Source organism: Sphaerodactylus townsendi, linkage group LG03 (assembly GCF_021028975.2).
Source record: "Sphaerodactylus townsendi isolate TG3544 linkage group LG03, MPM_Stown_v2.3, whole genome shotgun sequence".
Taxonomy (NCBI): domain Eukaryota; kingdom Metazoa; phylum Chordata; class Lepidosauria; order Squamata; family Sphaerodactylidae; genus Sphaerodactylus; species Sphaerodactylus townsendi.
Window position 1 is genome coordinate 176,039,061 of NC_059427.1, and position 140,399 is coordinate 176,179,459.

The 140,399-nt window shown below is 53.7% G+C and overlaps 2 protein-coding genes and 1 long non-coding RNA gene across 3 annotated transcripts in view; 2 read left to right on the plus strand and 1 right to left on the minus strand.

Annotated features, from left to right (window-relative positions):
* The first annotated feature begins 4,851 nt into the window (after window positions 1-4,851).
* On the plus strand, window positions 4,852-91,078 carry GRIPAP1 (GRIP1 associated protein 1). The gene is made up of 29 exons (XM_048487614.1): window positions 4,852-5,226; window positions 8,907-8,973; window positions 10,502-10,563; window positions 12,475-12,501; window positions 13,754-13,861; window positions 16,612-16,765; window positions 17,441-17,679; window positions 19,548-19,595; window positions 19,726-19,757; window positions 25,252-25,299; window positions 27,034-27,133; window positions 28,206-28,283; window positions 32,484-32,576; window positions 34,912-35,046; window positions 38,049-38,144; window positions 40,512-40,724; window positions 41,695-41,808; window positions 42,854-42,931; window positions 44,338-44,433; window positions 47,998-48,054; window positions 51,888-51,987; window positions 66,493-66,620; window positions 74,599-74,751; window positions 74,932-75,051; window positions 75,660-75,845; window positions 78,773-79,061; window positions 79,193-79,274; window positions 81,192-81,285; window positions 90,078-91,078. The coding sequence occupies exons 1-29, from the start codon at window positions 5,185-5,187 to the stop codon at window positions 90,168-90,170; spliced, it is 3,132 nt and encodes a 1,043-aa protein (XP_048343571.1). The 5' UTR covers window positions 4,852-5,184; the 3' UTR covers window positions 90,171-91,078.
* A 10,598-nt stretch (window positions 91,079-101,676) lies between these two features.
* Window positions 101,677-115,361, minus strand: LOC125429445. The gene is made up of 3 exons (XR_007243987.1): window positions 115,251-115,361; window positions 112,511-112,858; window positions 101,677-101,729 (listed from the first exon to the last, which is right to left on the minus strand). It is a non-coding gene; the product is annotated as an uncharacterized LOC125429445 (long non-coding RNA).
* Window positions 115,362-115,488: 127 nt separating this feature from the next.
* Window positions 115,489-140,399, plus strand: part of KCND1 (potassium voltage-gated channel subfamily D member 1) — an 89,434-nt gene continuing 64,523 nt past the window's right edge. The window contains exons 1-2 of the mRNA XM_048491875.1: window positions 115,489-115,677; window positions 116,707-118,449. Coding sequence (XP_048347832.1) covers window positions 117,335-118,449 — 1,115 coding nt within the window. The 5' untranslated portion in view covers window positions 115,489-115,677; window positions 116,707-117,334. The remainder of the gene's footprint in view (window positions 115,678-116,706; window positions 118,450-140,399) is intronic.

Consider the following 140,399-nt stretch of genomic DNA (forward strand, 5'->3'; position numbering starts at 1 on the left):
AGAAGGGCAAAGAAGATTTCCTTGTCTGTTCTTTGGAGGGAGGGGATATTCAAACTTGACAGCACAGAAAATTGTCTTCCAGATATGTGCCTGTTATAGGTCATGACCTTGAAGAGAGGCAAGGAAAATGGTGGACCGAACGACTTCTCTGCTCCCACTGTTATCTTGAAGTGTCCCGCTCCCAGAAAGGGCAGTGTGCACTGCAAATCTCAAGAGATGTATCCCAGATCCTAGCCTTCCATTCTAACCACTGTACAATACTGCCTGTCTGAACAGAGACTTTTGGAGAAGAAAACTGATTTTGGGTTCTCCTCTGCTCATCACACCTAATCTTCCATCTTCTGTGCATCAGTAGCTGCCATAACAGGAAGGATAGGTTTAAAAACCTTCAGGTCAGTCAACTTAGTCCTTACTGCTGCCCTGTGAAGTGGGCTGGTATTATTATGGCCGGAGGCTGCTCACAGGAGACCTTCAGCCCTGGCTGAGTTGTGGCTGAGGTGTTGTCTGGAGGACGTGGCAGTTTCAGAGAGGACTCTCTGGCTCCACACTCTTGCAGATCCCCCTCCCCAAGTCCAAATGCTGCCCCCAGATTTCTAGGCATTTTCCCCACCAGCATTGGCAGCCCCAGCTGGGACTTCCAGGAATGCAGAAGGTTTCAGAGAAGAGTCCACCTGAAAGCATTATTATGTTATTGTTTTCATACTGTTGTGAGCCGCTCTGAGCCCACTGTGGTTGGGGAGAGCAGGCTAAACATCAAATAAATAAAAACAAAGCAAGGGGACTCCCTCAAGTTCCGCGATACTGCAAAAAGGGACACACAGACAGAGAGAAACCGGATTTTCACTGCCCACCGCAACTGAATTATGTTCTCCAATTAGGGTCTGCCTTTCTGGAGCCAGCGTAGTATAGTGGTTAAGAGCAGGTGGGCTGTTATCTGGAGAACCAAGTTTGATTCCCCGCTCCTCCACCTGAGTGGTAGAGGTGAACCAGATTTGTTTTCCCACTCTTGCATTTCTACTGAGCATAAGCATAAGCTTTATTGTCATTGTGCGCACACAACGAAATTTACAGCAGCATTTCCTCGATGCATACAATTTCAGACTCATACCCCATCCTCACTTTCCCCTTCCTCCACCCATCCCTACACAGCCCCAAACACATCAACACGAAGCCGCGGAGTTTAGCATCGCCACAGCTCTAGAGTAGAAGCTGTCTCTAAGCCTCTTTGTCCTAGTTTTGATAGACCTGTATCATCTGCCGGATGGTAACAGTTCAAAAAGAGAGTGTGCTGGATGAGATGGGTCTCTTTAGGCTTCGGGAATTATAGAGTTCTTCCAAGGAGGGGAGAGGGCAGCCGATAATCCTCTGTGCAGTAGTGATCACCCTTTGGAGCGCCTTCCTATCTGCCACTGTGCAACTGGAGAACCATACACAGATGCAGTAGGTTAAGTTAAGTGACCTTGGGCTAGCACCAGAACTGGAGAACCATACACAGATGCAGTAGGTTAAGTGATTTTGGGCTAGCACCAGAACTCTCTTGGCCCCACCTGCTGCCTCACCAGGTGTCTGTTGTGGGGAGAGGAAGGAGTTTGTAAGCCCTCTCGAGTCTCCTTATGGGAAAGAAAGGCAGGCTCCAAATCCACACTCTTCTTCTTTCTTGCCCAAGGCAAATTACACGGTACCAGAGACCAATGCCTGGCTGTCAGCAGAAACCGGACCCCTCCTGCCCCCGAAGCTGCCTGTTCCGTGAAGAAAGTCCCATTGAATACAGCGGCCAAACATGTTCAGAGCTGGCACGATCCCTGCGAAGGTCCATTTTGAATTGCAAATGTGGGGCAAGGCAGGGGTAGGTATTTGAAATCAGAGGCTGTTAGTGAAATCGGTTTTCACAATCAGAGCTGCACCTTCGATGCCACAGGTCTTTGAACCAAGGAAATTAAAACAATAAATAACTGAAACTCAGATCCTATGTCGTTCTCATGCTCCTATTTCTCTACTGTTCTTGCTTAGCAATATAAAAGACAAGTCCAGTGGCATCTCAAAAATGAACAACATTTGTTTCAGTGTGTGCTTCTGGCAGTCACAGCTCACTTTTTCAGATACATAAAAACAGATTATATAGCAGTGATGGCGAACCTTTTCGAGACCGAGTGCCCAAATGCGTTACTCGGGAGTAAGCTTGGTGGTAGTCAGTGGCTTTGCTTTGAAGCCCCTATGCAACTCTTCCAACAGGTGAATCATGACCCTAGGAGGGTTTAGTCAGAAGCAAGCCCCATTGCCAGCAACCGAGCTTACTCCCAGGTAAAGGATTGCGCTTTTGTTCTTCGCATGAAAATCAGTGGGGTTTAACAGCGCTTAACAGGGTTACCTACACAGCCTCCCCAAAACTAGGTCTTAGGTTTAATGCTAATAATCAAGCCCAGCAGCCCAGGCCAACCTAGATGTGTGTGTGTGTGGGGGGGGGGATTCTGTTTGTGCGTGCCCACAGAGAGGGCTCTGAGTGCCACCTCTGGCACCCATGCCAAAGGTTCGCCACCACTGTTATATATGTATGTATCATATACATTTGAAGAAGGGAGCTGCAACTCCCAGAAGCTCACACTGAAATAAAGGATGTTTGTCTTTATGGGGCCACTGGATCTCGGTTTTATTTTGATACAGTGGACTAACAGGGCTTGTCAAAGATGGGTTTCCAACCTACCACATTTTATTCTATTTATTTATTTTATTAGATTTATATCCTGCTCAATTCCTTGTCAGGGTGGCTTACAAATAGGTTAAAACCAACAGTGTATATGAATAATTCTAAAAGCAGTTCCTATGCTAGTTCTAAAATAATATTCTTATACAGAGGGCGAATAACCAATAAAAATCTAAGTCTGATATGAACTCAATCCTCGTCTCTATGTCTTCATGTGGGGCGGGGGAGGGGAGGGGGAGGGCAGTGTACTAGATGGAAAGTGCAAGATGTTATTGATAAATCATAGTTTGGGAGACTGGCTGATTCAGTTGGCATATTGTAAGTTCATGGAATGGCTTCAACCATCTGTCTTGCAGACCCTGGGGAATTGAATAGGCTCCTTGCAAAGATGATTTGATTCCCTTTTCTCCAGACTTGGGACCCCCCCTCCCCCCCGGAATGAATCCCCTTCTGCCAGTTTGACCTAAACTGGGTTTGGACCCTCATGTAGAACGCGCCAATAAAGGCAACTGGCTTTATTGAAAGAGATTAAAAGGTTCAGGTTTAAGCATCAGGCACAGGACAAGCAGGTGAAATAAAATAACACAGTCTGGCTTCCCCACATACACTTACATCCATGAAGGCAAGCAGGGGACAACATTTTCAAATCAGCCCTAGTAACAAACTTTGGAGATGTGGAAAGATGGTCTCTGGTCGGTTTGCTTGGGAAAACGGGTGCCAGGGAGGAATAGGCTAACTTTACATGAAACAGGGGCACTGGCCCCCTGACCATTAGAAGTCAAGCAAGAATGTGATCTCAGTGGAGCTAGATTTCCCGCTACTGTCTGTCAAATTGCTGTGAAATGCAAAGTACCTTCATCTTATCTTGGGAACAGTAGGAAAGCGTTTCATATGGAACTCTCCCCATGCTATTTGTAAATGCTTGGTTAATACATCAGGAAACAGGGGAGTGCTTTAAATTTATGAACTGGCCAAATTTAGATGTTGAAGCGGTCAGGTTGATTGGCACAGGGCTGATCATCTCTTTTGACGTGGCTGCCAGGAGCAAAAAACCCCAGCCCCCAGCCACACAGCTGGCTGGCATCTTCAGAGGCATGTCGGGGCGCTTCACAAGCCGCAGTGGGCTTGGTCCTAGCACAGTGATGGCGAACCTTTTCGAGACTGAGTGCCCAAATTGCAGTTTCGAAAAAACGGTTGGCTCCAAGGTGTGCGTTACTCAGGAGTAAGCTTGGTGGTAGTCGGTGGCTCTGCTTTAAAGCAACCGTGCAACTCTTCCAATGGATGAATCACGACCCTAAGAGGGTTTACTCAGAAGTAAGCCCCATTGCCAGCAACCAAGCTTACTCCCAGGTAAAGGATCGTGCTTTAGTTCTTTGCATGAAAATCAGTGGGGTTTTACAGCGCTTAACAGGGTTACCTACACTGCTTCCCCAAAACTAGGTCTTAGGTTTAATGCTAATAATTGAGCCCAGCGGCCCAGGCCAGCCTAGGTGGTGGTGGTGGTGGGGGGGTTGCGGGGAACTCTGCGTGTGCCCACAGAGAGGGCTCTGAGTGCCGCCTCTGGCACCTGTGCCATAGGTTCGCCACCACTGTCCTAGCATGTTGCCTGCATGTACGGCTGGCATCTTCAGAGGCATGAAATAGCGTCCCATTAGATTAGAACAGGGTCCTCTTTAGTATCATATAGAATATTTTGCACTTAAAACCAGTTGAATGACCAGTGATTCTGTTATGGAATTGTGATATGTTAGACTAATGCACCGGGGGGCGGGGGGGGGGGGAATGCATGTGCATGTTTTATGCTCCTCGTTAAATCCAGCCTGTCCTCCATTCTGGCGCGTTTCTGCTTCTGCCCTGGCGGGGCGGTCTCCTTGGCTCGTTGCAGCTCCAGCATCCCTTTCCGTTCGCCTTCGCGCCTCTGAAGCTGCCAGCCAAAGATGCAGCGAAAACGACCAGCCCGATCCCGCACAATCATGACGTCACTCTTGGCGCTCCAACACCCCCTCCCCCACTTCCGTCTCTGTGTTCGACAGTGGCACAGAGCGGCCGGGGGATTATTTCCGGGAACGTCAACCTTAAAGTCTCGCGATAGGATCTCCCCCTCTCCACCCCCAGAGGCACCTGCTCTCCACTTCCGGAAGGGCTCTCTAGCTCCCTGTCGTCTCTGTGTCCCCTCACTTCCGGCCTCCGGGCATCTCTTCTCTGCTGCCGTGATTTTCCCTTTTTTCCACTGCACTTTCTTTTCTTTTCTTCCTGGGGGGAGGCGGCGGAGGGAGGAGCCCCTCCTTCCTCTCCCCGCCTCGTCTCTATGCTCTCCTCTTAAGGCCTCCCCGCCTCCGGGACTGAGTGGGGGCGGGAGAGGTCTCAGCCCCATTTCTCCGGCGTGTTCGTTGCCCTCCCGCTCCCAACCCTTTTCTCTCGTGAGTCGAAGGCCGCAAGATTCGCACCCACGGCTGGGGGGGGGGGATTGAGGGGAAGAGAAGATGGCGCAGGCCTTGTCTGGAGAGGAGTTCGAGCGCATGCAGGTGTGTGGCTGGGGGGAGACCGAGGGGCGGGGCGGGGGCGGGGGGAGGGAAGACCTCCAGCGGAGTCGGGTTGTCAGCTCCAGACTGGGAAACAGCTGGGGATTTTGAGGGTGGTCCTTGGGGAGGGTGCGGCTTGTGGAGGCCGAGGAGCCCAGCAAGGCATGATGCCTTAGAAAGCCCACCCTCTAAAGCAGCCATTTTCTCCGGGGGAGCAGATCTCTGTAGACTGGAGTATGAGCTGTAATTCCAAGCAGTCTCCAGTTCTCACCTGGAGGCTGGCATCCCTATGCCATAGAGCCCACCCTCCAAAGCACCCCCTTTCTCCAGGGGAACTGATCTCTGTAGATTGGACATGGACTGTGTTTCTGGAGGATCCCAGGACTCGCCTGGAGGTTGGCATCCCAAACAATTAGGCTTGAAACTCCAAATGGGGGGGTTTCCTTTGAATTTGGGGTAAGCCTGGGGGACTGAAGGGTTTTGGGGGCATCACAGGGTACGACACCATGGAATCCACCCTCCAAAACAGCCATTTTCTCCAAGGGATCAGATCTCTGTTGTATGGAGATCAGTTGTAATCCCAGGAGATTTACAGGCCCCACCTGGAGGTTGGCAACCATGAAAGGGGGAGGCAAATAAGGCCAGGGAGGTGAGGCTGGGATGGGAAGCCCAGTAGTGGCATCTGATGGTGGGGGGTTGGTGATTCAGGTTTTTCCGTCAGGCTGTTCCGTGTGTCTCTTGTTGACTTCTGAGCATTCACTGCGTGCCGAATGTATCATGATAGAGAATTTCAGGCCCCCGCTTCGATTGTCTTTGGTGTGCTCCTGAAAGTGTGAAGTGGGGGTCGGCACAAACTGTGAAGCTCTTTGGTGCAAGATGGCAGCTCCCCCCTGCAACCGAGCGTGGGGTGTCTGGCTGTAGACCTGCCTCCTGCATCTTTTGTTGACTCTGGAACCTGGCTTGTGCTTTTGCCATCATTGTAAGACTTGCTGTGTATGAAGATGAGCAGAGGCAAAGGGCTGGAAGGAGAGGTCTGCAACTTTCCTTTGTTGCCTAGAAGAGAGAATTCTACCAAGTGCAGCTTTTCTCTCCTGTCCATGGCAAAATGTGCAGGTTAAAATTCCCTCTTTGAAAAGAGGCCCTGGTCATTGCATCATTTCCCCGCCAGGCTGTGGGGAACCCCTCTCATCTTTGGCAAAGGGTGGGGGCAGCGTCTGACTGGTTCCTCCTGCTCTCTTCCCCCAGGAGGATATGTAGGAGTGTGTTTGTTGGGTGAAGTGTAGCCCTGAATCTCTCTTTATCGAAGGATAAGAGATCTTTGCCAGTCTGCCTTCTGGCTTTCCCGCTGCCGCCTGAAGACGATGAATAATATTCCTTTCCTGGCTTAAAGATCTTGACTTTAGAGGGAGAGAGTGTGCACCCTTAGTCTAGAGGCCTCCCCTTTTCCTCATCCAGACGGGTCCCATGAAAAGGACCCCCCCATTCTTGTTTAAGCACGAGTTCTGTAGGATTGGACCGTGGCTGGGGATTGATTGCCTGTGGAGACCTGTGGATTTGTTATCTTCTGCGAAGCTCTGCAGCTCTGTCCGCTCTGTCAACATGTTTCTTGTTGGGCAAAGCGAAGCTCTCCAGTGAGAAGGGATTTGGGCGCCTTAGTTGATAGTTCCATGGGAATGTCAACTCCATTCATGGCAGCTGTGAAAAAGGCAAACTCTATGCTGGGGATAATTAGGAAAGGAGTTGATAATAAAACTGCAAGGATTGTCATGCCCTTATATAAAGCAGTGGTGCGACCGCACTTGGAGTACTGTGTTCAGGTCTGGTCGCCACATCTCAAAAAGGATATCGAAGAGATAGAAAAAGTGCAGAGAAGGGCAACGAGGATGATTGAAGGATTGGAGCACCTTCCTTATGAGGAGAGGCTGCAGCATTTGGGACTCTTTAGTTTGGAGAGGAGACGTCTGAGGGGGGATATGATTGAAGTCTATAAAATTATGCATGGGGTAGAAAATGTTGACAGAGAGACATTTTTCTCTCTTTCTCACAATACTAGAACCAGGGGGCGTTAATTGAAAATGCTGGGGGGAAGAATTAGGACTAATAAAAGGAAACACTTCTTCACACAACGTGTGATTGGTGTTTGGAATATGCTGCCACAGGAGGTGATGATGGCCACTAACCTGGATAGCTTTAAAAAGGGCTTGGACAGATTTATGGAGGGGAAGTCGATCTATGGCTACCAATCTTGATCCTCCTTGATCTCAGATTGCAAATGCCTTAGGAGACAAGGTGCTCAGGAGCAGCAGCAGCAGAAGGCCATTGCGTTCACATCCTACATGTGAGCTCCCCAAGGCACCTGGTGGGCCACTGCAAGTAGCAGAATGCTGGACTAGATGGACTCTGGTCTGATCCAGCTGGCTTGTTCTTATGTTCTTAAGGGGGGGTGCTGGTTAGTGTTCTGTGAGAAACTCAAAGTCACTTTTGCTCCTCTAGAAACTAACAAGTTTGTTGTGATGAATTCACGGTTGAGACAGCGATGGTGCCCCCCCCAATGGCCCCCCTCCTTCCCATCCATCTCCCCTTCTTTTTTCTGTATTCCTTTGCATATGTGTTGATAATAGGGTTTTTATTGTGTTTATGGTTGAATTTTAGTCACCATCTGGATTTTTTTAAAAAATGTTTTTGATTCTGATTTTATTGCAGTTACTGATGTGTCAGAAAGTGAGCCCCGAAGGGGAAGGGTGGCAGACCAGTGAAATTAATTTGCTGCTGTTATTTCCGAAACCTGCCATTATTTCTGCCTTGTCAGCTGTGCTGGCTTTTTGTTTGGTATTGAAATAGAGTGGGAACCCTCTCTTTCCCCAGGTATTACGGGGTTTTCCAGGCTGTGTGATGCGAAGTGCTAGGAGCAAAAACCGCAGACCACAGCAACACGGCTCCGAAAGCCCACCACAGCCAATTGATTCTGGCCATAAGACCCTTCAGCAACGCATCTCCCTTCCTTCTTCCATTGGAGTGGGGGAATTTGGCTGTTTTCCACAAAGTGATAACTGGCCCCCAATAGTCCAGCCAGAGAAGGGAAGGGAAAGGAAGATGGCTTGAGGGCCTTGGCCTGGTTCCTGGCACAGCTAGCAGATCTCATGGTTGGGCTTTAGACATTCCAGAAAATGAATGGAGGAAACTGTAGCAGATCTTTTCGGGGCCTTGTGGGACCATCGGCAGCCACTTTGTTTCTCTTGGATCTGAAAGTCCTGGGAAACGTACCCATGACTCAGTGGCTTCAGCTAGGGCCGTGGTGGCAAACCTTTGGCACTCCAGATGTTATGGACTACAATTCCCATCAGCTCCTGCCAGCATGGCCAATTGTAGGGGCTGATGGGAATTGTAGTCCATAACATCTGGAGTGCCAAAGGTTCGCCACCACTGAGCTAGGGTGTGAGTATACTGGGCCGAGCTGTCGTTTCATCTCAGCGATTGCCTTGAACTCATCCAAGTTGTGGCCTGCTGAACTGGGGGAACCATAAAGCAGCGTCTGCCGCTGAAGAGATCTTGGGCACCCTGGGCTCCAGAAAGGCCCCAGTTCAGTTCAGGCCAGAGTTCTACTCTAGAGCTGTAACAAGAACTGGAGGTAGGCGAAGTCTTGGCCTCTTATCTTCCAAGTGCTACTTTCCTTCTCTTGGCAGGCACAACTGCTGGAACTCCGGACCCAGAATTACCAGCTCTCCGATGAACTGCGCAAGAATACGGCGGGTGAGAAATCCTTTCTCTTCCCCCAGTTTCCCTGCTCCTTGAGGCTGATGGCTTCTCCCCTGGGGAATGCTGTTGGCCACCCCTGTCTTCTAACCTCACCTGTTTCAGCACGGACTAACATGATGTGTCTGTCTGACAGCGCTCTTTGCCTTTGGCACGCACTTGCTTGGTACGTGGGCTTTCTTTCAAACCCAGCATGGGAACCCTGGCAGAATCTGGAGTTTTACGGAAAGGAATGTGGCTGGCGGGCCATGAGAAATGGTCTGGGCACTGGGCTGCGTCAGGGGTCCCCGGCCCTTCTGGCCTTTGCGAGCGCACAAAATGTCTGCCACAAACAGGCTGATGCAGGAGGCGGAGCCAGCCATGACATCATTGCCACAGCTTAGCTTCCGAAACCCAGTGAAGCTCTTTGTGCTATGGTGGCAGCTGCTGCCAAGGAAAAAGACAGAGGTTTGGGCCATTGCTGACCCACAGGGCGACATCACGTCACAATGTTTACTAGACAGACTTGGGTTGTGGGGTGGTTTCCCTTGGCCTTCTCCAGTTCTCTACACTTTTATCTCCTTTTTACCAACTTTGGAAGGCTGAGCCAACCTGGGGCCATGTCCTTGAAACCGACTTCCTCTGGGATCAAACTCATCTCACGATAAGAGCTTTGACTGCTGTATTGCAGCTGACCACTCTGTGCCACACGGCTCCTACATTGCCAAAGCAACAGCTGATCAGATCTCCACTAGTCGCTCAGAAGCCTTGCTGGGCACAAGGCTGGCCTGGCCCCACCCACTTCCTAAAAACCCTTGACAGGAACCAGAAAAGGGGTTGTCAGGCGCCGTAGCACCCCCAGGCCCCTCATTTGGGACCCCATTGGGCTACTGGCAGGACTTTGTATATGCTGAATGTTGCAGGGTTGCAGAAGAGGGCTCGGAATGTGGTATTGGCTGAACCAGGGGTCTGCAACCTGCGGCTCTCCGGATGTTCATGGACTACAATTCCCATCAGCCCCTGCCAGCATGGCCAACCTTAGTCCAACATCCTGGTTTTCAGAACCGGCCAGCAGATTTAACTTAAAATGGCTTTGTTTAACCCTTTTGTTCCCTGGCTATCTTTAGTACTGCAGCTGAGGCGGCTCCTGACAGCCCATAGGTGGGTCTCCAGAGGCCTCCCTGTATTGCTGCCTCTTACGCGTCAGGCACTCAGAGGTACATCATCTCCAAAAGGAGAGGTCCCACTTAACCATTGATATGCTTATGGCCAGTTGAGTTTGTATGATCCCCCTTGTGAATCATCGAAGCTAGAGGCAAGCACAACTCCCTGTGGTGGGGAGTTCCGTAAGTTAATTTTGCACTGCATGAATGACGCTTGTTAACAATAGTAGGGTGGTACTTGCCGCGAGGCTGTTTCTCGCTCCTCTGTCCCTATTTTTGTTAAACGGGGATTCTGTTCAAGGCAGAACGTTTTCACATGTTCAGGATTGTAGAAAGTTATTACTTGTTAAAATGTTTCTGATCGGCGATTCTCTTTCTTTTAGAGCTCAACGGCCTCCGGCAGCGGGTGGTCATCCTGGACAAGGAGTTTTCCAAGGCTCAGAAGGTACGTCCGCATTTGTAATGGGGAGGAACAGGTGTAGATATGGGAGAGCAGGAAGGGGGCAGAATTAAAGCCACTGGAGGCTGGTGAGTCCAGGAAGCCTTTTTGGTACTGCTGTGTAATATTGTTTAGCATCGCAGCTGTCAGTCCTTTGCTGGTTTTTGGCCCCTTGTTACAACTGAAGCTTCACCCCAAGACCCAGGACGTTGTCACGTATCAGCGTAGGCTTCGTGCGGATCCCAGCAGGGCTGCCTTCTGAATTTGACCGATGCTGATTTTGTCGATTTGAAGATGCCGCCGTAGCGTTTTCGGAATAGTGCCCAGGGTGCCGATAACCACTGGGGTGACCTCAGCTGGTTTGTGCCATCGTCGCTGTATCTCGATTTTCAAATCATGGTATTTCGTGATCTTCTTATGTTCCTTTTCATCAACCCTGCTGTTGCCAGGTATTGCTACGTCGTCGACGATGACGACGATTACCCTGCTTTTCCTTTTGGCTCAAGACTCACATAGGGGTCAAACGTGCGGCCCTCCAGATGTTATGGACTACAGTTCCCATCATCCCCTGCCAGTATCATGCTGGCAGGGGGTGATGGGAACTGTAGTCCATACCATCTGGAGGGCCGCACGTTTGACACCTGTGCTCAAGAGCATATCACAGGCTGCTTCCATGAAGACCTGAGGGAATATCTTTTGGGATTCGCAAGCGATCTGCTGGAGAACTAGGCAGCCCTTTTACGTGCTACATTCCCATTCTTGCATCTTGAGAGATGCAGGCGCAGTTCGGGGGTGGGGGTGGGGATGGTTTGCCATCCAGTTGTAGCCCATCGAATATCCAAGGCAAGAGACACTGAAAGGTGGTTTGCCATTGCCTCCCTCTGTGTAGCAAACCTGGCACTGGTGGTCTCCCATCCGAATATTCACCGGGGCTGACCCTGCTTAGTTTCCAAGATGTGACAAGAGCAGGCTGCCTTGGGCTGTCCAGGACAAGGCACGAGCACAAGATTTGTTTGGGGGGGGGGGTGTTTGTGTGAGGGTGTGGCTTGCTGTCAAGTCACAACCGACGTACGGTGGCCCCGTGAGGTTTTCACGGCAAGAGATGCTCAGAGGTGGTTTGCCGTTGCCTGCCTCCGCGTCACAACCCTTCTGTTTCTTGGAGGCTCCTATCCAAGCCATAACCAGAGCCAACCCGGCTTGCCTTTCGAGATGGAACTAACCAGGGACATCCAAGTCAGGGCTGGAAAGTGCTGTCAAGTCACAGCTGACTTATGGCAACCCCGTAGAATTTGCAAGGCAAGAGGTGCTCAGAGGTGGTTTGCCGTGGCCCGCCTCCGCATCACGTCAAGCACACCCCCAGGTGAAAAAAACGGTGTTCAGCTTTGCCACACCTGAGAGTTTAGGTGGTTGTGCGAACAACGGATCCTGTGGGTTTAGGTGCTCCTTGGGACCTGCCAGGTAGCACTGCAAGACACCAACCCTTGGATGCACCTGGTGTGGGGAACAGGGACTCTACTCTCTTTTGACTCTTTCCCCCCTCCCCCCCAATTATAGCGTAATTATTATTAACTCAGCTGGCCTCTCCTCACTTTCTCTTCTTCTTTGGTTGTTGGGTTTTAGCTCTCAGGTTGCATAGAGGGGGGCCATCATATTCAGTAGGGAAGTATATAACTCCAGACTGTTAATTTAATCGCCCTGCCAGCATGGTCAATTGGCCATGCTGGCAGGGGCTGATGGGAATTGTAGTCCTTAACATCTGGAGTGCCAAAGGTTCGCCACCACTGATATAGGTACTTTATGTTGTTGATTTGAATGGATAATTTACTGTGGCACGCTGCCCTGAGCCCTTTTTGTGGGGAGAGTGGTTTATAAATCGAACAAATAGTAATCATATTAACCGGAGTTTCTCTTCCTTAGGCTCTCAGTAAGAGCAAAAAAGCTCAGGTAAGACTTATTGCGCAGCGCCTGTTGCTGGGGCTGGGCTGGGAATAGCTTTTGGGGGAGGGGCTGTGGCTCAGTGGAAGAGCCTCTGGTTTGCACGCAGAAGGTCTCAAGTTCAATCCCCAACAACTTCAGTTAAAAAGGTACCAGGCAATAAGTAATGGGAGGTACCTCTGTTGGAGAGCCCAGAGAGCAGCTGCCGGTCTGAGTTGACAGTTCTGTCTGACTCAACAGGCAGCAGCTTCAGTCATGTTCATTTGACATTGCCTCAGGCCCTAGTATCTGGCTCCAGTCTGGCATCACTGGCCCGAGGTTTCCTCTTCTGCACCCTTTCCCTGTTCTTCAGTGGTCCCACCTCTCCCCAAGAGTGGGGTGCGGGGGTCCAGGTTCTCGGTGTCTCTTAACCTGACTCTCTAGCCCAGTCGTTTGTTCCAAATTGGTTTGTTTTAAAAAAAGTTTACAAAGTTAAAGGGAGCTTGTAGAGTCCGCATGCAAGTTTGTAGGGATTGTCGAAGGCTTTCACGGCCAGATTCAACTAGTTCTGGTGGGTTTTCTGGGCTGTGTGGCTGTGGTCTGGTGGATTTTGTTCCTAGTGTTTTGCCTGCATCTGTGGCTGCCATCTTCAGAGGTGTATCATAGAGAAAAGTCTGTTTCACACTGTGTCTAGGTGAGAAGGGAATTTTTAGTGGGGTATATATTGTCCATGTCCCAGGGTGGGGAACCAATCATTAAGTGTTTGGGTGGAACTTGCTATGCAAAGGTGTGGTGGAGTGCATTGTATTGCAGGTGGGATTATCAGTCCATTTTTTAAGTACTGGGAGCCGGGCTTTGCTAATTTTTAACGTCTCTGTCTCTCTTTTGGGGAAGAAGTCAGGAAAACTGCAGGGGAGCATGAGAGCCAGTGGAGTGGACTCTAATCTGAATAACTGGGGTTGATTCCCCACTCCTCCACATGAAGCCTGCTGGGTGACCGTGGGCTGGTCACAGTTCTCTCAGAGCTCTCTGAGCCCCACCTGCCTCACAAAGTGTCGGTTGTGGGGAGAAGAAGGGAAGGAGTTTGTGAGCTACTTTAAGACTCCTGATGGTTAAGAAAAGTGTGGTATAAATCCCAACTTCTTCCCAGCATTGCTGGGGGGCAGGTAAAAGGGCCTGTGCTTTGGTTGAGTGTGAAGTGCTGCCCTCTAGTGGAGGGGACCTTCAGGAACGAGGGCTTTTTCCCTCTTGACATGCAGTATCTGTGACTCTCCTTCTGCAGGAGGTGGACGCCTTGCTGAGTGAAAATGAAATGCTGCAGGGGAAACTGCACAGCCAGGAAGACGACTTCAGGCTGCAGAACAGCACTCTGATGCAGGAGCTCTCCAAGGTACTGGACGGCTGATGCTCCTGCAGTGGCATGGAGGGGGCCGCTAGAGGGCGCTGCGTGACTCCAAGTGATGCAGTGACAGGAAGTGGTGTTTTAGAGCTATCCTGTGGTGTTCAAACAATAGATAAGGGGGAGAAAGTACCTCTCAACCCCTCCCTGAATTTTACAGTTGACCCGTAAATGTGAGCTGCCTTTTCAGATACAGCTGTTTGTGTTATAATTTGGGTGTGTGCTGTCAAGTCGCAGCCAATTTATGGCACCCCCATAGAGTTTTCAAGGCAAGAGACGGACAGAGGGGGTTTGCCATGGCCTGCCTCTAAGGAGCAGCTCTGGACTGCCTTGCTGGTCTCCCATCCAAGTACTAACCTGGGCTGACCCGCTTCCAAGATCTGATGAGCTTGGGCTACACCGGGCCACCCAGGTCAGTGCCAGAGGTGGTTTGCCATTAGTTGTCTCTTCATAGTTTTCCCTGCTCTCTGAAGCCGCTGTCGACAGAACCTTAGCTGCTGTTAGACCTACTACCTGTCCTCTGGATCCGTGTAAGGTTCGCCCTGGTTTGTGAAAACCTGCCGCATGGAGTTAAGACCACATCTCTTGAGTATAATAAATGGCTCCCTTGACCAAGGAGTCTTCCCGGACGGGTTGAAGGCATGGCGGCGGTCCACCAAATCTTAAAAAGACAATATCCGTTCGAACCACGGGATCTGGCCAATTACCGCCCCGTCTGAAATCGGTCGTTTCTGCGGAAGGTAATTGAGAGAGTGGTGTTGGAGCAGCATAAAGGTTTCCTGGATGACCCATCGGCTTTCGATCGCCTTCACGTCCGCAGCATCCGTAATGGCAATGGGACGGAGACTGTTCTCCTCGCCGCCATATACATACTCCGTATCTGGCTTAACCAAGGCCATGATCGGCGCTGCTGGCATTGTTAGACCTGGTCAAGTAGCCTTTGATGTGGTCGACCATGACCTTTTGACCCACCACCTGGCCGCCTCCGGAGTACGGGGCACTGTCCTTCAGTGGATTGTTCTGCTTTCTGGGGGTCAGACCAGCAAGTGAGGTGCGGGGATCAGGCCTTCCTGGAAGTGCCCGCTTCAGTGCGCGTGTACCCCAGGGGGGCATTATTATCCCCGCTGGTCTTTAACATCTACATGTGACCGGTTGCTCAGCTGGTAATGAGTTTTGGGCTGATCTGTCATCAATATGCAGATGACACTCAGCCTATTCTGTTGATGGAGGGGGAGCAGTCACCGGCCCTGTGGCTCTTACAGCATTGTATGGAGGCGGTTGCTGGTTGGTTAAGACATGAGCAGGTTAAAACTGAATCCATCGAAGACGGAGATCCTCTGGCTTGGCCGCGAAGGGGGAGGTGGGACTTTTCAGCAGCCGGTGTGGGAGGGGGCCATATTACGCCGACCCCCTCCGCGCGCAGCGCATACTGGGGGTCCACCTGGATTCGCCTCTCTCAATGGAGACCCAGGTGGCCCATATAACCCGGGTTACCTTTTTTCCATCTTCGCCAAGAAGGCTCCAGCCGCTGGCCCCCTTCCTCTCCCAAGCGGATTCAGCTTCACAGTGATCCATGCAACGGTCATCTCCGAGATTAGGACTATTGTAACTCACTCTACGCGGCCCTTCCCTTGGCGCTTGATCCGGGAGACTAAAACTGGTGCAGCATGCTGCCGCGCCGCTTGCTCACAGGCAGCGCCACCTGGGAACACATCCAGCCTGTGCAAAGCGCCAGCTGCATTGGCTCCCAGTAGAGTTCCGGATCATCTTCAAGGTGTTGGTGTTGACCTTTAAGGCCTTACGCGGCCTGGGACCGTCTTTACCTCGGTGACCGCATCACCCCATATGTCCCTGCACGGCTTCTTTCTCGATCACAGCGGCCAACCTACTTGTAGGTCCCTGGCCCCTCGGTGATGCTGCTGGCCTCCACATCGGCTAGGGCCTTCTACGGCTCACTCCCCGGCCTGGTGGGAACGCTCTTCCTCCAATCCGTCCGGTCTGCCCCGCGGGACCTTTGCGAGTTCCGCAGAGGCCTGTAAGACGGAGCTGTTCCTGTGGCCTTTGGAGGAACCGGCCGCTGATGGTGCCTCCCTCTTTCATGGCCCTCTGCCTCATGGCCCTCTACATCTGGGACCTGCCATTCCTCCCTCTTGGGGAGAGGATTTCAAATACGGAGCAGCTGGATGCCATTTATATTTATTATTGTATTTTTATTGTATTATATTTATTATTGTATTTTTATTGTATTTTATTGTATTGTATTTATAAGATTTAGCTTTTACTGGTTTATCGCAGCTTTTAAAGATTTTGCCATTTTATTATGTTTATTGTTGTACACCGCCCGGAGCCCCTCGGGGATAGGGCGGTATAAAAATCTAATAAATAAATAAATAAAAATAAATAGTGACCCTAAACTTCCTTGGTCTCCCTTCCAAGTACTAACCTGCTTAGCTTCTGGGAGCTGATGTCATTGGGCTAGCCTGGTCCATCACTCAGGTTTGTGGAATCATGTGCATGAAGTAAATACAATTGTGAGGTTATTGTGTTATTCCATGCTAGCGCCTCTCTAAAGGCCTGCAGGAAGAGAAGAGGCTTCCAAGGGTGTTTTTTCCATTGAATGGGAGGGCCTCGTTCCTAGAATGGATGCTCCGCCCCTGTTCTTGGATGAGTGAATTCCCCCTGTGCTTTTCTTTCCAAGTTGGGATGCTGAGAAAAGTAACCCTCTGGTCTCTGTCACCCAGCTGTGCTCCCAGATTGAACAGTTGGAGAAGGAGAATAAGAGCCTCCGGGAAGGGGAAGCGGCAGCCACTGATGGAGGAGCTCCGGCCAGCACTGTGGACGGGGAGCTGCTGAGGCTGCAGGCGGAGAATTCTGCTCTGCAGAAGAACATGGCAGGTGCTGCACTGGGCCAGAGTGGGCGAGGGCAGCTCTGGTGAAGGATGGAGGAGCTCGAAGGATGAGCGGGGAGGGAGGCCACGTGGAGGGTTTATGTCCAAGCGAGAAAAGCAGACTGGAAATGACATAAATGAAGTGGCCTCAGGTGAACGATGCCGGGCACAGCACGGGTCGTCTCGGTCGGCAGAAGGCGAGAGTGAGGGAGTTCTTTTGGGCTGGGAGTTGCTCAGTAGTTCTGAGCTTCAGCGTCCGCATCGCTCTTAGGCTTCCTTTTCTCCAGGCAACTTCTGCTGCGCAGGTCTTTCTCAGCCACGAATCCTCTTCCTTAAAAGAGGGGATTGTTTTTCCAGGGTGCGTAAAGCAAGTCAAGAGGGCTGAGGGGACCAGGGCCAGATCTTGGGCGGCAAAGGAGAGCACCTGCCCAGGGCAGCACTCAGACTGGGTGGCAGAACCTCCCCTGCATGCAACGACCCCTGCTGCTCCTCTTCTCCTCCTCGGGGGAGGGGGGGAGTTGCCTGAGTAAGGGGCTGACACAGTTCAGAAGGTGTGGATTTCAAAACCATTCCTGCAGGGCTCCTGGGAGGTCCTGGGAAAAGAGGACAGGGCTCTGGAGATCCTGTGGGGTCTTGGTGGGCTTGAAAAGGGCACTCCAGTAGACTGATTCATGTCTCCCAGCTTTACAGGAACGCTACGAGAAGGAGGTGGCTCGGCAGGCAGACAGCCGAGGGAGCGGGAAGGGGGACGCCTCTGCGGAAGCTTCTCCCGGTGGACAGGAGGGTTCAGAGCCACAGACGTCTGGCGGCTGCAGCAGCAGCAGTGGCGCCGCCCAGCAGCTACTGTCGGAGGTGGAGCTAAAGTGGCAGACGGAGCGGGAGGAGAAGAGGCTGCTGAGAGAGCAGCTGCAGAACCTGGAGGTGAGAGAGGGAGAGGGCTGCTGGCAGGAGGCTGGTGGCAGGAAAGAAGAGGTACGATGCCCAGAGAGTTGCCATTCCGCGCTTGCTCGTAGGGCCAGCTCAAGGCCTTTGCAAGGGACCCCCATATCTGCTGAGGCCACTGAATTCTCAAAGTCAGGCCTGAGCAGAGATAGTAGGGAAAGCGGTTTCATAATTATTATATACTTATCAGTGGTGGAGACCCACCTCCAGATGCTGGACTGGCTCAGTCTCGCCAGCATGGCCACTGGGCCAATTGGCCATGCTGGCAGGGGCTGATGGGAATTGTAGTCCATAACATCTGGAGTGCCAAAGGTTCGCCACCACGGTTATATACCATACTCTAGTTCAGGGGTAGGGAACCTGCGGCTCTCCAGATGTTCAGGAACTACAATTCCCATCAGCCCCTACCAGCGTGGCCAATTGGCCATGCTGACAGAGGCTGATGGGAATTGTAGTTCCTGAACATCTGGAGAGCCGCAGGTTCCCTACCCCTGCTCTAGTTTCTCCTGAGCAATCCACAATGTTATCAAAAGCTCAATTACAGGCTTATATACTTTAAGTGTCATAGATTATATAAAAGGGTCTTTCCATTTAAATCAGCCTCAAGTGATCGTCTCTTATTTCTTCTTAAATGTCAGGCTGATACAAGCACCCAGTTGATCCACTGGTGCCTCTGAAGACAACAACAAAAAATTGGACAAAGATAATGACATGATATTTATTTTGGCAACTTGACGTAATCCCACTGCACGGAGCTTTCCCCCCCACGCTTTTGGATTCAAACTGAAATTTAAGAAGAAATAAGACACAATCACTTTATGGTGATTTAAATGAGAATGTCCTTCTATATGTTATCTTGACACTTTACGTACATAAGCCTATAATTGAGCTTTTGATAATATAGTGCAGTGGTTCCAAACTTGGGGTACAGGTTTTTTCAGGGGTATGCACCAGAGCATTTGGGAGGTACACAAAAAAATTATGTAATGGGTTTGCTAATATGGGGTGGTTTTTTTTTACAATTTTAGGGAACTGGGTTGCCAAGGGATACGTGAGTGGAAAAAGGTTGGGAACCACTGATATTGTAGATTGCTTATGAGAAATCGGCTAATCGTGTGTAATAGTTTTGCTTAGACAAATTTGAACGTTTTGGTACATTGGTGGTTTATATTATTTGTGTACCATCCCCACTGTATTTAAATTGGGCCCAGGGCACTGTGGGCCAGGTGGAAGGTTCAGCTTGGACTTTTCCAGTGGAGGGCAGCAGTGGTGGTACCAGCTTCTTCCTGTACCCCTGATGGTGGAAGTCCGGCCCCTGTGGTGCATTCTCATTGGGTGGCTTGGTGAGGGAGCCAGCCCCCGCTCACTTCCACATCCAACTTTCCGCAAGCAAAGTGGAGGAAATGCTGTTTCTAGAAATCCAGGGGTGGAGGGACACACATGACTCAGACCTGACGCTGAACTTCGGACCCATCAGGATCTGTGTTTCCGACTCAGACAGGCAGCTGCTCTCCTGGGCCTCCTGTGGGGGTCTTTCACATCTACTCCCTGGACCCTTTTAACTGGGAGTGCAGTAGATTGACCTTGGGATCGTCTGCATGCCAAGCAGGTGCGCTGCCATTGAGCCACGGCCCCCACCCCAATGGCAGTCGATTGGAAGGCGGCCAGGTCTTTCAGCCCTCTGGTTGGCTACAGAGGAATTGCTGAGCAGTGGCAGCTTTTACGAGATGAGCCCGTTCGGCAGGATCCTCAGGAAGCCTGCTGGGATGATGTTCAGGCTGCTGTGTTCACCTTTGAAAACTGTGCACTCCGTTCTCCCCCCTCCCCGCTTTTCTTGTTTCCTGCAGGTTTCCAAATCGACAGAGGTGTCCCGGTTGCAGCAAGAACTCAGCAAGGTACAAGGGAGCTCGGCTGGGGGAAAGGTGGGAATCAGCTCTTTGTAGCTGACAATACGGACAGTAACTGTTGCCACCATGAACTCGTCTTTTGTTTGTTCCCTCCCGCCCCCTCCCGCTCCCAATGCAGTTTGCTGAGAAGCTAAAGAAGAAGCAGGAGAGGTGAGTCTGTGGCCGGAGACGGGTTCTTCCCCCTCATCTTGGCCTGTCGTGGGATTTCTTTCTAATGAGCAAGCCAGGAGTCAGTCACAAGCCTTTATTGGCATAAAATAAACATACAAAATCAGCATACAAAATTTGCCCATTATTGCTCACAATTATAGACACTGGTACTAAAATACTAAATACTAAAATATATACATGGTCCTTCTGTAACTATAGGACATTCCTTCAGCTAAGTTAACTCACTTAAACGTCATCGGATACTGACAGAAGCTAGAAAAATTACTGCTGGCTATATGTGGTCATAATACATAGACATTGGTTGGTATTCATCTAGACTTACGTCTATTATTGTTAGCAGAAATTTTGCTACATTCTCACACACTGTGGGATCCATGTTGTTCAAAAGCATAGGTATCTTAAGAGCATCAGTTAGATTGTTATACAGAAATGGGATAAGTGCAGATTGTGACATTCTGATTCTTGCAAACCTTACACAATGAAAGAGGGTATGATCGAAGTGTCTCCACCTGACCCATATTGTAATGGACATAGCCTCCTCTGTTTATCAATTTGTTGATATCTGCCATAGAGCAAGTTATTATGGCATTGAATGGAATCTGGCCAGTGTTAAAGCTCTTCTCTAATTTAGGGTTGGCGGATCCACTGTAAATAATTCGGGCCATGTGTCCTTGTTCAATTGGAATAAGCAGGGTCAGGGTAGTTCAATGCTTTCCTCAAGCAGCTGTTATCATATCCCTATACTCTTGTTCTAATAGCTTAGTTTCTTCAAGCTGTGCCATATGCTTCTTGATAGGAAAAGAGGGACCAACGACTCTAATGAAAAGCCAAGAGTGTTGATTTTTTCCTCAACTAGTTTCAGCCACCTAGAATTTGCATTAGTCGGAAAGCATGAGGTGTAACAAACTGGAGTGATCCTGCAGATAGTGGATACGTGAGCTAGTATTCGACAGTTCTCAGCCAGGCCATCGTGGGTATATGCGATATCGTTGCCCGAAGTTCTAAACATAGGGCTGCATATGAAGCATGAATTTGGTAAGCCCATACTCTTGTGGAAGAAACGGGACTGGGCTGTGTTTTATATTCTTGTTTATAGCTCTGGATTCAAATAGGTGCTCCATAGAGGAGCTGGAGAGTCGCATTTAGCATTGAACACCTTCACGCGGATGGTATATACTGGTGGCTCCACAGTGAAAAAAGAAACGCTGAATTGCTAGGGCATTGTTGTTAGCTGCAGCGAAAAGCTACTTTCCTATGTACCGCCCAATTAAGGTTGCTAGTAAGAGTTATGTCTAAATATTTGAACTGGTTAACTTGTTCTATGGGTCTGTTATTGATGGTCCATGGGAAGATCAGGGGTTCTTCTAGCTAAGACCAATATTTTGGTTTTTTCATAGTTAATTACCAGTTCGCTCCTCTTACAGCATATTATTCAGCACAGCAATTTAAGACCTAGTGAGACCAACTTTAGTGTGGGAAAGAAGAACAGTGTCGCCAGCATACAGTAACGCGGGCACGTGTTTAGTGCTTAGTTTTTGGGAACATGCCCATTGGCCTTCTGGAGGGTTGGCACTAGATCACTAAGGAATATATTGAACAAAGTAGGGGCCAATGTACAGCCTTGTTTGACCCCTCTGGTTGTGATGATATTTTCTGTGAGCGGTCCTTTTGTTGAGGCTCTTATTCTGCAGCTAGTGCAAGTGTGTAGCTGTTTTATAAGAAACAGTAGTCTGGGGTCCATGTGTAACGCCGTCAATTTTCCGTTCACAGTAGGGCTCTAGATAAGGAGTCAAATGCCCCTTTTAAATCCAGGAAGGCTGCAAACAGCTTTACGGTTATTATGAGTTATACTTTTGTTAGCTAAGTGTGCTAAAACTGTTACATGATCCAGTGTTGATTTATTTTTAGTGAATCCAATTTGCTCCGGTCCTATTACTTCTGCTTGCTTGACCCAATCTTCCACTCTCCTAAGGAGTAGTTTTGCATATAGTTTGCCAATTACAGATAATAGGCTTATAGGGCGATAGTTTGAAGGATTAGTAAAATCACCCTTTTTGTAGATTGGGACAACTATAGACGCCAGCCACATCTTTGGGATGCGGCCCGTGTTATTTACATGGGTAAATAAGGAAGCCAGAGTTGTAGCCCACCACTCGGGTGAGGATTTAAGTATTTCTGGTATTATTGCATCAGGACCTGGGGCCTTACCGCTTTTCAAACCACTGATTAGTTTACTCAGCCAGGAGCCTCGCTTGCTTGAGAAACACGCTCCTACAGCGTGCCGGTGGGGACTGTTGCATGTTGGGACTTGTAGTCCTGACACATGCCTAGAGGGGCTCAGAACAGAAAGGCATATTTTTCAGCTCAAGCCAGCCATCCAGCATCCAGTGGCTAAGGTGTCAGGCTAGTGTGCAGGCAACCCAGGTTCATCTCCCTATTCTCCCGTGGAAACTTGCTGAGGGGCCTTGGCCCCGTCACAGACTCTCCACCTCATAGAATTATCGAGTTGGAAGAGACCACCTGGGCCGTTCAGTCCAACCTGCGGCCTGCCATGCAGGAGTGCACAATCAAACATGACAGGTGATGTCGTGGTTCAAAGTGGCAAACTCTAATCTGGAGAACCGGTTTCCAGTCCCCACTTCTCCCCATTAGCAGCAAACTCTAATCTGGTGAACTGGGTTTGTTTCCCTGCTCCTGCACATGAAGCCTCCTGGTTGACCTTGTGCCAGTCACAGTTCTCTCTGAGCTCTCTCAGCCTCGCCTACCCTCACAAAGTGCCTGTTGTGGGGAGAGGAAAGGCTGGACTTTGAGCTGCTTTGAGACTCCTTATGGTTGAGCAATGTGGGATATAAATTCAAACTCTTCTTCCATTTAGATGGGAGACCTCCGAGGTATTCCAGGGGAATGACTCAGAGGCAGGCAACGATAAACCACCTCAGAATGTTCCATGCCTTGGAAACCCCACCAGGGGTCACTATGTGACTTGGTGACATCCAGAGGCAGTTTGCCACAAATGGGAGGGGTGGGGTGCTTCCGTCCGTTCCCGTTCCTGTTGAACACCCCTGATTTGCCCTTCAAGCTGCTCCGGAGAGGTCGCTGGTCCCCACAGGCAGCATTTAAGGGAAATCAGTGGGGGTGGGGGGAGCTTCACCCAAGCAGAGCGGGCGAGGGGCTTCAGCCAGGCCTGCAGAGCAGTGGTAGCTTCCCACTGGTGCTCTGCAGGGCCCGGGTGGGTGGGGCAACGGGGAGGCTGCTCAGGAGGCTGCGGGCCAGCAGCTCACAAGTGGCTCCTTCCCCTCTGCAGCAGCCCAGTTTATGAGTGCAGTAATGAACTCTCAACCAAGAATAAGAATAAGAAGAGTTTGGATTTTTATCCCCCCTTTCTCTCCTGCAGGAGACTCAAAGGGGCTGACAATCTCCTTGCCCTTCCCCACTCACAACAAACACCCTGTAAAGGTGGGTGGGGCTGAGAGAGCTCCGAGAAGCTGTGACTAGCCCAAGGTCACCCAGCTGGCGTGTGTGGGAGTGCACAGGCTAATCTGAATTCCCCAGATAAGCCTCCACAGCTCAGGCGGCAGAGCGGGGAATCAAACCCGGTTCCTCCAGATTAGATACACGAGCTCTTAACCTCCTACGCCACTGCGCAAGACTGCCAGGCACACCCATTGGTTGAGGGCTCATTGTTGCGACATGTCATTGAATTCTATAGCTAAAGACTGATTGATTTGGTTTGTGCCTTGCCTTTTCCTGGCAAGTCAAGTCCAGGGTGGCTTCCGACAATAACAATTCACAATTAAAATACATAAATACGTTAAAATCCTAGTACAAAACTAAAATTCAAAACGGAATGAAATCAGACACAGCGAGGGGCCCAATCGTAAGGAATGGACAAAGTAATCAAATAGAAATAATATTGCGGACTCAAAAGGGAAAGGGGGGAGAGGAGGAGAAAGGCCAGCAAGATGGATAGTGCCTCTTGGACGGAGGGCAAACCTACGCAGTATGGCAGCAAGGATATTCCCAGGAGCTCAGGCGGAGACTCTCAGCAGCCCTTTTCAGGGATCCCGCCCTGGAGCCTTTGCCCTGGGCTGAAGTCCTTTTGTTTATATTGTGGGGGTGGAACGTGCCATCAAGTCGCAAACCCAGGGGGGTTTCCAAGGCAAGAGGCTTTCCAAGGAGGTTTCCCGTGGCCTGCCTCTGAGCAGCAGCCCTGGACCTCCTGGGTGGTTTCCCGTCTAAATGCTAACCATGGCTGACCCAGAGCTTTTGAGATCTGATGAGATCAGTCTTGCTTGTCAGGCAGACAGCGGGCCCGTTCTAGGTTAGGGTGTCAAACATGCAGCTCCTGATCAGAGGCTGGGGGGAGGGGGGTTGGCCTCAGCTGGTTTGCGGGCCTGATCAGCCCTCTCAAGGCAGTCACCCCCTCTGCGGGCTGGCCAGTCCAGGTACCCCTCAATGCTGTTCTGAGGTCAACCGAGGCAGCCACACGTAGCCCCCCCAGGCCCCCTCAGTGTCACATTTATGTCATATCTGGCCCCCCGGCTCTGTGTAATGATTCCCGCCTGCCCTGGGCCCAGCTGTCTCCTCTTATGATAGATTGTTCATTTTTTTTGCTTCTTCCCCCGTGAGGTTCTTATCCGACATGAAAGGGCAGCATGTGGTGAAATGTGTTGTCCAGTCATGCAGGCCCAGCGTCATCGTTCTCTCGGGGGAAGCCGGCTCTGGCCTTCCTCGGCGGTCTCCCTTCGAAACACCAAACTGAGGTGACCCTGCGTAGCTTCCAAGAGGCGATGAGATCAAGCTGGCCTTGGCTGTAGTCAGACCTCGAGTCTGGAAACCACGGAAACGGGAGATTTGTTCTAAAGCCTTTCGTTCAGAGCGTAGGTAACATTGCCAAAGAGGAACCTGGCGATTCCACCTGTATCCCGTTGCCCCCTCCTACTGTCCCCCTACAACCAAAAAGCATTTACTACAAAACATTGCGAGCCTGGGCACAGTCCACATTTTCCTGCGATAAGATCTGTGTCCGGGATGTCCTGGGGTGGTGAGGGGAAGACCCCGGACCTTCACCCAGTATCAAGGAATGGTAACCCCCCCTCCCCCTGCTCTGCCTGCCATCCGTCACGGACAGGCTCAGTCCTGACAGCTGTCCAGCTCCAGGCAAGAGACGGGCAGAGGTGGTTTGCCATTGCCTGCCTGTCCAGAGCAGTTTCCTTGATGGTACCAACCAGGGATGACCCTAATGAGCTTCCAAGATGTGATGAGATCAGGCCGGCACGGACTGGCCAGTTCTGAGTTTGTGTTTTAAAAGGCATTGAGGAAAGCCGGCCAGCGGAGGCATTTTCTCCTCTTGCAAAGGGAAGGGCGCTAACTGCACAGCTGGCTCCGCGTGCTTCGTCCTCTCCTCTTCTTGCTGAAACAGCCTCGGCTCTTCACGTCACTTGCCTTTCCCCATCTTTCTCCCTCTTCTCAGCTTTCTACGACTGCAGACGGAAAAGGAAGCTCTCTACAACGACAGCAGGTACGGAGCCGGCTCGTGAAAACAGCAGCCTGCCTAGAGCTGCCTGCGCTCACGGCATTCAAACGGGCCCTAGGAGGGCCTCCTGGGAGCGGGACTTTTCTGAGTGTGGGTGATGCTGGGATTCCTGGGGAGGAGGAGATGGGGCAGCGGTCAGAAGGGTGGAGCTGGAGGTTGCTGGGCCCCAGGCTGGGAGGCTGGCTCTGAGGGGAAATTGGCTGAGCTGCTCAGTGGGGGGTGCAGAGCAGAGGGCATTTCTCAGAGTCCAGGAACCTTATGATGGGCTGTGGCTGTCAGTTTCCCCGTGCAGAGAGTAAAGGGCAGGCTATGAATTCTTAACTATTCCTAGTAAGAATAACTCCTGTTTACCACGGAGAGTGGATTGAGTTGGTAGTTGGCTTTATGGGGTCAAGAGGAGCCACTGTGGGAGAGGCCTGGGGGTGGTGGGGGGTGAGCTGTTTGCTTTGGGGTGGATTTCAGGGTCTGGGGCTGCAGAAGAAGGCGGAGCTGTATCCCAGGGGGAGGGGCTCCTGGGCGCTCTGGGCACTCCTCAAAGTTGCTCCTGGAGGCATCTTGGCTGTCCGCGTCCTCAGCCTCTTTGCTTAATGAGGAAGAGTCGGTCCTCCAGTCTGTGTCCGTAATAGCTGGGACTATCCGCACCTTCTTACCTTCCTGAACGAGAACTGCACGCACGCACACACGCACACACACACACACACAAACACACACACCCCACCCCACCCCCGTTGTCTTGGCATCCTCTCTTTTCAGTCCCAAACTGTGTTGGGAAAACTGCAGGAGAAGATGATGCCAGGTGGGTAGCTGTGTTGTCTGCCATAGGAGGACAGGGTTCGAATCCAGATGCAGTTTAAAAACCGACAAGGCTGGCCAGGGCTTAAGCTCCGAAGAGTCTAACAAAGGGAGCTTTGATTTTGAAAAGCTGATGCTGTGGAAACCTAGTGGGTGATACTGAACTCCAGTCTGACGGCAGCCTTACGGGGGCTGGTGGTTGCCCTCAACCAGAGCCAGGGCTTTTCCGGCTCTGGCTCCAGCTGGCGGAACACTCTGTCAGCTGACACCAGTTCTGCAGGACCCACAAGACGGAGGTGTTCCACCGGGTGTTTGGTCGAAGCCACCCGCTGTTCGTATTCCATCTTGGCCTCCCAACCAGGTGTTCCAACTATTCATGTTTGCTGGTCACTGCCTCCTGTACACCCTCCCTCTTCTTCCTTCTGTTCTCTTGTTCTCCCCGACTCTCAGATAATGTCGTGTGGAAGAACTGTTGAAACTGGGAGACATATTAATATATTCTAGGTTACCGTAGGATGCTGCTGTTTGTTATATGCCGTCGTTAGAGTCAAGTTTGGGTTTTGGTAATCTTTATTGTGACGATTTACCGTATTTTCTGGTTTTGGAGTTTGTGAGCCACTCAGAGCCCAACTGTGGTCGGGATGGGGCAGGATATAAATGTAATGAAATAAAATCTTGCAAAGGAAGAGTTCCTGGCTCTTTAAAAGAGGGGGAAGGGGGGGGGTAATATAGCTGCCCATCACTAGGCCAGAAATGGTCATGCTGCAGGTGAGATTTCACTACAGGAGCGTAAGGAGAGCAGAGTCAGTCACCACTGTGAAGACCGGGCGATGGACGCTGCCTTGGGAAGGCCACAGCTGTAGCCGCAGGCAGGGGACCCAGGAGGGGAAATGGGGGCAACTCACTGGGTTAGCTCCTTGTCCCCAGGACCAAAATCGAGGAGATCCAGCAGCGGAAGGAGGAGGAGGTCAAATCCCTGCAGGCTCGGAACCAGAAGCTGCAGCAAGAAGTCCAGACGGCGAGCCAGGTGAGATGCGTCCTCTTCTTCCTGGAGGAGTCCCCTCCTGGGGGCGCTGCATCCTGGGCTCTGATGCTGCGGCTACCTCTCGGGGCAAGGACTTCCTCCTGAGTAATGGGAAACCCAGGTCATAGCACTCTAGACCAGTGATGGCGAACCTATGGCACGGGTGCCAGAGGTGGCACTTGGAGCCCTCTCTGTGGGCACGCACTTGCAGAGTTCATCAGGTGGGGGGGTGGAAAATTACCCCCCCACACACACACACACACATATCTTGCCTGGCCTGGGCCACTGAGCACGACGTGCGCGCACCGCGGTGAGCAGGGAGGACTCAGCTGGCGGGCCTGGTGCCTGTGCTCCAGGTGGCTGCTGCCAAGGGGTGCAGGAGGGAGGGCAAATGATGTGCTAGGAGAGGCACAGAGCCGGGCGCCGGGATTCTTGCAGCTGGAGGCTAGAGAGCAGGGCTGGCCCTGCTCTCGAGCCGTGGTGGGGTGGAGGAAGAGGGAGCCAACCGTTTTTTTCTAAACTAAAACCTCACCATTCAGGTTAAATTGCCGCGTTGGCACTTTGCGATAAATAAGTGGGGTTTGGGTTGCAATTTGGGCACTCGGTCTCAAAAAGGTTCGCCATCACTGCTCTAGACTGTGGGAGCGCTGGGTTTGAGTCTTGGCTCAGTTATTATGTGCCTCAGCTTCTTTAAAGGAACCCAGGGATGCGCATTTCTGGGAAAGCACTGGGTGTGTTGGGCCTCCACCGGAGAATTCTCTGCACCCCCACAAAACTACCCTTCCCAGCATTCCTTGGGGGTTTGCTGTGGCTGTTAAATGGGATGGTAGTGCAGATGTGCCCAGTGAAGACGGGCAGTGTATTTCCTTCCCTGTGGCCCAGAGGAATAAAAGAAAAGGAGAGAAAGAGAACCCCTAATCTGCCCCCACGTCTCCTGTTTGCGGGGCATCTGCCTGATTCCTGCCGATCAGTTTGTGTCTGAGTTGCCGGCACTTTTCTCTGCCCCGGTGGCCAAGTGTCCTGCAGGCAAAACCTTGCCCCCACTTCCTGACAAGTGCTCTCCTCTGCTTCTCAGGGCTGCTCAGAGTTAAAGGACCAACTGCAGAGCTGTCGAGAAAAGCATGAAGTGGCCCTGCGCGCTCTACAGGACCAGGTGAGCCCCCGCTTCCCGGCCCCTCACCCACTCCTCTTTCAGGAAAGGGCTGCTGGGTGGGGAATCTCGGCTCTATATTAAAAGAAGCATCACGGTATTAAAACAGTCGCAAGGCACACATCCTCTTTGGACGGTGTAGTCTTGCCCGCGAGGCCCCAAGGAAGAGACGAGACGCGGAGATATCATCTGGTGGAGAGAGCCAGTAGCAGGAAGCGCGGGATCCCGTGATCCTGGCAACTCTGCCGTGTCGCCGGTGCTCGCCTCGCGACCTTTTGTATTTACAGGGTTTCCCACTGGAGTAGGCGCAAAGGGGTCGGGCCGGCGGGCGCCCGGGAAGGCAGGAGAGCGGGAGAACGGGAGATCATCATGTGATGCATGATCTCATCGGGCTGCTACGTGCGGGAGGAAGCATCAGCGTCTGGGTCTAATCCTCACCTGAGGGCAAGAGCCCTTTTGTCCCTTTGTGTGGAACACCTGGTGACCGCGAGTCAGGCAGTTCATGACCCGTGACTCACGGGGGAGCGGGGGTTGGGGGAGCGTGTGTGCCCAGAAGGCCGTAGCCGGCACCGGCATTCCAAGCACTCTCTCTACGGTTCTGCTGGGTTCGCGGGCTCACCCCTACAGGACGGTGGCTGCGCTCTGCCTGTTTGGAAACCGTAACCCCAGAGCCAAGGCTGGAAGGAAACGAGGTTTGAGTTATTTGGCCGGAGGATCCGGATTCTGCCAGATCTGGCTTCTCTGCTTCCCAGCATATCTTTTCAGTTGCCAGGACTAGGAACTTACCCAGGGGTCTGCCACCTGCGGCTCTCCAGATGTTTATGGACTACAAATGACTCTGGCCATGCTGGCAGGGGCTGATGGGATTTGTAGTCCATGAACATCTGGAGAGCCGCAGGTTGCAGACCCCTGTGCTAAACTATTCAATTGCCTTTGCCATACTTTTTTCCGGCTGCCCTCCTTTGCTTCTGAAAAGTTTATGTGTCCACCCCTCCAGCTGCTGAGATGGCAGCTCTTGTGCTTCCAAGCATCTCTTTACAATCACGAGGACTAGGATCTTGTTGGGATGGAAACGCAGAGAGAACCTGGCCTGTTGAGGGTCGCAGGGGCTCCATCCTTGCGTGTGGAAGGGTCCTGGGCTCAGTCTTGCACATCTCAAATGGGAAGTGTTGGGAAAGACCTTTCTCCACTTGAGAGCCCATGCAGCGTCTTTCAGTTTGGGGCACCGGGTAGCCACTGCTAGCTGGCCAGAGTAGAAGTGCTGGGCTACGTTGCCAAGTGGTCAGACTCAAATTTTAAGGCCATGATCCGGGGTCAGGGTGAAGACTGGCTGACTGCCTCCATCGTTGGTATCCAACCCACTGTCGGAGGTCGTGTGGTTCCCCTTCGACCCAGCCATACTGCGAGTAGGTCTGCGCGTAGAAGTGGGGAGCCAGAAGCTTTGGCTTAATGTCAGGGTCTGTTACTCCAGTCAGCAAACAAGACTCAGGAAAGTTTCAAGAGCTTTATTGGAACTGTGTCAGCCCAAAGTTCAGGAAGATCAGCAAGTAGATCTTGCCCCGTGAACCCCAGTATATACTTGTAAGTTGCCACATTGCTCAACCCATAATCCCCCCCTCCCTCGCATTCCCAAAACATCAGCATGAGAAAGATGGTGAGAACAGAGACAGAGGCTTCCCTCCTTCGGGAAATTGCAGATAAGGAGGAGCGGTGAGCACTAGTCACTACCGCGTTTCCCCGAATATAAGACAGTGTCTTATATTAATTTTTGCTCCCAAAGATGTGCTATGTCTTATTTTCAGGGGATGTCTTATTTTTCTGTGTTCTGTTCGTCGGGCATGCTTCCAAACACAAACTTTGCTATGTCTTACTTTCGGGGGATGCCTTATATTTCGCACTTCAGCAAAACCTCTACTATGTCTTATTTTTCGGGGGTGTCTTATATTCGGGGAAACAGGGTAGTTATGTTGCAGGCAAAAGAAAACCTTCCCAGCTTCAGCCGATGATAACGACTGGGCCAGCTGTGGCCTTCATGTGGACCTGCGAGATGCCAGGCCGAGCGTGGCTGCAGCCTGACACCCCGTGGGTTGGAACAGCACAGAATTTTGCCCCGGGGGGTGGGGGTGGGGGCGCAGATAGTGGGAGGGAAAGCTGGAGACTGGAGGGCAGATAGAAGGAGAGAAGCGAGCTTAGAAAAGGCGGGAGGCTGTGGGGCCTTTCAGGGAAGGGAAAGGACATAGTGGGGGAGCGTGTGGACTCCCCCCACCAGTCCATCCCGGTTTCCCGCTTGTAAAATTCTAATAACCATCGTGCGGTGATGATAAACCCAGCAAGGTTTTACCGGAATCAATCTGTCCCAAAAAAGGAATGGATCCAAAGCAGAGCAAGCCAAGAGGAGGAGAGAAACCCCAACTCAGTCACTCCGCAGCAGTGCACCATCCGCTGAAGTTCTGGAGGGAAACAGCCTTTTCTGGCTTCTGTTGCCTAGTCCAGTGATGGCGAACCTTTTCGAGACCGAGTGCTCAAACTCCAACCCAAACCCCACTTATTTATCGCAAAGTGCCAACGCGGCAATTTAACCTGAATACTGAGGTTTTAGTTTAGAAAAAATGGTTGGCTCCAAGGCGTGCGTTACTCGGGAGTAAGCTTGGTGGTAGTCGGTGGCTTTGCTTTGAAGCAACCATGCAACTCTTCCAATGGGTGAATCATGACCCTAGGAGTGTTTACTCAGAAGCAAGCCTCATTGCCAGCAACCGAGCTTATTCCCAGGTAAAGCATTGCGCTTTAGTCCATGAACAGGTAAAGCATTGCACTTTAGTTCTTCACATGAAAACCAGTGGGGTTTGACAGCGCTTAACAGGGCTACCTACACTGCTTCCCCCAAACTAGGTCTTAGGTTTAATGCTAATAATCGAGCCCAGCCTAGATGTGTGGGGGGCGCACTCTGTTTATGCGTGCCCACAGAGAGGGCTCTGAGTGCCACCTCTGGCACTCGTGCCATAGGTTCGCCACCACTGGCCTAGTATGTGAAATGCTTGGTGCCAGATTTGAGCTGCCAACTCCAGACTGGGCAATTCCTGGAGATTTGGGGGGTGGAACTTGAGGAGGATGGGGTTTGGGGAGGGGAGGGGTCTCAGCAGGGTACACGGCCATACATCCTGCCTTCTGAGGCAGCCATTTTCTCCGGGCGAACTGATCTCTGTTGTCTGGAGATCAATTTTGGGAGAGTGCCCAGTGCTTCTTGGAAGTTGGCAACCCTACGTGCTAGGCATAAGAGCAGGTCTGTTCGTTGGGCCTCCTAAGCGTTTAGGATCGGGGTGCTGGTGGGATTCATCTGTTAAATGTTGTGGTTAATTTTGGTTTTCATTTCTACTTGCTGATCTCCGAATACCTCAGGGGAGCCCCTTAAGTAAATGCTGAGTTTCCCATCCTCTCTTCTGTGTATTTTCTCCCTCTCCTCCCCCTTTCAAAAACGTATACCTCCCGGTCTGCTTTTGAAACGTTTTGACTGTCTTTGTGGTGTAGTGTAAGTCAGCGACTCTACAGCTTACCCCGGATTTTCAAGGCAACAGACATTCAGAGGTGGTTTACCGCTGCCCTGCCTCTGTGTTGCAGTCCTGGACCTCTGCGGTGGTCTCCCATCCAAGTGCTAACTGGAGCTGACCCTGCTTAGCTTTTGAGATCTGACCGTTGTGATCTGGGAATCAGTTGTAATAGCAGAGAAACTCCAGGCAGCACCTGGAGGTTGGCAACCTCAGAAGGAGGGCTGGGGGTTGTCTGGATGGCCCCTGGAGCACCCCTCCCCTCCAACGACCCTCTTCTTTTTTGGCTTGCATATTTTTTAGCCTCTGAGTTCCAAACGGGTTTCCCCCCCTCCTTCGTCTTCATTTGCGTTTTTCAGCTCTGCTTCCACTTCAGTGCTCATCTTAATAGCTGCGTCTTCCTTAATCTGTGTTTAAAATATGTTTTGTCTTTTTTGTTAAAAAAATAATGCAATTTGTGGTACTTTTTCCATATTTTATTTCCAAGCAAAATAAGACGGCCCTTGTCACTTTATTGCTTTCTCCGTGTTCTGCTACATGTTTAATCTTACCTTTTCTCCCCTGTTTTGGTTTCTCCCTCCCTCCCTCCTTCTCTCTCACTCTCTTTCTGTCCATCTCTGACTTCTTCCCCCGTGTCTTTCTGAACCTTCTTGGGCGTCAGGTTGCTTGCCAAAGTGCAGAGAGCCAGGAACAAGTGGAGACTATTCTGTCTGAAAATGATGCCTTGAGAACCAGTCTGGCAGCATTAGAACAGGTACCAGATTCCCCCTGCCCCTGGGAGCGCTGTGCCCGAAAAGCAGTAGTGGGCGGTGCCAGAAATTGGGTGTCACAGACTAAGTCTATTCTGGCTGGACATGTAATTTTCTTACAGTAGCAAATGAACAGGCCCTAGAAACTAAAATATGTCCTGCCTTTCTCCCCAACTGGAGATCCAAAACAGCAGTGGCGTAGTGGTAAAGAGCAGGTGCACTCTAATCTGGAGGAACCGGGTTTGGTTCCCCGCTCTGCCGCCTGAGCTGTGGAGGCTTATCTGGGGACTTCAGATTAGTCTGTGCATTCCAACACATGCCAGCTGGGTGACCTTGGGCTAGTCACAGTTCTTCGGAGCTCTCTCAGCCCCACCTACCTCACAGGGTGTTTGTTGTGAGGGGAGAAGGGAAAGGAGATTGTCAGCCCCTTTGAGTCTCCTTACAGGAGAGAAAGGGGGGATATAAATCCAAACTCTTTTTCTTCTCTCTTCTTACCTAATTTGTCCTCACAACAGCCCTGTGAGGTAGGTTAAGCTGTGGAGGGTGGGTAATGGAGGAGCTTCATGAGAAATAGTGTCATTATGTAGAAGTAGGCAATATAAGCACATATAAGCTAAGATCTAGACAATTAATACCCTAGTGTTCCCCATTACGATGCGTGGGTGTGAAAGTTAGATAATGAAGAAAGCAGACAGAAAGTTGGCTCATTTGAAATGTGGTGTCGGAGGAAAATCTTACAGATCCCGTGGACTGCCAAAGAATCAGTGGGCTCTAGATCGAGTCAAGCCTGAACTCTCCTTAGAAGCGAAAAGCTGTTGTACTTTGGTCACGCTGCAAGAACACAAGAAAAGACAATAATGCTAGGAAAAGTGGGAGGCAGCAGGAAAAGACCCCAAATGGGGTGGATCAACCGTGTAAAGTTTGCGGCCCTCGGCTTGCGAGGCCTGAGCAAGGCTGTTCACAACAGGAAGTTTTGTAGGACGCTAATTCATGGAATCGTAAGGGACTTGATGGCAGTCAGTGCAATATAGGCATAAACTCCGGCCATGACGTCATCAGGGTAGTCGTGGGAGAGCCTGCCTGTCACATTTGCAAAATCTGTCCCTGCAGGCTTTGCTTTCCGTGCCTGTCGAAGGAGATAGAAAAAGTGCAGAGAAGGGCAACGAGGATGATTGAGGGACTGGAGCACCTTCCTTATGAGGAGAGGCTGCAGCGTTTGGGACTCTTTAGTTTGGAGAGGAGACGTCTGAGGGGGGATATGATTGAAGTCTATAAAATTATGCATGGGGTAGAAAATGTTGACAGAGAGGGTATGAAATTTTTCCTTACTCTCTCGCAACATAGGAACCAGGAGCAAGGCATGGCCCTCCATTGAAAGTGCTGGGAAGAATTAGGATCTAATAAAAGGAAACACTTCTTCACGCATATTACCTGTGATTGGACAGTTTTGGAATATGCTGCCACAGGAGGTGGTGATGGCCACTAACCTGGATAGCTTTAAAAGGGGCTTGGACAGATTTATGGAGAAGTCAATTTATGGCTACCAATCTTGATCCTCTTTGATCTGAGATTGCAAATGCCTTAACAGACCAGGTGATCGGGAGCAACAGCAGCAGAAGGCCATTGCTTTCACATCCTGCATGTGAGCTCCCAAAGGCACCTGGTGGGCCACTGCGAGTAGCAGAGAGCTGGACTAGATGGACTCTGGTCTGATCCAGCTGGCTTGTTCTTATGAAGGGAGGGAGGGATTGCAAACTGTTCTGGACAGCTAACAGCGAACTCTTCATTTTAAGCAAAGACTGTTGGCTCCCAGGGATGTATGGAAGAAGATGGTCCTTCAAGTTCTGGCCACATGCAGAGACGAGGGGTGGGGAGTGTCATCTAAGTTCAGCCCAGGTTGGGTGCATCCCTCCCACTCTGTCACTGTTTCTCAGAGGACCAAGAGTTTTGTGCTGTGAGGTTCCAGCGCAAGAGATCAGCGACATGCCACACAAGTAGGGTTAGGGTTGGCCCACTCCTGCTAGCAACTGCCAGGAGAGAAATGCTTCCTAGGAATTGCTGCTGCTAGTGCCGTCCGGGAAGAAGGGACCCATCGAGTGCTGGGGCAGTGCATGTGTTTGACGTGGGTGGGAAGAGGGCAACAATCACAGGAAGACAGAGGAGAGGACGTCAGCTTTCCGTGTTTTGTGGAGTTGCGGTTTCTGTGTTGCGGGGCAGATGACCGGGAGCCCTTTCTGGGTTCGGAGAGCCCTAAACAACAAGCCCAGCTGCTTGGCACCTGTTGACGGCCGTTCCCTAGAAACGGGCCTGAGGTTTCTCTTCCTTGCGCTTGCCCTCTAGATCCAGACCTCCAAGACCCAAGAGATGAACCTGCTGCGGGATCAGGCAGCCGCCCTGGGGGCGGAAGTGCAGCAGCAGCAGAGCGAGAAGGAGGCCCTGGCTGCCCAGCGGGGTGACCTCAACACGCAGCTGCAGGTAGGCCGGCGTGTCGGAGGAGGGGGCCTTCCCCTGGCCCGGAGAGCAGGTCTGTTGGCTGCAGCTGCTTTGCATGTTTGGGGAGGGGAGGGGGGCAGAGGGAGCTCTTTGCGAAGCTTTTGGCTTCCTCCCCTCGCATGGCCAGTGTGCAAAATGGCCGGCAGCGCAACTCTGGCTGCTCAAGGGACTGGGGACAGCAGTCAGGGAAGAGTTCAGAGGGTGAGCTTGGAGAGTTTTCTTCCCTCCTCCTCCTCCTCCTCCTCCTCCTCCTCCTCCTCTCTGCCCCTCCTAGCCCCCTTTGGGAATTGTGGGTGTTTATACGACGTTACCCCCTCCCCCAGTTCCAGTGTAGCTTTTGCAACATGTTGCGTTTCCCTGGACCTGTTGCCTGTGCTGTTCTTCTCGTGGTCCCCCCTCCCCAGTCTGATCTCAGCCGTCACAGGCCATCCATAGGACCAGGGGGTTTTCAAGGCAGGAGACACTCAGAGGTGCTTTGCCACTGCCTGCCTCTGCGTAGCACCCCTAGACTTCTTTGGTGGCCTCCCATCCAAATACATGGCTGCTTCTGAGATCTGATGAGATCGAGCCAGCCGGGGCCATCCAGGTCAAGGCAGCAGATGCTCGTTCAGAGGTGGTTTGCCATTGACTTCCTCTGTGTAGCCACCCTAGACTTCCTTGGCGATCTTCCATCTAGGTACTGGCCAGGACTGATGCTATGTAGCTTCCAAGATGTGATGAGATTGGGCTAGTCTGGGCCATCAGGGAAGAGAAAAACAGAGGTGGTTTGCCACTGCCTTCCTCTGCAGAGCAACCTTGGTCTCTCATGCAAATACTAACCAGGGCCAATTTGATGAGATCAGGCTGGCTTGGGCTGCCCAGGTCAAGCCAAGAGGCCAATGGAGGTGGTTTGCCATTGCTCGCTTCTGTGTAGTAACCCCTGTCCTCCGCGGGGGTCTCCCATCCAAGTATCCAACTGACCCTGCTTAGCTTCCAAGACCTAACGAGACTGAGGTCGCCTGGGCTTTTTCCTCCCTCTTCTGAGCCACCTTTGGCAGGAGTGGTTAAGAGCAGTGAACTCTGATCTGGAGAACCGGGTTTGATCCCCCACTCCTGTGTACACTGTGTTAAGTGAGTCTTGACAACTCCTCTGCACGAGCGGTGGACTCTTGCCTGGTGATCCGGGTTTCTTTCCCCACTTCTACACATGAACCCTGCTGGGTGACCTTGGGCCAGTCCCAGTTCTCTCAGAACTCTCTCAGTCCCACCTGCCTCACAAGGTTTGTGGGGAGAGGAAGGGAGAGGAGTTTGTCAGCTGCCTTGAGTCTCCTTCCAGGAGAGAAAAGCAAGGTATCAATCCAAACTCTTCTTCTTTTTTTCATCCTCCCTCCTGTCTCGCTGGCCACATCTTCTGCCTTCTCTTCCTCCCTTCCCTGGATCCCTGCTGGAATTCGGAGCACCTCTGCAAGAATCCAGACCTTCTATTCAAGCTGAATCGTTCTGGAACAATTAGTGCCTGTCTGGACTTGGATGGCACGAGGATTCTTGTGGTGCGACCACACCTGGAGTACTGTGTCCAGTTCTGGTCGCTGCATCTCAAAAAGGATATTGAGGAGATAGAAAAAGTGCAGAGAAGGGCAACGAGGATGATTGAGGGACCTATGAGGAGAGGCTGCAGTGTTTGGGACTCTTTAGTTTGGAGAGGAGACGTCTGAGGGGGGATATGATTGAAGTCTATAAAATAATGCATGGGGTAAAAAATGTTGACAGAGAAATTTTTCTCTCTTTCTCACAATACTAGAACCAGGGGGCATCCATTGAAAATGCTGGGGGGAAGAATTAGGACTAATAAAAGGAAACACTTCTTCACGCAACGTGTGATTAGTGTTTGGAATATGCTGCCACAGGAGGTGGTGATGGCCACTAACCTGGATAGCTTTAAAAGGGGCTTGGACGTAGATCATGGAGGAGAAGTTTGGGAGTTTTATGGCTACCAATCTTGATCCTCTTTGATCTGAGATTGCAAATGCCTTAGCAGACCAGGTGCTCAGGAGCAGCAGCAGCAGAAGGCCATTGCTTTCACATCCTGCATGTGAGCTCCCAAAGGCACCTGGTGGGCCACTGCGAGTAGCAGAGAGCTGGACTAGATGGACTCTGGTCTGATCCAGCTGGCTTGTTCTTATGTTCTTATGTCACTAGTGTCCATGAAAGAGGTGCACAGAAAAGGGAGTTCAATGTCCCCTGCAGCAGCCTGTATCTAGGACTTGGAGAGGTTCAGATGCTGTCTTGGTAATTTATGTAACAGCACAGTTAGGACAGGCGGAAGCATCTGGGACTTGGTTCCCCTAGAAAAAGGATGCCTCTGGGGCAGTTCAGGATCGGGGCTTCTGAAATGATGCACGGGATCAGGAAAGTGAAGGATCTTTTCCCCCCTCCCTCTCCCATGTAAGAGTTTGGATTTATACTCCACTTTTCTCAACCATAATGAGACTCAATGCGGCTTACAAACTCCTTTTCCCATCCTCTCCCCCCAGCAGATGCCTTGTGAATGTAAGAGCAGGGAAGCAAATCCAGATTAAGAGTCTGCTGCTCACGTGGAGGAGTGGGGAATCAAACCTGGTTCTCCAGATTAGGCTCCACCTCTCTTAACTAGTACATCACACTGGCAGTCTTGATGAGCATGAGGTTAATCTAGGCCAGGGGTCTTCAAACGATGGCCTTCCAGATGTTCATGGACTACAATTCCCATCAGCCCCTGCCAGCATGGCTCAGTGGCAGGGCTGATGGGATGTGTAGTTCATGAACATCTGGGGGGCCATAGTTTGAAGACCCCTGATCTAGGCAGACACCAGGAAACACTTCTTTTCCCCAGTGGAGCTCAGTGCCGGTGGTGGTAGCGAAGGTCCTGAGAAATGGCAAACCCAGGGGTCACGTCGGGGGAAGTCCTCTGCCGCTGGTGTGATCCCGCAGGGGCTCCTCTGGTATTCTTGTGTGTCTGCTCCTAGGAGTCACTTCGGGCCAACACTCGTCTCCTGGAGCAGCTGCAAGAGCTCGGGCAGGAGAAGGAACTCTTGTTGCAAGACCTCGACGAAGCCAGAAAGGTAAGTTTGCGGCACTCAGAGTACTGCCCGTCTGAAGAATCACCTGACGCTTCATCCGTTCCTTTAAAACACTGAGACGCTCATCTTTTTTTCCCAGGTGACTGGAATGCTCTGCCACACAAAATCCAGATTTCTTCCTACCGAAGCATTTTTTAAAATTGTGGCTAAGCTTTCCGGGAAGGCGGGAGGAAAGTGATCGGGTTAGAGGCAGAGCGTGGAGGGTTTGAGCCCTTCCGCACTTGCAGAATAATGCACTTTCAGTCCACTTTTGCAATTGTTTGCACATGGAGTTTGCTATTCTGTGCAGCTGCAAAGAGCATTGAAAGTGGATTGAAAGTGCATTATTCTGCATGTGCGGAAGGGGCCTTCGACACTGCAAGGGTGCAGGGAGTGGCAGCAGACGGAGATTTGAAGAGTACCAAAGTAGTTCTTCCAGAGTCATGGAAGCTCCTCCCACTTCCCTCTGGTTTCTGGTAGAAACTGCCCAGTATTTCTGTAGCAACAAGGACTCATGTCACTTCCTCAAATCAATTCTGCATGACCTGCTAAACAGATGTTCGTTGGGGCCTTTGGTTGAGGCCACCCACAAGTCCATACAGTCCAACTGTTAAAGCCGGTCTCCCTTACAATGCGTGTCCCTGCCACCCCACCCCCCCCAGTTAATAATGAATGTGTGTCAGGAGGGGCTGCAGTGGACCTTTAGGCTCAGATTGTGTCGTCCAGGGGCCATCAAAGATAATTGCTTTTAATGTTAAATTGTTTTTATTTATGTTGTGTTTTAATATTTTTGTAAGCTGCTCTGAGCCTGGGGCCTCGGCTGGGAATGGGTAGGATATAAATGTAATAAAGTAAAGCAAAGTAGAAACTTAATGCCAGGGATGTAGGTAAGGGGGAGGTTCTCGGGTTCAACTCCCCCGTTACATGTCCGAAGCTCTGCCCCCCGTTCGTGGGGTTTTTGTATTTTTAGTGTTTTTTTGTTTTTGGCTTGCAGGGGGCGCAGTTTTTAGGCTAGCAGCACCACAATTTCAGGGATTTTTTGGGAGACTCTCCTGATGATACTAACCAGGTTTGGTGAGGTTTGGTTTAGGGGGTTCAAAGTTATGGACTCTCAAAGGGGGTGCCCCCATCCCCCATTGTTTCCAATGGGAGCCAATAGAAGATGGGGGCTACACCTTTGAGGGTCCATAACTTTGGACTCCGTGAACCAAACATCACCAAACCTGGGAGGTATCATCAGGATAGTCTCCTACTGATATCACCCAGGTTTTGTGAAGTTTGGTCTGGGGGTCCAATGCTATGGACTCCCAAAGGGGGTGCCCCATCCTGCATTGTTTCCAATGGGAGCTAATAGAAGATGGGGCCTACACATGTGAGGGTCCATAATTTTGGACCCCATGAACCAAACTTCACCAAACCTGGGTGGTATCATTAGGAGAGTCTCTTAAAGATACCCTGAAAGTTTGGTGCTGCTAGTTTAACAATTGCACCCCTGACAGCAGGCACCCCCCAAATTTCCCCAGATTCTCCTTTTAAATCCACCCCCTTCGGCATGAATTTAAAGGGAAAATCTGAGGTCCCCAGTTTAAACATTGAAGGTGATACTGTTTCAGGGTGGGGGAGAATCCACCCCAAAACAGCATCACTTTCAATGTTATTTTAACTGGGGACACCAGATTCTCCCTTTAAGGTGGATTTAAAAGAAGAATCTGGACTCCCTAGTTTAAATACCATATTTGGGGTGGATTCCAGCATCACAGCAGCCGTCCGGGGGGAGGGAGGGGGCGCAAAACTCAGATTTTGTACAGTCAAGCTCCATTTTCCCTAGCTACGCCTCTGCCCAGAGGGGAGGGCAGAAGGGGCTGCCGGCTGCCGGCTCGGAGCCCAGCTTGTGGGGGGGCGGGGGAGGGCGGGACAGGGGAGTCTGGCATCCCCAGCCTCGGAGAGCTGCCTTTATAAGCACGGAGGCTAGGGGCGGGGCTTGGGGAGGCGTGGCCATGCTCCCAGGGGCGGGTGGGGGCATAGCCCTGCCCCCCAACCCCCCATAAAAAATCTATACCTACGTCCCTGCTTAATGCTCAATTATTTTTTAAAGCAAAGGTTTACAGGATTTGTATTATATACTTCCTAATCGGACAGATAGTGTACAAGTCCCTGTCTAAATGACATTCCCATTTGGGTAGCCGCTGATTTAACTTTGCCTGCCCCCCTTAAGGGCAGCCAGAAGGCCTGGGGAGCCGCCCTCACCTTGGCTGTGCTCCAGGGCCACTTAGAGGTGGCGAGGATTGCGGGGGGTTAGAGCCCTCCCTGCGTCAGTCCGCTCAGCCCGGGGCGATGGATCCACCCTCTGATCCGGTCCCCGCTTTCCAGACAGCGGAGAAGCGCAAGGCCATGCTCGACGAGATGGCCATCGAGACCCAGCAGGAGAAGGGGCGCCACAAGGAGGAGCTGGGCAACTTCCGGCTGCAGCACGAGAAGGAGGTGCTGGCCGTGCGGGCCCGCTACGAGCGGGAGCTGCGGGAGCTGCATGAGCACAAGAAGCGTCAGGAGGACGAGCTGCGCGGCCAACTGAAGGAAGAGAAGGTAGACCCCCCGGCCCCTCCCTGCAGGACCCCCGGCCCCTCCCTGCCCCTCCCTGCAGCCTTTGGGGCCGAATTCTACAACTCCCGGGTGCTGAAAGGGATCGGTGGTGGGGTTTTGAAAGAGTGTCCGGTGTCTGCCTTGTGAGGGCCAGCGTGGCGGAGTGGTTAAGAGTGGCCGACTCTAATCTGGAGAACTGGGCTTGATTCCCCTCTCCTACACATGAGCGGCAGACTCTTATCTGGGGAACTGGATTTGTTTCCCTGCTCCTCCACATGAAGCCTGCTGGGTGACCCTGGGCCAGTCACAGTTCTCTCAGAACTGTCAGCCCCACCTGCCTCACAGGGTGTCTGTTGAAGGGAAAAGGGATTTGCAAGCTGCTTTGAGAAAAGTGGGCTTTAAATCCAAACTCTCCTCTTCTGTTTGTGCCTTTTCCCGTGACCATCCCACGGAGCCCTGCGGGGGATTGCTGCAGTGGCAGCAAACTGTTTTAAAACAGTTTGTTGATATGCAAGATGTTTGCTGCCTCAGGGACCTTGAGCTGGGTGGGACGGTGGCGTGGAAACAGTGTAAGTGTTCTGTCTGCCGGCCTGCGCTGCTCCGGCTCGTCTGTTGCGGGGAGGGCCACTGAGCAGTGAACAACAGTAGAAGAGCTAGATTCGAGTCCAGGACGTATGCCTCAAGAGTCCAAACTCACTTCGTCAGATACAAGTGCTGAGGGGGCTCCATTCCTCCTTGTACCTGACAGAGGCAGCTTTGACTGGAAAGCTGATACCAACATCTTGATCACTAAGTGCTACTTGACTTGAGTCTAGCTTTTCTGCTGCAGACCAGTGACTTGCTGGGTTCAGTTGCTGCTTCTATAGAGTGAGAAGACTGAAGGCCTGTTTTTTCCCCTCCTGAGCCAGCCTGTTGCCACCTGCGTCTCCTCCGCCCTCCATCACGCCTCCGTCTCTGTCCTCTTCTGCTTCAGGCTCGCAGCCAGGAGTTGGAGACCATGCGGCAGACGGCGGAAGAGCTGCGCCTCCAGATCCAGTCCATGGATGGCACCAAAGGCTGGTTTGAGCGACGGCTGAAGGAGGCAGAGGTGAGACGCCGGCCTCGGGAAAGCCTCCGGTGGCTCTGCCAAATTCTGCTCACGTCCCCCATCCTCCCGGGCCCCTACATCTCCCACCTCATTTGTTTTTATTGGTTAAAAGTATTTACATCCCAGGCCCCCCCCCCCCCCCGAGAATTCCTAAGTGAATCACAACCACCACAACAAATACAACGCAAGTAAGCCAAAATAAATAAACCCCGCAGTGTTCAGGATTCTTTTGCTGGTTCTTTGAAGGGAGCGTGAGGGAAGAGGCCTTTGGTTCATGTCCTTGGACAGTGATGGTGGACCTTTTCGAGACCGAGTGCCCAAATTGCAACCAAAAACCCACTTATTTATTGCAAAGTGCCAACACGGCAATTTAACATGAATAATGAGGTTTTAGTTTAGAAAAAACGGTTGGCTCCTAGGTGTGCATTACTCAGGAGTAAGCTTGGTGGCTTTGCTTTGAAGCAACTGTGCAACCCTTCCAATGGGTGAATCACGACCCTAGGAGGGTTTACTCAGAAGCAAGCCCCATTGCCCACAACCAAGCTTACTCCCAGGTAAAGGATCGTGCTTTAGTTCTTTGCATGATGATCAGTGGGGTTTAACAGTGCTTAACAGGGTTGCCTACACTGCTTCCCCAAAAGTAGGTCTTAGGTTTAATGCTAATAATCGAGTCCAGCGGCCCAGGCCAGCCTAGATGGGGGGCAATTTCTCCCCCCCCCCACATTATGAACTGTTTGTGCGTGCCCACAGAGAGGGCTCTGAGTGCCACCGCTGGCACCCGTTCCATAGGTTCGCCACCACTGTCCTTGGGCTTGCACCCAGGGCCTCGCATCTCTAAGCATCCCCAGCTTTCAAGTACCTTCAGCCAGAGGAAGGCCAGCTCAGCCAGGTAGCGATCCCCTGCTGCCAGCTCACTGACAGGGAGAGCTTCGTTGCCTTCCCCACCCATCCCGTTGTGGCCTCCCAAAGCACAGATCCTGAGGGGCTCCTGGCAGCTCGTGCATCTTCCTCCCGGGAGCCTGATCATCCCTCCGCCTTCCCCCAGGAGCTGATAGAAAATCACCAGCAAGAACACGAGGAGGCCCTGCGCGTTCTGAAGGAGCAGCATTTGGCAGACCTGCAGGTACGGGGGTGGGGCAGTGAGCATCCTCCTGCGTGCCTCCTGAATGGGAGGCATCTTCTCTGCTTCCGTGGGCTGTTCATGGCTTGCTGTGATCTGGAGGGGGGGTAGCCGTATGTGGAGCAACCTTGTGGGGGCTGTGGCAGCCTTCTGGCTGTGAGGCCCTTCTGGCTCCCTCCTTCATGCTCCTGCCTAGGGGGCACCTTGCAAGCGGAGTGGTTCAGGCGACCCTACGAGAGGCCTGTTTCCTCAGCCAGGTCCTTCCCTTGCAAGAGCCTTGCTTTTGTGTGTAATGCTGCGTATTCCACAAGGGGGAGCTCCGGATAGGATATTTGGGAGTTCACGTGGCCACTTGACTGACCGCTACCAAGGATCAACTGGGACACCCTCTTCTGTTTGGGGCAGATATTATTTGAAATATGTTAGAGCGGACAGCGGGGCTCTGATTTCGAAGGCAGACATTGAATCGTGCCCCGTCCCGTCAGCCCCGCTGGCTGCTAGTATTAGGGTTGCCAGGTTGAGCCAGGCACCCAGTGGTAAAGTTGGGGGTGGGGATGCAGAGGGAGGGGGGTGACATCGGACGTATCGCTGACATCACTGCGTCACTTCCAGCCACAACCCGGAAGTGACAATGGGTAGCTTTAGCAATTGTGCCAACTCCATAGAGTAAAACCGTAGAGTTTCTGGCAATTCCTAGATCTACCCATTGTCACTGTCTGGTAAAACTATAGTTTCTGGGAATTCCTAGACCTACCCATTGTCATAGAAGCTGGCAGTTCATATTTTTATTTTTCCTCTGCCCTCCTGACAGCTGTGCCAACTGATAAGATGCCTTCTACAGTTGAAGGCCCGGCACCCCTAGTTGACATTCATAGTAGTGTGTGGGTGGATGGGGGGGGGGAGGGGGAAGGCATTTTCAGGGCAAGGAGGGTGCTGTTGCATTTCCTCCTTTGTTTTGTAAGCCGTCCTCCGGGTACTATTCTTCTAACCTGGTTTCCAAAAAACGTGTTTGGCAATCACAATAGCAGGTAAAGATTTGAACCCACCCTTTGCAAGCAGGTGCAGACTTGGGAGTCCTCTGTGAGCGTGTAGTTCTGCCTCCAGGCACCCTTGCTGTTTCCCTCTGATCTGTGTTTTGACTGGTTCTGGTGGGTTTTCTGGGCTGTGTGGCTGTGGTCTGGTGGATCGTGTTCCTAACGTTTCGCCTGCATCTGTGGCTGGCATCTTCAGAGGTGTATCACAGAGGGAAGTCTGGACACAGTGTGTAAGACACTTCCCTCTGTGATACACCTCTGAAGATGCCAGCCACAGACCATGGCCGCAAAGCCCGGAAAACCCAGCAGAACCAGTTGAATCTGGCCGTGAAAGCCTTCGACAATACATTGTGTTTTGACTGTTTCCCTGTGCAGCTAAAGGACCAAGAGGTGGAAGCAACCAAAGAGAGTTTGCGCGAAACCGAAAGAGTCAGAGACGGACACGTAGAGGCAGTCAACCGGCTGAAGCAGGTGTGTGTGTGTGCGCGCGCTTGAACCACCTGCCATCTTCCCCCAGGAGCTGCTGTTTGGCAGCATGAGCTTCGAAGGTCCATCTGTTCCTTCCCTTCCTGCCACGATGACCCATCTGCCAGATCACTTTTATTTATTGGCGTCTCTGTGCCGCTTTTCATCTTTGGACCTCAAGGCAGCGGACCTTGGGGGGGTTCAGGTGCGCACCAGACCCAGACTGGCTTGGCTTGAGCCACGTTGCTGCCTCTTGGGCGTTCACACTGTGCCGAGGGATCCGGTTGAGTTACCTGTCTCTGTTGGGCATGCAGTTCTCGGCACTGATCAGCAGAGGGCGCCATCTCTCCCCAGTTCATGAATTTGGGCTGAGGAAAACCAGGAGCCCTGGCTTCTCACACCTGGAGACACCTGAGCATACCAGGGATACTTTGTGCATCTTAGATTCCACCCCAGTCACCATCCCTGTCTCATCGTCCTACATGCCCAGGAGCGCCAGTGTGGAGTAATGGTTAAGAGTGTTTGGTTCCCCACTCCTCCACGTGAGCAATAGACTCTTATTTGGTGAACTGGGTTTGTTTCCCTGCTCCTGCACATGAAGTCTGGTCACTGACCTTGGGCCAGTCACAGTTCTTTCAGAACTCTCTCAGCCCCACCTACCTCACAAGGTGTCTTTTGTGGGGAACAGAAGGGAAGGAGTTTGTAAGCGACTTTGAGACTCCTTACAGGAGAGAAAGGTGGGGTATAAATCCAAACTCTTCTTCTTCTTCTTTAGACCAAAGGGAGAAGTACAGGCCAGAATCCGGATGCAAGATCTTATTTGTCAAGACTGTTAAGGCTACAGGGCTGTACTCTGGGATTCTTCCTTTATGGGATTGCTTAAAAATTACTGCTATCACCTCACATATTATAGCCCTCCCCACAGGCAGAGACCACCACGTTGGTTTTAACTGCCCCTTTGCGTGTGGGTCTCCCTCTGTACATGTACATGAATACATTTGAGTCCCTGTTTTTCGTTCAGAATGGAGATGCAAGGCAGCATAATATCAATGCACATCTGAGTGATGTCTGTTGTGAGTTGGGGTACCTGGAATCAGGTGCAGGGCTGGCAACGTGGCTATTTATTTCATGCCCTGCCTTTCTACCCAATGGGGACTTGATTCTCCTGCCCTCTGTTTTATCCTCATGACAACCCTGCGAAGTAGGTTGGGCTGAGAAGATGTGACTGGCTCAGAGTGGCCCAGCATGCTTCCATGGCACAAGTGGGGATTCGAACTCGGGTCTTCCAGGCAGTAGTCTGACACTCTTCACCACTGTACCACACCAGCATTGACAGTGCTTGCTGTTATATATCTGGTCTTTGCCCTAAGAATTTGCCTCCCACCCCCCATGTGGATTATTTTTCACCTTCTCCCCAAGGTCTGTTTGCCAGGCTGTCGAGATCAGATGCAAACTGTCTGGGTTCTTGGGGTGCTGTGTGGTTTCCGGGCTGTCTGGCTGTGTTCCAGCAGCATTCTCTCCTGACGTTTCGCCTGCATCTGTGGCTGGAGATGCATCCTCTGAAGATGCCAGCCACAGATGCAGGCGAAACATCAGGAGAGAATGCTGCTAGAACACCGCCATACAGCCCGGAAACCACACAGCACCCCAGTGATTCCGGCTGTGAAAGCCTTCGACAATGCATTGTCTGGCTTCTTGTTTGGAAACCAAGATCCCCAAACCTGGGGCTGGGCTGGGAATGGCCCGCTCCTGCCTCCACGAAAGAGTAAAAGGAAGCATAGAACAGCTGGCTGGAAGAATAGCTGAAAGCTCACCCTGAGGTCCCCCACCTTTCTATCTCTCCCCTCCCCCCCGTCACATCTGCTACCATGAGAGCTAGAAACTGATTTCAGATATGTATTGTCGAAGGACAACTGTAATGTTATATATCAAGAAACTGGTGAAGATTAATATTGGGATAAATAATGATTTATTGTACATGGGTGTAATGGAGGATAGAAGGGTAAATAAAAAATATAGCCATATGTATAAAATAATGATCAAAGCAGCACAATAGCTCTAGGCTGGAAAGAAAAGAAAAAATGGACAATCCAGAAATGGTTGGAATATATCTGGGAACAAGTGACACTGGACATTTTCGATATAACAAAAAAAAAATAAACTGTGGCAAGATAAACAGAGGATCTGATGATCCTCTGAAGATGCCAGCCACAGATGCAGGCGAAACGTCAGGAGAGAATGCTGCTAGAACACGGCCATACAGCCCGGAAACCACACAGCACCCCAGTGATTTCAGATATTTCAGAAGGGACTTGTCCTCCCCCCCCCCCCCCCCCCAAGAATCTTATCCATCAGTTTTCAACACTTTCCGTCTTTTTTTTATTGTATCATTTGAATATCCCATTTTATATTAATAGTCTTCTTCATTCGTTTTCAAACAATACATTCCCCCCTTTTTCCCCTCCCCCCTGTATTTTCTTCATAATTTTATCAAACAAACAGCAGTAAGTTCATTCTTTGTAATCTCTTCCCCCATATCTCCTCATTGACTCCAGCTTCTTTCATCCAGTCCGCATATATTGTCCATATCTTCAAAATTTCGCTCTGTTTATCTTGCCACACTTTATTTTTTGTTGTTATATCAAAAATGTCCAGTGTCACTTGTTCCCAGATATATTCCAGTCATTTCTGGATTGTCCATTTTTTCTTTTCTTTCCAGCCTAGAGCTATTGTTGCATGTGCTGCTTTAATCATTATTTTATACATATAGCTATATTTTTATCTACCCTTCTATCCTCCATTACACCCATGAACAATAAATCATTATTTATCCCAATACTAATTTTCAGCAGTTTCTCGATATATAACATTACGGTTGTCCAGAATTTTTTCACTACTCTACATTCCGTCCACATATGACTATAATATGCCTCCTGGCCTCCGCAGTGCCAGCATTTAGGACTAAGTCCGTTAATCATATATGCTAGTTGTTTTGGTGTTCTATACCATTTCAATATCATTTTTCTTTCCAACTCCATATATTTCTCAATCTTTATATTTTTCCAACTGTCTATAAATTTTCAGTTTTCCCAGTGTCTAGAAAACCTTCCTTCTTCCATTTTTGATTCAATGTTCTTATCATAAAGTCTTTGTCATCAACCATATACTTATATATATGTCCCAAAATTTTCCCTTTACATTTTTCATATAGTTCAAAACATTTAGCCATTATACCTTCTCCTCTTATTCGTGAAACCTTTATCCTTTCCCAAATGCCCCTCAAGACCAACCAGTTCTCATTACCTCCTAACTCTATAAAATTTTGTAATGTCATAATTTCTCCTCCTTCTCTTATCAGATTTGCAACAGTTTGAATTCCTTGTCTTTTCCCTTTCCGTCTTAATCCCTGACCAATCATGGCCGTGCCTCAGAGACTGGCTTTTTAAAGGGCAAAGGCAGCTGTCAGGTGTTTTGCTGATCCTTAAAGTGTGGCGGAAACACACTTTGACACCTTTGAGGCACCCAGAGTCAGGAAGGGTGGATGAGTTGACAGCCCCGTCTCTCTTGCAGGAGGTGAAGGACACAGCTGACGGGCAGCGGATCCTGGAGAAGAAAGGAAGCGCTGCGGTGAGCGGAGGCATTTCCCCATGGGAGGGGGTGGGTGTGTGTAAGCATGTCTTTGAGCAAGGTGGGGCGTGCAGTGGGGGAACTGAACTAATTTCTGAATTTCGCCTGCCTTCCTCGCTTTGGCCATTCCCAGTTCTCCCTGGCTCCGGTAAACCCTCTCTGTGGCAGGCTTTGGAGGAATTTCAAGGCTGGGGTTTGCTGGCGAGGTTGGAGGCCGGAAGGCTCCTGGGATTTGCTTCACCCCCCCCCCCCCAAAAAAAAACACAACACAGTGGAAAGAGCAAGAAAGTTCAGTGTCAGTTGTTCATCGCAATGCGTCACAGCTGCTCCTGGTGGGGGCAACCAGAGCCAAGGGGCTGGAAAAGAGGTGGAAGCATTGCAGAGACTGCGGTGGCCCTGGCCGCTGGGCTCCCCCCGAGTTCCCCTGCCCGTGGGGATGCCGTGCGTCGAAAGAGCTGCTGTGATTCCCGGCCCCCCAGCTTCCTTCTGAGAGGCGTCTCCGGCTGGCTCCCTTGCCTGCCTTTCCCCCCCCGCTCACAGCCAGGGTTTGAGCCGACCAGAGAGCCGAGGCTACCTTAGAGGGGCAGACTTTCAGAACCAGGGCCCTCTTCAGGTCGGCGCTTACGGATGTCAACCTCTAGGCAGCTCCTGGAGATCTCCCCCTATTACAGTCAGTCTCCGGCCTGCAGACATCAGTTGCGCTGGAGAAAATAGCTGCTTTGGCGCGTGGACTCTGGTTCTGTGCTCCGTTGAGGCCCTCTGCTCACTTCCCGATGCCGCCCAAGGCTCTGCTGGCCGCCTGGTCGGAGGCGTCTGTCGTGTTGCAATAATCCCCTCCCCATAATAGACCTCCTCCCAGTAATCAGACTCAGGTTCACTGAAGTCAGTTTATTCCATCAGAGTAAGCAAACAGGTACACTGCCCGGGTTTTTTTGCTGGACCTGACATTCACACTCAACGCAGCAGTCTACGTTCACAGCTGCGTACCTGCTCCCTCTAACGTTTTTCTCCCAAAACCAAAGAGTTCCCAGCCCGTGCAGCTTCTCCAAGGTCAGCCCCCTGATCAGGAGCAGGGGCTGTCTGACTGGGAAAGAGCGGTCGCCACCCCTCTCTAAACAAAGCAAGCACAAGCAATATCAAGGAGCTGTTTGTGGCCACAGTCTCCTCGACTCCCCTGGGTGCACGTGGCAAGACCCACCGGGAGGGGGCGGGGGGATCTTGACAGCATCCCATGACTTTGGACTGGGTGCTCGATAGTCTTTGCCAGTGGTGCGATTCAGCGAGTTCGCACCACTTCGGCAGAACCAGTTGTGAAAATGGTGCTTGTAAACAACCAGTTGTTAAATAGTTTGACTCCCCCCACTGACCTGTGCTGAGAGATGCTGGTTTTCCTCCCCAGCTTGGATGTTGCATCTTTCCTACTGGCTGGCAAGTTGGCATTCAGGGGTTACAGCCCCACTGGAAGTTGGGTGACCCTTCCTGAAGTTTGCTTGCACAGATGTGGGGTGGGGGTACAGGCCCCTGGGGTTGGGGTCCGACGGCTCCAGCGGCAGCTCCCAAACCAGAACCTCTGAGCAATCTTTTTGTCTTTAACTAGCACTGAAGCCCATTTTAAATTAAAATAAAATGGACTCCAGGAGGGAGGGGGACCCGTTTTTCCTCCCCTCCAGGAGAGCAGCCCATATTATTTGGGGCAGGGGAGGCTCCTGAGTTGGGGAGGGCAGGCAGGCATAGGATGGAATGTCGTGAGTCCTGCACACCCATTGGCTGGGGGTTTGTCGTGGGACATGTTTTCCCTACCAATGTGCTCATATGCATTGTAGGAAGCAGAGCAGAGCAGCAGCAGCAGCAGATTGAGTCCATGATCGCTTTTAGAATCCTTGTCAATATAATTAAAACAAGACTTCTTGTCCTATACCCTTGGTGGCGAACCTTTGGCACTCCAGATGTTATGGACTACAATTCCCACCAGCCCCTGCCATCATGGCCAATTGGCCATGCTGGCAGGGGCTGATGGGAATTGTAGTCCATAACATCTGGAGTGCCAAAGGTTCGCCACCACTGTCCTATCCAGTGGAACCTCGGTTTTCGGTGACATCGGTTTTCGCCAATCGTCGCCAGCCGTTTTTTACCTCACTTCTCGTCGGTCGCCTCGGATTTAATCGGCTTGCCGACGAAATCCGAGGCAACTTTTGCATAAATTGGCTGCGCTGTTTGCATTGCTCCTGCGCAGACAGCGTGGCCTCGGTTTTCATCAGTTTCGGGTTTCGCCGATAGTCGCCGGATGGATTACCGGCGAAAACCGAGGTTCCACTGTATATGTAAACTCTTTCCCCCCCCCCCCCCCCAAAAGAATTGGCTGGATTTCCACTCTCTCGTTGTCAATCTTGGGAAACAATTTTTAACTTTATCTTAGTGAGTTAAGAAGACTAGAAGGAAGTGTCAGATTTTTCACAGTTGAGCAAAATAGCCAGAAGCTAGAAAGATAAACAGCAGCCCCCCCCCCCCCGTTTACCATCTCATCCAGGGGCATCAACCTGGTGCCCGTGGGAACCTTGGCAGCCGTCACCCCCTCACCTGGTGCCTGTCAAATGTTTTTGGAAAGAGGGTGAGGCCAGATGGAGCCTTCGCGGAGTTTCTGATTGGCTGTTGGAAAACGGATGGGTTGTGCGGGGTTTTAAAATGTGCTGCTAGGGAAGCAGCTGCCACCACAGCCTGCGCGTTTTCACTCAGTGTATGATTGACAGTAAACTATGTGTATGTAAAAAATAAAAAATAAGCACATGCATAGACATATTTTTTTTCTTTTGCTTTCAAGTCACACCTGACTTATGGGACCCTGTAGGGCACAGGTGTCAAACTCGCAGCCCTCCAGATGTTATGGACTACAGTTCCCATCATCCCCTGCCAGCATGGTGCTGGTATGGGATGATGGGAACTGTAGTCCATAACATCTGGAGGGCCTCGAGTTTGACACCTATGCTGTAGGGTTTTCAAGGCAAGAGGCATCACGTCCGTGGTATTCCTTGGAGGACTCCCATGCCAATGCTAGCGAGGGTCAGGGCTGAGAGTGGGCGACTAGCCCGAGACAGAGTCGGGATTGGAACCTGGGTTTCCCCAGTCCAGCTCCGACACCTTAACCATGATTGCCTGCTGGCTCTCGCATTCATACATGAAACCCTTATTTTGTTTTTGAAGACATCCTTTTAAACCTGAGCTTCTACCTGAAATAGTTTCAGGGGGTTTCTATGTCTTTCTGCGGTAGAACAGCTGGACCTGAGTCCAGTGACATCTTAGAGGCCAGCAAGAGTCTGAGCCCCCTGAAGAAGGGATCTTTGACTCTTGAAAGCTCATACCCTGAAAAGATTGTCGGTTTCTCAGTTGCTCCTGGATTCAGATCTAGCTGTTCTCCCTGAAACGTTGCTGTTAAAGAGTTTTAAATCATGGTACCCCAGACATTTTGGGGTTGGCTCTGTCTCATGGGGCAGCCCATTTGGGATTGTGCCCACCACCCAGTGCCAGAATTCCAAAGATGCTCCCAGACTCAGAAAGACTGGGGACCTGTGATCGAATCCTGCCTTATCTAACTGCCTAGACATGAACCTTTCCTTGTGGGGCAAATAGCACTGGGAGGCAAAGGGACACCGAGGTTATTAAGTGGCAGTCAGGCAGCCTTATTCTTTTGTGTGTGTGTGTGTGTGTGTGTGTGTGTGTGTGTGTGTGTGTGTGTGTGTGTGTGTTGAAAACTGAGAACATATTGTGGAGCGAAGGCTTTGCTGAACCTGGCCTCCCGCTCTGACATTTCACCCCCCCACCCCTTTCCCTCCTGTCAGTTGAAGGACCTAAAGCGGCAGCTCCACCTGGAGCGGAAGCGAGCGGACAAACTCCAGGAGAGGCTCCAGGAAATCTTGACCAACAGCAAGAGCAGGACAGGTAAGAGGACGCTCTCAGAGAAGAGAGCCAGTTGCTGGTCCATTCCTCTCCTTTAGGGGGAGCTGTTTCCCCTTTGAGTTGCCATGGTGGGACGGCACAGCCTTGGATGGAGCCCACGGGGGTGAGGGGTGAGCAGAGGGGGGATTCAAATAATTTCTGCCGAAGTGGTGTGAGCCTGCTGAATCCCACCACTGGGTGTGAGCCCATTGTCGTAAATGCTTCACGTTGCGTTTCTGGACTGGGGGACGGACTGAATTCCACACACTGCGCTTGTTGGAAAGGGCCCCGTGTGTGTAAAAATGGCTTCTGTTCTCCTTTTTAAAATCTACTTCAGATGCTTCCGAGCATCTGATGGTGGAATGACTTTGGGGTGGTGATTAAGGGCGGTAGACTCTAATCCAGAGAACTGGGTTTGATTCCCCACTCCTCCACATGAGCAGCGGACTCTTATCTGGTGAATGGGTTTGTTTTCCCCACTCCTCCACGTGAAGCCTGCTGGGTGACCTTGGGCCAGTCACAGTTCTCTCGGAGCTCTCTCAGCCCCACCTCTCTCACAAAGTGCCTGTTGTAGGGAGCGGGAGGGAAAGTGATTGTAAACTGGGAGCAGCAGTGGCGTAATGGCTAAGAGCAGTGGCTAAGAGCAGGTGCACTCTGATCTGGAGGAACCAGGTTTGATTCCCAGCTCTGCCGCTTGAGTTGTGGAGGCTTATCTGGGGAATTCAGATTAGCCTGTGCACTCCCACACATGCCAGCTGGGTGACCTTGGGCTAGTCACAGCTCTACGGAGCACTCTCAGCCCCACCCACCTCACAGGGTGTTTGTTGTGAGGGGGGAAGGGCAAGGTGATTGTAAGCCCCTTTGAGTTTCCTACAGGAGAGAAAGGGGGGATATAAATCCAAACTCTTCTTCAAACTCTTCTAAACTACTTTGAGACCCCTTAAAGGTAGAGCTCTTCTTCTGAGATTGTTTAACAAGACTTTGTTTCCTTCCCAGATGCGGCTGTTGAAGCTGCATTTGAAGATGGAGAATTGCGCTGGGGGGGAGGGGGGACTTTTAAAACTTTTTCCTCTCCTGCAAAATGTTCTACCACCCATCCATTTTCACTCCTACTGAAGGGGAAAATATGGGTACTTTGGAGTGGAGGTGGAAGTAGTTGGGGGTAGTGATTTTCAATCGGCAGGTTGGGGGAGAATAGAGCTGTGGATCCAAGAATTAAAGGGCCCCTGTCAACGCACCTGTCGGATAGACCCAGCCTGGATGTGCACCACAAGCACGGCCAAGTCTTTACCTCTGAAAAGAAAAGAAAGCAGGAAAACCTTTGCTGAAAAAAAGTTGGTTTGGCCACCGTCTTTGTTTCGACGTCCGTAATTCTGCCATTTTGAATGATATGCACCACGGGAAAGAGCAAAGATCTGTGCGAGACACAGAGGTCCCAGCTGCAAAAAACCTGATTCTCCCCCCTGCTCCATTTTCACTGTTGAGATTAGCCACGAATGGCTCGTGCAGTCTTCAAGTTCTGGTGATAAGACTGAGAGCAGCAGTGGCGTAGGAGGTCAAGAGCTCGTGTATCTAATCTGGAGGAACCGGGTTTGATTCCCAGCTCTGCCGCCTGAGCTGTGGAGGCTTATCTGGGGGATTCAGATTAGCCTGTACACGCCCACACAGGCCAGCTGGGTGACCTTGGGCTAGTCACAGCTTCTCGGAGCTCTCTCAGCCCCACCCACCTCACAGGGTGTTTGTTGTGAGGGGGGAAGGGCAAGGAGATTGTCAGCCCCTTTGAGTCTCCTACAGGAGATAAAGGGGGGATATAAATCCAAACTCTTCTTCTTTTTCTTCTTCTTCTTCATGGAGGGAGATTCTCTGGAAGCTGAACTCATTCTGTGAAGCATCTCTCCTGCTTCCTCCGGTGGGCCCCGTGGCATCTTTAAGCTCTTCGATTCTAAGAAACATTCCAGACGATGTTTATTTAATTCATTTGTGCCTGCCTTTCTCCCCAGTCTGGGCCCAAAGCGACTTACAACCTTCTCTTGTCTTCCATTTTATCCACACAGTAACCCTGTGAGGTAGGTTTGGCTGAGAGTGTGTCTGGCCCACCAGGTCACTCTGCTAGCTTCCCTGGCACATGCAGGGATTGGAACTCAGGTCTCTCAGATACGATCCTCTTAGCGACTGCACCGCGTTGGCTGTCTTTGCAAAATACTTCACAGCCCCTCCACTTCGGGTGTTGCCTGCGCAAGTTCGCTGTGCTCTGTGATTCCGGGTTGGCGTCCTCTCTTGAACCATTTGTTTCCCTCATTGGAACTGGGTTTGATTCCCGGCTCCTACATGTGAAGGCTGTTGGGTGACACAGTTCTGTCTGAGTCCTCACCAGGTGTCCGTTGTGGGGAGGGGAAGGGAAGGCTGCTTTGAGACTCCTTGCGGTTAAGAGAAGCAGGGTATATATAAAGCCCGGTTCTTCCTCTCCCTTCTTTGGAGGTTTTGAAGCAGCCAGACCGATTCCATGAACTTAAGCAGGTCTGGGGAGGGAGAACAGCGTTGGGACCCTTTCGTACATGCCCAGGGTGATGCTGATCGGTACTATGGGCTCAGGAAGGGATTTCCCCTCTAGGTCAGGGATCTTGGATGCTTTTTTGCCTCCCTCTGGGCTGCAGCCGGGGCCACTGGGAGAGGGGGGAGTTGTGAATTTCCTGCCTTGGGCAGAGGTTTGGACTACATGACCCTTGAGTCTAGAGCAGACCTGGGCATTATACGGCCCGGGGGCCACATCCGGCCCGCCGGATGACCCTGACTGGCCCTTATGACAGACTTGGCCCTGGCCTTAGAGGACCTGTTTAGAACCGCGCTGCTCACGCTAACCCTTCCCCCCTCGCGCAGTGGCTTCTGGGGCGATCCCCTCCTTTGAAAGCCCCGCAGAAGCCGGTCGCCTTGGCTGCCTGCTTTTGCGGGGCTTTCAAAAGCGCCAGTCGATGAAAAAAGTAGGTCAAGGGACTTAAGTTTTCCCACTTGCTTGATTGTCACAGTGGACAACTATGCAGGTAGGTTAACCCTGTGATTCTTTGTGCCAAATAGTGTTGTATGCAGAACTGTTGCCACTGATTCCAAGTTGATCTGTGCACCTGTCTGTCACTTATCAGCCCCTATTATGCAGAATTGAGTTCAGCCTTTTGGCCCGGCCCTCCACAATATTTTCTGTTTCTTATGCGGCCCCATGGAAAAAATAATTGCCTGCCCCTGGTCTAGAGTAAAGACCTAGCTCTATATTTGGACGTTCCTGAAGGCCTCCCCAGCCTTCAAATTCTGCGCCCAGGCCGCCCGAATTCTGCACTCAGAACAAATTTGGCATTCAGCATCCCGTTCCCTTTTGCGTTCTGCCACCCAGCATCTCAAATGGGCTGCTGGGGCAGCAGCTTCCTAAGTTCCTGGCTCAGCAGTGTTGAGAAGAATCAAATATTTTGGGGAGGGAGAAAAACCCCAAACCTAGCAGCTTTCCTGCCAGATCCCTGGCCCGGATTGCAGGCTGCCAAGACCCCAGCTTGTGCTCCTGAGGCCTGCGTCCCTTCCAGCTCCGCAGCTGGGCATGGAGGAAGCCATGCCGGACAGAGCAGGCTGCAGGGACAGGCAGGAGGGAACTGGGAGCGTCAAGCCACGGATTTCTCGAAACGAGCCATCTGGGGAAGCCCTAAGAGGGCCAGGAGAGGGAGAGAAGGGGGGAGCACGCGTGAAAGACAGACAGGTGGGCTCAGGCCAGTTGGCGCTGCCGTGAAGAGAAGGGGCGGAATCTGTGAGGGCCGCAGGTGAGGATGCTGGGAAGGGGAAGTCCTTTGGCCTAGTGAAAGACAGCGGGCGGAGGTGTGTCAAGGCCCGGGAGGAGAACTGAACTGAAATGTTCTGATTTCTGTGGGGAAGGTGACAGTTTCTTCTTTGGATACTGTTGAAACGGAGGTGGCTTTTTGGATTGCTGTTTTAAAGCCCTGCAAGTAAAATAGAAGGAGAGTTTGGGTTTATATCTCTCCTGTAAGGAGACTCAAAGCCCTTCCTTTCTTCTTCCGTAACAGACACCTTGTGAGGCAGGTGGGGCTACGAGAGTTCTGAGAGAGCTGTGACTAGCCAAAAGTAATCCAGCAGGCTTCATGTGCAGAAGCAGAGAAACAGATCCAGTTCACCAAATGAGAGTCTGCTGATCGTGTGGAGGAGTGGGGAATCAAACCCGGTTCTCCAGATTAGAGTCCCCCTGCTCTTAACCAGTACACCACACTGGTGTGGGCGGTTTACATAACGGGTCAAATGTTGAAGGCCAGAGGAACCGCCCTCGTGGAGGGAACTTTGCTTTTAGGCCTCTGAACTGTGCCAAAAAATCAGAGTGAGTGTCGTCTGTGACTTTCTTGGCATGCGAGGCGTGATAACCAACCAGACAGGCCGTCAGCTGGACCCTCTTGGCACTCTTTTACCAGTTCATTTTCTTCATTTGTATCCTTTCTCCCCTGATGGGGACCCAAAGCATCTCGCGCCGTTCTCCTGTCCTCCATTTTATCATCACAACAACCCTGTGAGTTAAATTAGGCCAGTGATGGCGAACCTTTTCGAGACCGAGTGCCCAAATTGCAACCCAAACCCCAGTTATTTATCGCAAAGTACCAACCCGGCAATTTAACCTGAATGCTGAGGTTTTAGTTTAGAAAAACAGGTTGGCTCCCTCTTCCTCCGCCCACCCGCTCGAGCAGGGGCCAGCCTGCTCTAGCCTCCAGCAAGTCCCGTGTGCACCGCTCTGTGCCTCTCTAGCATCTCTGCCTCCTCTGCGCCCCCCACCCTTCGGGCAGAAGCCACGGCACCAGGCCCGCCAGCTGAGTCCTCCCTGCTCACCATGGTGCACGCATGTCGTGCTCAGTGGCCCAGGCTAGCCTAGATGTGTGTGTGGGGGGGGTGTGGGATTTTCCGCCCCCCACATGATGAACTCTGTGTGTGCTTGCCCACACAGAGGGCTCCGAGTGCCACCTCTGGCACCCGTGCCATAGGTTCGCCATCACTGGATTAGGCTGACAGTGTGACCGGCCCAAGGTCACCCGGCGATCCGTGGTACGAGTGGGGAGTCGAGCTGCAAGGGCTGCCCAGATACTCGCCCAGCATCCTTAACTGCGACACCACATAGGCTGTTTCCTGAGCCTTCCCCCTCGATGGCCGGTAATCCCGGGGAGATTCCTCCTTCCCCTGGCAGGCAGCTGGAGAGGGAGGCTGCTGAAGTGTTTAGAAGCCAGGCCGCACAAGTGGCACCCTCTGGCCAGAAGAAGAAACCAGCCTCCCGGCCTGCCCCCATTTCCTTTTTTGGCAATGCTGCCGTCCTCTCCTTTGCCAGGGGGAGGCTGTGGCTCAGGGCAGAACCTCTGCTGGGCATGTCGAAGGTCGCAGGCTCCATCCCTGCCATCTCTAGTGGAGAAGGTCAGGGGGTACATGATGCAAAAGCCTCACCCATCCAGAGAGACGCTGCCACTCTGAGCGGGCAATGCTGGCCTCGATATCCAATGTCCGGTCTCAGTAGGAAGCAGCTTCATGTCTGTTTATTATTACGGGGGCGGGGGTCGTTGGCTCAGCGGTGGAGCATCTGCTTGGCCCGTTCAGAGATCCCTGGTTTGATCCCCAGCAAACCTACTGGGAAGGAGGAAGAAGAAGAGTTTGGATTTATATCCCCCTTTCTCTCCTGCAGGAGACTCAAAGGGGCTGACAATCTCCTTGCCCTTCCCCCCTCACAACAAACACCCTGTGAGGTAGGTGGGCCTGAGAGAGCTCCGAGAAGCTGTGACTAGCCCAAGGTCACCCAGCTGGCGCGTGTGGGAGTGCACAGGCTAATCTGAATTCCCCAGATAAGCCTCCACAGCTCAGGCGGCAGAGCTGGGAATCAAACCCAGTTCCTCCAGATTAGATACACGAGCTCTTGACCTCCTACGCCACTGCTGCTGGAGGAGGTCAAAGGGCCTCCCCCAGAGACCCTAGAGCAGTGGTGGCGAACCTTTGGCACTGCAGATGTTATGGGCTACAATTCCCATCAGCCCCTGCCACCATGGCCAATTGGCCATGCTGGCAGGGGCTAATGGGAATTGTAGTCCATAACATCTGGAGTGCCAAAGGTTCGCCACCACGGCTCTAGAGAGCCAGGGTCCATCTGAGGAGGCAGGGCTGCCCTTGGTCATCCGTGACTCTGATTCAGTGTAAGGTAGCTGAAGGTGTGAACTCCGTGTGTGCGTGGTGCTGCAGCGTCACGTTCATCCCGGGGTGTATCATTTTGGGTCCTCTTGTGCTGACCTGCATGAGACGTCTCACTTCCGCCAAAGGGGTGCATTGAAAGAACACTGGGGGTGGGGTGGGGGTGGATCCCTTTCAGCATTGAGCCATGCAGCCAAAACATGTTTCAAGGGGCCACTGATCTTTAAAAATTATTTCTATTACAGTAGAACCTCCGTTATCGTCGCCTTTGGTTTTCGCCAGTTTTAGCTTTCGGCGGTCACCCCTGGCTGGTTTTTTGCCTTCGGTTTTCGCTGGCGACTCAGTTTTCGCTTATAAGCATTTATGCGCAAATCTCTACGCTTTTATGTGAATTTGCTACTCGTTATATGTGAGTGCATGCTAAACGGGCGAGCTCTGGTTTGTGCTGGTTTCGGTTTTCGCCGAGCATCGCTGGACGGATTACCGGTGAAAACCAAGATTCCACTGTACTATATATCTGGTTTAATCCCTTCCTCTCCCTCTGGAGCGGCCTTGGAGCGGCTCACGCTATTTTCCTACGATATCCTAAAGCTTGGTTATGAAATAATACAAATAGATAATCTGAGAAACAAAATCCAGCTCTTTCCCCCTTGCCTTCCGGTGTGGGCTGTGTGAGGGGGTGGCGTTCCTTTCTGCCAGAGCGGATGCCCGTGTTTTGTTGTGGGGGCTGTTTCTCCTTCAGTTGGGACGAAGTTGATGTCTCGTTCTGGGAAAGGGGCTCTACCTTTGCTGAGCTTTCGGCACACTGGGCTTTGGGTCATCTGAGCCCCAGGGGGTGCCAGCAGGCCTGTTGGATTAATCACTCACCAGTCCTGTTTGCCATCCACTCAGACAGGGGACGGTCTGATCCCCCCCCGCCCCGCCCAGCATGGCCCTACAGCAGCTGGAACAGTGTATCCCAACCTTTTCGAGGTCAGGGTACCCTTGACCTCACTCTTCATATCTCCCGGTACCCCTGCCGCCACCCTCCACCTTCCCCTCCCTTTGCCCCTGCTTGCCACACCCCCACCTTCCCCTCCCAGGGTGAAGGGTAGCACTGGGGGTGGGGGTGGCTGCTGACCTTGTGGCTGGCCCTGCCCCATGGGCCAGCTCCATGTCCTTGCTGGTGCCGGTGGGAGACACCACAAAAATTAGGGGGGGCGGTAGTGTTGCTGCGGTACCCCTGGGACATGCTCACGGCACCCCAGGGAACCCTGGTACCCTGGTTGAGAATGGCTGAGCTGGAATCAAAGCCCTTCCTTTGGCCTGCTCCGTGCAAAAGCAGCTGCAGGGCAGAGGGTCCTCGTCGCAGAACCCACTGCTGTGGCCACTCATGCAGCCTGCAGACAGCGCTGCCTCTCCCCAAGCTCACCCCCCCCGCCCCCCTTCGAGTAGACCTTGAATGGTGGTGCCATTCTTCTGCTGGCCCCCGAGATGCTTCCGTTCGGCCCCCGGCAAACTGCAGGGCAGCTGCGGCTTTTCATCTCGCTGCTTTGATCTGAAGCATCCCTGAGTGTGAAGAGGACTTTCATTGCCTTCGGAATTTTTCTGCCTTTTCTCTCTCTCTCTCTAGAGCAACCCGCACAAAAGAGTCCTTCTCCCTCCGCAGGGCACTTCTCCGAGCGCAGAACGATTCTTTCTTTTCAAACAGAGTCTCCGTCTCTCTCTCTCTTCTCTCTTTCCCTGCCGGCCCCTTTCCTCTTCTCTCTCAACAAAGGCCGAGTCACCTCCACATCAGGTTCAAAAGACAAGAAAGTTGAACTAAGGGAAAGGAAAGCTTGCTGGCCGTCTATGAGACGGGGATCCAAAAGGCAACAGCGTGCCGGGTGGGGGTGGCGCAGGGTCTAAGCCCCAGGCACCACTTCTGGGGCCATGCTCCCCCCACCCCCCAACTGCACCCCGGTCGGGAACTCAAAAGGGGCTTTGGGCAGATGCCGACTTGGGAGAGGCGCCTGTCCATGGCACTGCGAGGCGCCCGGCACTGAATGGGTCTCTTGTTTTCCCAGCCAAATTAAAAATTAACCAGCCAGACGGGGCCGCTGTGCTGCCTGCTTGCAGGATTTCTCACCTCCTACGCCCCTGCCGCACTCCCCTTCCCCCTTTTGCCAATGTGTCGCCTGCAGCAGACAGGGCAGGCCGTGGGATGGTTTGAGATGCCGTTTCTGGGCCCAGTGTTTCATCTGGGAACTCAATTCAATTCAGTTCAAAACCTTCATTGGCCTATAAGAGAGTCTGCAGTAAAACCAGCTCAACAAGAGCCCAGATTTAACAGTTGAGATAATGTTATACATCGTCCCCAAGTTCCCGTGGCTTGCTGCGGAAATTTGGCCACTGAGTCTGTTCCGTCTGTCCGTGTCCGGAGCTGCCTGGTGCTCCTCAGAGAGCCGTTCCTTACTGACAAGCAACGGATTAATGCACTTGGACCACATCTGATGAAAAGGGCAGTGCGAGGAAGCGCGTAGGATCGATTCTGTACGGTGCTGGCCACAGAGGCACATAATCTGGCTGCACGGGGCAATTTTTTGAATCTCCCGTATAATATTGCTGAGGGAAACACATCCAATCTTGCTAGCAAGTATACACTCCCTCCCTGTGAATCAAGTCAGGTGGCAGAACTAGGTCCACATCGCGATGTCTCCAGACTCACAGGAGCATTATTATTCCCAGCCTGACAGTTAAGTCTTTGACATTTGGAGCAGCAGTGGCATAGGAGGTCAAGAGCTCGTGTATCTAATCTGGAGGAACCGGGTTTGATTCCCAGCTCTGCTGACTGAGCTGTGGAGGCTTATCTGGGGAATTCAGATTGGCCTGTACACTCCCACACACGCCAGCTGGGTGACCTTGGGCTAGTCACAGTTCTTCGGAGCTGTCTCAGCCCCACCTACCTCACAGGGTGTTTGTTGTGAGGGGGGAAGGGCAAGGAGATTGTCAGCCCCTTTGAGTCTCCTGCAGGAGAGAAAGGGGGGATATAAATCCAAACTCCTCTTCTTCTTCTAGCAGTCTACGTTTAATTATGTCAAACACAGATTTTTCCACTAGGCAGTACAAGGAGTCTTATGGGAGTCCTATTAGTCATATTTTGTTTGAGCCTGAGAACCTCTGGCCTTAAGGACACCTGGGGCCTGATTGGTCGTCTGGAAAGGAGATATCCGGGAACTTCCTCTAAGGGCGGTGTGTGTTGAATGGAGAATAAATGCAACTACTTTGGCTTGGGGCGTGAGGAAGGTTCTCTGTAACGCACCCGGAGCCGGATTCTGTTTCCTATTTCTGTTTGTTTAAATTTATTTCCCTGCCCTTTACCACGGTCTTGGGGAGGGTTACAATAAAAACCATACAACAGTAAAATCACAACCGTACAAAATCCAACAACAGTGAAATCACAATCAAACCCATCCTAAAAACCCAAACACAATCTGAAGTCTCCCGCACCCAACCACCCAGCCACAAAGACGGGAGGGGTGTAGGGACATATCTGGGGCCCCCTCCGTACAAGGGGGGGTCAGCCTACGTGAAGAGAACTGTCTTCACCAGGCACCAAAATCCCAAGCGGGCGGGTACCTGGCAAACCTCTGGAGGGAGGGCATTCCACAGCGTAGGCGGGGCCACTGTCGAGAAGGCCCTCCGCGTGGATGCGCTCTCTGGATTCTCAGCGGCCAGAGGTTTCCTCAGACAGGCACCAAGTTCTGTTCCCATCCTGTCGGCGTCTCTGAGCATGCCGTCTTAGTTTCTCCTGGATAAGCGAATGCTTGCTCAGGACTCCCTTGGAAAAAGGGGAGTGCTACACGGTGTTGAGCCGAGAATCAAACCAGCCCCCCCAGCCTCTGATCGTGGGGGTGGGGGACCTGGCTGGCTGGCTGGCTGCGAGGGAGAAGTCTTGCTGTGCCTGTCTCTGTGTAGACGACGTAGAGATGTATTACAAACCAACTCTCCCCGGAATCGTTGCAATAGCCAAGCCCTCCTCTGGCTCACAACCCGCTAGTCCAGTGTTGGCGAACCTTTTTGAGACCGAGTGCCCAAATTGCAACCCAAACCCCACTTATTTATCGCAAAGCACCAACCCGGCAATTTAATCTGAATGCTGAGGATTTAGTTTAGAAAAAAACGGTTGGCTCCCTCTTCCTCCGCCCCACCCGCTCGAGCAGGGGCCAGCCTGCTCTAGCCTCCAGCAAGTCCCGTGCGCACCGCTCTGTGCCTCTCTAGCATCTCTGCCTCCTCTGCGACCCCCCTCACCGCAGTGCACACATGTCGTGCTCAGTAGCCCAGGCCGGCCTAGATGTGTACGTGTGTGTGAGGGGTGATTTTCTGCACCCCACACGACGAACTCTGTGTGCGCGTGCCCACAGAGAGGGCTCCGAGTGCCACCTCTGGCACCCTTGCCATAGGTTCGCCATCACTGCGCTAGTCAATGAAATTGATGAAATAATGTTGCTAATAATACTGAAACTTTAACGTGCTTTGAAGGGTTCGGGGGGCTTCATGCATCTAAATAATACGGCCCTTGAAAGTATTATTTTCCCCCACCGTAGGCAGGTGGCTTGCGTAAGGCTGATGAGAGGATTTGAGCTGGGGACGTTGCCTGTCCTGACCTTCGGGCTGTCTTCACAAATGATCATTGCTTGGTATTCTCTTGAAAATAAAAAAAGTGGTAGCCACCAGTTTCTCGGCAGCCGTGCCGTTGTTTGTGCCAAATGCCGGTCCGTCCCCCTGCCTTGAAATTAAGCAGCACCTTACCCGCACGCGTTGGGATTTCCTCGATCAGCATTGCAAAAGTCTGAACGTTGTGGGTTTTTCGAGCCGCGTGGCCTTGATCTGGCAATTTTTGCCCACATCCACAGCCTGGCATCATCAGAGGCTTGTCATGAGAAGTTGGGTTTCTCTCTGCGGCGCAGTCAAGTGCCAAAAAGTACCAGACCACGACCTCACAGCCCAGGAAACCCCACAACGGCCAGTTGATTCCAGCCGTGAAAGCCTTCGGCAATACATTGCAAGAATGTTCAACGTCAGGAGAGACACAAAATCGGGAGTAGGGGCCAAGGAGTTGGGATGGGGAGCTGGAGGAAAGGAAGGCAGCTCAAAGCGAGCCTCCACACTCAGGAGAAGTCAGCGGCCGGAGGAAACGTCAGGAAATGGTCTTGGCCTCTCTGCCCTGTTTGCGTGCCCTGCAGAACTGGCCACTGTGTGTCGAGACCTCATCCCTCGGGTCAGGCCACTCTCACCCAGGGGAGCCCAGGAGACAGTGGCACCCAAGGATCCCTGCTTGTGATAGAGCTCGGCTTGTTCAGAGGTTTGTAGTGATGGTTTCCCCTCTCTGGCTCTGATTGGCGCTCTGACCTTGGAGGAGCTGCGTGGCCCCTTTTGGCAGAACCGTGGGAGGAGGGAGTGCGTCGCAGGGGATATTGGCTGCTGTTTATTGTGGGAACTTTAGATCCAGCAAACGCTCTGGAATAAACCGTTCGTCTACTCTGATGCAGCGAACCAATTTCAGTAAACCCGAGTCTGGTTATTAGGAGGAGGTTGGCAGGGGCCACGTACTGCTGAGTCTAATGTTCGAGGCAGGGGGCTACACAAGGCGGGCTGCTGGCCTGACCCACCGGGGCACTCCTCTTGTGTTCTTAAATGACCTCCTTGTCCCCTGGGAGCCCACAGAGCCCCCTCCTCAGGACCCCTCTCCTCCCAGGCACTGCCTCCCTTCAAAAGCTTTGTAGCCATTAAAAATATTTCCCCTTTCAAAAAACGGATCACTCAGTTATTTCAGGGCCTGGCGAGTGCCCCAGACGGCCTGCACCGAAAACCCCATTCACCCATCTGCTGTGTGCACCCCTGCTTGAGAGAGAGAGAGCGCGCACGTGTGTGTGCGCGCGGATGCTCTTGCAAACCTCACTTGCATCTTGCCCTTGTCTCTTGAGAGCCAGCCTGAGGGGGCGTGGTGAAGAGCGGGTGGACTCTAATCTGGAGAGCCCAATGATTCCCCACTCCTCCACCTGAGCGGCAGAGGCTTACCTGGTGAACCTCATGACTGTCCGTCCGTGAGGTTGAGGGGACTGGGAGAGGGTGATGGGTTCAAAGGGCAAAAAAAATTAACACTACCCCACCCCCACCCACCCCGGTTTAATTGCAGTCAGTGATCAAGACTGTGTGTGGCTGGTCTCAAACGATCTTTGCTGGTTGCTGATCGGCTTCTGGGCACCATCTAAGGCTGTGGTGGCAAACCTTTGGCACTCCAGATGTTATGGGCTACAAATCAGCAGGGGCTGATGGGAATTGTAGTCCATAACATCTGGAGTGCCAAAGGTTCGCCACCACTGATCTAAGGGGCTGGAAGCGTTAAACAGCCCAGGGCCAAGGGCACAAAGGTCTGTTTTAACCCATGCAGACCTTCCTGATCATTCCGGCCAGCCTCAGAGGTCCCAGCCCTTGCCCAGCCTAGCCCACTCCCACCAGAGCTTGGAAGCCAAGCAGGGTTAGCCCTGGGATGGGAGACCACCAAGGAAGCCCACGGCTGCTGGGCACGGGCAGGCAATGGCAGGCCACCCTATGGGCCATCATAAGTCACATAAGCACCCCCCGCACCCCAAAAAGTCCCAGCTGCTGATGCCCCCAACCTCTGAAGGTAAAACTTCCTCTGCAGTATGGCAGCATCTTGATTGTGGGGGCTCTGATTGGGCCTTTGGGGGCAGGTGGAACCCCCCCCCCCCCCCGCCATCCCCCGGCCTTTGCTTGTTCATGATTTAGTCACTGTTCCCTTTTAATCCAGTGTTGTGCCGCCTCTTTTCTCCCATATTCTCCCCTGCTGGTTTCGCAGTTGGTCTGTTGTGGGTCTCTTCCCTGGTGGGTTAATTTGTTCGGTCTTGTCTCATTTCCCTCCGATTTAATCATTAATTGTGGGTGGCTGCCCTGAGGACGATGCGCTAAGAGGCAGCAGCGTTTTTTTTGAAATTGGTTCTTCCTGCCCCTGGGGATGGGGGAAGGTAGATTTTGTTCCACTAGGCAGCGGCTGGCTAGCGGCTGGGATGCTTGCAGAGAATATTGAACCGAGTGGATCTAATCCAATAAGACATTTATGTTTTTAAGTTATTTGGGATTGCTGAGCACGAGAGTAATTATAACCTTGTCTCGGAGGAGTTCCTGAATTTGGACTCGGAGCCATTCAGGGCCAGCGAGCAATTTCTTCTGCCCCCAGATTTCACTCAGGCTCTCGGCATATGTCCGTCACTGGATTTCAGTGCTTGGGGCTCCTCTCTTGGGAACTAGCAGTAACTTGACTGGAAGGTGTCGTCAAAGACTTTCACGGCTGGGATCAACTGGCTATTGTGGTTTTTTCAGAACCATCCCACAGCCACTCAGTCCGGACAAACCACAACATCCAGTTGACTGGAGGGATTCCAGAGGAGGCTGGTTGTGTACCACAGTGCAAGTAGACAGCAAATGGTCAAGATGGCAAATTGTAAAAGACTGAAGAAAGTATGACCTCCTTCCCCCCCCCCCCCCCGCCATGACATAAAATGGGATCTTGGGGATCTGCTGCTGGAAAGTGCTGTGAAGTTACAGCCAACTGAAGCCCCCCGAGGGTTTCCAAGGCAGGAGACATTCAAAGTTATTTCTACTTCTGCTTTGCAGCGTGGTGTAGTGGTTAACAGCGGTGGACTCTCACCTGGAGAACCGGGTTTGATTCCCCGCTCCTCCAGCTGAGCAGCAGTCTTATCTGGTGAATTGAATTTGTTTCCCCACTCCTCCATATGAAGCCTGCTGGGTGACCATGGGCCAGTCACCGTTCTCTCAGAACTCCCTCAGCCCCACCTGCCTCCCAAGGGGTCTGTTGTGGGCGAGGAAGGGAAAGGGATTTATAAGCTGCTTGGAGACTTCCTACGGTTGAGAAAAGCGGGGTATAAATCCAGACTCTCTTTCTTCTTGCTTCGATTTTATTTTTACATTTCTGTTTGGTTCTGCAACCCAAATCCTATTTCACTGTCTGCTGAGTATCCCGTCCTGCTGATTGTATTGACTCCCTCTGAATCCCAGAATCTCAGAGAGAAAGGTGGACTATAAATAACATCAATAAATAAGTATATGTAGGCAGTATCCCTGAGCATGCTCAAAGTGCTTTTCCGTCAGCTTAAGCCAATTCAGTTATCTCCAGATATCTGAAGATTAGGAGCAAGTGCCTCAAGCAGGGGGCTGTTGATCCCCAGCAATCCTGACCTCTCCCCCCCCCCCCCCCCCGAACCAGAACGCCTCTGAACCGTCTGCTCTAACGCCACCCTTTGTCCGCAGGGATGGAGGATCTTGTCCTGGCGGATATCAGCTCACCAAGCCGGGCGCAGACGGGCGACAGCAGCAGCATCTCCTCCTTCAGCTATCGTGAGATCATGAAAGAAGGCTCCGGGGCTGGCAGTAACAAGGTGAGGGGGCTCAGCGGCAGAGAGAGCCTGGCTGGATGGCCGGAGGAGCCACAGGTCCCTGAGCTGTCTGCTGGGGGAGGCATGGCTCCAACCATGGGGTGGATCTTCACTTCCTGGGAGGGCGTGGCCTGGCCACAAACAGGGGACGGGGCTGGAGTTTCTCTTGAAGAAGCAGCATCCCTTCGCTTGTGCGGATGGTGCAAAGGCTCCCCTCACTTATTTATTTATTTATTATTTGATTTGATATACCGCCCTATCCCCGAAGGGCTCAGGGCGGTGAACAATATAATATCATATATAAAACATATAAAAAGTTTAAAATTTACGTTCTAAAACAGTATCCCACAAACCCATATGCAACCCTCCCAAAAGAGAATAATGGGTCCCGATGATGTTAGGGACCCTATACAGCGGGGGGGGGGGGAGGATAGAGCAGGGCACCTTCAGCGGCTGGTCTCTCCAAAGGCCCGGTGGAACAATTCGGTCTTGCAGGCCCTGCGGAACTCTCCAAGGTCCCGCAGGGCCCGGACAGCTGGTGGTAGAGTGTTCCACCAGGCAGGGGCCAGAGCCGTAAAGGCCCTGGCCTGAGTGGAGGCCAGCCGCATCATTGAGGGGCCAGGGATCTCCAGTAGATTGGCCTCTGCTGAACGCAGAGGTCGACTCGGGACATATGGGGTAATGCGGTCCCGAAGGTACGAGGGTCCCAGGCCGCGTAAGGCCTTAAAGGTCAGCACCCACTTGTGGAGATTATTCCCGGGATGTGAATGCCCTCCTGGCATTGCAGACAGTACCTAATTATTTTTTCTGGAGCATCCTTTTTCAGGGCAGCTCTTTGGTTTGACACGCTGCGTGTCTGTTGTTTGGTGAGTTTAATCCCATTCCTTGGGAACAAAAAGACTGTTCAACTGGGCGGGTAATTTGGCTGTGAAAAGTAATGGCAACCAATGCCCAAATGCCTTTTTGAGTCTGATCTTGACTTCTGCTAAGGATGGGCCTTTTCCACCTTTCCAAAAAACCCTTTACCCCAAATTCTGAAAGGAGCTTGTTGGGGTTTCTCCCAAGATTGAGGGAAACTGGCTTTCGGAAGAGCAAATGATCAAATAGCGCAATCGTTTTTTCATTGGAAAACATGGTGCGGCTAGAACTAAGCAAACAAACGGCCTCCCTGCATGCAGTCCTTCCCCTCACCCTGCAGTGGCGTAGGAGGTCAAGAGCTCGTGTATCTAATCTGGAGGAACCGGGTTTGATTCCCAGCTCTGCCGCCTGAGCTGTGGAGGCTTATCTGGGGAATTCAGATTAGCCCGTACACTCCCACACACGCCAGCTGGGTGACCTTGGGCTAGTCACAGCTCTTCGGAGCTCTCTCAGTGGGGGGGGGGGGGATGGGGGGGGGGAGGGGGGGGGGGGGGGGAGGGTGGGGGGGGGGGGGGGCGGGGGGGGCGGGGGGTGGGGTGGGGGGGGGGTGGGGGGGGTGCGGGGGGGGGCGGGAGAGGGTGGGGGGGGGGGGGGGTGGGGGGGGGGGGGGGTGGGGGGGGGGGGGGGTGGGGGGGGGGGGGGGTGGGGGGGGGGGGGGGTGGGGGGGGGGGGGGGTGGGGGGGGGGGGGGGTGGGGGGGGGGGGGGGTGGGGGGGGGGGGGGGTGGGGGGGGGGGGGGGTGGGGGGGGGGGGGGGTGGGGGGGGGGGGGGGTGGGGGGGGGGGGGGGTGGGGGGGGGGGGGGGTGGGGGGGGGGGGGGGTGGGGGGGGGGGGGGGTGGGGGGGGGGGGGGGTGGGGGGGGGGGGGGGTGGGGGGGGGGGGGGGTGGGGGGGGGGGGGGGTGGGGGGGGGGGGGGGTGGGGGGGGGGGGGGGTGGGGGGGGGGGGGGGTGGGGGGGGGGGGGGGTGGGGGGGGGGGGGGGTGGGGGGGGGGGGGGGTGGGGGGGGGGGGGGGTGGGGGGGGGGGGGGGTGGGGGGGGGGGGGGGTGGGGGGGGGGGGGGGTGGGGGGGGGGGGGGGTGGGGGGGGGGGGGGGTGGGGGGGGGGGGGGGTGGGGGGGGGGGGGGGTGGGGGGGGGGGGGGGTGGGGGGGGGGGGGGGTGGGGGGGGGGGGGGGTGGGGGGGGGGGGGGGTGGGGGGGGGGGGGGGTGGGGGGGGGGGGGGGTGGGGGGGGGGGGGGGTGGGGGGGGGGGGGGGTGGGGGGGGGGGGGGGTGGGGGGGGGGGGGGGTGGGGGGGGGGGGGGGTGGGGGGGGGGGGGGGTGGGGGGGGGGGGGGGTGGGGGGGGGGGGGGGTGGGGGGGGGGGGGGGTGGGGGGGGGGGGGGGTGGGGGGGGGGGGGGGTGGGGGGGGGGGGGGGTGGGGGGGGGGGGGGGTGGGGGGGGGGGGGGGTGGGGGGGGGGGGGGGTGGGGGGGGGGGGGGGTGGGGGGGGGGGGGGGTGGGGGGGGGGGGGGGTGGGGGGGGGGGGGGGTGGGGGGGGGGGGGGGTGGGGGGGGGGGGGGGTGGGGGGGGGGGGGGGTGGGGGGGGGGGGGGGTGGGGGGGGGGGGGGGTGGGGGGGGGGGGGGGTGGGGGGGGGGGGGGGTGGGGGGGGGGGGGGGTGGGGGGGGGGGGGGGTGGGGGGGGGGGGGGGTGGGGGGGGGGGGGGGTGGGGGGGGGGGGGGGTGGGGGGGGGGGGGGGTGGGGGGGGGGGGGGGTGGGGGGGGGGGGGGGTGGGGGGGGGGGGGGGTGGGGGGGGGGGGGGGTGGGGGGGGGGGGGGGTGGGGGGGGGGGGGGGTGGGGGGGGGGGGGGGTGGGGGGGGGGGGGGGTGGGGGGGGGGGGGGGTGGGGGGGGGGGGGGGTGGGGGGGGGGGGGGGTGGGGGGGGGGGGGGGTGGGGGGGGGGGGGGGTGGGGGGGGGGGGGGGTGGGGGGGGGGGGGGGTGGGGGGGGGGGGGGGTGGGGGGGGGGGGGGGTGGGGGGGGGGGGGGGTGGGGGGGGGGGGGGGTGGGGGGGGGGGGGGGTGGGGGGGGGGGGGGGTGGGGGGGGGGGGGGGTGGGGGGGGGGGGGGGTGGGGGGGGGGGGGGGTGGGGGGGGGGGGGGGTGGGGGGGGGGGGGGGTGGGGGGGGGGGGGGGTGGGGGGGGGGGGGGGTGGGGGGGGGGGGGGGTGGGGGGGGGGGGGGGTGGGGGGGGGGGGGGGTGGGGGGGGGGGGGGGTGGGGGGGGGGGGGGGTGGGGGGGGGGGGGGGTGGGGGGGGGGGGGGGTGGGGGGGGGGGGGGGTGGGGGGGGGGGGGGGTGGGGGGGGGGGGGGGTGGGGGGGGGGGGGGGTGGGGGGGGGGGGGGGTGGGGGGGGGGGGGGGTGGGGGGGGGGGGGGGTGGGGGGGGGGGGGGGTGGGGGGGGGGGGGGGTGGGGGGGGGGGGGGGTGGGGGGGGGGGGGGGTGGGGGGGGGGGGGGGTGGGGGGGGGGGGGGGTGGGGGGGGGGGGGGGTGGGGGGGGGGGGGGGTGGGGGGGGGGGGGGGTGGGGGGGGGGGGGGGTGGGGGGGGGGGGGGGTGGGGGGGGGGGGGGGTGGGGGGGGGGGGGGGTGGGGGGGGGGGGGGGTGGGGGGGGGGGGGGGTGGGGGGGGGGGGGGGTGGGGGGGGGGGGGGGTGGGGGGGGGGGGGGGTGGGGGGGGGGGGGGGTGGGGGGGGGGGGGGGTGGGGGGGGGGGGGGGTGGGGGGGGGGGGGGGTGGGGGGGGGGGGGGGTGGGGGGGGGGGGGGGTGGGGGGGGGGGGGGGTGGGGGGGGGGGGGGGTGGGGGGGGGGGGGGGTGGGGGGGGGGGGGGGTGGGGGGGGGGGGGGGTGGGGGGGGGGGGGGGTGGGGGGGGGGGGGGGTGGGGGGGGGGGGGGGTGGGGGGGGGGGGGGGTGGGGGGGGGGGGGGGTGGGGGGGGGGGGGGGTGGGGGGGGGGGGGGGTGGGGGGGGGGGGGGGTGGGGGGGGGGGGGGGTGGGGGGGGGGGGGGGTGGGGGGGGGGGGGGGTGGGGGGGGGGGGGGGTGGGGGGGGGGGGGGGTGGGGGGGGGGGGGGGTGGGGGGGGGGGGGGGTGGGGGGGGGGGGGGGTGGGGGGGGGGGGGGGTGGGGGGGGGGGGGGGTGGGGGGGGGGGGGGGTGGGGGGGGGGGGGGGTGGGGGGGGGGGGGGGTGGGGGGGGGGGGGGGTGGGGGGGGGGGGGGGTGGGGGGGGGGGGGGGTGGGGGGGGGGGGGGGTGGGGGGGGGGGGGGGTGGGGGGGGGGGGGGGTGGGGGGGGGGGGGGGTGGGGGGGGGGGGGGGTGGGGGGGGGGGGGGGTGGGGGGGGGGGGGGGTGGGGGGGGGGGGGGGTGGGGGGGGGGGGGGGTGGGGGGGGGGGGGGGTGGGGGGGGGGGGGGGTGGGGGGGGGGGGGGGTGGGGGGGGGGGGGGGTGGGGGGGGGGGGGGGTGGGGGGGGGGGGGGGTGGGGGGGGGGGGGGGTGGGGGGGGGGGGGGGTGGGGGGGGGGGGGGGTGGGGGGGGGGGGGGGTGGGGGGGGGGGGGGGTGGGGGGGGGGGGGGGTGGGGGGGGGGGGGGGTGGGGGGGGGGGGGGGTGGGGGGGGGGGGGGGTGGGGGGGGGGGGGGGTGGGGGGGGGGGGGGGTGGGGGGGGGGGGGGGTGGGGGGGGGGGGGGGTGGGGGGGGGGGGGGGTGGGGGGGGGGGGGGGTGGGGGGGGGGGGGGGTGGGGGGGGGGGGGGGTGGGGGGGGGGGGGGGTGGGGGGGGGGGGGGGTGGGGGGGGGGGGGGGTGGGGGGGGGGGGGGGTGGGGGGGGGGGGGGGTGGGGGGGGGGGGGGGTGGGGGGGGGGGGGGGTGGGGGGGGGGGGGGGTGGGGGGGGGGGGGGGTGGGGGGGGGGGGGGGTGGGGGGGGGGGGGGGTGGGGGGGGGGGGGGGTGGGGGGGGGGGGGGGTGGGGGGGGGGGGGGGTGGGGGGGGGGGGGGGTGGGGGGGGGGGGGGGTGGGGGGGGGGGGGGGTGGGGGGGGGGGGGGGTGGGGGGGGGGGGGGGTGGGGGGGGGGGGGGGTGGGGGGGGGGGGGGGTGGGGGGGGGGGGGGGTGGGGGGGGGGGGGGGTGGGGGGGGGGGGGGGTGGGGGGGGGGGGGGGTGGGGGGGGGGGGGGGTGGGGGGGGGGGGGGGTGGGGGGGGGGGGGGGTGGGGGGGGGGGGGGGTGGGGGGGGGGGGGGGTGGGGGGGGGGGGGGGTGGGGGGGGGGGGGGGTGGGGGGGGGGGGGGGTGGGGGGGGGGGGGGGTGGGGGGGGGGGGGGGTGGGGGGGGGGGGGGGTGGGGGGGGGGGGGGGTGGGGGGGGGGGGGGGTGGGGGGGGGGGGGGGTGGGGGGGGGGGGGGGTGGGGGGGGGGGGGGGTGGGGGGGGGGGGGGGTGGGGGGGGGGGGGGGTGGGGGGGGGGGGGGGTGGGGGGGGGGGGGGGTGGGGGGGGGGGGGGGTGGGGGGGGGGGGGGGTGGGGGGGGGGGGGGGTGGGGGGGGGGGGGGGTGGGGGGGGGGGGGGGTGGGGGGGGGGGGGGGTGGGGGGGGGGGGGGGTGGGGGGGGGGGGGGGTGGGGGGGGGGGGGGGTGGGGGGGGGGGGGGGTGGGGGGGGGGGGGGGTGGGGGGGGGGGGGGGTGGGGGGGGGGGGGGGTGGGGGGGGGGGGGGGTGGGGGGGGGGGGGGGTGGGGGGGGGGGGGGGTGGGGGGGGGGGGGGGTGGGGGGGGGGGGGGGTGGGGGGGGGGGGGGGTGGGGGGGGGGGGGGGTGGGGGGGGGGGGGGGTGGGGGGGGGGGGGGGTGGGGGGGGGGGGGGGTGGGGGGGGGGGGGGGTGGGGGGGGGGGGGGGTGGGGGGGGGGGGGGGTGGGGGGGGGGGGGGGTGGGGGGGGGGGGGGGTGGGGGGGGGGGGGGGTGGGGGGGGGGGGGGGTGGGGGGGGGGGGGGGTGGGGGGGGGGGGGGGTGGGGGGGGGGGGGGGTGGGGGGGGGGGGGGGTGGGGGGGGGGGGGGGTGGGGGGGGGGGGGGGTGGGGGGGGGGGGGGGTGGGGGGGGGGGGGGGTGGGGGGGGGGGGGGGTGGGGGGGGGGGGGGGTGGGGGGGGGGGGGGGTGGGGGGGGGGGGGGGTGGGGGGGGGGGGGGGTGGGGGGGGGGGGGGGTGGGGGGGGGGGGGGGTGGGGGGGGGGGGGGGTGGGGGGGGGGGGGGGTGGGGGGGGGGGGGGGTGGGGGGGGGGGGGGGTGGGGGGGGGGGGGGGTGGGGGGGGGGGGGGAGGCGGGCGTGGGGGGCGGGGGGGGTGGGCGGGGGGGAGGGGGGGGGGGGGGGGGGGTGGGGGGGGGGGAAGGAGGGGGGGGCCGGGGCCCCCGGGATTGGGGGGGGGAGGGGGGGGGGGGGGGGGGGGTGGGGGGGGGGGGGGGTTGGGGGGGGGGGGGGTGGGGGGGGCGCTATTAGGAGCCGTGATCGTAACCTAGCATGGGCGTGAGAGTGGTCCATAAGTGTGAGAGAGAATTCAAGTCACCTCAAAGGTGTCCTGGTTTGGTTATTTGCGCTCATGAACAGTGGAAGGAGCCGAGAGGAAGCCCGTGGACTGTAGGAAGCCTCTTGATCGCCCCGTGTGGAGATCATGGAGGGGCTGGAAGGCCAGTACAGTTCAAGGGCAGCTGGGATGAGCTGCAGTTTTTGGTTCTGTCAGACGGCTGAGAGATTCTGCCGAGTTGTGGCGCCTCGAGGACTAGCAGCCTGCTTTGATGGAATATCTGGATGGAAGCTGAGATTGCCAGAGCTCTGAGTTCCAGGCTGGTGCATCACAGAGGCAGGAGGGAGATTTACGCAGAGCCCAGGTCTACCCCGTGGGTGGATGGATGGGCCCGGGCTCGGATCCAGCTGTAACGCCAGCATCTTTGGTTCAGGAAGAACAAGTAGCCATTCCTAGACATGGGGGGAGAATAGCTGAAGATCAGCAGGCATCCCCCACAGAAGCCAGCGGGGTTGGGCTCTCGTGTCCGCACTTGCTCTTCGTGCAACACCAAAGCTTTCTTTGCCCAGGGTGGTTTCTGCTCCTAAGCATGAAGATAGGTATTTTCTTTCTTCATTCATTTAATACATTTGTGCCCCGCCTTTCTCCCCTGCTATCTCCTCCATTTTGTCCTCACAGCACCCTTGCGAGGTAGGCTAGGCTGAGAGAGGATCAACCCTGTCCTTTGTGTTAACTTTTTTTAGTACACGTGTGCCCCGCCTTCCTCCCCTGTGGGACTCCAAGTGGCTAATGTTATTCTCCTCGCCTCTGTTTTATCCTCACAGCACCCTTGCGAGGTAGGCTAGGCCAGTGATGGCGAACCTTTTTGAGACCGAGTGCCCAAACTGCAACCCAAAACCCACTTATTTATCTCAAAGTGCCAACCTGGCAATTCAACCTGAATACTGAGGTTTTAGTTTAGAAAAAACGGTTGGCTCAGAGGCGTAAGCTTGGTGGCAGTCGGTGGCTTTGCTTTGAAGCAACCGTGCAACTCTTCCAACGGGTGAATCACGACCCTAGGAGGGTTTACTCAAAAGCAAGCCCCATTGCCAGCAACCAAGCTTACTGCCAGGTAAAGGATCCCACTTTAGTTCTTCGCATGAAAATCAGTGAGGTTTAACAGCGCTTAACAGGGTTACCTATATTGCTTCCCCAAAACTAGGTCTTAGGTTTAATGCTAATAATCGAGCCCAACAGCCCAGGCCAGCCTAGATGTGTGTGGGGGGCTGACTCTGCGCGTGCCCACATAGAGGGCTCTGAGTGCCACCTCTGGCACCCCTGCCATAGGTTCGCCATCCCTGGGCTAGGCTGAGAGAATGTCTGACTGGTCTGGCTTTTGAAGTAGGTGGGATATTTGGCTTAGGAGGGCAGTAAGCCCAAGTGTCCAGTGCCGTGCTGGAGGTGACCTGCTGGGCGTGGGGGTGGGGGTGGGGGTGGAAGGACACGCTTGCTGAGCGATGCCGGTCGAAGGGTCCGGAGGGAGCTGGCTCAGCTCAGGGCTTCTGGTCTTGAAAGACGCCAGGCTGGAAGCGCGGACGGCCGTCAACTCTTTGCTCCGGGGGCGGGAAAGCTTCAGGCTCAGCAAATCTCTCGGCAAGTTAACCAGCACGAGAAGCCGGGACACGGGCCGCGAGGGACCCCGGCTGCCCCAGCGCCGCCGAGTGCATCCCTGCAGGTGTGTGCTCACCGGGTGGCCTCTGCAGCCTGCTCGCACCACAACAGTCCTGCTGCCGGGTCTGAAAGGGGAGAGGGCCTCCCACGCTCATCTCGATCTCCTCTGGCTCGGAGTCTCCCCTTCCCCCCCCCATATCTTTTGCGTTACCTTCCCCGGTTCTCACCCCTGTCTGCGATTCAGCCGTGCGTCGGCCGCCCTTCTTTGGCCAGCGTGGACCATGCTAGGGGTCTACGGCTCAGACCCCCCGTGGGGCACCGCCTAGTGAAGGGGCTAATCTGGGGCAGGGGCAGCCCGAATGAGGTGAGCTGGCCTGCCACGCGCAACCACACCGTGGACAAGGAACAGGAGCCGGTTATAAATAGCCTGCGCAGGGTCGCTGTTGCCTCAGCTTGGCAACACACAGCCCAGTCGGTGAATATTTCATGAACGCTAAAAATACAATCCTCCTCCTCCTCCTCTTCCTGAGTGTTCTGCTGGTTCCTTCTACCTCTGTCAGTCATCGTCTGTTTTGCCCTCCAAATCTTTGGAAACCAGAGCCCAGAGTAGCTTTGGCCTTTGGCTCCAACCACTTGGCCCTCCTGCCCCAAGAGTCTCTGATGTGGGCATGTGCGCGTGTCCCCCACTTTTTTAGAAGGAGAGTTGGCATTTATACCCCCCCTTCTCTCCCGTAAAGGGTCTCAAAGCTGCTTATAAGTTGCTTCCCTCCCTCTCCTTGCAGCAGACGACTCGTGAGGAGGCAGGCGGGGCTGAGAGAGTTCTTGGAGAAACTAGGACTAGGCCAAAGTCGCCCATGTGGAGGAGCGGGGAAAACAAACCCGATTCACCAGATTAGAGTCTGCTGCTCTAAACCACCCCTTGGCCTGCCTCCACGCTCCCCTTGGCTGCCTTGACAACTCCTGGGTGCTTAGCCTGGCCTTATGATTTGGATGATGGAGCAAAGGCGGCTCAAGCAAAGGTCCCTTCTGGCCCAATCCCGGGAGCACAAGCAGGCCGAGTGGGCTGAGGCCCTGAATGACGGCAGAGAGCGGACTGCCCGGCTCCAGCGGGAAGGGGTGAGCTTGACGCCCCCAGCACTGGAGAATTCTCAAGAGGCAGTCAGAAGAGTCTGGGCTTCCGTGGCGGGTCTAGATGGCGCCCGGGGGCATGACCACCTCCCCGTCCTACCGGCCCGGCTCCCCGCGCCCCATTTACAGGAGCCAGCAGGGAGGCTGGGGCTTGGGGGGGTGGCGGCTCAGACTGTGCTGCCTGCTGCCAAGCCGCCCTCCCCCCCCCCGGCCTCCCTGCAGGCCAGCTCCTGCCCTCCCTAGGGCAGGGAAGCCGGCCTGCAGGAAGGCCGGGTGGAGGGCAGGGGCGTCGTGGCGTGCAGCTCGGTCACACACTGTTTTGTCACACCCGGCACGCGCCCCCCAACATGATGCAACATGATACCCCATGTTCCCATGAGCAGTACGCCACTGCTGGGCCTTGTAAGGGTTCGGTGCCAACACGCCCATCAGGCGAAGGCATTCCAGTTCTATGGGGTCTTCCCCGTTGCATGATTTTCCACTCCCAGTGCAGGAGCTCTGTATTTGCTTTGGCTGATCAGAGTCCTGAACTGAGAACAGGTCTCAGAATTATCTCATCCAAACGGACAAAGTAGTGAAGCGCTTGTCCAGTGGCACCCGTCGCCTGTGAATCTGGCTGTTCTGAAATCTGTGCTTTTAAATGGGACTCGTGGTTTGGGTCTGAGCTGCGTGCGCCGCTCAGATGGCCTTTGCGCAACAGACGCACTGCGCACTGAGAGCAGTGTCCTACCGTGCGCTACCTGTGTGCTGGCGTGTTGGAGATAACCAGGTGAGTTTCATGCATGCACGCCCAGAACTGACCAATGGGATGGGCTGTAGCTGTGGGAGGAACGTGGTTCTGAGGCCTAAGAGCTCCCCCCCCCCAGGCAGCTTTAGGGGATCCTTCCAGAGGCGGGGCTGTGTCTGTCTGGCTTGGAGCTGGAAGGCTGCAGGGCTGGCGGGTGAGCAGCAGCAACAGGTGTGCAAAGGGAGGCTGTGTGTGGCAGACCCAGCACTGATGTGTCTGCTGCAATTCTTTTGAGACTAGGTCGCTGCCAGTAGCTTGAGAATCTGCCCTGTCCTGTGTCGCCTCTTTTAAACTGAATACCAATCAGGCTGGCTTAGGAAGCAGATATTTCCCCATCCTTCCAATCCATGTCAGTAAGCAGGACTCGATGTGTTCCCATATATATTGTGTGTGCATGCGATCCCAGAGATTCAAATACACAATTCTGGAATCGGTTGTTGAATTCTATACCTCGGGAGTCTGGATTCTCACCTTTGTATTTTTAAAAAGCAAGTTTCTGTCCCTCACGCAGGCAGTGTTTGAAGGGATCTCTCAGGTAGGGAAGAACAGGATGTCTAGCTCGTGTGAGGAAGAGGGCCCAATAGGATTTCCAGTGATTAAGCAGCCAGATTCCACTGCCCTTTGCAGGGTTTTGTTGATCCCTGTGACTACATAAAATGTGCATCATTGCACGGTAATCACAAAGTTTTTAAAAATTGCCAATTGGCATAAAAATGTGCGGTTGCAGAAGGCTGCAAGATTTTAATTTGTCAACTGGCATGTGGTTTTTGCCGTTAAGGGGCGACTTGGAGGCTCGAATTCAAATAGGCCGTTGCAGTTGCAGGCGGGTGACACAGGTTGCTGGCAGAGGCCACGACGGCAAAGAACCAACTCTGACCTTGCCCTGAGCGTTGCGAATCGGGGCACAGGCACGCACGGAGGCAGGATACTTTGCATTTCCCGGTCAGAAGAGCTGACACCGGGAGAGGGTTTTTGGCTGCCTCCCTCAGCTGGGGAAGAGGGGCTGGCGTGCATGCAGATGAGAGGCAAGGCGCGTTGAGAGACAAGCTGCAGCTGCAGAAGGATTTCAGTCCTGAGAGACAGCCAGGCTGATGAGGGCTGAAGCCCCGGAGCAGGGAGAGCAGGCGGGATCGATCGAAATGTCGCAGTTGCTTCAGCCTGGAGTTGCTCTGGGGAATCGGGGAGAGCAAATTGCAGTGGACAGCCACTGGCGGGGGTGGACGGGTGGTCGCGTGGGCCTTTCCGAAAGCTCATCCCGGGTCAAGACCTCAAGGTCTGCCTGGCTGTCCATCTCAGCCCTTTACTACTTCTTGTCCAAGCACTCGAGAAAGTAGTGTGTTGCCTAGCGGTTCAGTCTCATCTGCACAGTGTTTTAATACTGGGAGGGCGCATTTGTAGGCAGGGTGCCTCCCGCCGGCTACACATTTCCAAGAGGAAGGAGGTTGCAGCTCAAAGAGGCTTCAGGATGTCTGTGGTCGAGGCTGCAGGAATCGCGGAGACCAGATCAGAGCTTGCCAGAATCTGACTGGTCTCGCCCTTCAGGTCACAGGCTGGCTGGCAGCTTGCTAGCCGCCCCCAGCCTAACCTGCGTGCCTTTCACACTAGGCCCCAGACGGGTGGGGCTCAGTCACCGTGGGGTGGAAGAAGTCCCCTGCACATGCTCTGAAAGGCTGCTCTTGGCCGAAGTGTTGGGAGTGCCATTTTATTCCAGCAGGATTTTCGTCAGTGGCTGAGGTTTAAAACCTTTCGATGGATTTGTGGTAAAGGCGACCCTGATTTAACATAACAGGATTTTGAAGGTGTTTAAATGAAATGTTCTGTGTGCAGCCCCCGGGGATTTCATTCTTCCAAGGCTGCCCCTCCTTCTCCTTTCCGACTGGAAGAGCTGCCTGTTTTTCTCTCAGATTAGCCTGTGCACTCCCACACACGCCAGCTGGGTGACCTTGGGCTAGTCACAGCTTCTCGGAGCTCTCTCAGCCCCACCCACCTCACAGGGTGTTTGTTGTGAGGGGGGAAGGGCAAGGAGATTGTGAGCCCCTTTGAGTCTCCTCTAGGAGAGAAAGGGGGGATATGAATCCAAACTCCTCCTCCTCCTCCTCCTCCTCCTCCTCCTCCTCCTCCTCCTCGGGGGGACGGGGACGCTGTTGGTACAAACCCTCATCGCCTAAAGAACAGAGACACTTCCACCCCCACCCGTCTTCGGATTGAATTGGTGCTGGAACTGATGAACCTTTGTCCAAGAAAGCTCCTCACGGCCACCTCCTGCGCCTCCCCCATCCACACAGATTCATTCGCTGGTTTTGGTCCCCTGCTTGTCTGCCCCTCTAAATGGGGGCTGCAGCTGCTGTTAGACGGGACCCGCCTGGCGTGCCCGGCAGTTTGCTCTCTGTTTGCTCTCCGAGTTCGGTTTCACCCCCGTCCCCCAGCAGAGCTGCTGGCTTGCTCCTCCTGGCAGACAGGTGAAAATCCCATTCAATTTCTTTCCCCATTTTTTGCCTTTTTTTGAGGCGGTTTCCTCGGGTGGGGTGGAGGAGGGGCTGTTATCTCTTTCCCCGCTGTGTTGCTAATTTCACGGCTGAACGGTTCTCAGCATTCCTACGGGGAAAGACCCCAAATTTACATCAGCCCCCTGAAGAGATGAGATCCATCGCCGGCTTTGGGAAAGGACAGTGGTGAGTAATGGCTAGTAGGCAGAGGGCAATCCAGATGCCTCCCCCACCGGAAGAGGACAAGTGCCGGTTTGTGGGGGAGGTTGATGGGTGGGGGGAAGTGGATGCCCCACCCCCACCCCCGGCCGTTGTCTTGATTCTGCCGAAATGTAACATGGAACCGAAATGAAGATGTGTCAGATGAACAGACCCACCCCTTCCAAAATGCCTCTTCCAGTCTGATGGTTTTGGGGTCGGGTCGGGGAAACCAAACAGGAGTGAAAATGTTTGCAACGCAGCTCTTTCCCTGACGCCAATTCAGACGGCCACGCTGCCTGCTGCCCTCGCCCTGAATTGGCTTGGCAACGTTGCCAGACCTGACTGAGCGTGCGGCGCCACGGGGACACTTGCTCCTTGCTGGACGAAGTACAATCTGGGAAGGAGGGCGGTCGCTCAGGGTGGGGAAGGCGACCCCCTCGGCAGCAGTAAAGGAAAGCCATCTTCCTTGAGGAGTTTTACGATATTCTTTCTCCTGCTCTTGCCCCACCTTCTGGACGCTGGACTCCCCAGGCAGCTTCCAATAAGAGCCACCTGCAGACATCCTTACGAAGCCACAAGGATCCCACAGCTAGAAAAACAGCCTGCTTTTATAAAAAGACAGTTTCATCAGCACAGGAAGGATATTGTTGTTGTCGATGATGATGATGATGATGATGATGATGATGATGAGCTTGCTATCCCATATTCTCCCCTTCAAACGGGCTCAGAGAAGGTTGCAGCCAATGAATGCAGTCATAAAACAATGAATGCACGTACAGTTTAAAGCAATCTAACAATTTAGCTATGCAGGATGCCACATGGAGGGTGGAGCGGTGCTTTATCCCTTGTTCCAGTTCCAGGGATGGAAAGAGGGGGGGAATAGAAAGGGAAAGAGGGGAAGGGAAGAAAAGGGGGGACTGGGGAGAGTAGGGCCAGGCAACAACGGACAATAAACTTCCACAGCTGGCCTCGACCATTGACCTGGCCGGATAGCTCTGCCTTGCAGGTCGCTTGCTTGAACTGTGATGCGCCTCGCAGGGCCCGGGTCTCGGTCCACCAGGCTGGGGATAGGCTGAGAAAGCCCTAGATGAGAACAGCCAGATGCTTCTAGGGCTGGGGACCTCCCACAGGTTGTCATAAGCCGAGCGTTGTGCTCTCCAGGGCGTATACCAGGAGAGATGTTCTCTTGAGTACACTGATCCCAGACCATTTAGGGCTTTAAATGTCAAAACTAGAATTTGGAGCAGATCCGCTACTCCACCTAAAGCCAGTGCAGCTGACAGAGCCGCAGTCCAATATGGACTCTTCATGGGGTCCCAGTAAGGACCCAGGCAGCCGCCATATATTCCGCTTGCCTGCAAATGCTTGGGCAGGTGCTTCTTAAAACCTGTCAGGGAAGGAGCTCTGCGGGTAGCCTGAAAGAATATTCGTTCCAGAGGGAGGGGGCCACAGCCAAGAAGGCTCTGCCAGTCTGACATGGTCTGAGGAAAGGCCCCAGGGCAGGAAGGTTTCAACATACTGTGTGATTTCTCCCCAGTGCCTCATTCTCCCTGAGGTAATAAACCTTAGTCTTTGCTACACCACTTCAAATTTTAAGTGGGGGCTCGCGTAATGGAATGTGCCTCCCGTACAAAAAATCCCCACACTTAGAAAGCTGGATATCAGGGCGCAGGGGTCTTTTCCCCTGGCATGCTAGTTTTTTCTATGGCAACGGACGGTTTTATGTCGGTGGGCTCTGTGAAGCGGTACAGTCCAGACCAGAGGTTTGCTTCTCTGGTGACCTGCGAGCTGCCCATTAAAGCACAGCCTCCTCTCTTCCGGCAGACGTGTCACAGGGCCTGGGCGGTGGACGAGGAGCAGCCTGAGCAGCGTCCCTGCGGAGATACTCTGAGTGCAGAGCAGGCAGGAGGCAGCCCGAGGAGCTAGCTTGAGGATGAACAAGAAGCTGCAGAACATGCTGGAGGAGCAGCTGACGAAGAACATGCACTTGCAGAAGGTGGGTGGGCGGGGCCCGGGGAAGCTCCGCCCTGAGAATGGGCCATTTGGCCGTCAGTCCCAGGTTGGACTGATCTTGTCCTAAGCCCGTGGTGGCGAACCTTTGGCACTCCAGATGTTATGCACTACAATTCCCATCAGCCCCTGCCAGCATGGCCAATTGCAGGGACTGACTAGGGAATTGCATAGTCCCTGCGTCATGCCTGGAGTCTAAAGGTTCCGCCACCACTGTCCGGTGCTGGAGCAGGGTCTAGCCCGGTTAAGTGTTTGCCAGGCTGGGAGACCAGCCAAGGAAGTAGCCGTGAGGGCTGCTACACCGAGGTGGGCCGTGGCAAGCCACCTCTTGCGTGGAAAACCCTCCCGAGTCATCCTAGGTGGGCTGCGACTCGACGGCACTCACCGTGAGCTGGGGCAAGGTGGCAAGTGAGCCACAGGGCTGAGAAAAGTCACACAGGCATGTGGGTTTCAGAACCTGAATTGAAAGTCACCTGAGAGGCAAGTCAGGAAAGCCGCTGTCCAGGCCCGACACTCCCTGTACTTCGGACACAGACAGACACAATTAGGCAACATCCCTGGAAGCCAGGGCAGAGATGTGTGTGTGGCGGGGGAGGAATGGCACCCAGAAGAACAACTTCTCTGGGTGCCCTCCCCCCCGCACTCAGGGGGGCTTGGGGGCATGGCCCCACCCCCTGAGCCCTGGCCTCCGTGCCAGCCGGCTTTTGAAAGCTGGGTGGGGGGCAGGCTTGGTGGCATGCGGCTGGGGCGCACGCCATTTGGTCACATGGGCGGGGCGTGCCCCTGGGGACATATGTTTCCCCATGTCCCTAGGGCAGTACGCCCCTGAGGCAGTGCAGTGTAGTGGTTAGGGTTCTGAAGTAGCACCCAGGAGACCTCTGTTCAGATCCCCCCAGAATCAGTCACTCTCCCTCCAGTCCGCCTGCCTCGCAAGGTGGCTGCGTTGGCAGATCGGGCATGGGAGAACCTCATAGGCCTTGCTTGGGAGGGCAGGATGAAAATGTCCCAGAAGGCAGTCACAGTGACCCTAGACCTTTTTAATTTATTTAATTTATTTATTTATTGTATTTATAAACCGCCCTCCCCCGAAGGGCTCCAGAGAAGTGGCCGAACAAGAACAAAACAAATACCAGGAGCACAAATAGAAATCAAAGTTAAAAATGATATAGCTCCTATATGCTAAAAATTGCAACCCCATTAAAATGCAGCATCCTAATATCCTGCAAGAACTAGCGATGGCGACCTTACTAGCAACTCCCCTAAAAAGAAAAAGTGGGAGGAGGAGGGAGGGTGAACTTGGAGTAGGTCCAGACAGATGTTATAGAGAGAGGGAGAGAGGAGGGGGGGGGCATCAGCGGCCGGACCCCCGAGGCCCTGATGGAACAGCTCCGTTTCTGTGCAGGCCCTGTTGGCGAAATTCTACTTAGAGATCCACGCAGGGCCAGGGCAGTAGCCCCTGGAGGTAGAAAGCGTTCCACCAGGCAGGGACCAGAGCTGTAAAAGCTCTGGCCCGAGTGGAGAGAATCCAGCCACTGGGCATCATTGAGGGGCTAGGGATCTGTAACCAGCAAATTGCCTCTGCTGCGGCATGAGAGCGAATGTTTTGAGGTGCCTCCCGGGACATGTGGGGCAAGACGGTCCCGAAGGTACGGAGGTCCCAGGCCTGTCTTTAAGGAAGGGAGAGTGGCTGGGGGCAGCAGAGCCGGCGGCAGTTGGAATGGGCGGGGCGGGGGGGACATAAAGGACCGTGCACGCCTCCCTTGCCAAAACAGCATGACGGTGCATAAGATGGGAGGTTAGCTGGAAGGAGGGGGGGGGGGCTGCTGGCCGGGCAGAACACTCTTCTGTGGCTGGTTGCCTGAGAGAGCAGAATGTGCCGCCAGGAAAGATCCGGCCGACTCTAGGTGATTCCCGAGGCTCCCTCGTGAATCCATCCAAATGCGCACGGGGGGGCCAGAGGCGGGGGTCTGCGTCGGCCGGCCGTGGGGGACATTTGCTGCGTGGAGCCGCCCCGGGGCAAATCTGCCCCTCCGTAAAGAGACTGGGAGCGCAGCTCCGAATGGCAGGATCCGCATCGAGCAACCTCCGTTTTTGAAGTCATCCTCCGCATGTTCTTACTCGAGAGTGAGAGCTCAGCTAGAGGGGCAAATGGAGGGGCAAAGATCATTTCACCTTTAGCCCCTTGTCTGCTGTAAACGAGGAAGGAGTTCTGCGCAGCCCAGTCGGCTGCCAATTGCTATATATATATTTTTTTAGCTTTCTGGAACTTGCTTTAATTAACGCAGATCATCTTCAAAGACCGAAATCGAGTCTGTGGCTCCACTGTCGGTCTCTTTGACTTAATTGTTCTGCCGAGAAGGGGCTGCTGCATTTGCAGGGCAAGTCCCTTTGGCTTAGAGGTTGGGAGTCCTTTTTACCGTCATATTGAAGGATGCCTTTAATGAAGCCCTTCTGCGAGGGCCTGCAGCTTTGGAAAGTGGGCAGAGATCGGATTCACGGAGGAGGAGTTGAACAAGGAGGAGAGTTTGGATTCGGGCCCCACTTTTCTCTCCTGTCGGGAGTCTCAAAGTGGCTTTCAAACGGCTTCCTTTCCCCTCCCTGCAAAGACTCCTTGCGAGGTCGGTGGGACTGAGAGAGTTCTAAGAGAACTGTGACTGGCCCAGGGTCACCCAACAGGCCTCGTGCAGAGGAGTGGGAAAACAAACCTAGTTCACCAGATAAAGAGTTTGCCGCTCACGTGGAGGAGTGGGGAATCGAACCCGGTCCTCCAGATCAAAATCCACTGCTCTTCGCCACTACGCCACGCTGGCTGTTGAGCATCACTGGTGGGGTGAAGAGGGGAGGTAGCTTCATGCTACTTCACAGGGACCAGAGGAGCTTCTTAGAGGCTTGGGGAGAGAGAAGCGGGCAGCGGCCCCTTGCATGAGAGGAGACCTCTGGAGGAAGGGTTGCTCTCCCACTGCAAAAATGGGGAGGAGGGGCTCCGCATTTGCTTGCCTGCGTAGGAGCAGCAGTGGCGTAGGAGGTTAAGAGCTCGTGTATCTAATCTGGAGGAACCGGGTTTGATTCCCAGCTCTGCCGCCTGAGCTGTGGAGGCTTATCTGGGGAAATTCAGATTAGCCTGTACACTCCCACACATGCCAAGTAGTCAAGTGACCCTTGGCAATAGTTTCAAGGCAGCTTCCTCGGAGCCTCCTCTTCAGCCCCACTCCACTCCTTACAAGCAGGGTGTTTGTTGTGAGGGGGAAGGGCAAGGAGACGTCCAGCCCTTTGAGTCTCCTGCAGGAGAGAAAGGGGGGATATAAACCCAAACTACTCCCTCCTCCTCCCTCCTCCCTCCCTCCCTCCTCCCCTTCTTCTCTCTTCTCTCTCTTCTCTCTCTTCTTCTTCTTCTCTCTCTCTCTCTTCTTCTTCTTCTTCTTCTTCTCTCTTCTCTTCTTCTCTTCTTCTCTCTCTTCTCTCTTCTCTTCTTTTTCTCTCTCTTTCTTCTCTTCTTCTTCTTCTTCTTCTTCTTCTTCTTCTTCTTCTTCTTCTGAACAGGCTGCAGTGAGGAGGGAGTGCAGGGAAACTGCTGCCCCTCTGTGTGGCTGCTCAGGTTCTGGCCGATCCCCCCCCCCCCCCGCCTGCAGGTCAAGGTGACTGCTGGGGGAGCAGGAGCGGCACAAGCTCCTCTGGCACCGAATGGCAGCCGAGGGAGTAGCAGGTTTCCTTCCCCTTGAACGGCTCTTGGCGACCTTCAGCTCCGAGCGGCTGCAGCAGCGTGCCAAAGAGCCGTCGCTCCTCCAACTTCTCCCGTCGTCCAAACTCGGGTCCAGCCCCACCCAAAAACCCTGTGGTGCAGCCGCCTCTGGGACTGAGCTGCTCAACAGAACAGCCAGAGGCAAGAATCCGCCCCCCCCGGTGCCCTTGAAATGTGGGTCTGAGGGCTGCCCTGGCCTGATGGGGCTCCTACAGAGGCACAGTTGGTTGTGACCCTTTCCAGAGGTGAGGAGGAGTCCACCCCCCCAAGATGACCAGTGATCAGCTGGACTTTGGATTGACAGCCAGGTGCTTCTTCACTGCAGCAGTGGCTGAAACAGTGACGTAGCGGGGTGGGGGGGGCACTGGGGGGGGAGCTAAAGCCCTGGATGCCACTCATGGGGAAGGCGCCGCTGCCCCCTGCAACAACTGCATCCCTCTCCGTGGGGTTTGGGGCAAGGGTGCAGTTGAATGCTGACCAGTCAGCCTCGTGTCCCCCCTGAGCTCTATGTGGAGTTCGGGGGCAGGATGAGCCCCACTAGCCAGTGTTCAAGTACGCCCCTACCCCAAGCTCCATGGGGAGCTTGGGGGCAAGGTACAGTAGCAAGGGGGCAGAGTGTAACTGTGGGGCCCTGGGCCCTGTTTTACACAGCTATGCCCCTAGACCCGTGGTGGCGAACCTTTGGCACTCCAGATGTTATGGACTACAATTCCCATCAGCCCCTGCCAGCCTGGCCAATTGGCCATGCTGGAAGGGGCTGATGGGAATTGTAGTCCATAACATCTGGAGTGCCAAAGGTTCGCCACCACTGCCCTAGACTGAAAGCAACTTTCACCTACAGAACAGAACTGGGGTGGGGTTTTTTGGTGTGGGGGGGGGGGACCCTAGAGACCTGTGGTAGGCCACTGTGAGAAATAAGATTCTGGATTAGATGAAGTTTTGTGGAGTCTGCAGCCGGCAGTTTTCTTATATTCTTATACCTCATTTGGAGACGGCACGTGAACAGCTAGCTGTAAGTTGGTTCTGGTGGGTTTTCCGGGCTGCGCGGCCATGGTCTGCGCGGCCATGGCCATGGTCCTAACAGACTTCCCTCTGTGATACGCCTCTGAAGATGCCAGCCACAGATGCAGGCGAAACGTCAGGAACAAGATCCACCAGACCACGGCCACACAGCCTGGGAAACCCACCAGAACCAGTTGAATCCGGCCGTGAAAGCCTTCGACAAAGCTAGCTGTCAGCTTTCCAAATGGGAAAAGTGGAAATATAGACTCTCTCTCTCTCTCTCTCTCTCTCTCTATATATATATATATATATATACACACACACACACACACACACACACACACACACACACACACACACACACACACACACACACACACACACACACACACACACACACACACACACACACACACACATCCCGTTTGCGTACAGACAGTTTCAGAGGGCAGCTGTTTTGGTCTGCAGGAGAAGAGCAAGATTCAAGTCCGACCCTCTTTCATTGTCTGAGCAATGAAAAAGGATCATGGGAGTCATGGCAGACGGGTCTCTTAATGCACAGCTGTTCTTGAGTACTACTGTGATGCTGTGGTCAGACCTCGAACCTAGCTCAGACCTAAGAGACGCGGGTTCAAATCCCTGCTCTGCCACGGAAGCTCATTGGGTGACCGTGGGCCAGTCACGCTCTCTCAGCCTTAACCCTCCCTCGCAGGGTTGTTGTGAGGATAAAAATGGAGGAGAGGAGAATGTTGGGGTCTGTGTTGGGGGAAAGACCAGGGCATATGTGAAGTAAATAAATAATTTGGAACTTCCATGTTCCAAGGCAGTGTACCGGATGTGGGGTGCAGGGGGAGACAGTTGCCTTCTTGCCATGCTTGCGATCTTCCCAAATCGGCTGCCTTTTGGGAACAGAGTGCCGGGCTTGTCGCAGTCGTGGTTTGAGCCTGTGAGACGACGCCAGCATCCCCTTGCTTCAGTCACTAGCGCGTGCACTGGGGCGAGAAAGCATCGGACCCAGCAAAGGACTTTGCAGTATATGCCGCCTGCTGTTTCCCTTCAGTTTCAGCTTGATGTAGAACCTGATCCTTGCAACGTCCTAATGGAGCAAGGGGACAGAAGAGCGATTTCAGCGGAAACAGGATGCTATTTATAGGTGCACCCGAGGGGGGGGGGGAGAGTTTTGGGGGAGAGCTGCTTCAAAGGACAGTCTTCAAGGTTGGGGCTGAAAAATGGCCAGCCAGGGGCAGAGAGAGAAGCTCTCCCCAGAGGTAAAGGGTGTCAGGTGAGGGGAAAGCCGTAGAGCAGGGGGGGCTTTCAAACCTGTTGGCTCTCCCAGATGTTCAAGGTGGGACTACAAATCCACTCAGCCTCGTTGCCAGCAGACCCTCTGTTCTGAAGGGACTCCAGCCTGGAGAGGGGCTGTGGGGCAGAGGAAATGATGTGGGTGACAGGCAGTGGCCTCTAGGGGGCACTACATAGCTGGGTGAAGAGTCTTGTCGGCTGGCTGTCCCATGGAACCTGTTATGTGGGAGGGCTCAGGAATGGCCAGATCCTTCTGGGGCTGCCCACCAGGGAATCAGGCGAGGGGTCTCCCTGCAGATGTGGGGAGGGGATTCGCCTGAGCTTCAAGAGGCTCAAGAGTCCCTTCCTCTGAAAAATTTCACTTGGTCCCGCCTCTGTTTGTTCCCTCTCCCGCCCCCACCCGCACCCCCACCCCCGGCTCTCTCTTTCAATAAGCTTAATTGATTTGGCCCTTTTCTCTCTCTGACGCCCTTTCTTGCTTTCCAGACTTTTCCTTTGAGCTCAATCCCAATCCTGTTCCACAATAAATGTTTTAGCTTTCCATGGTGAATTGACTGTGCGAATGTCCGCAGCGGCGGAAGGAGCAGGCGGCTCCCAGGCCTCGGCTACGTTTTAATTTGGGGGGGAAAGGGAACAACCCCCCCCCCCCCCCGCAATTCCAAACTGGGAATTGTTTGCCTGAAGGGTTTTCCAGGCAAGAAACAACCAGAAGTGGTTTGCCATTCATTGCCTGCCTCTGCAGGACCCGGTGTTCCTGGGGGGGGGGGGGGGGTGTCGTCTCCCATCCAAATACTAACCAGGGCCGCTCCTGCTTAGCTTCCAAGATCGAACGAGATCAAACCGGGCCTCTCCCCTGGAGGGCTGCCAAAGTCTGGTGTGAAACACTCACGTGCGTGTAGGATGGGAGGGTGTGGAAATGCATGTGGATGATGGTTTTCAAATGGTTTTGCGGTGTTTTATGATTGAACCCCTCCCAGGGACTTTGCTGATGGGCAGGAAATGAGTACACAGCTAAATAAATGCTGTCCTCCGTACCAGGGCCAGAGAAGTCGGGCCTAGCGTGGGCAGAGCCAAATCACACGCGGTTGAGAAAGAAGATTTATATCCCCGTTTTTTTCAACCTTAAGGAGTCTCAAAGCAGCTCACAGTCACATTCCCTTCCTCTCCCCACAGTAAACACCTTGGGAAGTAGGTGGGACTGAGAGAGTTCTGAGAGAACAGTGCGTAGTCCAAAGCCACACAGCAGGCTTCATGTGGAGGAGCAGGGAATTGAACCCAGTTCTCCAGAGTAGAGTCCACTGCTCCTAACCCCCAGTACCACACTGGCTGTCTTGGAGGAAATTGCTACGCTCAGACAAAATCTGCTGGGTTAGGTTCGGTGGTTCATATGCCGCCCTTCCTTGACGGAGCCTAGGGTGCCCTTTGTGGAAATTTAACCCTGCATTTACAACCCTAACCCTAACCCTGTGCTGAGTTCAGCCCAGATGTAATGGAGAAAGCTTCAGGGGTATTGAGATTCAGACACACCAGGGGTCTGCAACCTGCGCCTCTCCAGATGTTCATGAACTACAGTTCCCATCAGCTCCTGCCAGCATGGCCAATTGGCTGATGGGAATTGTAGTTCATGAACATCTGGAGAGCCGCAGGTTGCAGACCCCTGAGACACACAGTTCTCCTTGGTGCAGGCCCATGTTTCAGATGGCCCCACGACACGGACTTTTGGGCCTGGGTCATTGACGGAACCTGGCTGAAGGTGGGGATGTAAGAATGGGTACTGTCTGTTGTGGGATCTGGGGGCGGTCGTAAATGTTAGGTGTTTCCAAACCAAGCTGATCTGGAGCAAGTGCTCCTCGGAGATGGAGACGTGATGCCCCGGACTCTTCAGCTGCTCCAGTGAGGCAAAGGAGCGTCAGGATTGGCTCTTCTGCTTTGAGAAGCAGGAACGCCAGTGGCAGACCCCGTCCGAGTCAATTGATTGGACTTCATAGGCTGCCCCTCCTCTTCCAGGCTTGGGGCGGCTAACGCCAGGTTGATAAATTACATATAAAATACAGATAAATGACACGGTTTAACACATGATAAAATAAAAGTTTACTACATAAAATAAAAGTTTACTACTCTAATCTGGAGGAACCGGGTTTGATTCCCAGCTCTGCTGCCTGACCTGTGGAAGCTTATCTGGTGAACTAGATTAGCTTGTGCACTGCCACACACGCCAGCTGGGTGACCTTGGGCTAGTCACAGCTTCTCGGAGCTCTCTCAGCCCCACCCACCTCACAGGGTGTTTGCTGTGAGGGGGGAAGGGCAAGGAGATTGTCAGCCCCTTTGAGTCTCCTACAAGAGAGAAAGGGGGGATATAAATCCAAACTCTTCTTCTTCTTCTACATTCCAGCAATCTAATCAATCTGGCCCATGAAGGCATAACTGTCCTATACGGCTGTGTCACCCCAACATACCGAAGGACAGAAGACAAAAGGGAGGGGTTAGGAGAAAAGGTGGTGGAGGGGAAGGGAAAGGGCTGCCCGTGAGCACCACAGTTGGGTTTCAGTGTCTTTCACCCGGATAACAACGGCTGTTTGATTGACTGGTGGGCAAAGCTGGGCATTCTTGATTGTGTGTGGCAGCAGATCATGGCTTGGCACTTGCTTGGAACTTCCTGGCCTCCGTTTTGGTCTCATGATGCCTCTCTCTCTCTCTCTCTCTCTCTGCCTCCCTCCCTCCCTTTCTCCGGCTAGGACCTGGAAGTTCTCTCCCAGGAGATTGTCCGCCTCAGCAAAGAGTGCGTCCCGTCCCCCGATGCCGAGCCCGACTTGGACAACGACATCTGAGCTCAGTTCCGTCCGCCGGGCCGGCCCCTTCGCTTTACCCCCAGCGTGGCGTGTGGGGCGAAACCAGGTCCTTCCGCATCCTTCTCGGCTTGATCTCTCCCATCCTTTTTCTGTTTTGGGTTGGGACAGCGTTCATCCCCCTGTCCCCTTCTCTCAGCCCGGCAAACACTCCCCCCCAAACTACCTCCCTGCCTTTCCCCCACCCTCTCTCCAATTTATTTCACCTGCATAGCCTGGTTCTGTTCTCAGTATTTTGCCTGGAGAGCTGTGAACTGCTGAGCCTGCTCTGAAACGAGCTGTAGCACTCCTTGTGGTCTGGAGGTCAAACCGCGGCCTGGTTCTGAAAAGGGTTGCATTCACAGGTGGAAACGTTGGATGCTTTGGTTTGGCATAACAGGAGCTGTGAGGTTGGCGGAGAACACCATGGCATAACATTGTCCTGGAAACGAAGGATTAATGGATAACTTAACCGTCCTGCTTCCTCTGCCTCCACCCAGCCAAGAACATGATCTCACAGTATCTTCCCTGCAATTCACTCGGATTCTGCCTTCTCCTGCTTTTATTTTTCCCCCGGGCCCTTCATTTTGCATGCTTGGTCAGTCCCAGACCTCCTTGTCCCAGCTCTGTCCAGCTATTGCTGCTGTGAATTTAAAAACAAAAGAGAGAGAGTAAAATATTATAGAGAAATATATATGTACATATTATATAGATATATATATATATTTGTGCTGACTCCTTCCTGTGGGATGAGGCAGAACCCGAACAGAGCGTTTCTTCCGGCTGCCCTTCTCCAGTCGGGGGAGGGGAGCACGAGTGGTTTGTTTAATGGATCATGACTTAACCCAAAAGGCTGTAATTGTTGAGCAACTGATAATATGCAAACAATTTTGGTTTTTGACCATCTCAAACTCTGTGGTGGTTTTTTTCCTTCTCGGAGGGGGCTGAATGGTTATGGTGGAGAAGTCTTTGGGGGGGGTGCTAAGGGGGAAGGAAATGGGGGGAGGGTCTGCAGTTGCAAAGTGGCTTTTTCTCCTAGTTCACAAAAGTGGTTGAGATCAGGGGCTGGATTCCCCACTCCTCCACGTGAGCAGCCGACCCTTATCTGGTAAACTGGATTTGTTTCCCTGCTTCTACACATGGACCTGGTGGGTGACCTTGGGCCAGTCACAGTTCTCCCTGCACTCTCTCAACCCACCTACCTCACAAGAAGTCTGTGGTGGGGAGTGGAAGGGAAGACAATTGAAAACCGCTTTGAGATGCCTTAAAGGTAGAGACAAAGTGGGGTATGAAAACCAACTCTTCCTCTAATCCGGAGAATCAGGTTTGATTCCCCACTCCGCCACGTGAGTGGCGGCGGACTCTCATCTGGTGAACTAGATTTGTTTCTCCGTTCCTACACATGAAGCCTGCTTGGTGACCTTGTGCCAGCCGCAGTTCTCTCCGAACCCTCTCAGCCCCACCTAGCTCACAAGGTGTCTGTGGTGGGAAGGGGAGGGAGAGGGATTTGTAAGCCGCGTTGAGACTCCTAATGGGTGAGAAAAGAGGGATATAAATCCCAGCTCTTCTTCTTTCCCCTGTGAGCTGCTGCGGTCAGTGAGAAAGACGGCGCATAATTATGTCAGTAAAAATGCCAAATAATTAACTGGTTGCAGGATGCTCTGCAGGAGGTTGGTGTGCAGTCAGGGAGAGGCATAGACCAGTTACATTCTTCCTTGCTACAGCGTCAGATAGATAGACCTTTCTACCACCACAGAACCATAGAGCTGGATGGGGCCACTCAGGCCGTCTCGTCCAATCCCCTACTGCAGTGATGGCGAACCTTTCGAGACCGAGTGCCCAAATTGCAACCCAAAACCCACTTATTTGTCACAAAGTGCCATCATGGCAATTTAACCTGACTGCTGAGGTTTTAGTTTAGAAAAAACGGTTTGGCTTCGAGGAGTGCGTTACTTGGGAGTAAGCTTGGTGGTAGTCGGTGGCTTTGCTTTGACGCAACTGTTCAACTCTTCCAATGGGTGAATCACGACTCAGAAGTAAGCCCCATTGCCAGCAACCGAGCGTACTCCCAGGTAAAGGATCGTGCTTTAGTTCTTCACATGAAAATCAGTGGGGTTTAACAGCGCTTAATAGGGTTACCTACACTGCTTCCCCAAAACTAGGTCTTAGGTCTGTGGTGGCGAACCTTTGGCACTCCAGATGTTATGGACTACAATTCCCGTCAGCCCCTGCCAGTATGGCCAATTGGCCATGCTGGCAGGGGCTGATGGGAATTGTAGTCCATAACACCTGGAGTGCCAAACGTTCGCCACCACTGTCTCTTAGGGCTTTAATGCTAATAATCAAGCCCAGCGGCCCAGGCCAGCCTAGATGTGATGGGGCAACTCTGTGCGTGTCCACAGAGAGGGCTCTGAGTGCCACCTCTGGCACTCCAAAAGCTATAGGTTCACCTACTCACTGTCTCCTCCTACTGAGTGCAGGAGGACCTTACAAGATCCCTGCCAAGTCTTTGACCAGCTGCTTGTTGAAGACTGCCAGCGTGGCGGAGCTCACGGCCTCCCTGGGCAGCGGATTCCCCTGCTGAACTGCTCTTACTATCCAGCTGGTACCTTAAGTCCATTCTTGTGAGTCCTGCCCTCGGCTGCCAACAGGATCAGCTCTCTGCCCTCTAAGTGGCAGCCTTTCCAATACTCAAGTGGAGCAAAGTTTTAGCAAAGTCAGAGTGGCCGGGGAAATTCACAGTCTCTAAGAGTGGATCTGGACATTCAAAATAGTTGCAGGGAATGGTCCTGTGGGATCACACACCACAAACAGGAGCAGGAAGAACGGAGGCGAGTGTGCTGTCCTATAGAACCCCCTCCAACCGCCCCTGGGCTCTTCCTTGTAGGTATTTCTCCCCATCCGAACGACGGGCGTATTACTAGCAAACAAGCAAGCAGAGTGAACGTTTCATTTCTGTCTCGTTGATCTCATGGGTGCCCTGCCTCTCTCACCCGTGGGGCCTGAAGCACCGTGCATCGTTCTCCTCTTCTCCGTTTTATTGTCACAACAACCCTGCTGGGTTAGGTTTCCACGGCAGGGTGGAGATTTGAACCTTGGTCTCTCACACTCTGGTCTTACACGCGGACCTCTGAGTGGCATGTAAGGAGCACACCAGTTGAGTTCTGCTGATCAGTATGCCCCATCCTGATCCGATCAGATTTCGGAAGCTAAACTTGGTCGGCCCTGGTTAACACTTCGATGGAGACCGCCGAGGAAGTCCAGGGTTGCTATGCAGAGGCAGGCAGTGGCCAACTACCCCTGGACATCTCTGCTTGACCTGGAGAGCCCTGGCTAGCCCAATCTCAACAGACCTCAGAAGCTAAGCAGAGTCACCCCAGGTAAGTGCTTGGATGAGACCTCAGACCACCAAGGAAATCCAGGGTTGCTACACAGAGGTAAGCAATTGCAAACCGCGTCTACTGAACCGAGGGCCTTGAAAACCCTACAGGGTTGCCCTAAGTCAGTGGTGGCGAACCTTTTCGAGGCTGAGTGCCCAACTGCAACCCAAAACCCACTTATTTATTGCAAAGTGCCAATGCGGATATTTAACCTGAATACTGAGGTTTTAGTTTAGAAAAAATCGGTTGGCTCCAAGGCACGTGTTACTCAGGAGTAACCTTGATGGTAGTCGGTGGCTTTGCTTTGAAGCAACCGTGTAATTCTCCCAACGGGTGAATCACGACCCTAGGAGGCTTTACTCAGAAGCAAGCCCCATTGCCAGCAACTGGGGGTTTAACAGCACTTAACAGGGTTACCTACACTGCTTCCACAAAACTAGGTCTTAGGTTTAATGCTAATAATCGAGCCCAGCGGCCCAGGCCAGCCTAGATGTCTGTGTGTGTGGGGTGTGTGTGTGTGTGTGAGGACGACTCTGTTTGTGCGTGCCCACAGAGAGGGCTCTGAGTGCCAGCTCTGGCACCCGTGCCATAGGTTTGCCACCACTGATGTAGAAGATATACAAAATGTCCTGTTTAGCTCACACAGGAGTATGTTTACCTATACTGCTTCCCCAAAACTAGGTCCTAGGTTTAATGCTAATAATCGAGCCCAGTGGCCCAGGCCAGCCTAGATATGTGTGTGGGGGGGGAGCACTCTGTTTGTGCGTGCCCACAGAGAGGGCTCAGTGCCAGCTCTGGCACCCATGCCATAGGTTCGCCACCACTGCCCTAAGTCATCTGCAACCTGACAGCCCTTAAACACACACAGAGAGACATCCCATCTCCCCAATAGGGTGGAAACGGCCTGCTCTGTCCCTGGGCTGCACCTTATGCATTTAAAGCATTTTTAGCCTGCCTGTCTCCAAAACTGCACTCAAGGCAAAGCTACAGTGATGATACGAGCGACAGCATACAATTCAAAATCCATTAAAAAAGCAAGTCTGCGCTATTGGAAAAGGAGGTGTCTGGAGCACCCCTCAGTCACCCCGCTTTGCACAGCTTGCAGAATTTCTCGTTCCAGCAATAATCTGTGGGAATCAGCAGAGTGAGCTTTTTTCCCAAGCAGGGGGAGAAGCTCTCTCGCTTCTTCTTTGCTGAAAAGATGGAGCTGCTGAGGGCCGAGGGCTGCAGTAAGCTCATTGAGTCGCCCCGTTTCTTTCAGGTGGGGCTCCTGTGCGCTTAACACCAACCTGGTATGCTGAATTTTTAAATCTCTGAACAAGGAAATAAGCCGTGCAGAAAGCTGCTCCTGCTGAATTTCTGTGCATCAGGGGCCGCTGCCAATAAAAATGGCCGCCCAAAGGGTAAGAGGACTTTACGCGTTGCGTCACAACCTGTCAGGGAGCCAAGGAGATGGACGGTGCTAGGTGGCAACGAGCCCAGTTATTCTGAGAATCTGCCTCTGAGTGCAGAGCTGGGCCATCTTTTTTCAGATATCTACATGATAGGCACATATGAGGAAGGTTTCCCAGAGTCGTGGTGGGAAAGCTGGACCTGTGGAATCACGTGCAGCTGAAAAAGGCATAGGAGCCAGGGGAAGGGTAGCAGAGCCATGCGTTGGTTGGGTTGGGTGCGGTGAATACCAAGGAGATCTGCACTCCTCCTGTCTTTTGAGATTGGGTGGGGTTTAGAGGGGGTCTCCGGAGCTCAGATAGCATTAAAACTAGAATCGGGAGGGAGGGACTCCGGGGGAGCCGTCGCGCTGACGTTCCTCTCCCCGAATATGCCCAGCGTCTGCAGAACAGCAGCCATTTTTTCTGGCCTCCTGTGCCTCTAGGCTGTCTCCGGATTTCTTGTGCCAGGGTGTTAATCAAACTGTCAGGAATGAGGGAGGGAAGCAGTGAAGGGAAACCGAAGCACATCCCCGGAGGAAGCCTCTGTCCCAAACACAGTGAGATCCTGGCCAGGAGCTCAGAAATCCACATCTGTTTGCAACCTGAACCCCAGACCAACTCCACCATGGGGCACAGTGAGGCTGTTGCAGGGTGCAGGTGCAGCTGTGCGTAGTGTTGCTATGAAACCAGTGGGGAGGGACTCAGTGTGGCAAGAGAATTTTTTAAAATGCACCCTTCAGTACTTGCAAGAAGTTCTTACCGGAAGGGACAATAGGTAGCTCTAGGAATTGCTGGAAATTCTATGGTAAAAACCATAGAGCATCAGGTGATTCCTAGAACTACTCTTTGTCGTGTCTGGTAGAAACCTCTGGGTGTACACATGGCTACATAAAAAAACAAACCAGTTTCCCATTGCCATTCTGATAATCCTCCCTTCTCAGGATATTTATTCCCTTTTAGTGAGTGGCACATCTCAGAAAAGCGGTTTTGGACACCACTCTACTTTGTATTAAATGCTGCCTAAGAAAACTGAAAGCCAACGTGTTCTTGTACACAGTTCCGGCCTCCCAGCTGTAGCATTCCTCTCTCTCTCTTGCATGGATCTCTCACAAAGAACCCATCCCTGCCAGAGTCCAGGTAGATAGGAGAATGTAGTCCTGTTCCACAGGCAATTAAAATTCCCAGTTGCCAGATAGGCACGAACGGGCATGTTGAGTGAACAACTTCTTCCCTTTGCCAGGATCTGCCAATAGGGTTGGGTGTCTGGGTCAGGGTAGCAGTAAGGCGGCTGGACGGGGGGGGCGGGGGGAACAGGCTTTCTGTAAAAATAGACCTCCCCGTGTGTTTGAATGAATAGGGAAGGGGACAGTCAAACTCGTGCCCCTCCAGATGTTATGGACTACAGTTTCCATCATGCTGGCAGGGGATGATGGGAACTGTGGTCCATAACATCTGGAGGGGCACGAGTGACACCTGTGGAGTAGAGGAGGATTTCTGTGGGGAAATGAACTGGTAAGACCACTTGGGGCTTTGAGATGAAGTCCAGATTTTGAGACATCCCAGCTCCTGAGACAGAATCTCCGTCTCCCAGAGAGACAGCCAGCTGATCTGCATCAGCAGTCTCCTGCAACTCCTCTGATTTGATATATTTGTCTTCTTTTCAGGGAGGGCAAACTTTCAGCCTTTGCTTCTATTCCACCCCTGCCCCAGTCGGTCCGTAAGGGAGGCAGGCCGCGGCAAAGTCTGGTCTGCTGCCTCTTACTCTGCTGTAATCTCTGCAGACCTGCCTGCCAGCCAGTACAAGCAAATTGGTCCCTGGCTCAAAAAGTGTCCAGCAGTCCTCAGCTCTGGTCCCAGTTTGGTGGAATATTCTGTCCAATAAGGATCTGTCCCAGTTCCCCAGGACCTGAGGAGCTTTTCCACACCTATAGTTGAGGGCAGCAACACAGAGTGATCCGTCTTGGCTGGCCTCCCTTCCTTCCCCCTTCCATATTGTATGATTGTGTGGTATGGGGGTTGAGGGCCATGTTTTAGTTTGTCATGGTTCCATCCTTGGTTGGAGTTTTTAACAGCATCATAATGTTCTGCATGTCTTTTTATCAATAACTGTGGGGAGCTGCTCTGAGCCTGCTTTGGCAGGGAGAGCAGGAGATAAATCCAGGAAACACGCAGCAGGTGGGCTGATTGGTGCTGCCTATTACCTTCAAGGGAGGGATCCAGACTACCTGCTTCTTTTCTGTCCATTTTGTAAAGCACGCAGACTATCACAGGGAAGAGAGAAGTCATAACCTTAGCCTTTGTCTCTTCCCCTTTACTGTTTTTCAGTAGATACAGGCAAAGCCTTTTGTCTGCCCTCCTAGCATGCAGTCACAGATAGCATAATAGTTCTGGTACCTAGTCTGGGACTCATGGTTATGTAGGGTCCAAATCCTTCCAAAAATCCATGAGAGAGCTCAGTGATTGACAGAAAGTTGAAATGTTGTGCACAGAAATGCCAGTGAAAACAATCTGTGCGGTGGGCACATAGGCTAGCTGTTCTGGTAGGATTACGTCTCTCTCAGGCACAACTAGGCACCAGAATATCTGTAAGAACGAAAGGCTTCTGCTTATTCTATGATGGGAATAATGTACCTGCATATCATTTATTATATTTCCAAATGGACAATGGTCTAGCTGAGATTTACAATTAATATGTGACTGTACATCCCTGCTGGGCTGTTGTGATGTCACCGTGGGATAAACCTGGGGAAACGTAGTGGTACAAGTGCAGACATCCAAAATCTTATGCCAAGAATTAAACTTTGTTGATCTTAAAGTGTCACTGGACACAAAACGTTTTTGTGGGGGCAATAGTGCAGCAAGCCAATCGCTTTGGGCCTCCATTACCAAATCTTGAAAAGGAGAATAACTACGACAGCTGATTAGTACAGTGATTAAGCTACTGAAATGTATATTAGTGGCATGGAGTTAAAGAGAGGAGACAGGTTAATGCTTTGGAGGCATATCTGGAGCAGACTTGGCAGGGTTGGGATGGCAGCGGCCATTCGTTTCATCCTGGAATCATATGGAATCTGACAAAGGCAATTCAGAACAAGCATTATTACCTCAGGTTTACGTCTCTCTTTCGCACTGTCTCTGCACAGACAAGAAAGGGAACTGAGTTATTAATCATTAATTTAATGTTGTTGTTCTAGTTCCAACTTGCATAAAATTTTCAAAAGATGTGGAAGGCATCACCTGCTTGAAGTCTCTGCCGTCAAGAAGCACAAGAAGGAAAAAAGAGTTTGGATTTATACCCTGCTTTTCGCTACCTTTAAGGAGTCTCGAAACAGGGCAGGAACTCCTTCCCTTCCCCACCTCATAAGGTGAATAAGACTGAGAGAGTTCTGAGAGAACTGTAACAGGCTTCATGTGGAGGAGTGGGGAAACAAACCTGGTTCTCCAGATAAGAGCGTACTTCTTTCAATCACTACACCACGCTGGTAGCCTGCATAAATGTGCCTTGCCCGCCCCCGTGACTTGATTCCCAACCTTCCTCCGGTCAACGTAGTTGGTCTTTCCAAGCAGGTGCACTCATCCTTAGAGGGTCCAAGTTGCCCACCCAACAGCAGCGCAGCAGCTGATCACCATCCACTCCACAGATGTTTGGGGCTCAGCCCCTGCAGCAGATGAACACACACACACCCCCGCGGTGTTAGGCCTGCCAAGGAGCCATGAGGATAGCTCAGCTGGAGAACCGGTCCTACCCAGCGGGGCAGGGCATCATTTGGGGGTGGAAAGTGCCATAGTCACAGCTGTCATGATAGCCATGAGGTTTCCAAGGCAAGAGGCATGTAGAGGTGGTTTGCCATAGCAAGGGCAGACTTCCATGGTGGTCTCCCATCCAACGTGCAGGATCTGAAGGGATCTGGCAAGCCTGGGCCATCCAGATCAAGGCCATCCAGCTCTGATGGTGGTGGAAAGTACCCTCAACAAGTCACGGCCAACTGATGATGACCCCAGAGAGTTGTCAAGGCAAGAGATGGACCAGGCCATGCCCTGCCCCTGAGTAGCAACCCAGGACTTTGTTGGTGGTCTCCCATCGAAAAACTAACCAGGACAGACCTTCCTTGGCTTCCAAGATGTCAAGAGATCAAGCCACCCTGAGCTATCCAGGTCAGAGAACAGATGCAAGGAGGTAGTTTGCCGTTGCCTGCCTCTGCACAGCAACCCTCTGTCTCCTGCCCTCAACTTCTTTGCTGATCTCCACTCCAACTATGAACCAGGGCTGCCCCTGCCTAGCTTCTGAGACCTGACAAGATTGGGCCAGCCGGGGCAAGGCAAGAGGTGAGCAGAGGCTGTTGCCCATTGCTTGCCTCTGCACGGCAACCCTGGTGGTTCCCCTCCAAGTACTGACCCTGCTTAATGTCCAAGAAATGCTGAGCCTGGACCACCCAGGCCAGAGCGGCCTCCACCTATAGAAACGGTGTTGGCCGGAATAACCAACCCAACATTCCCCGTGAAGCTTTATCCCCCTTGGCCAAGGTGGGACCTGTGAAGGCAGCCGTAAGAACATCCAATATTCTTTCCTTTGTATGCCTAATAAAGGTTATTGTTGATGATGAACTCTGACTGGTCTCCGCTGCCCGGGGGAGCCCAGCAGGGCCGTCTCCTCTCGGGGCCTTCTGCTCCCTGCTCCCTTCCCCGTTGTCAATAACAAGCGGGGTTGCCATTGATCAGCATCTTCAAAGCACTCAGGTGAAAGCATTCCACGGCCACGGTAGTCACAATAATCCTTAATGGCGGGGAAAGATGGGTGAGAAGAAATTAACAGTAGGCAGGAATCGTGGTGAGTGGGGAGGGAAGGGGTGGTCTTCTTGGGCAACGGAGGCAGCTGCCGGGGGGGGGGGGGGGCTGCTTCAGGGTTGTTCACCAGCAGCCCCGCCTCCTCAAAGGAGAGAGGGAAAGGAGAAGAGTCGGCCTCTGCTGCCGCTTGAACCTGGTGAAAATGCTGGTGGACTCTGGGTCTGGGCCAAGTGCCTGGCATCACTCTTTTTAGCAGGCAGATGATACACGAAAGCCGTGGTGGCGAACCTTTGCCACTCCAGATGTTAAGGACTACAATTCCCATCAGCCCCTGCCAGCATGGTCAATTGGCTATGCAGGCAGGGGCTGATGGGAATTGTAGTCCATAACATCTGGAGTGCCAAAGGTTCGCCACCACTGCACTAAAGGTATACCAAGGGAACGCCCAGCTTGCTCTTCTGCATTTATCAGCAGCTTGGTCTTAATTTCCCCGGGCCTGCTAAAGATTTTCGTGCATGCAGATAAAAGACGCAAGCACAGGGGCCAGTGTGACAGCGGGCAGGCAGCCTTGCGGAGAGACAAGCTCATTTCTGGAAATGGCCATCGCTTTCCTGGCAAAACAGAGCGATCCCCGTATAAATCAGGCAGACGGGTTTGCTGTGCATACCAAAAGCGCCAATCCCTTCCCTTAAAAAAAAAAAAAAAGACGCGTTTATTACGGAGGAAGGAAATTTGAACTAGAACGCTACTTATTTGCTGCATCTATATGCAAAGCCCTCAAATAGATCCTCTAAACGTTCCCCACGGTGCTTTTGCACTCCCCGCTTGAAATCTATTCCTGGGTGTGCTTATGTCTAAGCTGACAGCCTAGCTGGGCACGGAGCCGGTCTGCTCTGACTGGCAGCTGCTCTCCAGTCCAGCTGGGCTTCCAGAGGCCCCTCCAGCTGCACGTGCCTTCCACGGGCCCCGTTTGTTCTGTGGCTGAGCGGCAGCCCCTCTTCCGAGCCTGACTTTTCCAACTGGTACAGCAGGTAGGACGGGGGCTTGACACGTCTGGGTGGTGGACGGATGAGCGTTCTCTTTGTGTGGGTTGTTTTTCTGGGCCTCGTCTCTCCCCAGAGCTGACACATCAGGGTCACTGTCACCCGTCTGTCGCTGAGCCAGCTTTGAAGGATCCAGATGAAAGAAGTCTTGCCGTCACAGGCTTGCAGCTAATTGGGAGCATCAGGGACAGGACGTGTCTGCCTGTTTGGGAGTGGTGGATAAAGGGGGGGGGGATTGCTCTGTTTCAGCTCTAGTTTGGGGAGGTCAGGATGGGGCGTAGGAGAAGGACTCGTGTCTTCTCCTGTTGGACAACAGGCTAGAACAGTGGTGGCGAACCTATGGCACGGGTGCCAGAGGTGGCACTCAGAGCCCTCTTTGTGGGCACGCGTGCAGAGTTCGTCATGTGATAATAGTGTAATTATTTCAGGGAGATTATTAGCATTAAACCTAAGACCTAGTTTTGGGGAAGCAGTGTAGGTAACCCTGTTAAGCGCTGTTAAACCCCACTGATTTTCATTCAAAGAACTAAAGCGCGATCCTTTACCTGGGAGTAAGCTCGGTTGCTGGCAATGGGGCTTGCTTCTGAGTAAACCCTCCTAGGGTCGTGATTCACCTGTTCAAAGCGTTGCACAGTTGCTTCAAAGCAAAGCCACCGATTACCACCAAGCTTACTCTCGAGTAACGCGCGCCTTGGAGCCAACCATTTTTCTATACTGAAACCTCAGTATTCAGGTTTATTTATTTATTTATTTGATTTCTAAACCGCCCTCCCCCTAGGGGCTCAGGGCGGTGAACAACAATGAAAAAAACAACTTTTAAAAGTTAAATTGCCACGTTGGCCCTTTGCGATAAATAAGTGGGTTTTGGGTTGCAGTTTGGGCACTCGGTCTCGAAAAGGTTCGCCATCACTGGGCTAGAACCTGTTTGTTTGCCCTTAGACACAGAGTCTTCTCAGCCCACTCCGACGACGGCGCCTTTCACAGCTGCTTGATTTCCAGGCGATAGCAAACATCACACTCCCCTCCCTGCCCTGTTCGAATCCTCTGGCTGGGGGGTTTTTCCCAGGGGACGGGTCTGGGGTCTGGGGGGTTTTGCTGCTCACGCTTTGCTCCCTCCTGCGGCTGGCATTCTTTGGAGGCATCCAGGCCGCAGGGACATGCGTTTCTGTGCAATGGAGAGAAACGTCCCGACGTGCCTCTGAAGATGCCAGCCACAGCTGAGGACAAGACGACCCCGCCAGACCCCTGCCACCCAGCCTGGGAAACCCCCAGCAGCTGCTCTACCTCCATGCTGTGGAAAAAGTTCTCATGCTTTTTGAAGGCACGAGAACAGCGGGGGGTTGTGGTGGTTGTTTTTCCCTGGCCAGTGGGCCGCTCTGCCTAGCCGCCAGGACCTGAGGCTGGGGGGAGAGGTCCTGGAGCAGCAGTTCTCGGTCTTTGAGGTCCTGGAGCAGCCATGGCGTAGGAGGTTAAGAGCTCATGGTGTAGGAGGTTAAGAGCTCGTGTATCTAATCTGGAGGAACCTGGTTTGATTCCCAGCTCTGCCGCCTGAGCTGTGGAGGCTTATCTGGGGAATTCAGATTAGCCTGTGCACTCCCACACCCGCCAGCTGGGTGACCTTGGGCTAGTCACAGCTTCTCGGAGCTCTCTCAGCCCCACCTACCTCACAGGGTGTTTGTTGTGAGGGGGGAAGGGCAAGGAGATTGTCAGCCCCTTTGAGACTCCTGCAGGAGAGAAAGGGGGGATATACATTCAAACTCTTCTTCTCTCCTTTGTGAGCCTGCAGGCACCTTTGCCATTCTGATGCAGCGTGGTGGGCACAGCGAAGGGTTGCCAGGTCCCTCCTGGCCACTAGCAGAAGATGGAGGGTAGGGCTGCCAGACACAGGCTGGGAAACTGAAGAAGAGGAAGAGGACGATGAGGACGACGAGTTGGCAGGGGCTGATAGGAATCATAGTCCATGAACATCTGGAGGGCCATAGGTTGGAGACCCCTGATCTGATTAATACACAAGCGGGTTCTCCTGTGCCTTGTGTTACCCTCACACAACGACCTTGTGAGGCTGATTAAACTACGGGAATTGGCCCAAGGTTCCCCTGTGAGCTTTGAGGCAGGGCAGGGTCTCTCCAGCCCTCGTACGACACTCCAACCACTACACTGGGTTGTCTCCAGATGGAAAAGCAGCCATTGACATTGTTTGAGGGGGATATTCATGGACTCTTCCGTTCCAGCCCAGAGCTCCCTCAGTCTTCCTCTCTCTATCATCTGTTGTTTTCCTGATGCTCCTCAATCTGGAGTTTAAATTGTGCCGGTGCTCAGAGATGGAATCTGGGAATACAACACTGAAATGAAGAAAAGTATATCTGAGCATGTGCAGAGTTGCTGCCCCCACAGACTGCCCATTAGGAGGAGCGCTGCAGCAGCCCTGATGCCCACCTCATCCAATATTCTCTTTCTAGTGTCGGCCAACACGATGGAGTCCTCAGCATCTGAAACTGACAGGTAGCCCATGCAGTAATAGCACTGGGGTGGAAAGACAAAAAAAGATATGGACAATGCAGAAATGGTTGGAATATATATGGGAGCAAATTCAATTAGAAATTTTCGACGTCATGTCAAGAAATCAAATATGGCAAGAAAAACTAAAAGATATGAAGTGGATCTGGATGGAATTCAAAGACTGGTTAAACAAAATGGGAATTACAGAAGAAAAATGGATAAGAAGATTGAGAAGAATGGACCTGCTGCTGCGCATCTAAAGAAGAGAAGAAGAGGGGGGAGGGGAAAAAAGGGGGGAAGGATGAAATATACGATATACAATATAAATCTGTAATAATTCCGAAATATCAATAAAAATATTTTTTTTAAAAAATGAAACTGACAGATATACTGCCTCTGATCATGGGGTTTCTCACTGTCACAGCTCATAGCCATTGACGTACAGGAAATGTCTCATTCATTGAAAAAGACATCCAAGGCCTGCTTTACAGACCCAATGCAGGAAAAAGCATTCGCACTCTGCTCTCCCTCCCACCCTGTAGGTGAGGTACAACCCGTTCTCCCAGGATTTGAATGAGAGCGGTCTCCCGTTTCTTAGGCTGGAGAAATTCCTGGAGGCTTGGGGGGACTCTACAGAGATGGGGGAGGGGGGAGGGGACTCAGTGGGAGCCAGCTTATTTATCGGCAATCTTATTTGGAGATTTTAAATTGTGGTCTTTTACGTGTTTCTTATGGATGTTTTATTCGTATTGTAAACTGCGTCCAGTTCCACCAAGGAAGAAAAGCAGCCAATAAATGTTTTCAAGAGATAAATAAATGTGACGTCATCGAGCCAGCCTTCCGAAGCTGCCGTTTCCTTTGGCCGCTGGAAATACTTGGTCACTCCAGGAGGAAGGGTCCAGCTGGATAATGAATCCCAGAAGTTCACGGTGCAGGTTATGAATCCTTGCATGCTGATCTTGAATTCCTGGGGTGGAAAACCCAGGTTTCTAGGCAGGTCTGGGTGCCTTTCCTGCCCACTAATTCATTCCTAAATCACCACCTGGAATTTGACTTCAGTATTTCTGCCAAGCAGTGGCGTACCGCTAATGGGGACATGGGGTATCCCATGTCCCCGGGCGCATGCTATTCCATCACATGGGGGGGCTCCAGGCGCCCCATGTGACAAAATGGCATGCGGCCGAGCCACCCGCTACCCAGCCCCAACCCCCTCCTGGCCTCCCTGCAGGCCGGCTCCTGCCCTCCCCAGGCCCATGAGCCTGCCTGCTGCTGCGGCGCCCATCTGAGCCACCACCAAGCCCCACCCTCTCCCGGCCTCCCTGCTGACTCCAGTATGTGGAATGCAGGGAGCCGGGCAGGAGGGGGGCTCTGGAAGGTGGTCATGCCCCTAGGCGCCATTTAGGACCCATACGCCACTGCTGCCAAGGTTGTTAACTCTTTCTACCGACGGTTGCCAACTCTAGCTTGGAAAATTCCTGGAGATTTGGGTTTGGAGCTTGGGGACTTCCGTCAGCTGCAATGGCACACAGTCCACCCTTGAAAGCAGCCATTCTCTCCAGGGGCGCTGATCTCTGTAGGCGGCAGATCAGCTAGGGTTGGCCTCCCAATCTCGGCTTGTGCTCTGCCACCTTCTCTGGTTCCAGATCTCTCAGCTAGATGGGGGTGGGGGGGTGCCTTTGGTTGCTCGCCAGCCTTGGAACTGGGAAGCAGGCTTTGGCTTGTGGCCAGTGTCATGAACAGCTCTTAGCCAGAGGCCTGTATTGATCGCTGCTAAGTGCTGGTTGTTTCCTTCATTGCTGATTCAGAGGTTGATTCATGCCCAAGTGTCTGATTTGGAGCAGATAGGGGAAGGAGAAAAATCTGAGGGTGGGGGGTTACGGAAACTCCAGGGGATGGAACCCTTCACCCTGGCTTCCGGAGGAATTCCCTAATGTGCCTAGAAGCCAATGAATCGCACACCCTGGCCCTTTCTGCACAAACCTTTAAAAGGGGATTTTTTAAAAAGAAAATTTTATTTATTTTACACATATAAACAACACATACAGAAAGAAAGAGGGGGGGGGAGCCAAATCTAATCTCCCCTCCCCACTATAATAAACACACATACACACACACATTTTAAAAACATCCCTACATACATAGTTTGAATTTATATCCCCCTTTTCTCTCCTGCAGGAGACTCAAAGGGGCTTACAATCTCCTTGCCCTTCCCCCCTCACAACAAACACCCTGTGAGGTAGGTGGGGCCGAGAGAGCTCCGAGAAGCTGTGACTAGCCCAAGGTCACCCAGCTGGCGTGTGTGGGAGTGTACAGGCTAATCTGAATTCCCCAGATAAGCCTCCACAGCTCAGGCGGCAGAGCTGGGAATCAAACCCGGTTCCTTCAGATTAGATAAACGAGCTCTTAACCTCCTACGCCACTGCTGGTGACTTCCAGCTACCTCAAGTATGGATCCAAACACAAATCTAGCCTCGTGCTTCTAATTAGTATCTGCATTTCTTTCACTTTTAGTCCTTTAAAAAAAACTATTTTAGTCCAATTGCTGTTTTTCATTTAAATCTCAAATCCTGCCATGATTTTTCTATTTGTATATGTTTTCAGAAGCTGGTCCTTAAAGAAATTGTCCATTGTCCACGTTCAAACCTTTTAAAAGGTTTTTGAGGCAGGGAATAAAATATTTCCTCAGTGGAGTTCTGCATTGTTTTTACCCCCTTTGGTTCCCGAAACGTTTTATTTGCAGCTGCAAAATGTTTTAAACGAATGCCCTTTTAAAAGATTCTTTAGTTGAAATGTTTTCAAGACAGCTCCGTTTGCCTGTGCGATCTCTTCAAGACGCCTTCCACATCTCTCTGCCTTACCTCAGCTTCCTCCTCGGCGCCATTTTCTGAGCTCACTCCTGGCCCTTGGCCTGTTTTTCGTGCACTATTTCTGTGAGTTTGTTTAGGTTTGGGGGGGGGGGTTAATCTTCAAAGGCTCGAGTGTAGAAAGAAGGCGCAAAGAATTGTGGTGCAAAGCTGTAAGACATACTCAAAAAAGAGGGGAAATCACAAAATGGCAGCCAGGAATTGTTTTGAGGGTGTGAGTGCATGGGCATACATTGTGGTAAAGGTGGTGTGTGTGTGTGATTGAAAATGTTATAGAAATGTTATAGAAATGTTTTCAGGCATTTGTGTGGAAAGGGTCTTTGTCTTAGAATCAGAAAGAGCCTCCTGTTGGATTTTGCTCCCAGGAGCATTCTCTGTCAACAAAAACACCTTGCTTGTCCACAATCACCATCTTTGTGGCACTGGTCAAACAAAGCAGCTGCTGTTTAGATTTTGCCTCCATGAGGACAGTCACATTACCTAGCTGGATTTTAACTACATGGAACAATGCCTCAGAGCATGTACAGAGAGTCTATGGGAGGCGACAGGACAAGCTGGCTTGATATGAGCTACAAGAATGGGACAGGGAGCAAATGGATCTTTCAAGTGGTGGAGCGAATTGCAGAAGAGGGCTTGATGGAGCATCAGTCAGAATTGGGCCATCCATCATGGGCAAAACTTGCAGGCAGAAGAATTCATTTGCCAAACCCATTTGCCAGCCTTTATTAATTTCCACGGAAAACGGTTGAACGAATCAAACCTCATTGTCGCAGTCCCCACTTGTTTGCTGCTTTTCCAAGCGCTTGATGCAATCAAGACCTTGTACATTGCCGCACATGTGGTTTTGCTTGTGAGCGTACTGCATCATGGGCTGTGTAGTCTTCAAAAGCTAAAGCGACATAACCAGTGTGCCAAATGTAGGTCTGTATCAGCAGAGGGCTAATCTTAGTGGTTGTCCAGTGGCCCACTTCTTGTTTTAGGGTTGCCATCCCCTGCAACTATGGAACAAGTAAAGTTTCTCCCATCACGTAGAGTAGCCTACCTCCTGGGGCACTTAAAATTCTCCCCAAATTACAAGCACTCTGCAGATGACAGAGATCACCTCACTTGGAAAAAATGGCTGAGGGGGGTGAAATCCATGGCCCATCTCTGCCAATCCTGACCTCCTCAGGGTTTACCCCCAGATCTCCAGGAATTTCCTAACCCGGAGGTGCCAACCATAAGTTCCCGCCTATGCCAGCAACATTTCCCCTTCCTTGGTGTGTGGCAGCCAGTTTGCAGCTAGCACGGGGTGTCTTTTCAGACAGAAAAGTGGCAGAACTCGTATATTTGACGGGAAGGGTGGTTTTAGGAATCCAGTTCCGCTAGTCTCCAAGACCACCTTTTCAGTCAAATATACTAGTTTGGTTGCCAACAATAATGCCACACAAAGTGACTTGACTGTTGTCCTGCAGCTATCTCACGATCTGAAGGTTTAGAGCAGAGGTGTCCAACCCTGGCGCCCCAGATGTTCACGGACTACGATTCCAGGGCTGATGGAAATCATAGTCCATGAACATCTGGGGCACCGGAGTTGGATCCCGCTGGTTTAGAGCTGAAAATCCTCCACGCGGCCACTTTGAATGTCTAAAAAAGCTTCACCTGCTAAATTACCAACTTCCAGGTGCCGTCTGGAGATTTCCTGGAATGGCAGACTGCAGAGATCAGTTCCGCTGATGAACAGGGTGATTTGGAGAGTGGGATTTGGGGCAGCACACCCTCCAGGACTTCTCAAGCTCTGACCTCTCCGACCACCATGCCCAGGTCTCCAGGAATTTCCTAACCCAGAGTTGGCAAACCTGCCCAAGAATAAGACAGGTTATTTTCCTTACTCCCTTGGCAACCCTATAACTGTGACTGTTCCAACACAGCAGACCTGGGGTGGGCGCTTCTTCGTGAAACAGGGTTTGGGCGTTTTTAAAAGCTATAGAACAGGTAGGAACCAACAAGTAATGCTTGATACAGACCAAGGTTTCTTGGATGTCAGTCAGCTATTAAGAAGAAGAGTTTGGGTCAGCCAGAAGAAGTCTCAAAGGGGCTTACAAACTCCTTTCCCTTCCTCTCCCCACAACAGACCCCTTGTGAGATAGGTAGGGCGAAGAGAGTTCTGAGAGAACTGGGCCTGGCCCAAGGTCACCCAGCAGGCATCTTGTGTGGGGGTGGATAAAACAATCCTGTTCACCAGATAAGAGTCTGCCGCTCATGTGGAGGAGTGGGGAATCAAGCCCAGTTCTCCGGATTGGAGTCCCCCTGCTCTGAACCACGACACCACACTGGCTATGAAAGGAACTAGGCGTTGTTCCCCCCCACCCCTCGGACAACCCATGGCTGCAGAATCCCTGGCTCGGTCCCATTTCAGATGACGAGCAGCGGAGGCCCACCAGGTCAAGAATTTCACTCTGTTCAAACCAACCGACACCTGCTCCTGACAACTACAGAAAGGTGGGTTTGGGCTGTGTGTGTGTTTGTGTGGCCAGAACTTGCTTCCCAACATGATTGTTCTGCTCTGACGGGGAGATTGTGAACTTGAGCATTTAGTATATAAATGGGAGGGGGGGGGGGCTAATATTCAGTACAACAGATCACAATTTTAAAGCAACAAACATGTACTTGCAGATGGGCCCTGAAAGCAGGATCTGGCGAGGTGGGATCTCACAGCAGTGGCGTAGGAGGTTAAGAGCTCGTGTATCTAATCTGGAGGAACCGGGGTTGATTCCCAGCTCTGCCGCCTGAGCTGTGGAGGCTTATCTGGGGAATTCAGATTAGCCTGTACGCTCCCACACATGCCAGCTGGGTGACCTTGGGCTAGTCGCAGCTTCTCGGAGCTCTCTCAGCCCCACCTACCTCACAGGGTGTTTGTTGTGAGGGGGGAAGGGCAAGGAGATTGTAAGCCCCTTTGAGTCTCCTGCAGGAGAGAAAGGGGGGATATAAATCCAAACTCTTCTAGTTCTTCTTTCTTAGGAGATGGGGATGACTCGTGCAGCAGCACCAGCTCTTCCCCTGCGGCTCTTGGGCAGAGGGGGCAGATGATCCAGGATTCACTTTTCAAGAGTCACATGGGGGCCTCGTTTGTCCGGTCCACCCCACACTCCCCCCCCCCCCAGGAGCAAGAAGGTCCAGCAGGGCAATGGCAGCAACAGGATTGCTCAGCCCTCCCCCTATGAGCAAGCAGGGCCCAGTGGGGGGCAGGGCAGCAGGCCCCACAACCAGTTTGTGTGATTAGCGGGATCGAGCAGGAAAGCTGTTTCTGGATTCCACCATATCCGGATGCAAGTGGAGAAGTCACACACTTGAACCCTCCCCATCAAAATTCCTCCCCACCAAAAGAAAACTAGCATACCAGGATGAAAAGTTTGTATGTGCAAGGTTGTTTCGTGGGGGCACGTTCAAATATGACCCGACCGACCGTTGCTTCCTTCTGGCCACCCTGTGTGGGCTGTTCAAGGTAACAAATGTTCAGAGGTGGGTTGTCATTGTCTGCTTCCATGCAGGCTGAGAGAGTTCAGAGAGAACTGTGACTGGCCCAAGGTCACCCAGCAGGCTTCATGTGGAGGAGTAGGGAATCACACCCGGTTCTCCAAATTGGAGTCCACTGCTCTTAACCCCTACACCAGTGATGGCGAACCTTTTCGAGACCGAGTGCCCAAATTGCAACCCAAAACCCACTTATTTATTGCAAACTGCCAACCCGGCAATTTAACCTGAATACTGAGGTTTTAGTTTAGAAAAAACGGTTGGCTCAGAGGCGTGTGTTACACAGGAGTAAGCTTGGTGGTAGTCGGTGGCTTTGCTTTGAAGCAACCATGCAACTCTTTCAACAGGTGAATCATGATCCTAGGAGGGTTTACTCAGAAGCAAGCCCCATTGCCAGCAACCAAGCTTACTCCCAGGTAAAGGATTATGCTTTAGTTCTTTGCATGAAAATCAGTGGGGTTTAACAGCACTTATCAGGGTTACCTACACTAGATGTGGGGGGGGGAGGCACTCTGTTTTCGCGTGCCCACAGAGAGGGCTCTGAGTGCCACCTCTGGCACCCACCACTGCCCTACACCGTGCTGGCATGTTTGGAATGGTGCACCCCAGGAAAACCTATCACAATTGGACAATTCTGCACATGCAGAAGGGACCTTAGAAGGGTCTAACCCTGCAGGGATAGGGCAGGATAAAAGCCGAAATAAATAAATAAATTGACTGACTGACTGACTGACTGACTGACAGATTCTTGGAGCAAAGGGCAGGAAAACAGGGAGGAAAGTGCTGAGATGCTGTCTTTTTTTTAAAAAAATATCTTTTTCTGTTCAGAAATACACATATTTTTATTTATTTGAAAACATTTTTCTTGCTTTTCTGCCTGATTCAAGGTCTTCAAGGCAATGAAAAACCCAACGCATTAAAGCTGCCTTTAAAAACAGAATTCCACACATTTAAGAAGCAAGGAAGTTCAGGGAGACAACACCAAATTAAACGAGTCTTCATCCACTGGCAGAAGATGACAATAGAGGGGAACAGATCACTCTCCCCAGAGAGGGAATCCCATCATTCTGCCGCTGTGACCAACAAGGTCCTTTCTCGGGTTGCTACCTGTCTGGCAGGGGCACCTGAAGCAGGTCCGTGAAGGAGATTGTAATGGTTGGATGGGGTCATATGAGACGCACGCCACATCTGGTTGGTTTGTGTAGCACATTCAATAGTCTCTCTAACCCAGGGGTGTCCAACTCTGGTGCCCCAGATGTTCATGGACTATGATTCCCGTCAGTCCCTGCCAGCATGGCTTGGAGCAGCAGTGGCGTAGTGGTTAAGAGCAGGTGCACTCTGATCTGGAGGAACCGGGTTTGATTCCCCGCTCTGCCGCCTGAGCTGTGGAGGCTTATCTGGGGAATTCAGATTAGCCTGTGCACTCCCACACACGCCAGCTGGGTGACCTTGGGCTAGTCACAGCTTCTCCGAGCTCTCTCAGCCCCACCTACCTCACAGGGTGTTTGTTGTGAGGGGGGAAGGGCAAGGAGATTGTCAGCCCCTTTGAGTCTCCTACAGGAGAGAAAGGGGGGATATAAATCCAACTCTTCTTCTTCTACTCTTCTTCTCCAACCATCCCCTGAGAGGAAGTGAGCCTCCTGGGACAGCTCCCCCTGCTGGGCAGCCACCCAATCTGCTCATAGGAAACATTGACCGTATGCTGCGGTGTGGATCAAATGATATGTTTGCTCACGGTTCTTTTCTTCCCTGAAAAACAGAGAATGGAGGATTTTTTTTCCTTTTGCTGTCAAGTTACAGCTGACTTCTGCCGACCCCGGAGGGTTTTTAAGAAAAGAGACGTCCAGATGTATTGTGGAAGGCTTTCACGGCCGGATTCAACTGGTTCTGGTGGGTTTTCTACCAGGCCACAGCCACACAGCCCGGAAAACCCACCAGAACCAGATGTTCCGAGGTGGTTTGCTGTTGCCTGCCTCTGGGCCACGTCTCTGGTATTCCCTGGTGGCCTCCCATCCAAATACTTGCCAGGGTCGAGGCTGAAAGTGGCCCAGGGCTACTCAGCATGTTTCCTTGGCAAAATGGAGATCTGAACTTTCCCAGTTCAACACCATGTAGAACAGTGATGGCGAACTTTTTCGAGTCCGAGTGCCCAAACTGCAACCCAAAACCCTCTTATTTATCGCAAAGTGCCAACACAGCAATTTAACCTGAATACTCAGGTTTTAGTTTAGAAAAAAACGGTTGGCTCTGAGGAGTGTGTTACTCGGGAGTAAGCTTGGTGGTAGTCAGTGGCTTTGCTTTGAAGCAACCGTGCAACTCTTCCAACGGGTGAATCACAACCCTAGGAGGATTTACTCAGAAGTAAGCCTCATTGCCAGCAACTGAGCTTACTCCCAGGTAAAGGATCACTCTTTAGTTCTTCGCATGAAAACCAGTGGGGGTTTTACAGCGCTTAACAGGGTTACCTACACTGCTTCCCCAAAACTAGGTCTTAGGTTTAATGCTAATAATCGAGCCCAGCGGCCCAGGCCAGCCTAGATGTGTGTGGGGGGACACTCTGTTTTTGCGTGCCCACAGAGAGGGCTCTGAGTGCCACCTCTGGCACCTGTGCCATAGGTTCGCCACCACTGATGTAGAAGATATACAAAATGTCCTGTTTAGCTCTCACAAGGGTATGTTTTACCCCATGGGGTAGATAGAAGCTGGGGGAGGTTTCCCACGGGAAAAGGGAAGCCCCCTTTCTCCAGTTGCAATTTATTGGAACCAACTGTATCCAGTTGTTATGCTGTTATGCACACCCTCCCTGACCAAGTGGCAGGCTAGTACATGCCCGGGTTCTGCTGGCAAGGTGGTCTGTGGGGAAAATTTACTGCTCATCCTCCTCTTGGCTGCACCCAAATTCATATATGAGCTCAAGGCCGAAGGAAATCAGCCTCTGGAGACACAAACATCCTCTGCCGACGGAGGTGGCTTCCCTGAGGATTCTGGCGGTGGGGTGGGAGACGCAACGGGTAGCTATGGAGGGCTTCCCCTTTAAGGCCTTATGCGCAGGCCGCTGAGGGTTTGCCAATTTAATTTTCTTCTTCGCCTTGTGTAGCCATAAGCGCCGTGCGACCGTCACTATCCACACGTGTGTGCCGCTTCTCCAAAAGCAGCTCACAAAGGAAAAACAGGCTGTGAATGAAATCATAAAAGCATAAAAATGATCAATATCAAAACTAGCATTAAAACAAGCAAGGGCACCCCTCGAGCAACTTTCCATCCACTGTCACAATTGTTTGCAAGTGGATTCTGAAATCCAGCTGCCAAGTGCATTGGAAGTGGACTGAAAGTGCCTTATTCTGCCTGTGCGGAAGGGGCCTATTGTGGCTGCTGAACGTCGTGGACTTGGAAGGGTGAAATCCTGGATGGGACGGCACAATCAGAGTGGCATTCAAGTAGCATAAATTAGCAGCAGTGGCGTAGGAGGTTAAGAGCTCGTGTATCTAATCTGGAGGAACCGGGTTTGATTCCCAGCTCTGCCACCTGAGCTGCGGAGGCTTATCTGGGGAATTCAGATTAGCCTGTACACTCCCACACCCGCCAGCTGGGTGACCTTGGGCTAGTCACAGCTTCTCAGAGCTCTCTCAGCCCCACCCACCTCACAGGGTGTTTGTTGTGAGGGGGGAAGGGCAAGGAGATTGTCAGCCCCTTTGAGTCTCCTGCAGGAGAGAAAGGGGGGATATAAATCCAAACTCTTCTTCTTCTTTTGTCAAACAGCCTTCCTCACAATAATAATTATTGGTGATGATGATACTGAAATTAGCTGCTTAAACAATATATCTGTTTATTTAAAAGCCTAGGGCCAGGCTCCTCAAAAGCCGCAAGGGGCCACTGGGGGCCACACGGCCTTTGCCAGTAAGGGTGGCGTCAAATGAGGGGAGAGCTTTTCCCAAGTGAGGGAAAAGGCTCTGTCTCCAGTGGCCCCTTGCCTTTTGCGTATGGGTGGCACAGAGGGGGAGAGGAATTTCATTTGGAAGTTCAACAGGTGCAGCATGGCACTGCCGCAGTAGGAGAAAGCCTCCCCTGTTGAGTGTTTGCCTGCCTGGGCAGAGAAAAATGGCCTCCTTGAGTAAAAGGATTGGGGGGGGGGTGAGTTTAAGAGTGGCCCAGGAATGCCCGTGGTTGTGGGCACAGCTTTCTGGGAGTGCCCAAGACAGGCCTGGCCAATGTTTAAAACGTATTTATGGCCGGGCATACTTCGGTGGTGTTGCATGATTGACTGATTGATTGATTTTACATTTATGACTATTTTTGCCACAAGGCACTTTGTGGAAATTAAAAACCCTAATGGCAACAAAACGGCCATTTTTTTAAAAAAAAAAGGCTGAGAAATGACGGGAGCCAAAAAAAAAAAATAGGGCTGTCCATTATTTAGATGATTTCAGATGAAGATTGGAAGGGGGGGGGGGGGGGAGAAACATTTCGGATCAGTCTATTGGGGAAAATCAAGGGGGAACACTTTGTCTTCCTTCTAGGGGGGACTTCAGAGAGGAGTCTGCCGGGCTGAACGCTCCCCAATATGCAGGCTGAAAACACCCTGCGTCTAGAAAGCCAGCATGTCAAGGAGAATGGTTTTACATAGCCTCCTAATGTGAAGTATAACCAAGCTGCTTGGGTTGGGCACCCTTGAAACACGCGAGCCCCTCTTCCCGCCCCGTGGAAGCCCAGCAGGCCCGCAGAACCGTTCGGTCCGGCAGGATACGTGCACACTGGCCAATCCGGATGGGGGCTATTCCGCAGTCAGCGGATCCCTGGGGGGGGGGGGGGAGGGGGCTTCACTGCAGGCTGAAGTACTCGAAGCGACCACAGGGGGAGCTCTGCAGGAGAGCCCGAAATGGTCCAGAGTGTACCCAGCACCGCGGGGGAGGGCGGAGCGCACCGGGAGGGGGGGGCATACCTCAAAGGGTTGGTTTTATTTTATTTTTTGCGCTGGCTCATTCCGAGCAGTGTCCCGCCCGTTGCGTCGCGGTTATCTCCCTCACCCCCCAGTTCCCCTCCCTCTTTTGCTAATCCGGAGTGGCACCAAATTTGAAATTCCAGCCCAGGCTCCGGGATGCTGACCATGCCGCCGCCAGGCGCCGGAGCTTCGCCGACCGGCTGCGGGTGGGCGCCTGGCTGGGAAGCGGATCCCGCCGCCGCCGGCCCCTTCCCCACAACCCTCCGTCGCGCGGGGCCTTCTCCACGCTGGCCCCTCCGGCCAAGCGCCCCGCTCCCGGGCCCAACGGCCTTGTAAAGCCAGCCCGCCCCCGGGCTCTCGCCGACCAGCCCTCGCTCGCCATCCGCCGGCTCCGGCCACCCCCCGCGGCCACCTGCTGCCTACCTGGCTGCAGCCTCCTGGCCGGGTCGTGCGCCGGCCGCCTGGATTCTCCTGTTGAATCTCGGCCTGCAAGGCTAGCTCTCCGTCCGTGTGCCTGCCAGTGCGACCGACCGTGCCTGTCTGTCTGTCCCCTCCACGCACCCATCTGTCTGCCCACTTGTCTGTCCATCCCTACAGACCTACCCAGCCAGCCACCCATCGGCCCACCTGTCTGTCCACGTCCGTCCGTGCGTCCATCGGGGTCCCGCCCTGCACCTGCCCGGGGGCCGCTGTGGGGCCCGCCGGCCGGCCGGTGCGCTGCCGCCGCTGGCTGGGGTGCGCGCCTCCGCCGCCCGCGATGCAGCCCCTGGCGGCGGCCAACCGCTCGCCGCTCCTTCCCGCCGCCCCCCCCCGCCCGCCCGCCCATTGCAGCTCGTCCTCTCGCTCCCCACCCTCCACACACACGCACACCCCACACACACACGCGCGCGCGCGCCCCAGGCAGACGGGCGAGCCGAGGGGAGCGATGAGGAGCGGCAGCGCCCGGGGGGCAACGGGAGCCCCCTCGCCCGCGCCCGCCCGGACCGGGACCCTCCCCCGCCAGCCCGGAGCCCACGCGGGGCGCTGCGCTGACTCCGCCGCGGACCCCCGGGGGGTAAGAGAAGCTCCACCGCCCCTGTCCAGTCCCGGAGCCCGGACGCCCCCCACCCACCGCCCAGCGCCGGGCTCTGACCTGCCTCCTAGCCCATCGATAGCCCCCCCATCGGACTCTGCCTCCCCCCCCTCCCCGCCGCCTTCTCTTAACTTGGCCAATCTCCCCCCTTTTCCCACCTGGGGCCAAGAATTGGCGCTGTTGCGCGCACGCACACACACACACACACACCCCTTTACCGGCTTGAGGGCTCGCCGGGCTTGGCCCCCTTTTTCCTTCCCAGTCGTTTGCCCCCACCTAAGGGAGGGGTGTTTTGCCTCATTGCGGAGAGAAGGGAGGGAGGGACACTCCGCCCGGGAGACGAGGAGTTAATGGGAAAGTTTGTTTGGACCCCGATGGTGGTTTTTTTAGTAGCTCTCTTCTCCCCTCCAATTTTTTTCCCCTTTGGATCAGCCTCCCCAACCACAGGACTGCCCCTTCTGCCCCCCTACGCCCCCCCCCCCCCGAAACACATGGCAGCATTTTGCTTCTTGGCAAAGATCTCCCACCCACCCCCACCCCTTTGGCACAGACCCTTCCTCAAATGTCCCTTTGGACTCCCCTTCCAATAGGACAGCAGCATCTAGAAGTCAGCCTTCCATTCCCGCCCCCCCCCCCCCACACACACACACACGCAATTCACTAGCACGCAACCTGAGAGCTGGAAAACAGCCCTAGCCGGAACTTGAACCCAGACACCCCCCTTCTTACAGATCCCATACTCAGGGAATCCTGTAGATCCCGCCTCACTGCCCAGTCTTTAGATCCCAGCATCGGAGAAGTTCTAGGCTGCTCCTCCATAAAACTAGAACGCCAGTCAGATCTCTCCTAGAGGTTTTATGGTTTCCACTCGGAGAAACTTAAGCTTGCTCTGAACTTCAGAACTGTCGCATCCGCTCCCGACACCGCAGCTCGGCTTTGCACTATTCTTCCTCACGGTTTTGCCTTTTTCTCTCTTTTTCTCTCCCCCCATCCCCCCCCCGTGCCCCCCAGCACTGCGTCACCTGCCCCTATCAAAGTGAGGGCGTCAACCAAGGTGGCCTTCTCTTGCTCTATGGGCCCCTCCATTTTCTGCTTCCCTGAGAAGAAAGAATCCAAGAAGGAACAACAGCAGAGGAAACAGCAGCGGCACGGTGCAGATCCCACTCCGGTCCACGCTGGATGGATGGAGACGCGGAGGAACGCTGGAGCCTTCCTTGTCAGCATGACGCTCTTTTAATCTCTGCCGACACCTTCTGAAGTTGTAGCCACCTCGATAGTGCTCTTGCCGGAATAAATCTGAGACGGGGGACACTTTTGTGACATCCTTTGGAAAAGAACTGGGGATATTGCTGCACTGGGGGAGGGGAGAGCAGAGGCACCCCTTCCGACGGATTTTTGCCGGGATCATATCTGGGGATACCGGGGGAGCTGCAGGCCCAAGACGGGATGCTTGGCTGGGCGGCCGTTCCGCTTCCAGGGCCCTGTCATGCATCCCCCCCTAGCCACAGTCAAATAAATTGGCCGTCATCAGAGACCTTCTTTTCAACAGTTCCTTTTGTCCCAAGCGGAGCTCAGCCGGGATTGTGCGATTGATGTGGCGTTTTATTACCGGCTCTCTTCTCCACTGAATTGACACAATATGGCTGCTGGAGTGGCCACATGGCTACCTTTTGCCCGGGCGGCGGCTGTGGGCTGGCTCCCACTGGCCAAGAAGCCCATGCCAAAGCCTCCTATTGACAAGAAACGGCGAAGTGATGAGATCTTGGTGGTTAATGTCAGCGGGAAACGCTTCCAGACGTGGAAAAATACTTTGGACCGCTACCCGGACACCTTGTTGGGGAGCTCAGAGAAGGAGTTCTTCTATGACGAAGACAGCCAGGAGTATTTCTTCGATCGTGACTCAGAGATGTTCCGTCACATCCTTAATTTCTACCGTACCGGCAGGCTGCATTACCCTCGCCACGAGTGCATACAGGCCTTTGACGAAGAGTTGTCTTTCTACGGCATCATCCCGGAGCTGATCGGCGACTGCTGCTTGGAAGAATACCGCGACCGCAAAAAGGAGAATGCCGAACGTCTCGCGGAGGACGAAGAAGCGGAGATAGCCACTGACACCGCCTTGCCGCTGGACAGCACGTTCCGCCAACGGCTCTGGAGAGCGTTCGAGAACCCCCACACCAGCACCATGGCCTTGGTCTTCTACTATGTCACTGGGTTCTTCATAGCGGTGTCGGTCATTGCCAACGTGGTGGAGACCATCCCATGCCCACAGTCTCCTGGGAAGAAGGGCCACCTGCCCTGTGGAGACCGGTTCCCCAAAGCTTTCAACTGCTTGGACACAGCTTGTGTCCTCATCTTCACCTTTGAGTATCTCATGCGCCTCTTTGCGGCCCCCAGCCGATTCAAATTCATGAAAAGCGTCATGAGCATCATCGATGTGGTGGCCATCATGCCGTACTATATCGGCTTGGTGATGCCGGAAAATGAAAACGTCAGCGGGGCCTTTGTGACGCTGCGGGTCTTCCGAGTCTTCCGCATCTTCAAGTTCTCGCGTCACTCGCAAGGCCTGAGGATCCTGGGCTATACCCTCAAGAGCTGTGCCTCGGAGCTGGGCTTCCTCCTCTTCTCACTGACCATGGCCATCATCATCTTCGCCACGGTCATGTTCTATGCGGAGAAGGGGACTCATGCCACCAACTTCACCAGCATCCCTGCGGCCTTCTGGTACACGATTGTCACCATGACAACACTCGGGTGAGTCGCTTGTGTTCATGATCCTCTCCCAAGAGATTTGGTTGGCCAAAGCACCACCACTCTATGCCCTCTGCCGTCTCAAACCAGGAAGTCCCGATCACATGACCCCCCTTGAGGAGGCGGGATTTCCAGGTTCTCCTTGAAGTGATGCCACAGAGGGGATGGAGTCAGGACAGCAGCAGTAGCTAGACACAATGAGAGCCTCCAGGTCTGGGTGCTGTCAACTTTTCTTGGAGGCAGTACTCTGGAAAGGCCTTATTGGTTCTCTTTGACAAACTGGTTGTGTGCGCGTGTGTGCGTCCCATGCCGTCAATTTGCTGCTGACTTATGTTGACCCCAGGTAGGGGCTTTAAAGGCAAGTGATGAAGTATAGGTGGTTCTGCCATCGTCTTCCTCAGCAGAGGCTTCTTGCAGCCCCCCCCTTCCAAGTACCGACCCTGCTTAACTTCCAAAGTCTGACGAGGTTGGGCTATCCCAGGCTGCCTCCCCCCCTCCGCGCCCCCAGACTGGTTGGCCACTGCGTAAAACAGGATGCCGGGCAAGATGGACCACTGGTCTGATCCGGCGGGGCACTTCTGAAATTCTTATTGTTAAGGGGGGGGAGAGAAGACGCCCCCCCCTTACATCTGGATGGTCAGGTGTCTCTGTGACACTGTCTTGAAGACAAAAGTGGGAAAAGGCTTCCTGCCTTGGGGTAAGAGATGCCCGCAGCATGAGGTGGCGTGAGATAGGTTGATTCCGTGCAAGCAGGAGTTGCAAGGAGACATTGAGGGGGAGGGAGTTTGATTCAAAGAAAAGCTTCTCTGAAACCAACCCAGGCATTTCCTTAAACTGCATCATTTTTTTTAAAAAAAGTATTCTGCAGTGTTCGAATCACAAGTATTTGCAGCGCTATTTTATAGCAGCGATCTTCCCTGCGGCTTCCTGAATTCCGATGTTTGAAGGCTGAACATCTGGGGTTATGTTTCTCTGGTGGCGTGTGTACATGCAATCCGAGCCTCAGAAATCCTGGTGTTAGAATCGTGGTATTTTTGCAACCTTGGCTATCTTGAGAGATTGGCTTTCTCGGTGCAGTTGACTGCGCGTGCTGTGGGGAGGTTTTTTTTTGAGGGGGGGTGTTGGGGTTGTGGTCTGCCCCCGGCTGGACATCTTCCCTGACATCAGAGCTGGAGTCGAAAGCCTGGTGCCTCCTCAGATTTCCACCCACGGCTTCCTTTTCACTTCATTTCAGAGCTCTTTCAGGATTCCCCCGAGAGCCTGCTCTCCCAGGAGGCGGGAACCCTTAGACTTATATTTTCCAGTTAATTAGCCGGCCCATTGCAGACCCTGGGACTTCCTGACGTCAAGAAAACCAGGTCCCCGCCCCCAAAGAAATTACAGTGATTGATGTTCTGGAATGACGTATCTAAGCAGCCCTGAGTCCGGCTTAGGCTGGGGAGGGTGGGGGTATTAAATTAATAAAACAAAACAAAATAAACAATCTAAGTTCAGACAATTTGGATGAGGCACAAAGGCCGGGGGTGGGGCAAAAGGTAATGGGGCCAAAGCAAGAACAGGCACACCTCAGATGGTGCTCTGGAAAGAGCTTAGCTAAAGGGCGGCGGGAGAGGGGGAGGCAGCTGTCCCAAGCTCCACCACTGGCGGGGACCCAAATGTCCACAGCCTCCCCTCGCAGGGGGCTGGAAGAACGGGCTCCTGCCGCCACTTGACCTGCCCCATCTAGCAGCAGCTCCTGGCTGACCGTACATAAGATGTGGGCCTCTCCTTGCCTGCTTTCTAGCTTTGACCCAGCAGTGGTTGCGGGCACAGCCGTGGGTTGGCACAGGGTCTGGGACCCAATCCTGGACTTTTGCTCAGGGCCCTGAATCGCTAAGAGCGCGCTGGGATGAGCGGCATGCGGTCTGTTTATACAGGGTCTGTTGGATGCTTTGAGTTTAACCCCCCAGGAGTCTTCATGAAAGGCCTGACGCGTCCGTGTGCGTGTGTGAAATGTTGTTAGTTGCAGCTGACTTACGGTGACCCCAGCAAGGGGCCTTCAAGGCAAGTGTGAAGCAGAGGTGGTTTGCCCCTGCTTCCCTCAGCATAGTCTTCCTTGGTGGTCTCCCATCCATCTACCAACCCTGCTTAGCTTCCAACTTTTGGTGACCCCAGCAATGGGCTTTCAAGGCATGTGAGGAGCAGAGGCACCTTCCTCTGCAGAGCCTTCCTTGGTGGTCTCCCTTCCAAGAACTGACCCTGCTTTGCTTCTGAGACGTGGTGATATCACGCCAGCTTCCCTCCTGGCCTGTATATAATTGTACAAATAATGTACAAATTGTCCATTACTCTTGGCATCTATTTCGGCAGGACTAGAAGCGATTGCTTAGCTGGATGGGGCGGCTGTATTGTTATTGGGACTTGACCGGCGGAGCTCCGTGTTGATTTAAAGTTGGCGAGATTTGAAATCCATCCCCTTCCATCTAGGAGACGTGGCCAAAACGCCCCGGCAGTGGCCTGGTGGCTGGGGAGACAAGGCAGTGCTGTTGCAGGCCAAGACTTCTGGGGGGCTCTCACCCTAGATCAGGAAGCACGGGATCCAGAAAGTTAAAAAGTGGCTGGACGCAGAGCTATAGCAGTTGGTCTTTCGGTCTCCGGGTTTGACCTGATGGTTCGTGGGTTTTAGCTTCCTTTTCAGGGTCCCCAGAAAAGAAAGGGGGCATTTCGGAAGGCGGATCACCCAGGAAGGGCCCTTGTCCTTGTCTTTTCGGCGATCCATGATGTCCCTGAGCTATTTTATCATTCGGAAACAAACAAGAAGAGAGAGACTCAAGGCAGCCGACAAACTCCTTTCCCCTTCCTCTCCCCACAACAGACACCTTGTGAGGCAGGTGGGGCGGAGAAAGTTCTGAAGAACTGTGACTGGCCCTAGGTCACCCAGCAGGCCTCATGCGTAGGAGCGGGGAAACAAATGCAGTTCGCCAGATTAGAGTCCACTGCTCGTGTGGTGGAGTGGGGAATCGAACCCAGTTCTCTAAATTAGAGTCCACCTGCTCTTAACCACTACACCCTGCTGGCTCTCAAGATAAAAGCTGAGTCAAGCTGCTCTGAAACGGGGGGGGGGGGGGCGGCAGTTTGTGCTTTTGCTATTGGCTCAGTTTCCTCTGCCGGGCACTACCTGGACCTGCTGTATGCCCCCCATCCCCGATCCTGTTAAATGCAACTTTCTTTGGGGCATCTTGTGACTCACCTTCTGTTCAGCCACCCCCGGAGCCCCTGGGCCTGTCGCCCCCTCCCCACTTGCAGGCCCGGCAACCGTCTGGCTGTCTCAGCAGTGGTCTGTTTTCTGGTTGCCTCAATGTCAACGGCTGTTCTGATCATAATTCCCTCTAAAATCTCATATGGCACCCTCAGGAAAAAATGAACTGTAGGTGACATTTCACAGTTGGTGAAATGGCGGAAATCTGTATAACATTCGCAGACATCCCACCCTGCAAGGCTCTTCCCTTCCCTGTTTCGACCGCTGCCGTGCCTCGCTGCCTCTGGGGTGCCAACCTCCTGGTGGGGCCTGGAGCCCTCCTGGAATCACAATGAATCTCCAGACTCCAAAGATCAGCTCTCCTGGAGAGAACGGCTGCTTTGGAGAGTGGAATATGTGGTGTTGTTATACTCCACACAGGTTGCTCACCGCCCCAAACCCAGTGGTGGGATTCGGCAGGTTCACACCGACAGAACCGGTTGTTAAAATGGTGCTTGTAGACAACCAGTTGTTAAATTATTTGAATCCCACCCCTGCCCAAACCCCAGAAGCTACCCCCAAGTGTCCAGGAATTTTCCAGCCCAGAATTGGCAACCCTAGCTGCCTCTTCCATTAAAATCCCATGGGCTTATCTTCTAGTTTCTCATAAGAACATAAGAACATAAGAACAAGCCAGCTGGATCAGACCAGAGTCCATCTAGTCCAGCACTCTGCTACTCGCAGTGGCCCACCAGGTGCCTTTGGGAGCTCACATGCAGGAGGTGAAAGCAATGGCCTTCTGCTGCTGCTGCTCCTGAGCACCTGGTCTGCTAAGGTATTTGCAATCTCAGATCAAGGAGGATCAAGATTGGTAGCCACAGATCGACTTCTCCTCCATAAATGTGTCCAAGCCCCCTTTAAAGCTATCCAGGTTAGTGGCCATCACCACCTCCTGTGGCAGCATATTCCAAACACCAATCACTCTCCTTTTAGTCAGCCCCCGGACATCTCATCAGATCCCGGCCCCAGAACTGCGAGGGCTGCAGTTTAGCTTCTAATAGCTCTACCCAGATGCCAGGGGCCCGAATTCCTGTCTTCTCATAAGATGGCCAAAGTACGACAGCTTCAATGTCCTCATTTTAGCTTCCAGGGACAGTTCAGGCTTGAGCTGATCTAGAACCCCCTGATTTATCTTTTCGGCGATCCGTGATGTCCGTAGAACTCTCCTCCAACGCTGCATTTCAAAGGAACCTGGTTTCTTCACTGTCCAGCTTTCACACCCATCCAAAGTGTGGCATGAATCCCCTTGACCTTGGTGGCCAGAGACACGTCCCCCCACTTTTCCGACTCCTTCATGGCTGCCCTTTTTTCTTTCCGTCTCCTTCTGATTCCCTAGTTGCCGCCTCCCTTTCGGTTGATAATGGAGCCAAGGAATAGAAAGTCTTCAGAGCCAAAGGCATGGAAAGTCTTCAGCCATGTCAGATTCCTCATTGTCCTCCTTAAGGCTGAGTATGCTTCTATGAAGCCCTGGGCTGTTCACAGCTGATTCAGACACGTGTGCGCTAGCTACAGCCATTACTGTTCAGGGAAAGGAACTTTGCCCATGCTCAGAGATGCTATTGCCTTTGTTGTCTCTTTGCACAGGTCAAAGATGAGCTCTGCCATTCCAGGCCGGTACTGGCGACCCTAACCAGGCTTGCCAACCGCCAGAAGGGGGATCATCTCGAATGAGAACTGATCTCCAATCTACAAAGATCAGATCCCCTGGAGAGAATGCCTTCTTTGGAGGGGGGGCTGTCCTCCCTGCTCCCTTTCAACCTACCCTGTTTCCCCTAATATAAGACATCCCCGAAAAATAAGACATAGTAGAGGTTTTGCTGAAGTGCGAAATATAAGGCATCCCCCGAAAGTAAGACGTAGCAAAGTTTTTGTTTGGAAGCATGCCCGACGAACAGAACACAGGAAAAATAAGACATCCCCTGAAAATTAGACATAGCACATCTTTGGGAGCAAAAATTAATATAAGACACTGTCTTATATTCGGGGAAACACGGTATGGTTGCCTGCTCTGGGCTTTTAAATTCCTGGATATTTGTCGCTGAGCTTGGGTTTGCAGACATAATGCCGGTGAAAGAGCCCCTGTTTTTCCTGTGGAAGGCCCCACACCTGACCCCCAGCCTCGCTGGTTAAAAAGAACCGGGCGGTGGGGAAAACCTTGGCGAGCCGCCTGCTTCCAGAGTACACGAAGGCTCTGATTCGGTGGAAGGCAGCTGTGTGTGCAGGGAAAGGGGGCATGTGCATTTTGGGCTTGGTTCTAATCAGGAAAGAAAGAACGAACAAGTGATTTCCCAGATAGCGGGAGACTCTGGGGCGGGAGGCAGGCAGGCCTGTTTATTATCTTGCCAGTGGAAACTGCAGGCTCTGCTTGAGGCTGAAGGATGGGAGAGCTGAGGAGGAGGAGGAGGACGGAGGGGGCTTCTCATCTTTGGCACCGGGAAGCTGTGAGTTCCCTGACCATCTGAGGCGATGCCGCAGCACTACGGGGTGGTGGGACGAGCACGATCTCCCAGGATGGCACACGCTGTGGAGAAAAAGCTTTTTCCGGTTAGTGGTGCCAGCAAACATCTCTCTGCAGTGGTCTTATCTGCAGATTTTGAGCCACGGAAAGGGAGCCGGTGCCCGTGGAGTGCCTTTTTGGGGAATCGTACCAGGGAGGAAGAAATCCAGAACTTGGGATTGAAGCCCGGGGCTCCCCATGTCCAGAATAACAGGAGCCCTGCCGGACCGAACGGGCAGGCCGGAGACAAACAGGTGGCGCCAGGTTAGGACGGAGAGAGGGATCATCTTTCTTTTCCTCACAGCCCTGTCCAAACTTAATGAGAATCCACTGGTTGCTAGGACGTTTCCCCAGCGTCAGCGCTGAGCTAGCAAGAGCTCTCGGTTATCTCCCTGTCTCTGGTCTTCAACAGGCCTCTGCTGAGAGCCGCTCGGTCCCTGCTACAGAGACCTTCTCTTGCTGCCACGTCTTCCCCATCTCCCTCCCAGCCAGGCCTTCCACGTGTGTCTGTGTCTGTGGCATGAGAGGGCCCAGGAGGCCGCTCTCCCTCTTCGCACCCCCCTCCCTCTCTCGGCACTTCGTGCTCCGGGCAGGCCAGCAGCAGCTCCCATTATTGGGAAGCTGAATTAGCCGCCTTGTTCCCATCCGCTCAATTAAGTTTTAATAACTCGCCTGCGCGTGTGCCAGGGAGACACCCGCTGTCGGCAAACCGACTCCCCTCTGCTTCCCAGCATCCGCGAGCCGCCCATGCGAAACACCCCGAAGCACGTTCATGAACGGCGGCTCTCGATTCTGAGGACGTTTCCTGGGCGTAGAATGGGGAGGGGAGGGGGTGAAAGTGTCCATTCCGTTCTCCTCCCTGGAACCAGGCCAGAACGCCAGGGGCCCTCCTCTGGTACCCCAGTCGGTAACCACCTCTTTTGTTTTCTTACTGGAGGGGTACTAGCTGCCCCAGTCCCTCCTTCCTTCTGAGGGGTTGCTGGCCAGCCTTGAGTGACTTAGAACCTTTCGCATCAGAAGAATAAGAAGAGTTTGGATTTATATCCCCCCTTTCTCTCCTGCAGGAGACTCAAAGGGGCTTACAATCTCCTTGCCCTTCCCCCCTCACAACAAACACCCTGTGAGGTAGGTGGGGCTGAGAGAGCTCCGAGAAGCTGTGACTAGCCCAAGGTCACCCAGCTGGCGGGTGTGGGAGTGCACAGGCTAATCTGAATTCCCCAGATAAGCCTCCACAGCTCAGGGGGCAGAGCTGGGAATCAAACCCGGTTCCTCCAGATTAGATATACGAGCTCTTAACCTCCTACGCCACTGCTTCTCAGAACCGAATAGTGGCCCATTATCGCTTCAGGGAGTGCATGGAGACCGCTCTTCAGGTCTAGCGCTCCCAGGCCCTGCCACTCCCATAGGACCTGGTCCAGTGGTGGGAATTCAAATAATTTAACAACTGATTGTTTACAAGCACCATTTTAACAACTGGTTCTGCCGAAGTGGGGCGAACCGGCTGAATCCCACCACTGACCTGGTCCCTTTATCTGTGAGGTAGGGTTGCCCCAGGGTTGCCAACCTCCTGGGGTTACAGTGGATCTCCAGGTGACACAAATCAGGTCACCTGGAGAAAATGGCTGTTCTGGAAGGTGGACTCTATGGCATGAGACCCCACCACTGCCCAAACTCTGGCCCTCCAAAATGTCCAGGTGCTTCCCAATCTGGAGCTGGCAACTCTACTGTGAGGCCACAGTCTCTTCCCTGCCCTCCTCCATCCCTGGTTGTTTTCTTAGCTTCAGCATAAGCATTCCCCTGTTGATGTGTTCCTTTCTAAGCACGACAGCCTCCTAGGCTTGCCAACTTCCAGGTAGCACCTGGAGATCTCCCAGGACTATAATTGATTTCCAGGCAATCAGGATCCGACCTCTGGAGAAAATGGCTGTTTTGGGGGATAGATTCTATGGCATTAAAGCCTGCTGAGACCCCTCCTCTCCCTAAAGAAGAAGAAGAAGGAGGAGGAGGAGGAGGAGGAGGAGGAGGAGGAGTTTGGATTTATATCCCCCCTTTCTCTCCTGCAGGAGACTCAAAGGGACTTACAATCTCCTTTCCCTTCCCCCCTCACAACCAACATCCTGTGAGATAGGTGGGGCTGAGAGAGCTCCGAGAAGCTGTGACTAGCCCAAGGTCACCCAGCTGGCGTGTGTGGGAGTGTACAGGCTAATCTGAATTCCCCAGATAAGCCTCCACAGCTCAGGCGGCAGAGCGGGGCATCAAACCTGGTTCCTCCTGATTAGATACACGAGCTCTTAACCTCCTACGCCACTGGGTGGGCTCTATCATGTTGCCCCCTGCGGAGACCCCTCCCGTCCCAAACCCAGGGTCTCCCTGTTCCACCATCCAAATCTCCAGGAATTTCCCAGCCCAGAATTGGCAACCCTACCCCCTGCCCTCTCCCTCCCTCCCTCCCCCCCTCCCCAGCCCCAAAGGAAACCCACCAGTAGACCCTCCTTTTTCTCGTCCTGGTGGAATCTTCTGCCCTCCCGGCCCCCTTCTCTTCGGGGTGTTTCCGGCGCAGGGGCTTCCCCCAGCCCAGATGCTGCTAGGTCAGCGATTCCGAGTTTTTATTGTTTGTTGCTGAGTAATTTCTCTTTATGGGCTAAGTCACTTAACGTGTAACCGAAGGGAAGGGAATGAAATAAATAAATTTCCAGGCAGCGAAGGAGCGTCCGTAGCAATTGAATTATTTATGGCCCAGCCAGGGAGAGAGAACAGACTGCCACTGAAAATGGAATTTTGATCAAACACTTGTAATGTAAAGGACTGGCTGAGCGTGGGGAGTCGGACCCGATGACAACGCGAAGCTGGCAGGCAGAAACAAGAACTTCCTCGCGAGGCCCGTGGCTCCGTGGCTCGTTGGGGTGTCCAGGTTTACATGCGCCATTAGGGCACCACATTGGTGTGCTAACGTTTCACGCGTCGTGGCGGAAAGCCCTGTTTCAGCAAGCTGCTGAGCACCGCAGCTCCGCAGGACTAAGCCAGCATACATGAGAGCAGCTGGCCCATCTAGCCCGGCATTGTGTTTCCAACGGCGGTCAGCTTGCTGTGAAGGTCTTAAGCAGAGCCAGAGAGCAGCAGCCTCCACTGGCACGCTGCCTCCCCCCGCCCCCCAGTTTCCAAAAACCTGGAGGTCCCAGGCAGCTATCTTGGCTATTTAAAAAGGTAAAGGCTGCTCCCGGTGCCAGCACTGAGTCATTAGTGACCCACAGAGTGACATCACATCATGACATTGACTAGGCGGGTGGTGCTTGTGGGGTGGTTTGCCACTGCTTTCCCCAGTGGTCTGCCCTTTACCCACGGCAAGCCGGGTGCTCATTTCACTGACCTCGGAAAGATAGAAGCCTGAGTCAACCTTGAGCCGGCTGCCTGAAACCGACTTCAGCCAGGGTCGAATTCAGAGCTTGGACCGCAGTGCTGCAGCGTCCCACTCTGCGCCACGAGTTTCTTCCAGCTTCGCTACCAGCCAGTGAAAAAACCTCTCCTCTATACATTTGCCCAATCCCATTTCAAACCCACCTTTTGACCTTGTGGCAGCGAGTTCCACGTAGTTTGCTTGGCTGTCCGCATCACATTGAAATCTGGCCTCGCCTGGACTTGCCAACCAATAATTCCATCTGATCTGCTATGACAAATTATCTCCAGATCAGAGATCAGTTCTCCTGGAGAAGACGGCGGCTTTGGAGGGTGGACATTCCCCGCTGAGGTCCCTTCCTTCCCCAAAATTCCCCCCTTCCCCAACTCCACCCCCCCTCCCCAACTCAGGGCTGGCAGTCGTAGCCTAGACTGAGTCAATTTAGTTGCACCATTTAGTTGCGCTGGCTAGGTGGAGTTGGGAAATAATTAAGGGCTGCACACTGGAACGGGCTAGAGAAATCAACTAACCTGTATTTTATTAGTCTGGCCCATATAACTGTATTCTATTAGGTAGCATATACTGTTAGCTACAAACTCACATTCTACCATGTTCTGCCCTGACCTGTCAAGATTTCTTAGGCTTCTGAGCATCTCGGTTCTGACCTGGCATTAAAAAATGCCCAGCCTTGGACTTTGGGGAATCTTAATTGCAGATGGAATCCGTGAGTTTAATGTAAGCTGCAATTAAAAAGGGGTGAGGCCTAGGATTTGCATTCAGTGCCTGGACACGTGAGAAGAGGAGAGTGTTTCTGAGGGTAAGCTCGGGTTGCCAGCTCTGAGCTTGGAAATCCCTGCAGATTTGGGGGTGGAGTCAAGGGAGGGTGGAGTTTGGGAAGGGGAGGGGCCTCAGTGGGATATGCTGTCACAGGGTCCACCCTCCAGATCAGCCATTTTCCCTGGGGGACCTGATCTCTGTCATTGGGAGATTAGTTGTAATTCTGGGAGTCCCCCCAGTACAGAGTGCATTTCCTGCAGGAGCTGAAATAAAAAGTGATAATTCTGCATCGAACGGCATGATGACTATTGCCTGCGGTATGAGTGCCGCTTTGTATTCCTTACCCAGAAAACACAAATTCTGTGCTACAGCAAGATGAATTCTGCACTCCACACACATCATTCACATTAAGCACACGGGCATGATTTGTATTTTGTGCAATATAGGCTGCTGCTGTTAGTCAGAGGCGTGAAGAAGCACCTGATTTTAGACCCACAGAAATCTTCTTTTATTTAGTTTAGGTATCACCCGCAGATACCTTGCTACCCCTTTGTCATTGCCTGCATACTGTCAAGCCTGTCTTTTCAACCATAAAGGCGAAAAGCGTGCTTTTTAAACAACTAAGAACAAATGCCGGCTGAATTCCATGCCCAGGACCACGTCTTGAAGCTGTTCCGCGTTCCCTGTGAATCACTGCTGACTGAGCAGACACCCACCCCCAGGGCTGACTTTTGGGCAGACTTGCTCCGTGGAACCTCTCTTGACAGAAATTTATTGACAGAGCTGTCCTTGAAGTCTGACGCCAGGTTTTTATGATCCACAGAGTGCTTTTAGGTGATTATGTGGAGGAGAAAGTAAGACGCTGGGCCCACATGGCTGTGGGAACTCAAAATCTCCGAGCTGGGACTTGTGGTCTGGGCACGGAAAGTTGCAGCATCCTCCAACAGCATCCGTCAACATGAGGGGGCAGTGGTTTCCCAGCCCCGAAGTGGGACCCGGCATTCCCTGGTAATTACAACTTGAGATCTCTAAACTACCAAGAACGATTCCCTTGGAGACAATAGAAGCTTCAGGTGACAGGTGTTTTGGAATTCAGGTCAAATCCCTCCACAAATCCCCCTCTCCGGAGGCACTGACTGTCCCCAAACCTTCAGGAATTCCTCCGGTGGAGTTGGCAACTGCAGAGGTCCGGAGGGCCATTTGGCTGGATCTTGCATTCGCAGAGGGTCTCACATTTCGATTTGCAATGTTATCCTCAAAGGAAACGTTCAGGTTGCCAGCTCTGGCTTGGACAATTCCTGATGATTTTGTGGGTGCACCTTGGAAAGGACTTTGGTTTCTCGTAGATTCTGTGATATACTGTAGAAGAAGAAGAGTTTGGATTTATATCCCCCCTTTCTCTCCTGCAGGAGACTCAAAGGGGCTGACAATCACCTTGCCCTTCCCCCCTCACAACAAACACCCTGTGAGGTAGGTGGGGCTGAGAGAGCTCCGAGAAGCTGTGACTAGCCCAAGGTCACCCAGCTGGCGTGTGTGGGAGTGCACAGGCTAATCTGAATTCCCCAGATAAGCCTCCACGGCTCAGGCGGCAGAGCTGGGAATCAAACCTGGTTCCTCCTGATTAGATACACGAGCTCTTAACCTCCTACGCCACTGCTGCTCACTGTAGAGCAGTGATGGCGAACCTTTTAGAGACCGAGTGCCCAAACTGAAACCCAAAACCCACCTATTTATTGCGAAGTGCCAACACGGCAATTCAACCTGAATACTGAGGCCAGCGTTGGAAGGACAAGCACTCCTGTCATGGGAGGAGGAGACCTCTCCCCGTGTGTCCGGCCTCTCCCCCATGCGCCTGGCCTCTGCCGGGGGATCACACGGGGTGGGGGCGACGCGCACGTGCCCATAGGTTCGCCATCACTGTTGTAGAGTCTTCCTGTCAGAGCAGCTGTTTTCTCCAGGAGGGCTGACCTCTGTAATCTGGAAGTCCGCTGTGATTCCAGGAGAAATCCAGCCCCACAGGGAAGCTGGCAACTCCAGAAGTTATCAATACAGTCTCAGAGATACACTGACAGGATTGAAACAAGAAAATCTTCCTCATGCGACTTCCCCGCTTGCATCCCGTTACCTGGCCACACTGCCTGTAAGCATGTAAAATATACTGCTGTGATTGTAACTATTTTTTGGCATTTCGTCATTAGATCAGTAGGTGGGCACACACTCTGAAGACCTAAAAAACGGCCTCTCTTGACCCTGAGAGAGGGAACCGAACCCCCTTCAAACTTCCCCTGAGCACCCCTGAGGCTTGAAGGCATTTGCTGAATCACGAGCCCTATCCTTCGAACGTGGGGTCGGCTGCCAAGCTGTGGGAAGGCCGGCAGGACGCCTGAGTTCTGCATTAGCAATTTCTTCAGACTCAGTCGAACAGCTCAGATCCAGGGCTTCGGGGCCTCAAACCGTATCTCCAGGGGTCCCTCTTTCCCACGGCTCCTGCTGGAGCTGAGGATACAAGGACCAAACCACTGATGTGTGACACGCATATCTGGTCATTTCACCTGCAACGGCGAGCACTTGGCTCCGGAACAGCTCTCATTTAGCGCAAGGACGGGGCTCTGGAACAGAGATCTGAATAGAGTAGCACCACCCGCTTCTAGAGTGGCAGCCTCCAGGTTGAAGGCCTGATTGAAGCAAGAGAAAAGCATCCATATCGGGGTCTCTGTAGCCTGTGACAGTGCTGGTGGAGAGGCATAAGAACTGATTCCTTATTGCGCTGTGTCTTGCAAAACATCCAGTATGTTTCTGGGGAAACCTTTGGAGGTGCAGCATATCTGTGCGCGGGCAGAAAGCTGATTGGAGAAGTGGGCCTGAAGAAGGGGATCCGAAATAACAGCCTACCTGGCGGTTAAACGCCGTAATGTGCATCGCATATATTCAGAAAATATATGTATTTTGCTAAACCTGTTTACCGCAGAAGCTCAGGGTTTGTAAGCAGCAGTGGCGTAGGAGGTTAAGAGTTTGTGTATCTAATCTGGAGGAACCGGGTTTGATTCCCAGCTCTGCCGCCTGAGCTGTGGGGGCTTATCTGGGGAATTCAGATTAGCCTGTACACTCCCACACACGCCAGCTGGGTGACTTTGGGCTAGTCACAGCTTCTGGGAGCTCTCTCAGCCCCACCTACCTCACAGGGTGTTTGTTGTGTGGGGGGAAGGGCAAGGAGATTGTAAGCCCCTTTGAGTCTCCTGCAGGAGAGAAAGGGGGGATATAAATCCAAACTCTTCTTCTTCTTCTTCTACTGCATATGGTAGTAGTTTTGTTAATGAGACAAAAATCAGATAATATTTTGTTTATTTTCTTTATTGAGAAATATCAATATAGTTTTAGCTGGATGATCTTGAGTTATTATCTGTAAAAATAGAGAAAGAGTAAGTTATTTAGGTGGCTGTATGAGTTAAAGACTTACAGATGTTTATCCCTTTCCACCTTTTGGTGCAGCGTGGCTTTTATTTAGCCGCCAGGTGGCACCTGGAGATTCCCCCTCTAGGACCGCCAAGATCGATTCCCCTGGAGAAAACGGCTGCTTTGGAGGGTAGACTCTCTGGCCTTATACCCTGTTGAGGCCCCTCCCCATCCCAAGCCCCACCCTCCTCAGGCTCCACCCCCAAGATCTTCAGGTATTTCCTTACCTAGAGCTGGCAGCCCTACCTACTCACTTTTCTAAAGTAGGAGGACTAGTCTGAGGCATTTTGACCCCTTGGTGGAAATTCCTGGAGATTTAGCAGGAGAACTTAGCGAGGAAGGCGTGCCCAGCAGGGATATGATCCCATCGAATCCACTCTTTGGGACTGACATTTCTGCCCAGGGAGTGGATCCTTATTGCCTGGGGAACGGTTGTGATTCCAGGAGATTCCCAGCCACCACTGGGGGCTGGCAACCCTTCAGAAACGTATACCCATTGACAAAGAGGGGACACAGTCCAGGAGCACGGGCTCCTTCAGTCGTGCAAGATGGCCAATCCTCAGCCAAATCCATAAAACAAGGATCACCTTCTCCAGCTAGATGAGAGCCAAGCATTCCGGATCCTAAAGCCATGGACCCCTGACACTGACGGGCAGTTGCTCCTTGCGGGAGCCCAGAGAACTTACTCCCCCATATTCTACCGCCTCTCCCCGGCTCTATGCCCAAATACATCAACAATCTGATTACTCCCCATTGACGCAGATTTTTCATGATGGCACGATTGAATATTCTCCCAACTGCCCAAACGAGAGGAAGATACAACATAAGAACATAAGAACAAGCCAGCTGGATCAGACCAGAGTCCATCTAGTCCAGCACTCTGCTACTCGCAGCGGCCCACCAGGTGCCTTTGGGAGCTCACATGCAGGATGTGAACGCAATGGCCTTCTGCGGCTGTTGCTCCGGAGGACCTGGTCTGCTAAGGCATTTGCAATATCAGATTAAGGAGGATCAAGATTGGTAGCCATAGATCGACTTCTCCTCCATAAATCTGTCCAAGCCCCTTTTAAAGCAATCCAGGTTAGTGGCCATCACCACCTCCTGTGGCAGCATATTCCAAACACCAATCACACGTTGCGTGAAGAAGTGTTTCCTTTTATTAGTCCTAATTCCTCCCCCCAGCATTTTCAATGAATGCCCCCTGGTTCTAGAATTGTGAGACCATGCCAACAACAACCACGCCATAGGAAAACCGAGCGTGCCCCTGTCACGAAGGCTCTCCGGAATCGACTGAACACGTTCTTCTCAAATGCAGCCAATTAGTTCTCCATCGCCCTGCCTTCCTCGAAGCCATCAGGAAGGCAAAGGGCGAAATCAGAGAGGGACCTGGTAGCGTCTCTTCTCAGCAACTCCCAGCCATTCATCACAGAGACAGTTGACAGATTCCTTTACAAGACCCTCGGCTCTAGAGGGAATCCTACATGTTAGTAGTAATTTTGTTTTACTTTGTAAATAGTTATAGTTTTATGCCATTAAAGGTTTCTGGAATTTGGAATTTAATGGAGTCAACAGACAGGAAAAAGACCATAAAATATGGGATGGGATAACCCTTACACGAAATCCTTGGGTAAAAAGCAGAGTAGGTGCCAGGCAAGCCATAAGAAAAACATTCTGGAAGATGAGTATCACCACCAAGAAGACCCTGTCTCTTGTTGTCACCTGCCTCATCCCTGTGGGGCTCAGGGAGCAGACCTTGGGGATTTTAGCTGGCAGACTGGACAGCATTGGACGAAATGGTCCTTCAAACCCTCTGAACCCAAGCTGTTTAGAACTTTCGAGATCATGACTGTAGACCTGAGACAGAGAAGTAGAACAGCTGGACACAGTGTGTAACAGACTTCCCTCTGTGATACACCTCTGAAGATGACAGCCACAGATGCAGGCGAAATGTTAGGAACAAGATCCACCAGACCACGGCCACACAGCCCAGAAAACCCACCACAACCAGTTGAATCCGGCCATGAAAGCCTTCTACAATACATAAAACAGACACTGTTTCTGCTTCGCTTTCCCTGAACAAGCAGGGGAAAGTCACACTTTGCCTGCTTTTTCAAACTGCAGGGCTTCTCTGATCTTCAGCACCGTGAGTTCATGAAGGGGGGAAATGTGTGTGCAAGTGGAAATATGACCGAAGGGAATGGAGGCTCACTGTGGGGCAGACCACAGGTGCATAAATTGCCCCAGGCCCCAGGCTTTGCTGCTAATTTTCCTGCAGATCTACATTTTCCAGGCAACTTCCAAGCCTCAGGATTAGATTGCGGGAAATTGAGGAGAAACTGGGAAAATCACTGTTAAGAATGTGGAGCCTTGAAGGACAGCATACTAGGCCCTGTACAGACAAGGAAAGTGTTCACTATTTTTGGAAGGAACTGACCCTTCTCCCAAGGTGGGTGAGACACTAAAATCCTGGTAGTCATGTTAGAGAACTGTACTATTTTTCTAGCCAGCTTCTTTCCATGTGTAATGGCTGCCTGCCCTGTGTCACCTCCTTCAGTTAAAAGATTTATAGCGCTGGGCTGAGAAATTTCATGGAAATTTTGAGTGATGGGAATTACAAGAAATGTAGAGGTTTCCCAGAGGAGGAACTTTGAGGAGAGGAGGAGCAGCAGTGGCATAGTGGTTAACAGCAGGTGCATTCTAATCTGGAGGAACCGGGTTTGATTCCCCGCTCTGCCACGCCAGGCTGCTAAGAACTATCTGAGAGAGAGTCAGATTAGCCTGTACACTCCTACACACGCCAGCTGGAGTGACCCCAGCCAAGGCTAGTCGCAGTTCTTCGGAGACTCTCATGCCCCACCCACCTCACAGGGTGTTTGTTGTGAGAGGGGAAGGGCAAGGAGATTATGAAGGCCCTTGGAGTCTCCTACAGGAGGATATAGTGAGGGATATAAATCCAAACTCCTCCTCCTCCTCCTCCTCCTCCTCCTCCTCCTCCTCCTCCTCCTCCTTCTTCTTCTTCTTCTTCTTCTTCTTCTTCTTCTTCTTCTTCTTCTTCTTCTTCTTCTTCTTCTTCTTCTTCTTAATAGAGTGTAATGCCATAGAGGTGGCCTTCCAAAGAGGCCATTTTTTCCAGGTGATCTCCAGAGATGCGTTGTAATGCCATGAGTTCTCCAGTCACCAACAGGAGGTTGGCAACTCTAATTGGTGACATGTGATCGGGGGGATTTGCAGAGAATGCTGGAGCGTTCTTCATAGACTTCTCTGTGGCAACCATTTGCAAGTCTGAGCTTGATTCTTTCTTTTTTGACCTGTCTATGTTGTAAAGACTCTATTGATATGTAGCACAGAAATATCTACCTAACATACTAGTCCAGGATTTGCCTGCCAACACCTTTTCTGGCACCTGGCAACTGTTGTTGTTGGGTTTTTTTGGAAGTAGGCGGGTCCAGGTAGGGCTTTTGCCCAACAAGGCTTCTGATTGGCGATGCAGATTTGGCTCAAGGATCTTCATTGTGCTACCGAAGCAAAGGTATGGCACTTAGTCTGTGGCTGGTTCTGCCTCCTGCAGCGGCCATTTTGTGGCAGCCATTTTGTTGCTGTGCAAGCCATGCCCTGCTGGAATTACAAATGCACCTGCAGACTGAAAAAGGTTGGAGATCCTGCACAGGTTCCTTGCCTCCCCTGAGCCTCTTGGGTTTTATGACATCCTCCCCCCCTGCACAAAGGATTGTTGGGCTGGGCACTGCTGACTCAAATTAATCTGATGAAATTTGGCCCAAAGCCTGGCCCCTTGTAAGTAGGTATTATGTAGCTTAGGAGCTGTACATGGAAGAGAACAATTATGTCAGACCAGTGTTTTGGCAAAATGCTCTTTTCTGACCACTCAAAAGGCCAGTTTCCCCAAACTCCTGTTTCAGTTCTTGTGCACTCAGTCAGGAGTTTCAAGGGCTGGACACCCAGACAAAGCAAGTGTGGTTTCTTGAGGGCTCAAAAATGTCTGTCCTCTTGGGAAGGCTAGTGAGGATGGTCTGGCCCTGCAGTTGACATTTCCAGAGGGCCAGCTTGGTGTAGTGGTTAAGAGCAGGTGGACTCTTTAACCTGGAGAACTCGATTCTCCATTTCTCCACAGGGGCAGTGGACTTTTATCTGGTGAACTGGACTGGTTTCCCCGCTCCTCCACATGATGCTTGCTGGGTGACCTTGGGCCAGTCACAGTTCTCTCAGAGCTCTCTCAGTCTCACCTACCTCACAAGGTTTCTGTTGTGAGGAGAGGAAGGGAAAGGAGTTTATAAGCTGCTTTGAGACTCTTTATGGTTGAGAAAAGGGGAGTATAAATCCTAACTCCTCCTCCTCCTCCTCCTTGTTCTTCTATGGATGGGGATAGCTGGGGAACCAGTCAAGAGAAGAATAGAAGTGTGTAACGCACCCCCCCCCCCCTTAGAAACCTCCTAGGGCTGCTGGCTCTGAATTTGGAAATTCCTGGAGATTTGAGTGTGCAAGTCTGCCTTCTGAGGTCATACGCAGTGTGGCACATTTGCTGGAGTCGGCTGAAATAGCAATATGCTGTGAGGTGGAGGGGTCGGAGACGTGCTGGCTAATTGGCTGGAAGAAGTGGAAATAATCGAGCAGCGAATTCAGTTATACGGAATGGGATGCCTTCACTTGAACTAACCAGCCAACTCTTTGGGTTCAGGGAGAGACGGCAATGATCCTGCATGCAAAAGAATGAGAACAAGAGGATTTAGCTTTAGAATTCTCATTTCAACTTACGTTCTACAGACTTTCACTGGGATTTTGGCAGCGTGGATTTTGGGGGATAGGCATAATGTAGCATTGATAGCGGAACCATTAAAAAAACACTTTAACTGATGAGTCATGAGCATCTTAACCAATGAACATCTTGATTAAATTTAAATAATTTTGAATACTAAAAATTTCCATGTCACTTTTGAAACTACTAATGGCAGTGCAAACTAACACACTTTAATGCACAAAAGGTACTGTTTGCTGTTAGAAGGAGAGGTCTCCGTTTCATTCCATAATGCCAAGGCTTCGTTCCAAATCCAATAAAAGTCTGTGCTCAGGAAAATCCAAATTCTGCACCGAGAGAAGCTGACTTTTCCATCCCATATAAATAATGCAAACCTATTTTAGGGGACCTGGCTTTAGAATTACTAATAAAGGAGTTGCGTTATGGGTATTGTATTGTTGAAGAAATGAAACTATAAACTTGTTTTATGCAATTTATTCTGGTTTTATTCAATAGTCGTATGTGTCAGAACATGTAACCAGGAGATAAATTCCATGGAAGCCTCCTTAATAGCCCCTTTGGATATCATAATCTGCCTTCTCTCTGCTTCTGACATTTCCACAGGCTCAGCCCACGGGCTTTCAAGTCTATCATAGCAGCCACGAGGGCTAGAAACTTAACTTTGTTATTTTAAGTCAAATCTGTAATTTCCAGGAAGCTGAAGTCAGATGCCGTTATTACCCCATTTTGCATCCCCTTTGCGTTCTAAGAAAATGCAGCATTTGGTGTACCTTATCCTTAGGGCTCTGGGACCAAAAGAGTTTGAAAAAAATATGAAGCGTGCCCTTACTTCTGAGACACATCCGTAAAAACATGGTTCTGGCAGAGAAATCAACAGTAGCTTTTGGATTTGAGTTCATCCTGGAGGCAGCAGTATGGCGTAGGAGGTTAAGAATACAGTGTATCTGAGAAATCTGGAAGGAACCGGGTTTTGATTCCAAACCTCTCTTAAAATCTGAGCTGTGGAGGCTTATCTGGGGAATTCAGATTAGCCTGTGCACTCCCACAAACACCAGCTGGGGGACCTTGGGCTAGTCACAGCTTCTCTCAGCCCCACCTACCTCACAGGGTGTTTGTTGTGAGGGGGGAAGGGCAAGGAGATTGTCAGCCCCTTTGAGTCTCCTGCAGGAGAGAAAGGGGGGATATAAATCCAAACTCTTCTTCTTCTTCTTCTAGAGTAATTAAGCCTATCGGAGCCTGCAGCTCTTCCTGTGGGCTAGGCCGGAATGACAGGAAAGGGCTTTGCCAAGCTCCCACCGTGGGCAGTTGGCCTGTTTCTGACTCATCCTTCCCCTTCAGGAAAGGTACAGGAAGGTTGATGCTTTCGGAAGGATGTGAACCAGTGTGCGCCCCACCCCCACCCCCACCCACAAGGGAAGCACACACTGACAACCCGAATTATCTCTAAATGCAGACGAGGAGGAGGCCTGCTTCTTTCCGCTGCCCCAGAGCTTCACTCCGAAGGGCAGCAATGGCCACCAGCAATTCGACAAGGATATTGAGTCTCCCGCCTCCAATCTTAGCAATTGGCCAGGGGCCCCATCTATCAGAAGAGCTTGCCTTGAAGATCTCCCCACCAGCCCAACCTCAGATTAGACCAGCTGGTCCTTGTCGGCCCACAACCCATGCCTCTGCCCGTTGCTGCTCCTCACCCCCTGCCTTCTGGCAGTCTGCAATGCAAGGTTACTGCATCCTCTTTCCAGTGGAGTGGAAATGCTGTGAGCCGGTACCTGGGGATTAGATGAATATTTCATGCCATCCGTATTTATAATCTGTGCCAGCAAATTCTATCCGTCTCCGGCACGGAGGAGGGATCCTTGGTGTTCTTTTCACAGCTCCCGTTTCCAACTCCTTCCGAACTCTTCTCCTTGAGGTTTGCCGAGGCAAACAGGACCAACTTAGGCCATTAGTTTCTAATGGCCAATTTGTCTTTGCTTTGATTTTTCCAGCCGCATGGGCCAAGAGTCAAGACTGAACAGCAGAGACGCAGGGGTGGCCAACCGATGGCACTCCAGATGTTCATGGACTACAATTCCCATCAGTCCCTGCCACGTGGCCAATTGGCCAGGGGCCCCATCTATCAGAAGAGCTGAGAATTGATGGGAATTGTAGTCCATGAACATCTGGAGTGCCATAGGTTGGCCACCCCTGGCATAGAGAGAGAGACAGAGTCTCTCGTGCTGAAAGATTTTTGCTTTGGCCCCTTGAAGTCGGCCCGCATGGGTCGCAAGGGAGAGGCGAGGCGCAGTGATATCAGGATCCGGTGGAGAGAAGCCAGCGGCTAATCTGCGGCTAATCTGCCAAGCTAACGGTCCCTGGCACCTTTTATTAGGAGTTTCACCGGGAGGGTTACGAATGAGGCGGGAAGGAAATCCAGGGTTGGTACATGAGTCCCTTAGGGACTGCGTGCGATGCGGGAGGCGTTCCTGTGGGCCTAATCCATACCTTACAGGGGTATGCACCTTTTGTCCCTTTGTCCCAGAGCAACAGCCGCGGCCGTGAGTGCCCGCCAGGAGTGCTTATGTGACAGGTGAGCTCACCTGCTCAGAGGGCAACAGATGGCGCAGGCATTCCCGTGTTCTGTCTGAAGCTCTGCTGGGTGAGGCTGGCTCACCCCAACAGGCCCCTGACCAAGGGTTGTCAACTCTGGGTTGGAAATTCCAGGAGGTTTGGGGAGGAGACGCAGAAGACTCCACCTGCCACAGCAACCATTTCTCCAAAGGAACTGATCCCTGTCATTTGGAGATGAGCTGTCCTTCTGGAAGGTCTCCAGGTCCCACTTGGGGGCTGGCAAACTTACACCCAAAAGTGTGCTCAGGAGCCAAGAGGTTGGTGGGATTCAGGAGTGCAAAGGATTCTGGGGTTCCATCTCTTGGATTGTGAGAGCCAGCCTGGGGTAAGGGTTAATGGTGAAGAGCAGCAGAATCCAATCTGGAGAACCGTGTTGGATTCCCCACGCCTCCACATGAGAGGCAACTCTTATCTGGCAAACTGGATTTGTTTCCCACATGGAGCCTGCTGGGTGACCTTGGGCCAGTCACAGTTCTCTCAGAACTCTCTCAGCCCCACCTACCTCACAAGGAGTCTGTTGTGGGGAGAGGAAGGGAAGGAATTTGTAAATCATGTAGAGACTCCTTCTGTGTTGCTGGCAGGTGCTTGCCGGGCAGACCAGAGTCAAAGCAGGCAACAAGAGAGCCGTCGTCCAACAGTTCAGAGTCAGGGCAGGTGGCAAGCAAGGTGTGGTCAAAGCAGTCCAAAACCCAGGCACAGGCAGAGATGAGGCAGGCAGGCTGAGAACCGGAGGGCAGAGGGAGACCAGGCACATGGCGCTTGCCAGGAAGTTCACCCGTTGCATCCAGGCTGTGCCAAGCCCAAGGCAGGGTTTACATAGGAAGTCCTAATTAATGAGAGTTGGGTCCTGCAAGTGCTCAAGTCCTCCTCAGATGCTGCTGATGCCTCCATCTGGCAGAGCCTCCTGCCACACCTCTCAGCAAATCGAGCACTTCTCCTTTGCAGCTGTAGCCTCTGTCTTTGCCTCCTTTGAGCAGCTGGCTCATTCTCCAAAGGTTTTATCGCTGCTTTTAAATGTTTAATTGTTTTTATATTGTCATTTTATATGCTGTACACCGCCCAGAGCCCTTCGGGGATGGGGCGGTATAAAAGCCTAAATAAATAAATAAATAAATAAATTCCCCAGTTCTTCCAAGATTTCACAGTAAGAAAATACCATGGTTAAGTGGCATCG

Coding starts and splice junctions, on each gene's coding strand:
- GRIPAP1 (XM_048487614.1), top strand. CDS start 5,185: ATGGCGCAGGCCTTGTCTGGAGAGGAGTTCGAGCGCATGCAG. Junction 35,047..38,048: donor ACCTCAACACGCAGCTGCAG/GTAGGCCGGCGT, acceptor GTCTGCTCCTAG/GAGTCACTTCGGGCCAACAC. Junction 75,846..78,772: donor TGGAGAATTCTCAAGAGGCA/GTCAGAAGAGTC, acceptor CATCGCCTAAAG/AACAGAGACACTTCCACCCC.